The sequence below is a fragment of the Oryzias latipes genome, chromosome 12 (genome assembly GCF_053564925.1).
Source record: "Oryzias latipes strain Hd-rR chromosome 12, Olatipes_Hd-rR_3.1".
NCBI classification, from domain to species: Eukaryota; Metazoa; Chordata; class Actinopteri; order Beloniformes; family Adrianichthyidae; genus Oryzias; species Oryzias latipes.
The window spans coordinates 16,686,621-16,819,311 of NC_136248.1; the positions used below are offsets into that span (position 1 = coordinate 16,686,621).

General features: G+C 39.1%; 4 protein-coding genes across 11 annotated transcripts; 2 read left to right on the forward strand and 2 right to left on the reverse strand.

Annotated features, from left to right (window-relative positions):
- Positions 1-1,266: 1,266 nt before the first annotated feature.
- snrpd3l (small nuclear ribonucleoprotein D3 polypeptide, like) lies at positions 1,267-4,356 on the forward strand. Its single transcript, XM_023960650.2, has 4 exons — positions 1,267-1,429; positions 2,217-2,363; positions 3,816-4,008; positions 4,142-4,356. Exons 2-4 carry the CDS (start codon positions 2,238-2,240, stop codon positions 4,204-4,206), a joined length of 384 nt encoding a protein of 127 aa, XP_023816418.1. The 5' UTR covers positions 1,267-1,429; positions 2,217-2,237; the 3' UTR covers positions 4,207-4,356.
- A 594-nt stretch (positions 4,357-4,950) lies between these two features.
- camkk2 (calcium/calmodulin-dependent protein kinase kinase 2) lies at positions 4,951-27,673 on the forward strand. The gene is made up of 17 exons (XM_004074971.5): positions 4,951-5,271; positions 10,610-10,892; positions 13,092-13,430; positions 14,331-14,378; positions 15,145-15,198; positions 16,762-16,813; positions 16,916-17,049; positions 17,255-17,291; positions 17,407-17,428; positions 17,518-17,606; positions 19,944-20,143; positions 20,322-20,375; positions 20,467-20,540; positions 20,671-20,758; positions 21,967-22,098; positions 23,099-23,202; positions 25,477-27,673. The coding sequence occupies exons 2-17, from the start codon at positions 10,668-10,670 to the stop codon at positions 25,547-25,549; spliced, it is 1,725 nt and encodes a 574-aa protein (XP_004075019.1). The 5' UTR covers positions 4,951-5,271; positions 10,610-10,667; the 3' UTR covers positions 25,550-27,673.
- A 3,139-nt stretch (positions 27,674-30,812) lies between these two features.
- nsmfa (NMDA receptor synaptonuclear signaling and neuronal migration factor a) lies at positions 30,813-73,365 on the reverse strand. Of its 8 annotated transcripts, none has more exons than XM_023960732.2 (14): positions 72,933-73,365; positions 61,505-61,566; positions 60,372-61,208; positions 58,689-58,755; positions 48,460-48,512; positions 47,016-47,105; positions 43,058-43,188; positions 42,087-42,170; positions 41,894-41,927; positions 41,424-41,494; positions 41,211-41,290; positions 39,338-39,440; positions 35,682-35,757; positions 30,813-33,393 (listed from the first exon to the last, which is right to left on the reverse strand). In XM_023960732.2, the coding sequence occupies exons 1-14, from the start codon at positions 73,001-73,003 to the stop codon at positions 33,296-33,298; spliced, it is 1,857 nt and encodes a 618-aa protein (XP_023816500.1). In that variant the 5' UTR covers positions 73,004-73,365; the 3' UTR covers positions 30,813-33,295. The 8 variants fall into 8 exon arrangements, with proteins under 8 accessions (XP_023816500.1, XP_023816498.1, XP_078811913.1 ...); XM_023960730.2 differs by having other exon boundaries at positions 60,309-61,208; XM_078955787.1 differs by lacking the exon at positions 47,016-47,105.
- Positions 73,366-104,075: 30,710 nt separating this feature from the next.
- Positions 104,076-109,524, reverse strand: LOC111948391 (uncharacterized). Its single transcript, XM_023961195.2, has one exon. It carries the CDS (start codon positions 106,992-106,994, stop codon positions 105,138-105,140), a length of 1,857 nt encoding a protein of 618 aa, XP_023816963.1. The 5' UTR covers positions 106,995-109,524; the 3' UTR covers positions 104,076-105,137.
- Positions 109,525-132,691: the final 23,167 nt, after the last annotated feature.

Below are 132,691 nucleotides of genomic sequence, written 5' to 3' on the forward strand. Positions count from 1 at the left end.
AACAGCTGAGGAAACGAATGTAGTCTGAGTACAATCTATAGGTGTGCACTTTCCCCTACAAAGTGTTTACCTCTAAGTAAATCCTTTTGCTTGCTTGATCAGCAATTGGATAATTGCCTGGCAACAAAAGCTGACAACCCAGATCAACATCTAAGTGACATGATTCAAAGGCATCAGTGTAAACAGGCCTGTTAGCATCCACCCAAAACAAGTGCTTGTTTGATCTCTGCAAATGTCACTGCTCATGGCTGGACTGGAACTACGTTCAGAGTCAGGTTAGCATGCATTAAACGCCTGAAACCCTCATGGACACGTAAAGTAGATACACATGACCACACGCTGCACAGGTACAGGTGTTTACAGAGTAGCCTGTCTGCTGACGCCAGTCAATGACCCTGTTGCAATGGAAATCAAATGATGGTTCATTTGGTGATGTCTTTTATTATCCCATTATGCTTTGTCTTTCCTCATTAGAAACCTCTTCCAGCGTGAGAAAGCCCCGCATTAAGCAATGTTTATGCGTCTCACTGAAGTGGTAAAAAAGACTAGTCCACATAAATAAACACGCAAGGGTATGTATATGATACGTAAAGTCTGTTCATTCAAAAACTATGTAGAGTAAATGTTTATAGCTCTCTGTGGTCGATGAAAAAAATCCATTTGAATTGATTGAGTCGTTTCATTTTCATAATCTCTTCTTGCTGGGATGTTTTGACAAGCATATGTGCCAGCTATACACGTGTTCGGGATTCAAATCTTTCACATAAAACAAATAAGGAAAAGAGAAAAAACATAGTGAGGAGGATTATGGAAAAAAAACATGCACCACTGCAAGGAATCAATAAAATATTTTTACAAATATCTATCCAGTGTTCCATTATAGTTGATTTTTTCCAATGAGTAATCATCAAATTAAATTCATGTTAATCTAATTCAGGACAAATAAACAAGTCATTTTTTATTGTGTACATTTTTAATCTGTTAACGTTTCATGATTTCTATTTTTGTTTGAAAGTCCAATGTCCTATAATGATTGGTATTCCTGGACCTCTCTGAGGCCTTTTGATGAAAATTAGTTTTTATTTACTATTACTACTACTTCCAATACTACTAAAAAAGAATAATAATAGTACAAAAAATAATAACACTTATTATTATTATTGTTGTTGTTGTTTCTCCTTAACCATCTTTCTGGTAACTGGCTGACTCAAGTGAGTCTACATTCTGTTTGACCTAACACACCTGGTTTAGGTAATCAGAATCAACTACATGTCCCATAATGCACGGCGAAAAGCGCCACAGGAAACAAACGCTTTGTTGGTGCATTGTGGGTAAGCGGAAAAAAGGCTCAAACGCCAAGCTCAACGACTAGCCCACGTTGCTGAGCCGCTAAAAAGAACAACAATTCAAGAATTCAAAGGGAGTTGAAGTAAGACTTTAAACCCTAGCTACTAAAGCTAGCAAGTATTATATTGTGGTTGGTATTTAGCTGTGAATGTGATTCAGAATTATCGCTTTTTGTCTACATTGCCTCCCATTTGCTAAGTTTCGAATATGTCCATCGCTCCATCCATGCCTGATATTTAGCTTGTGTCTAAAATAATTTGCACGTTTGAGTCCCAACAATGTTGGGTGTGAAGCATTAACGTTAAATATATTGTGGTGGTTTACTTCCCACAGTTTTTAATTAATGTTTTGTTTCGCTTGAGGCCAGTAGTTGGTGGCTAGTTAGCTAACGTGGCTAGCTAAGCTAGCCATTAGCGTTACTACGTTTTAAAAGTAATCCCGAACATTTACCTGATTAAACTGTGTAATCCAAAACTGAAGAGTTTTCTGCAGCACTTGATTTCTCTACGTAGAAATAATACCGTCTTGATAAACAGTACAAGAAATAAATCACTAACGAGGTAGCTTAGCTAATGATAATGGAAACATTGTTATACTTAAGTGCCTTTTTTGTACGTTTTTTTTTGTGGGTGTAAATTACCTTATTTACAGCACAAAACAAGTCTTAAGTATGTTCTAACAGTAAATATTACTTCCAAGCCAGACACATGCAAACATAATAATCATAAAATTGGATGAATGAATTGCATGTTGTAGACTTTCAGTAGCCTTCTGTAAACAAAGACAATACCGTACGTCAGGTTTTGTGATAATACTGTATGTTTCAGTGCCCTTTACCGTATGTTTTGTCTTTTTTTTTAATTTAATAGCCTAGAAAGACCGTTTCCAAAATGTCCATTGGCGTACCAATCAAGGTCCTGCATGAAGCAGAGGGACACATTGTGACCTGTGAAACCAACACTGGAGAGGTTTACAGGGGCAAACTGATCGAGGCTGAAGACAACATGAACTGCCAGGTTTGTATGGAGTAACGTCCCCCCCCCAAAAAAAAAAAGCATGCCGTAAATTTCTATTTAGAGTTCAACTCACTGTACCACACTTGAGAAGAACATTTTAAATGTGTAAAGAACACAAGAATGTTTTTTTAATGGACATTTTATTGTTGGCTGCCCCCCCCCCCTTTTATTTCACATACTTTTTGGAAACAAAAATGCCAAAGGTATTTTAATGCAGTTTATTGCACCAACTCTTATTTAGACTTGCACATTTGTTTTTTTTGCTTTCACAGGAATAAGTCTAGAATCTACCAATTATAACAAGCAGGTGATGTAGAACTATTTGAGTAGGTTTGTTGAGAATGTAGTATTTTAGTAAAACAATTGCGGTGAGACAAACTCATGTTATACTTTCTTTCTTTCTTTTTTTTTTTTAAAAAACAGTTGTTCAACATGTTTGTAGCGAAAGACAAATCGGTTACTCCTCTTCGAAGAAAAATCTCTCCCGGTTTCTTTGTCCCTCAAAATCTCAGCCAACCACACGTGTGTAACGTATGATTGATTGATGTAGTGACTTAATTACTCAATGAGATCAATGGTGCTTTTACAGTCAACAAAACATACTCCCTTTTACTAATATGCATCAGGTCAGTGACCTGTAGGGAAAAACAAAAACCATAAATGATTTATCATTACCGTTGGAAGTAAATAGAAACACAGCACTAAGAAACCAAACGGCCCTGTGTGGAAAAAGGAAATTATGTTGGATTATTTTAAAGTTTTGGGACAGGTTGCCTTTATGACCTTTGTTTTTTTGTTGTTTTTTTTGGGTCTCTAGTTTTGGTTGCACATCTGTAACAAACAAATCTGGAATAACAATTTTATTTTATTTTGTAAATTTAAGTTGTGTTCTTTCTATTAACTGACCCAATTCACCCCCCCCCCCTAAAAAAATCTGTATAGTTATCTGGTCATATATGCACATTTGTCCTTGAAATATTTAAAGCCATTTTTCTTAAAGTATTGAGTACTGTAACTAAATATATTTCCCAAACATCCTGTCAATGCTGATAGTCTTTTCAAGCTTCATTAGTGCAGTAAAAGTTTAATAGACTCCAAATCTGTTTATTTCATTTAAAAGCAGAAATTTTGGTGGATAAAGCTCAGTGTGTCTTAAAAGTACTCTAAAGATAAGTGTGAAGGCTTTAACAAAACGCTAAATATTCTAAAACGTATATTCTGTTAATAATTGTAGATTTCTTATTAATCAAATGACAAATCAAAAAGGTTGTTAGAAATTATTTTAAGGGATTAAATGAAGTATCTACAAATGTGTTTTCAAATAGAGAACTGCATTGCCAAGTTTAACAGATAACTTAAAATGTTAACCTGCATTCCATTGAACACTGTAAACGTGTATCAAGCCATTTTACGAATCTAAGACCGGAACCATTTATTTCTATGTCCCAACAGATGTCCAACATCACAGTAACCTATCGTGACGGGCGGGTTGCCCAGCTGGAACAAGTGTACATTCGTGGCAGCAAGATCCGCTTTCTGATCTTACCAGACATGTTAAAGAACGCTCCAATGTTAAAGAGTATGAAGAACAAGAACCAGGGTTCTGGAGCAGGAAGAGGCAAAGCGGCCATTCTGAAAGCACAAGGTGAGTGGTTCCTAACCAATGCTGATAAATGGTGTGTCCACTTTTCCTTATTCTTGGTACACCCTGCTTCCTGAATGCTGTTTTTTTTTTTTTTTTACTGAATTATTTCTGAATTTGTTGTCTCCCTTTGCAGTGGCTGCAAGAGGCAGAGGTCGTGGTGGAATGGGAAGAGGCAACATTTTCCAGAAGAGACGATAGCTTTTCCTTTTCAATGTTTTTATTTTTTCTCATGTCGTTTACTTGAATGACTTGTCTGTTATTTGCAATCTTGTCTTTGCAAGTTAGTTCTTGAATTTTTCTTTTTTTTTTAAACAAAAATAAAAGATGTTTCAAAATGTCTTAAATTAATATCCCTTTTGTCTTGTTTTTATTATTCCTGTACTTGTTTGACATGCTGACTATCTAATTTCTTTTTTATTTAAAAGCAGTACATTTTTCCGTTCAAGGTGCAAGTTAGATTTCTTGAGCAGAATTAGTTTTTAAACTTTTAAAAGTAAAGTAAATTTGGTAGTTTGAAAAAAAAAAACTAGCTTGCTGTTTGCATTTTAGAAATAACTGCAAAAGCTCAAATATATGAATAACGGAGGTAAAAATATTTGGCTTTGCAAATGTCAAATAACTTTTTTTAACTTTTGCATTAAAACGATTTTAAAAAGATTAGAAAGATGCTCTTTATAGCAGTTTTTTCCCTGTGTAAGGTTCAGAACCCTAAAAAAATCTTTGCCTTTAAAAATGTATCCCTAAACAATAACTAAAATAAAAAGCTTCATAAACTTGACCCCCAACCCCCCTTCATAATATCACAAATATAGCCCCAAAATATTTTTAATTCAATCAGTATCCATACGTTTTTTTTAATTCTCCATTTCCTGGAATTCTATTAACGCCAGCAAAAATTTTTTAGATAAAATGCAGATAAAATAGGAAATGTCTGTTTTACTTGACAACACAAGGGGGAGTGTTCCGGCTACCAAAGTATTAGTAGAAAAACCATGAAGTGAATTTTATGGAAGTGGCGAGATAAACGAAAGGGTGAAAAGGCGATTTCGAAAGCCTTAGTGGATTTTCAGTGGATATTCGGCTAAATCTGAAAACACTGTCGCCTTCCCTGGAGCTCAGGACCTGAGCGCTTCAGCTCGCTTCATCCATCATAACATCTGCTACGCCTCCTCAACAGCTAGCTAGCTCGCAGAAGCTAAACCTTAGCTGAGGAAAAAAGGCGTTTCAATATTCCGGCTTACGGGACAGAAATTCCACTTCAAGGTAAGATTTAAAACAAACCTTTTATTTTGTTGCTATGTTTTTTTTAAGTGTCAATGTTTTGTGGTAAACGTCAGAGTCGCGCCGTCTCCCTTGACGTGTCCAACATCTGTATTTTGACAGATCATGAAGCAGGTGCTAATGCTAGCGCAGCTGCTCCACTTAAAGTCTGCGACAGTTAGCTTACTAGTTCCCCAAAACAACAACACTCTGTTTACTTTCTGACAGAGAAAATACATATATAAATAATAAAATATGATTTTTAACAGGTAACCTAAATATAAATTTCCTGTTTGAGGTGTCATTAAGTAAAGATGTAAACATTGCTACTATTATAGCTAAGTAAAACTCGTTAAAGTCAACAGTTATTTATTAGGACTTTTTAGTACAAAACAATATTTTGGTGGATTTAAAGTTTAATATTTATCCACAATTACACAATTCTGTAGTGAAAAAAAAAACCAAACTGTAAGCTAAAATAGAATAATCTTTCCTGTTTCTATTATTTTTTATTTAATTAATGTGAAAATCCAATACATTGAATCTCAAAACATGTTTGTGGAGAAAAACCTGTTTAGGTAAACATGTCTTGAAACTTACACTGAAGAGATTTAAAAAAGTTATAGTTTCCTCAAATATATTTTTGAAAAGGTCTAAAGCTTTTTAATTAGGGTTAAACAAAACCTTATACGAGTATCACTTATATATATAATATATATATATATATAACTTCTCTTTGCTCTACACTTTTCCAAGTTTTTCTCAAAATTAGCACACGAGCAGAAAAAATAAAAATATTATTGAAATGACTCCCAACCGTTTGCTCCAACTCCATTTGCTGAGGTGAAAGGCAGCACTGTAATCGATGTTATTTTAAAGCTCAATAAATGTTGAAAAGTGAGACTGGCAATTACTGCCATTATTTTGGAAACCAAAATGTTGATTTCTAAATATAAGTGCTACTTAAACATTTTATGAGGATTTATTAAGATTGGCCAACTTGTTGTTCCAAGATGGTATTCGCACTTTGTTCATATTTTGTTTTAAAATGAGCCATTTCCACTTTTACTCTAGTTTTTTTTAACTACAATTAGGTTAATAAAAACCTTTAAAAAAAAACCTAAACCATGTGCTTATCTAGCAATAAAAAACATTATCGGGTTGTTTACGATTCAAGTTGAAGTAATTCCATCAAACAGCCTTTTTCAATGCTTGTGGGGAATTCATTGTTTCTAAATTCTGTTGTATATTTGATATATTGTTAAGTAAAACTTCCTTGGTGCATGGATAGATAATTTTACTACTTTCTGGGGATTTTCTTCTTAAGATTAGTGTTCTTCTCCTCCTTTTGCAGTGTGAGAGCTTTGCTTCCTAAACCCACATGTGCTCTCAGAATTACAGCCTTATTACTGCAGTGTTCTTTTAGTCTTCTTTTGGAAAAAACTGTGTAAAGGTTTAAAGGGAGCTGTGGGAAAATAAGTGTGAATTTTTTACAGACCTTTCTCATCTTTTTAAGTGGGAGTTTTTTGTAGGGTAAAGATTTGTTTGTATTTGCGTTACATCAATCGTTTATTTTAGATTTTACAGTAAGCCGGTTAGGCTAAATTTGGACAAACATGATTTTGTCAGACTAAATCTCACTGTAGATCAGTCATGGATATTCATAATATGGGCAATACAGAGTTCTTTTTTTTTCATCTTACTTATAACCAAATCAGAAAATGCAATTTCTGATGTAAATGAAAGTGTGTATTGCTGCATGACACAATCCTGAAGCGGATTCTACATGAAGAAATAATGGTGGTGCTTCAAAACAACCGATACGTGTTCAATAAACTGCTTTTTTAAAAGGGGTTCCTCACCCGCGTGGACAGTTCTTAAACATCCTCAATGTGCAGCACTGCACATGCATGTTTGAAAGTTCTGCAGTAATGAAATCAGCATGATTCTGTGTAACAGGATGTAGCACTCCTATATTAGGATGACACTGCTTTCCAGTTGTTGTTTTTTTGGAGGGAGTTATAAAGTGCTGGAAGCTCCAGGATGTCTAGGGAGCTGACCACAATCATCTGTGTCCATCTCAGTTGTAATGCATGAGGATTGGACGAGCAGAAGTGGATAAACTGCAAGCAGCAATGTGCTCAACATGAACATAAAATACATCGTTTTTTATTTTATTTTAAGTTATTCGATTCTAGTAATCACTCTGCATTATATATATATTGATTCAAAAACAGATCCTGTACTTATATATATATAAACAAGTTAAGTTCTGAAAAAAAAAAACATGTTCTTGTTTGAAAGCAAACAATTCATTAGTGACATAAATGTATGTATCTTTATTGTTCTGGCTGATCTGGAGGTGAAAGAATGGATGTTTTTCTATCCGCCTTGTGTGTGTGTGTTAATGCCTCAATTAAGTCAGGAGATGAAGGATGACAGTGACATCCATCCCTGCACTACCAGGAGCTTATCGCTCACTCAGCTCTGCAGACGCATTTGCCCCGTTGATCTTTGAATGAAACCAGGGATCCTCCTCTGTTCCAGATGGCATTGTATTGGTATGTCTGTAGGACTGAGTCATTGTTGCTATTATTTCCGTGTATTGGCCCCCACAGGCTCTAATATATCCTTCCTGTCAGTCCAGACTTAACAAAGGTTGGATCATGTGATTTTTGTTATATCAGAAGCATAACGGGACTTTGCAGTAACAGACTTGGCCGTCTTTCTTCATGATGCTACATCAAAACTGGTACACTTGTGTTTATTTAGGAAGTTTAGATAAGAGGTAAGGTAGAGGTAAGCAATTCTGTGCCTTTGAATCTGCTATATGTAACAAGCAAACAGTATGTAGATGACTTACTTTCATTGTTTTTATTTATTTATATTTATTTTAAAAAAAATTAATAAATTAACAACAAATCTTTGACTTACTGGCACCCTTTGGCCCTACATTTTACCCCTTCTTTTCATGCAATGAGAGATAGTGGGAGAATTGGGGCATTTGTGGCTTTGGGAAATGTTCCTCATTTTCACAGCAAATCCATCTGCTAATTATTTCTGGCATCGCCGGGGTAACTCATAAGGTGTAAAATGAAAGAAATATGATTTAAAAAGGAAGAAAAAGCTGGAAGTAAATTCCTTTTAAAATTCTTATAGTTTATAGAATTATTCTTTTAAAGAGGGAAACCCTTTTTTTTCAGGATAATATTATGTAATTAGGTCAACTCAGATTTAAAAAAGGTGCAGCTAAAATAGCAATAAAGCTAAAAAAGCTCTTTTAAGATAAGAAATTTTAGTGCAAAACTAGATTTAAAATAACCCAACAACAAACAAACAAACAAAATTGCTGCTGATGACAAAAAATGAACATTTTTCTCACCTGCTGGTTGGTAGTATTTAACTTTAATAAAACTTCTTTTTAAGGAGCAATGCAAACGTTCCCCTAACAACCAATGCTTTATCAAAATAAGATTTTTTAAAAGCATTTAAAACCATAAAAGTTTAGACAAGGAGTAAAGCTGGAATTTACCATAAAGGTATTTACAATTATACAAACATCTTCACTAATTGGCTTAAATTACATTTTTTAAATATATAATTTTTTTCTTGTACAAATGTTTTAGTTGTATCTGTAAACACCTAAACTAAATACAGTTTTATTTTATTTTTAAATGTCATTGAAATTCCTATTGGACTCTCTGTTATGAAGAACCAGGATTTTACATTTTAATAACACGTTGGCAAAACAGATAGAGGTTTGTAATGTTTATCATTGATACAGTTAAACTGTTATTTGGTCAAAACCAAAAGTTTACCTGGTTAACAATGACAGAGGTTAAATGTTTCCTATAGGTCTTTACCAGGCTGGCACAAACTCCAGCTGCTATTTTGGTCCATTTCTCCAAAATATCTTTCAAGATCTTCTGATGTTGCTGGGCAACACCGATTTTCTGCTCCCTCCCTCCACAGATTCTCTTGGACTCATGTCCAGAAAATGATTAGACCGCTCCAGAACCTTGAAATATTTTTGACCTAAGCAATTTGTTGGCCGTGTGATGTTTTTGGTATAGTGATGATGAAAGATCCAGTCATGTTTATCTTCAATGTTCTCACTGACGGTAGGCGTGAAGAAGTCTTATTTGTGTTAACTTTTGTAATCTTCACAGTGGCTCCATTCATCCTTTCCCTAATACAAACCAGTCATCCGATTCTTCTCCTTCCCGTTGCATGATGTTTCCACCCCCATGCTTCGCAGTGTGTGTGGTGTTCTGGGAGACATTTTTCTCCCTGAAAGAATGGTGGGTAGCAGAGAGTTCTATTTTGGTTTCATCTGATCACCTTCTCCCAGTCCTCCTCTGGATCATTCAGATGGTCTCTGACAGACTGTAGACGAGTCTGGACGTGTACTGGCTTAAGAAGCGGGAGCTTTGAAGCACTGTAGGGTTTGAAACCATGATAATGTAGTGTGTTACTATAGTAACCTTTGTTGCGGTGGTCCCAGCTGTCCTCAGGTCATTGTCCAGTTTGCCCATGGAAATTTGGGCTGTTTCTTAGGATCCTTTGTACTCTACCAGGTGAGATCTTTCATGGAACCTGAGGTGGTGGGAGATTGTCAGTAATCTTGTGTTTCCTCCGTTTTTAATAATTGTTTCAACAGTTGGTCTCTTCTCACCAAGCTGCTTGTTTTTTGTAGATGGGCTCATCCCTGTCTTGTCCAGGTAAACAATCTTGTCCCCGGTGTCCTTAGAGAGCTTTTTGGTGCTGGTCATGGTGAAGAGGTTATAGTCTGACAGTTTAAGGGTTAATTTAGGTAACAAGTGGAGACCTTCTGATAGAAAAAAACAGGTATGTGAGAGACAGAATTCTTGCTTTTTTTGGTGCTAAATAGTTATTTTCTGCTCGATTATTCAAATATATTCTTTAAAAATCCTACTATATGAATTTCTGGACAGTTTTTGGACTTTCTGACTCGCTCAGTTGAAGTGTACCTATGATGAACAATACAGACTTTTCTCTTCTTTTTAAGTGGGACTATTTGCAGTATATCTGGCTGACAAATACGGTGGAGGAATACAATAGAAGGGATGCATGTTTTGTGGTTTGTACATAGCAGCTTTGAAAATCACCTAATTTTTTTCTCTCTTAAGTGACCATTGTCTACCTCTCACTTTTCTTCAGTTTGGTATCTCAGTGTGGAGGAAGTGCTAAATTCTTTGCAAAAAAGAGCCACCACATAGTTTTTAGGTTTGAAACAATGGCAGATGTGTTAGATTTCATAAGAACGCTGGGTTTTTCTTGCATGTAAAGTTTGATTCTGAAATTCTCTGTGTTCTCTTAGGAACCCTTCTGTCCAGGTTTCCATCTGATGGAGGAGTGGTTCTGTGGGAAGAGCCACCATGTTTCCTTGCCATGTGACCCCGTGGCCCTCTGCTGAGGCCCCAGCACCGTGTGGAAATCATGCACCCTCAGTGCAGCCGTCTCAAGCTCTGCCCGATCTGCTGTGCAGCTGTCCTGCTCCAAACATCCACTCTGAGACGCCATCCCCAGACCCCATGGAGTCTCTCATCGTGGTCACGGAGTATGAACCTACTGAGCCACTGGGGGAGCCTGAAGAAGAGGAGGTAGCATGAAAACGATTAAAAAAAACTAAGATAAATAAATCAAATGTTTTCTTGATCCTGAATAAGACAAGGTTCTTGCTTTACCTTAAAATAATGGATAATATTTACAATAATACACATTCTCTGAACTTTTTTTCAATATATAATTATAAAAAATATATTTATGCAAGACTGCATAACACATCATGTCAGACACACAAGTTTTTTTTATTCAAAGTCTTTATATTTCTTATTTTTAAAGATTTAACTCAAAGTAAAATACAGAGAAACAAGTTTAAAAAACAGCACATCAGTGGATACAGCTTTTATCAAGTATAAGCAGGATTACATCATAGGGTTTATGTTTATGTCTCCCTTTACAGGCCATAAATTGATTACAATACAGATAGAAATTTCGTATTGATTGAAATTGAATTATTCATTACTATTTAGTAATGTGGTTTGTGCTTAAAAATATCTAATTTGATACTCAGTCCAACATGAGACCAGTTTTTATACATCTCTAAATGCAAAAATATAATTAGAAATAAATGAATCAGTAAAATATTGCACCCTCTCTGAATTTTCTGTTATTTAGACTACGACATGTTAAAAATCATCTGACTATTATAACCTTAAATAACTTTTAGGTATTTCTTCCTCCATGTTCATACACATTAATGTGAGGGAAAGACATCAGTGGGGGTCTTAGATTAGATTAAAAAATCTAAATAATTTAGGATCCTATTTAATACAATTGCAGTGTTTCCACCCCTTGCAAATTTCCCCCCTAAAATGAAAATGTCAAAGGCTCAGAGAACGGCAAACAGCATGATAGCTCCTTTCAAGTACAATAAGGGTTCATATAGCATCTAGACTATTAAAGTCAATGACAGTAAAGGAAAAAGCAATGGTCTGGTTTATTTGGGAAAATATTCCCGGTGTCTTTAAAAAAAGTAAAGTAATTTAAACATAAAAACCCCCCAAACTGCATCTGAACCAAAAAATATAGTTTTTAAAATGACTGCAGAAAAGAGCCTTAGAGGTCATTTACCATGGCAGCATCCCACCCATAGAAAGGTCAAGCTAGCCTGTCTCACGATGGCTTTAACCCGGCACATGTTCCCCACTAGAGGGTGAACAATCCAATATTTGGTGACTTCTGCACCAACTGCGTCAATTGCTTCTCTGTCGACAAGAATGTTGCAGAGACATATTTGTGGCCATCTGTGCTGCACCCAGATCTCGGTTGAAATGGGTCACAGAACAATGATCGGGATCAAAGCAGCAAATCTGTCACAAAATCACAGAAAAAACACCAAAAATTGAGGTTTAGATTAAATTTGAAATCCAACCCAACTGGTGTCCTGTAAAACTTTAAGAAAAAGACATTTTTAGAAAATGTCAGCACAGCAACATTAGTGTTTGATAAATCAACAAGGGAAACCCCTTATTTATTACAAAATAAAGAAATCTGTTCATCGTTAGTAGTATCTTTTTTTTTCTAGCCTGTGGTTTAAGCTTAAGCTACAATTGCAAATGAAATATGGCATCATAAAAATAAATTAAAATTTTCATAATAAGAAGGAAACTTTTATTTTGTAGATTTTTTTTTTTTGGTAGCAATGCTTCTTGATTATATTTCCTCTCGTTTTGGAAAACCTGTTTTTCTTTTCCCGCTTTGACCTCGCTGTGACCTTTTCACAGACTTAACAGGTTATCATTTTTAGGTAGAGGTAGTATTATGGTATGGTGCTGCATGTTCTTCATAGTTATAGGGTTTTGTTGAATAAATAAGTCACTAAATTGCCAATTGCATGTTCCTTACAAATGTGACACAATTAGACAAGTTATAATGCTGTAAGATCTATTGCCAAGAATAATCCAAAACAAATTCTTTCATTTTTATTGGGGGGGGGGGGGGCAGTTATTTTTCTATTAAAATATGTCTTTATATCTGCTACGAATAGGAAAAACGTGTCAATCAGCTGATGCTACTTAATAATAACATTGTCTTTGATTTAGGACAAAAAGCTGGATTTTTTTCTATTTGATCCAATTTCTCTGATACCAAAATTCATACATCAGCCTAAAATTACACAGGAAGTTCAATATTTCACACCCAGCTGATTGAAATGTCTAAATGTTTGGTTGAGGACTGATAAAGAATAAATTTTCCTACAGTTGAGGAGTGAAAATCCTTCCAATGTGTTTTCTCAGATGGAACAAATGGACAGCTCGGCTCCTCCTGAGCCAACTTCGTCCTCCGCAGCTGTCCAGGCTCCATCCTGCGACCTGCTGTCCCACACAGTGGGTCGGCCCAAGGCCCTACTGCCCCAGAGCCAAGAACAAAGGGGCCGATTAAGCCTTTCTGACCGGAAGCTTTCGCTGCAGGAGCGCTCACAAACTGCAACGTCCCCTTGCAGCTCCCCCGGACTCAACGGGCGTTACATCTACCCATCGTTACCTTACTCCCCCATCACATCACCGCATTCGTCTCCCCGGTTGCCCCGACGGCCCACTGTAGAGTCCCACAGCGTCTCTATCACAGATCTTCAAGTATGAGCAACATGAAAATGTTTCATTCCTTACTTTACGTCCTTTACAATGAAATTGAAGATTATTTCGCTGTTGAATCCTTTCATGTTTTTCCTGCATTCACCAAATGAAGATTGATTTTTATTGTCTACGATTTGTAGAGATAGAGATGTAGTTACTTAAAAATGTGTCATATGCTACAGAAAATCCCAATTAAGTAATGCATTTCCAAACTAAAAGCATTTTGATGAATATTTGTAAGTTTATACTGCATTTCTATAAACCTTAGCGGTTGTGTGCATCTGCAAATAGATGAAGAAAAAATGACAGAGGCTGTGAGATGCTATTTATTACCATTTGTTAGTGGATTTTAGGGCCAAACATAACCTGAAGTAGGAAAAGATGCTTATGTCTTCAAACAACAGCAGCCCACTGCCACAGACCACACTTAGTGGATTTTAAGTTAAGGTTTCTTAGTCAGAATGGTTTCAGAGTGTAGCTCTGAGCCCAGGTATTCACTGAAGTAGACAGTTTCTCTCTGTAGGCAAAAGATTTTTTTGATTTTGGAATATATATTTGAACACCTTGTAATCATTAACTGTGAATTCTGCATTCTGTTGTGATGGATGATCTAAAATAATTGACACGTACTCCCTGAATAGAAAGCCACAAACTCCTTTAAATGGTAAATGGTGTATACTTATATAGCGCTTTTCTACCTTCTTCAAAGGCCCAAAGCGCTTTACAGTCACACACAGATTCACACACTGATGGTGGCTTCCAAAAGGAAATTATAAGTAGTGCAAACGTAGAAGGTCTCTTTAAAGTAGATAAAAATGGCTGTTCGCAACTGTTGATGCAGTTCAGTCTCTGAAAATCAACTGCTACTTTTTATTTTTTTCTCTCCACTTTTTCTCCTAGGATTGCGTTCAACTCAACCAGTACAAGCTGAAAGATGAGATTGGAAAGGTAATGTTCCCTTTCATCGCATTGCCTTCACCTCTCCGCCTACTTTCGTGTCTGTCAACTGACGCACGCCATCAAGGACGAGCAGTAGCAGCCTCTCATATCCTCTCTCCCGGCCGTCCTCGTTTCCAAAACTCTAGCCCACCAGGCCATGGGAGAGTTGGAAGATGGATGAGAGGCTGGTATAAATAGCGCTCTCTAAGGATCGTGTTCGGGCATGGTTGATACACGTGTGTGTGTGTGTGAGGGGGGGGGGGTGTTTTGTACCTTTCTGTATATTGATGGTTCACTAAGGCAGGATGGGAGGGTTAGTGACAGTAACGTGTGCACTTCTGAGCCCCTTCTGAGCCCCGTCCGGACAGTTCAAGGCTTTTAGGAACGTGGGAGAGCTTCCTGTAGTGAGATCATCTCTCAAACTGCAGGATGAGCTCTCTGCTGCAGTCTGCTCCCCCAGCAGGGACTAATCCTGCCCTCTATCCTTCTGTTTGGTTTTTTTTAGATGACTTTGTCTGCGCACAATGATTGGGCCCTACTTTTTCGCTCAAATGTCCTGCATATGGGCAAAAAAAGCACAAACTGAATAGTTGAAACAGAACAAATTCAAATTTCTCATTTCTTGCTTTAGTAATTGTTCTCTTTTCATTGTGAACCTTCATCCCACTCACATTGCTCATCATTCCGGATTTTGATTTGTCTAAAGTGGGTTTGCTGCTTTTTTATCCTCGTCAGTCTCAGTTGCCGGTCTTTGTTGTTTCCTTTCTCTTCTCAGGGCTCCTATGGTGTTGTGAAGCTGGCTTACAATGAGGATGACAACACATATTATGTGAGTTTCTTTCCCCACACGCACCAGATTAAACGCATCTGTAAAGGTTTGTTCTGTCTCAGGTTTACTTCAGCTATTACACTCCAACATCGCTAACTAATGCTTTAAAGACCCACTCCGACTTTCTTCAGATCAGAGGTCCTAATAAACTGCAGTAGTTTACTAGAAATTTGCCTTACAGTTGTGGGTGGGACCGTTAGTGTGGTGTAACCCCGCCCCTTTTGCTTTTCCCATTGCTGAGAACTCTGTTTACATGTTCTCCTGCTAGCTTACAGCCCCTCACACTCCCAGCCTAATATTACAGGTGCAACAAAAGTAGTGAGCAATATTGGAGCCATCCAGCCGTACAGTTCTGAGCCAGATTCAAGCCCAGAAAAGGAAAACCAAGACGTTCATGGATCTATTTGTCTACAAGAGAGAATGGAGTGGAGTTGGGAGACTTTGGTCCGCCCATCGCAGCTTCTGCTCCTGATTCACAACAACTTAAAGAAAGAAATGCTTAGAAATGAAAGTTTATTTGTTCCTTTCATGAAAATTGATGTCCAAATGTTTACATGTTTGTCTCACATGTTGAACATTTTCATGATTAGAAGGGAGCAGAATTGAAAAATACAATTCTTATAATTATCTGCTCCCTTTTAAACATTGCATCCATCACCTGTGCTCGGATTTCACAATATACAGTTCAAATACACAGTAAACACATTCCATTCATTTAATACATGCATTCCAAACATTCCATTCAACAGTCAAGTTTGTAAAAACTAATTTGTTTGGCTTTATACATCCGTTTAAATTAAATAATATTTTGACAACTTTTTAACTGATTCTCCTGGGAAATAAGAAAAACACCAAAAACATAGTTTTTTATCAGAGTAGGTCTATGTTTTGTGGATTTTTTTTTTCGACTATTCAAATAAATCAACTTCTTAAAATGAAAAATCTCGATAAAGCATACAAAGTGTCTTTTTGCTAGCAATTATAAAACTCCTCACTTAACGCGACACGCAGCCCTATTAAAATCTATCATGCGGCTTTCGTGATTGTTGAGGGAGATGAAGAAGAAGAACTTTGACTAATTGAGTGGATTTCCATGCGGGTTTGATTATTTACCAACTGATGTTAGCTACCGGTATTGTTTCTGCTGAGAGTGCAGACTTAATAACCGTTCAGCTTTTTAATCAGAGCTTTAAATCCCAAAAGCTGGAGACCCACTTTTACAGCCTTTAGGTATTTTTGAAAGACTAAAGATTTGCCTGTTTGCCTTTCTGTTCACCAATGATTGTTTTAAGATTTCCTCTGTTATTTAACCTAAATTCTGGTCACATATTTCCAGGTGTGTTGATTATACTTTTGGGTCAAATCTTCCAAACTAGAGCTGATGGGTGCAACTTTGTCCAACAGGGAATGATGGGAAAAATTGGTGGAAACATTTTGCAGTTTGTCCACAGCCTGAGGCTCATGAAACCAACATTTTAATGGAAACTGAACTGTGACGTTTTGAAAGTCAGTTTTGTTAATTTTCTTTTTCCTGGCTCACTCATTTTCCCCTTTTCTTTGCAGGCGATGAAAGTGTTGTCGAAGAAGAAGCTGATGAGGCAGGCAGGGTTCCCACGTAAGTAAAGGGGCAGATGCATTAAACGCTCCTGAGACACTATGCACACATGCTGAAGGTCACGCTCCTCCCCACCTGTCATCTTGTTGTGACGTTTTTCAGGAAGACCAGCTCCTCGCGGCGCCCGAGCCCTCCCTGAGGGTCCGACTCAGCCCAAAGGCCCGCTCGAGCGGGTTTATCAGGAGATAGCCATTCTCAAAAAACTGGACCATCCTAATGTTGTTAAACTCGTTGAGGTGAGTCATTTAACCATGTTAAAAGCTACCATTTTTGTCCTGTATGTTAAAAAGCTAAAGTGAAAACTTACATTTAATCAATGCAGCCATGCTCTATTTATATATCATCAGAATAACATATTCCTCTGGAGGAATGAACAGGATTGAACAGGATTCTGGGTAGATGTTATTGAGTATTCTCTCTCCCTCTGTGACTCTGTGCCAGGTTTTGGATGACCCCAGTGAAGACCATCTGTACATGGGTATGCTTTGGCTGGACTCTCTGTACTTCAAACTAGACAAATCTTTTTCAAAGACTGCTTTTGAGAAACCAGTGCAACCTCTAACTAACATTCATTTCTTCTGTGTTTTTGTCAGTGTTTGAGTTGGTGAAAAAAGGGTGAGCACAGCCTATCCTGTTGAAGAAATGGTAAAACTGCAATAATACTCCCTCTTGGTAGTTATGATTGCTAACTGATGTTTCTCCAGGGCTGTAATGGAGGTGCCCACCGATAAACCGTTCGGTGAAGACCAGGCCCGTTTTTACTTCCAGGATTTGCTGAGAGGAATCGAGTATTGTGAGTCCATTATGACCCTTTTTGCGCCCAGTCTGTTGATTAAAAGTGGTTTAAATGTGTGATTCATCCTTTTGATGAATCCCTAACAGATCTATACTGGTGGATTTTTAAATCATCTGAGTCACATTTCCGCTGTTTGTGAAAAGAGCTGTGAAAAAACAGTTCCCAGTATTTTTTACATTTATAAACGGGTGTGGTGTGGTAGTTACACACATACAATGAGCCCGCAAAATAATAAACCTGTAGCAGCAAACAGAAGTCATGATGCAGAAGTGGATGTGATTTTAAGAAAATGGTAACTATCTTTTTAACAAGACCGTTAAGTTTTGGCCTGTACATAGAAACACTTCAACTGTATTTTTTTGTATGGAAAGTAAGATTATGATCTTTAACAAAGGTTCACCTCAATATATTGTAATGTAACTGTTTGGTAAGGACAAAGGTAAAAAGTTTCCTGTTGTTCTGAACTGTAGCTTCTATTTAGGCCCATTCTTCCGTGCAGATCTTCTCAAGAGCAGCAATGTTGCTGGGCAACACCGACTTTCCACTCCCTCCACAGATTCTCTATTAGAATGAAGTCCAGGGACTGACTAGACCTCTCCAGAAGCGTGAAATACTTTTTATGTAGCCACTCCATCATTGTCCGGCAACCCGTTTGGCGCTCATTGTCCTGCTGGAATATCCATTGACATTTCAAACTCTATGCTTTCACTGATGGAAGGAGGTTTTTGCTCCAATTTTCTCCATTCATTCTTTTATTAATATGGAACAGTCGATCTTTCTCCTTCGCAGAAAAGCAACACCAAAGCATGATGCTTCCTCTCCCATGTTTTACAGTGGGTATCTCCAAACCTGTAATCCTATGATTATCACGTCAGACCTCTCTTATCATTTAAATGGAACAAAGCTGCAGAATTGGTGAATGCCAGATGCTTTTTCCCACCGTAGTAACCTAATCAAGGGCCACTTATAAGGCCATACCAGCAAGTGAATGTGACTATAAAGATCCTAGATTATATAATTGAATCGACCAATCATAATAACATTTTATATAAAAAGATAATAAACAATGTGATCAAAACTGTAAACTGTAATACAGCCATGACTGTATTTACAGCCACATGGCAAAAACAACAACTATAGGTTTCTACTTTTGACTGTCCATATTGTTATAAAACAGCTGTTTTTTACAGTTAAAATGATCCACAGAGCTTCCAGAATGACTTTTTTTTTAGTTAGAGAATCGCATGTGGTTGCTAGGGGTAAATAGAAGCTACATATCCTGGGATGTGAGGCCCAAGTTACCATTATTGTCACTTTGTTCAGTTTTCCTCCAATAATAACCAATTGGCTTTTTGTACTGGGAGCTCAAAGTTCATTTGTAATCATTATCACATTGTGACTGTTAACTTTCTTGGTTTTTTTTAACAAACTTTTGATCAATTTTAAACCTTTTTTTAAAAAAAATATAGGGTATTTTAGTCTATTTAATGACAAAACTGAAGCAAAGAGCAAAAGAATAGGATTATGGCACATCTATCAGATATCTGCATTTAAAAAATATATCAAATAAAATCTAACAAACAAGATAAACGTAATACAAATTCATGTAAAAATAAAGGAAGCCAGAAAATGAGAACAAGTTTTGTTACTGTTATAATATAAAAACAGTTTTCTCCCAGTGAGAATTTGATTACAGAGCAAACAATGAGCTGTAAGTGTATTATCGAGATCTCTTCTGTCATGTAATTTCTGTTTGCCTTTATGCCAGTGCTCCATCTGAGCCACTTGACTCTCCCACCAGGCTCATTTCCCATCCTCCCTGTGGCTCCCAATGTGCTTCAGCTCAGAAGCAGAGCTTGCACTCAAGTGTTGTTTCGGAGAGCGGTTATGAGGCTCAGCAACGAGGACACATAAATAGTCTGGACTCATTAGAATGGTTGTGCTCCAAAAAAGAAATATGCTCGTTCTAAGTCAAAACTAACTGTAAATGTTGGTGAAGAGGAGATAAAACACAGCTTTTACTGCCAAGCACATTGCACTTTATTTTTACTTAACGTCACCATTTGCGTGGACTGAAGGTGTAATCTTTCTGATGATCGGAAATATTGTTGTTTATTCATCTCCTTTCGATCCAAACATCCTTCTTCATGACTGCAACAAAGGATTTATTCACAAATAGAAATTCAAAAACTCGTGAGTGTGAAAATGCTATTTTGAGAGCTGTTTTCACAGCTTTCATCTGGTGTGTGTGTGCAAAACATGAATAATTACCCCAATGCTTTTCTGAGCAGAGTTCCTCAAACGGGATCTTAGTGTAATTCTGTTTTTCAACAGTACATTATCAGAAGATCATCCACCGAGACGTGAAACCTTCTAACTTACTGGTGGGGGAAGACGGTCACATCAAGATTGCAGATTTTGGAGTCAGTAACCAGTTTGAGGGATCGGACGCTCTGTTGACCAGCACGGTGGGAACGCCCGCATTCCTCGCCCCTGAAGCACTTTCTGAAACCAGAAAGAATTTCTCTGGGAAGGTGAAGAAGCTCTTTGGCGCCATCTGCTGTTAAGTGTCAGGATGAAGCAATGTTTGTTTTTTAGTATCTTCACTTTTTAACATTTTAGAAGTCCATAATATCTACACACTTTATTGTTTTTGCATCAAATTAAATGTTAGATCAAGTTAGTTAAACCATTTTTAACTCTGTTTTTAAGGCTTTGGATGTGTGGGCCATGGGAGTAACTCTCTATTGCTTTGTCTTTGGAGTGGTAAGTGTGTAAGATCAGCTGCGTAAGTACAGTTGATTAAGTGGGATCACACTGTTGTTTATCACAGTCCATGCGTCATTTTTATTCACAGTGTCCATTTATGGATGAGCGTATTCTCAGTCTTCATCAGAAAATCAAGACGCAGCCTGTAGGGATTCCTGAACGGTGAGCTCTCTTTGTCGGGTAGTTTTGGCCTCGTTTGGCCATAATTTGAGGAAATGTGTATAATTGCAATGACTAATGTTGAAATGCGGTTTAATATGTTGCTGGGTTGTGTTTCTTTGTGTGTCAACAGTGCAGACATATCAGATGATCTCAAAGATTTATTGTTCAAAATGCTGGAAAAGAATCCAGAGACCAGAATAACGGTGCCACAGATAAAGGTGAGCAAGACCTGTAGAAGTGTTGAGAACATTGGCTGCATGTGAATGCCAATGTTCTGACACTAAGCCAAAAATAAACATGGTAAAAGAATAACTGGGCTACTGCCCTATATATGTGCCTATTTTAGCTGGATTAAGTTCATATTTAGGAGTTGAAGTATCTCATTTGCAGGAACAACAAGCAACTTCCTTTCTTGCAGTTTGATGACTCTCCATCAACTGAATTTGTCTGCTGTAAAAAACAAAGAAAAATCTATTCATCTGTCTTTCTTTAAAGTAATTTTTTCTATTTTATAGATTTTGTTAGATTTTAAGAAGTTCCCAGTGGGATTGATGAAAGCTCAACTTTGTTGAATTCATAGAACTAAAAATGTTTTTCAATACCCAATGCAATTGGTTTTGAATAGAAGTAAGATCAAATGGAATAAAACCCTACCTGTTCCACTTGAAACTGGATATTTTTAAGGTTAATTAAAAAAATAAAAGTTTTTGAGTAAAATCCAATCCTTTGTCAAATTGAAATTGAGTTCCACTATTTTGGAAGTCATACTCAGCTTTAAACTGTATTTTTAAATTTTATTAAAACTGGACATTAATAGCAAACTAACAAGCTAACAGATCCACTTGAAAACTCACAGTTTTTCTTGATTAAGAATATTTAAGTAAAAGTATGTTGTAACATTATGGTCCAACAAAAGAGTTGTCTATCTGGTCAAGAGTTTCTTTTGTAAAATTGTAAAATTGTGCATCTTTTTGTCATCCGCCAGTGATTGTTATTTTAAATAAAACTCTTATAAAAAAATAAAAAGATAAAGGTTTATGAAAATATTTCTGCTGCCTAAAAATATTAAATGTCAGATAATCCCATCCAGAATATGCTCGATATTCACAAAATAAATCAGAAGACATTTGGTTTAGTTTTCTAGTGTTGTAATGTTTGACCTATTTATTTTTCTCTTTTCAACTTTTCCTTGCTTCTGCCTGTGTTTATTGGAATTCTTAATGGTTGAAGTGTTATATAGTAAGCTGCATCATGTGATCCTGTGAGCCTCTTCTTCATCGGGTTCAGTGCTGAAGATGGGACTCCATAGGTTAATACTGAGCTCTAGGTTTATGAGGAAGTGCGCCACGATGCCATGCATAAAACAATCCCCCTACAGATCTGCTGTAAGGAAACGGCCCCAGCATCATCTGTCTGTTGTGTGTAGGTGCACTCATGGGTGACGAGGCACGGTGCCGAGCCTCTCCCTCCTGAGGACGACAACTGCTGTACGCTTATTGAAGTCACTGAAGAGGAGGTGGAGAATTCTGTTAAACACATTCCAAGCCTGGCAACAGTGGTAGGTTCTTCACTCTCCTCCTGTCTTAAAGACTTTTACAAGCAACGTATGGATTATGGGGTCCATTAGAACAATCTTCCAGGGTCTGTATTTTGATTTGGGAACCGTTGACCTTTTCAGTACAGGAAACAGTTTTTTCAGAGAGAAAGGCGGGGCTTCAGTCTATCACAGCACACTTTGAATCACTTTTTATTTTAGTTATTTTCTTTCCCTCCTCCTGGTTCAGAGAATGCATTTTCTCCGCCTAAGAAGCCTGAATGGGCATCAGTGTCATTGCATGCTGGACAATAAAGTTCTGTAACACAGCTATAAATAGATGATGGGCTGTCGTCACCATGCAGCTGCATAGTTAACGTAACGTGATAACCAAACCCTCACCTTCTGTTCCAGAATTGGACGCAAACTAGGGATGTTGCAGTTCCAGCAAAAAATGCAGAAGGGAGTGATTCCCAAGTCAATAAGTCCCCATGACGAGCACATTTACAGTCTAAACTGTTGTTTTGATTTCATTAGAGCTGATTGGCAGGTGAGTGAACCTGATAAAGATTCAAACTTGACTTTGCCCCGCCCAATTGTTATTTTTAGAACAGTACCGGATTGGACGACGTAAACTCTGGTCAGCGTTTGTTCCGTGTTCAGGGTCCAAAGGGCGACATCAGAGCGTATCCGCCCAGTGTTTACATATGTGTGGTGAGAACACGAGGTACTACTTAAAATAAAGTCCTAAAAAATGGAAAATACCGAGTAAGCGAAACATTGAAGATAGAGATATATTTAATCTACACATGACTTTTAAATTATAAAATAGAAACAATATTTTTAATAAACAGTACAGGTATACAGAAAGATTCAGGTAGACTCCACCCACTTCGCTCCGCTTTTTTATTACATGAAGTTAATATTGATATCAACATATATACCAAACGTTCCTAATTCAGTATATTTGTAAAATCTTTTTCTTAAATACTTGTGCTGTTTTGTTTTTGGCATCTCCTTGCAGATCCTGGTCAGAACCATGCTTAGGAAGCGCTCCTTTGGGAACCCCTTCGACTGGGGCCGGAAGGAGGAGCGCAGCAGTTTGTGTGCTCCAGCACAAACTCCCACGTAAGGATTGTTTACAGACACTGAGACCTCTGCATCGATATCCGGAGGCTGTGAACATAACAGTCGTTTATTTCCTGGGAGCTGTTTGGAGGTTTTTTCTTCCCCATAAACATTCGGTTTCCCACTCTAAGTCTAATGAAGGATCAATGAAGGCTGTTAGCAGATTATTTTGTTCCCCCCTTCCTTCCTATCCTGCTGCATTCAACATACCCAAATAAGGTGAACCACAGTTTTAGCCTGTTTAAAGTTTTGGACGGCTGGCCTGACATGAGCAGCAGCCAGTTACAACCACAAGGATTGTGTTTGTAGACTCATGGAGGTTTACTTTAGTTTGTACGGGTTCATTTAAACTGTCAACGCGAGTGTTTAGAGCCGTACAAACTCATCCAGATAATGCTGCATGTTCATTTTTGCTGATGCATAAATGCTGGCCACAAACTGCACAAATGTAGTTTAAGTTAAACCATGAATCATAATTTTCCTTCTCCTGGAGTTCATTAATCTAACTGTTCTTCTTTATTTTCAACAGTCTGTCCTCTGGATCTACTGCTTCCAGCTTAAAAATCGTTTCCCTTTAACACATTTACCAAATCTTCCAGTGACATTTTTGAAGAAAAGGAAACTATTGATGCATCATTTAACTGTTTATGCTGATCTTGGAGACTTGAGGGGAACACTTTGTGAAGTGCATATTGGTATCAGTCTTTCAATCTAACAATGGGTAACTCCATCCCTCCCACATCTCAAATGTGATACAGGCAGTTGCATTCACAAATACAAAAGATGTAGGAGACAGAAATACTTCTTGAACGAGTCATTTTTTTAGCCAAAAAACTGGGGTTTAATGCTCCCTGAAGCTACAGTCACTCTGGGAATGTGAGACACATTCAAGAACATGGGTTTTTGTACGCGCTGTTCACACCGGACCGTCGCTACTCGGTACTATCGCATGAACTCACAGTTGGACGAGGTTCAGTGGGAAATGTCGGAGCGGTGCAGATCTCGTAAATTTCTCGATCTTGCTACAGGCCTTTTTTTATTTTATTTTGAAATACGAAAGACTTGGTGTTGTATAATTCCATCCGGGCACAAACTGCAATTGTTCATTTCTCCTTTATGATCAATATTCAAACAGTTGGCACTTTTATGCTTTGAACAGGACGCTACCCATACGTTTTGTCCGCAGTGACACGTGTACGCGAGAGTTTTGAACACAGACTTTTCGTTAAAAGCAGTCTCTCAAACACGCATAGTTTAAATACTCCAGCTTCATTCTCTGAGGCGTGTAATGACAAAACACGGACGCCACAGCAGTGCAGCGTGTCTTGTGAGTTCAGGCCTGTAAGCTGCCTGTTTTCTTGAACTGCTCAAACTTTATTTTAATGGGGGGAAAGAATCAGTATCAATTTTACTTTTATTTTTTTCCTCCTAATTTTTCTTCTCTCTTCATCATCCATCACCTCTGCACCTGCTACCCAAATTCTTTCTATTTTGGTTCTGTTCAGTTCTCTCACCACATACATTGCTCTTGTGTTAAAACAGAAACGTAAAAACGGTTCCTCAGAGTTCAGGGGCCTCATTTATAAAACTTTGCGTAGGATTTGCGTCAGAAGTGGCGTACGGATGAAACATAGGACGTGCGTACGCACAGAAATATTCGCATTTATAAAACCGTGTGCACGCACATCCTACGCATCTTTCCCTTAATAAATCACAACCAATTCTAAATGCAGTGCAGCTTTTGCGGCTTCATGAAACGCCCATAGTTGCCCATAAATAGTCTGTGAAACGCCCACAAATGAATATTCATTGATTGCGAGATCATGGCAAACACAGAGAGGAAATGAAAAAAACGTAACTTCACTCAATGTGAAGTAGAAGTTATCGTTGGCGAGGTGGAAAAGAGGAGAAAAGTGTTGTTTGGAGGGCACAGTGTGGGCATTACTAATGCCAAAAAGGCACGTGAGGAAGTCGGAACCGGCTCATAAGCCACTCGTCCTCGTTTTCCAGCAAGTCTTCTTGCTGTCTAAAGATGCGTTCACTCCGAATTCTTCCATTTGCCACATCTTCTAAGTGCGCAAGATCAGCCGTTGTGCGTCATTATTGTGATGGGGCATTTTATTTTCCATCCATTTATTGCATCTGACAAGCTACAGATGTCGGTAATAATCGACGTGGAAATGGGAAATTGTTCAGCGCAAATGTAATTTCTTGTCCATCTTGTGCCTGTATAGATGAACTTCTGAGTGCAGCCTCATGTGTGTGTCTTCTCAGGAACCCAGTGAGTGGTGAGGGTGTGAGGAGCGTGAGCCTGCCCTACGTGGGAGAGGATGAGGCTCTCTCCTGATAATATGCACAGTGGCATCGTCTTGCCTGCGACAACACAACTCCCCTTTACACTCTTGTGAACTGGCAATCTACAGACTTTTTGTTTTGTGGAAGGTGGGAACATAAATTGAATTCCTCATCTAAGGCACTTTGTCATCCACTTGTGAAAGAGCTGTGCATCAGCGGTGAAACGTGGGACTATCCCACAGGGACCTTCAAGGGGTTTGATCCCCATACCTTTTGGTTTTTGACTCACTTCAAACTTGTTATCCTGCATGCAGCTGTGGTCCCAGCATGCTTCGTCTCAGGCTCTAACTGTACAGTTTCAGGTGGAAGTGTAGTTCATCTTCTCGTGTTTCTTTGTCTCTACTTGACAGTACCTTCAGGTACACAGGGCTTGGGAACAGGGAGGCGTTGATGGCTTAAGTGTAGGGATCTTTGCCATCACCGTAGCAACACTCTTTAGAAGAGAAGATTTCCTAAAGATCCACAGGCTGAACATCCTTCAGAGTCCATGTTTTGTAAAATATATCTATTCGGACTGTTTAAGTCAAAATGAAGGAAAAAAGGGAAGAGAAAAACTGTTTACTCCATATTGAATGCATGCATTTATTTTCTCGATGCAAATACTACATAAGCTATTTATAAAGATCCACAATTTGACCTTTTTCTTTAGGGTCCCACAATCCATAGAAAGCTTTAAAATATTTGATGTAGTGTTTTGTGAACAATCACATTTACAATTATTTCATCAAGATGGTAGAGAAAAACAGCTTTTAATATTTTTTAATAGATTTATGATGACTTTTTAGGTGTTTGATATCACTTGAAACCGTCGGGCTGCAGCTAACTGAGTATTAAATGTACTGATTAACTATTGCACATAACGAGAAAAAGTATTAGTGTAAAAACAAAAACTGTAAATTATTTCTTAAAAGTTTTTATTTCACAATTTATTTCTTTTTAGACACATGCATTATTGTCATTCTACTGAGAACCAGTTCAGCTGCATCTCATATTTGGTTGAACTTTTCAAAGTAGAATACTTTTACTTTTTTTTACCTAATAATTTGTCATGTCAGGTTTATATCAATTCTCAAAAAATTAATATTTTAGAACACAAAGAGTTTTAATTGTAAACCTTGGGGGAGAAAAGATGTGCACTGACTCAAAACAGAGAAAGGGAAAACAGTGCACATTCCCTTATTTATTATGCTAATCTATGCATGACAGATCCACAAAAAATAGTCATGTTGTTAAAGATTTAAGCTAGGCGACAAAAAAAAAGATCCTTTAGGAGGACCTTTTAATTTTTTTTTATTTACATTGCAAATAGTCACCTTCTTTTATTTCTCTATGCTCCCCCTTTTGTTGTATTTTATTTTGAAAGCTGTTGGTGTAAATAAAGTTACGGGCCGTGTCTGTAGTTCACACTGTTTTGAACATTTTTCTTTTGAAAACTATTTGTCCACTTCTGTGCTGACTGTATCTTAAAGGGACTCTGTGTTTTTGTACTTCTTTCTGTGTTTGCATGTTACACCTGCTGTATGTCTGTTTCTACGACTCATACTATGCACATGATGCGTCTTTGAGGTGCCATGGTACTTCCTGTCTGATTGTACAGTGAGAACACTCAGAGGCTGTGTTCACCTAATGCTTTTTTTAATGGAAAAAGAGACATGAAAAATGTAGAATGATAATGTTTAATAGTTAAATTATTCAGAGTGCTAAGTGACACTGCCTCACCTCTTTTTTCATGTACAATAAAACTTTACAGACTTTGAAGGACACATTGACTCTCTGGCCTGTTGAGAGCTGCTTTTTAGATAAGAGGCAGAGAAATAAATTATAGATGAAAAATCTACTGAAGCATCATCTGGTTTTATTAAAAGATTATAGTTGAAGCAAAAAAAAAATTGTAAAAATTTGTACTGTAACAGTTTTTATTAGTATTCCTGCCTTCATTTCATTGATTTTTGCATCTAAAAAAATGTGCAGGATCTGTCACAATGCATGCCAAAACACTGTATCGTCAATGCATGAGAGGTTCTTCACGACAAAATGAGATGTAGACATTGATCATTCTTCTCATTCTGTACCTTGGTCTTCAGATGAATAAAAAACATGACTGCCTTTTCTATAATGTGTGTGTTTTTATTTGATCCTTGATCGAGTGTTTGCAGTTGCAGAGGATGTCCACTAGTGTGCGTTGTTTACCACAACATTTTCTTGACGCTGACAAGAGGACTGATGAACATTTTTTCTAGCTGAAAGAAACAGAATTCGAGTTGATGCCTGAAAAAAATCAAAGCACTTGAACATCATCTATGTCCAGCCCTGACATTTGCTGATTTATTTACTAATTCTGCTGTATCTGTTTTATTTTAAGAGCTTTTTTTTATAACCAAGGTGACCAGCATACATTAGAGTCAACCATAGATAACAAAACAGATACCAAGTATCGAATGAATCATTAAAAACCTAAAAGAGTTAAAGAAGGAATTAAATTGTTAATGTTTGTCAGTAAAATGTTAATTAAACACAATGCTTCTGTATTAAGACATTGAATAAAATATTGTAAAAATGTACCAAAAAAGATACAATAATCTAAGATTAAAGCCAAGATATTCAACAGATGACATAATGTTTTATTATTAAAAGCAAAGAGACATTTGTATCTCGTTGTAATTTATTCCAGTTTCCAGCATACTTTTAAAAATGGCTGACAGTTTGCAAAAAGCTGTTTTTTTGGTTTCAATCATATACCATAAAATGCATCTTTAGATATTTCATTACATTGCTTTTGCGTTGATGTATTGTAATGATTAAATATTGTCCCTTTAATGTTTTCTAATAAGAAAGAGGAATAGCTTAAAGTCAAATAATTTTGTTTTGGTTATTTAATTTTGTACTTGAGAATGGCACACATAACTTCACTCATGTCCTTTGTTTCTTTACGGATGCCTGTCCAGCATTTACTGTTTCCTGGGGGCGACAGTGTCACACTGACCTCGTGCAAATTTATTTGCACTGCAGAGAAATCCCTGTAGTTCTTTGCAGTTTGGAGGATTTGTATCCAATGAGTTATAAATAAAATAAGATCATAATAAATGATTTGGAATCCTTGAGTCAGGTGTAGGTGGATTAAAATCAGGGAACACATTTAATTTCATTATATTTATGAGACCAATATCTACGCTTTTTAATTGTATTTTCCTTGTTGAAAAATGAAACTCAAAACCATGCAGCTGTATTGACGTTAGCCTTTCCCTACAAACTGCAGCAAAAATAACCAGCAGGCAGGTGTAATACATTTGAGCTCTAGGTGGTTGTAACCACACATTTTTGCTTACTACAGCACAATGTGATGAACAATATCTTGTTCATTACAGAGCCCTGAGGCAGCGTGCAGAAGCTGTTTCAGATCTTGAACTGCTTGGTCCCTTTTGCTCCCCGTTAGGGCAGAAAGGAAAAGCTGAAACACAACATCAGCTAAGCAGGAATGCTGACTTGGACAGAACCTTCCCTTGTTTTTTTGTGGTTAATTGTTTATTAGCTAGAGGAGATATATATAAAAGAACAATGTTGTCAAAAAAGGCAAACATAACCTTTGATTAGGATTCTGGAGAGATGTGAGCCTAAATGTTTCCATGTTTTCTTCATCTTTCCTTGCTTCATAAATGTTGTTTTCTTAACCCTTGTGCTATCTTGGGCATTTTAACATTGGGAGTTGGGTCATCTAGACCCACTAGACAGTGCTCTGAACCTTTTTTCTTCAAAGATTTGTGATCTTCACTGGTGTCCATGGATTACATGAAATCGTTCCACCTTTATCCACCTTTGTCATGGTAGGAAGAACACATCAATGCAAGGGTGGGGTCATCTAAGATAGCACAAGGGTTAAATCAATAAGTGAACTTACTGATCATGGTGCACAAAAGTAAAATAAAGAATATTACTAATACTACAGTGTATATAATCTATGTTATCTATAGTGCTGACACTGGGATTTCATTCAGGCTCTGGAAAATAAGTCAGATGGTGACAAAGAGAGGCAAGGTTGTCCACATATAGGGGGACGCCTCACTCCAAGAAGGACAATACCAAGTGATGGCAATATCAAGAAGAAGGAATATGAGGAACTAATTAAAAGCAAAAAAGACGGACTCAGAGAAGAACTGGATAAAACATGGAAAGTGAAGGTGACAGTGGTGCCCGTGGTAATTGGAGCACTCGGGGCAGTAACCCCCAAGCTGGAGGAGTGGCTACAACAGATCCCTGGAAAGACTTCAGACCTCTCAGTCCAGAAAAGCGCAGTGCTAGGAACAGCTAAGATACTGCAGGACCCTCAAGCTCCCAGGCCTCTGGTAGCTTGGGTGAGAACCCCTCATGCTATTTTTGTGTGACAACAAGATATGTATACAAGACAGGCATTTTTTTAATTGTTACTTTTGGGAACTTTCATTAATTAAAGAGTTGAGAAGTAACTTTTCTTCTTTTTCGTAAAGTTCCTACAATTTGCTTCTTAAGGAAGGTCACGATTGGTCTATTTTTTTCCTTTCTTTAGCTAAAAATACAGATCTTTTTCAGCCTAACCACTGCTATGGATTGCTTTTAGAGAGTGTTTTGGACTATTGTGGTTTATTTTATGAAAAAGATCAGCTGTAAATCAGGTGTATGGACATAAATAGTTTGGTATTTCTTATCACTTTGGAGTGAGTCGGATGACCTTAAGAAGTTGACCTGAATCCTGAAAAGATATATATATACACATAAGATTTTATTTAAGAAACATGTAAAAGACATCCAAACTGCCACCAGCAGTTTTCGGAGCTGAAGCTTTCTGCAGCCGATTTTCCTGTCACGCTTTGCGCGTGTTTGTTAAACAGGTGAAGGTCAGATGCAAATTTGACCAGTGGCGTTCACAGTGGAGCGTCCAGAGCTGCTGCAAGCTCTGGTGATGTAAGACAGCACTTGCTTATTTCACTGCCTTTGATGATTGTAAATTCCATTTTACACATCAAACCCAATGCTAATCCACCATTCTAGTTCAAGTAGAGGAAAATGAAGAGAGATGAAGATGGAGAAAGCAATCATATGGAAATTTGTTCTGTGATTTTCAACATTCTTCTATTTAATTTACATTTTGGTGAATATTATTCTTCAGAAAATCTGGCAGAGGCGGCTACTCTTATCTTTATTTCAGATGAACAGTTTAAATCTCTCATTCCTTGGTCCTACTTTTGAGCCAAAAATGCGTCAAAAAAGAACAGAAAAATGGACAAATTTAATTATTTTATTAGATTTTTCAACGAATTGTAACTTTTCCCTTTGCTGAAGATTACAGGGAGCTCTCTTAAACTCTTATGATCTGCCAAATGAGTTCTAACAGTCTGATTTAGGCATAAGCGAGCCATTTGTAGCTGGGTAAATATCCAGTGGTGGCACTTTAGTGAAAAGGAAAATAAAAATCCACCCATAGTTGCTGTTTTTGCTGTGAAAACTAAGTAAGGGGAAACAAATCCCATAATTCCCTTTAACCCAGCAGGTTTTTGGGATGAATTCTTGGAAAATGTAGCTGCGTAACCATTTGGCTTCAACTGAAGTGGCCCAATGAAACGACAGGCTGTGTAACTGCTGGAGTTTTGAATTGGTGGTGAAAACGAGTTGTGTGACTCAGGCTGTGTCATGTGCCAGGCAAACTGTAGGCCTAGCCTGCAGTTTCAGAGCACAAATAACACATAAACACTGCTGGACAGGGTGACACTGCCAGACTTCACCGACAAAGGTAAAGCGGAAAATGCACAGCTATCAACACATTCACACATAAAGGGAGGAATGTGAAAAATCTTCATCATAAATAACTTTAGTCCTGGTGTGTGTTGGATGCACAGAGAGAAATGCTCATTTGTGAAAAAGCTTTTTCCAAACAAAGTTATTGCCTTTTTGCACACGTTTCCTTGCAAACAATTAACTTTGACATCACACATTGCAGCCAGGCGTTTTAAAAGGGTTGCACCACTTCTCAGAAACCTCCTTCAGGACTTTGGCTCACTCTGACACGGCACTCAAGAGGCAACCTGTTCCATCAGCTGGCACACGGATTCAGTCAGATTTAGCAGAAGTCAATACAAATAACAGCAACAAAAGATGAGCCCAAAGGATTGAGATTGTTTATGCTTTAAAGTATATTTGTTACTTTTTTAAACAGGATGTTAAAAAAAATCCCCCACTGCTGTGCTGAGTTTTACAATTTGATGGCATCATTCCTCACATTTAAAAATAACTGTGACATTAGTTCCATTTCAAGGTGAAAGCAGGTCATTTCCTCTAAAAATCGTTCCCAGAGTCAAACCGAGCAGCTGACAAATTTTGCTAAATGAACCAAACAAAGTGAGTTGTACTCGTGGAGCATCTCTGGATCTCTTTGCCCTGATTTACATATTGAGATTTATATTTTTGTCCCTGCCAGAGCAGGTACATCACCTGTTTCTAAGTGCTCTGGTGGCTTGGGTTGTGTCTTCGTCTAAGACACACACACCGTCTGCATATATGTGGCCTTTTTAACAAGCTGACACCTGCCACAGGAGACAGGTAGCTGCTCTCAGCTGCCACCTTGACGGATCTTCTCAGTTCACAAAAGCTCTGGTCCTCACGCTGGTTTTGTGAGAGGTGGCAGAAACTCTCCTGGCTGCCATTAAGAGAAGCCACCAGTGTTTGGCAGATAGCAGAAGCAGCCAGCACTTTTGACAGGCACCAGCAAGGTGGCCTGAAGCACCTCCTAAGGAGTAGGAGGGATCATTAGGGCAGCTACACCAGGAGCACTTGGATGGCTGTTACATCCCTTGACATCATAAATCATATTACACTGTCAGGCTGTATGGATGGATGTGACAGAGGGATACAGGGAATGCTGGCGGTAGTTCTTTTTGCTTAGAGAAAAAAAAAAAAAACAGGTTTCTATTTTATATGAAAAACACACTCACAATATTATACCTCCCTTCCAAAATAAAAGCACAACTCTTGAAACACAATCTCTACAGAGAGAATACATTCAAATCGATGGCACTAAGTTCTTTTAAAACGTCATGACAGAACAGACGTGATGTTTACTTCATGGCTAAAACCTGAGTTATTCCAGAGTATTTCATTATGAAACCGCACAACAATGCACATCAAAAATAAAAGACAACCAATTACTCTGATAGAGCGTTACTTTGCATGACTAAAGCTATGCTAATATATCCATGTGAAATATACACACTTTAACAAATGAGTTATTTATGTCTCTGCTGTCTGAGACACAAAAACCACATTAAGACAATGACGATTACAGCTATTTTTCTGAAGTACATCCACTTTGGAAAGTACATATTAACAGAGGCATGACTAAAATGGTATATCTATAGAGAATGTTTTTATTTTTTATCCTGCCTTTTTGTTAAACTCAAATGTTTGCATTCTGATGTGGATTGTTATTCCCAAACATTCTGACCACATTTTTTCCTCTATGTTTATGTATTTATTAGTTTTTTCTCCTAGTCTAGTTTTAGACTCCTGCTGTATGACAGCTGAATCACAGCTCTCCATCTTCAGCTTCTTTGTTCTGTTTTCCTCCTCTTCCAGCCCCGTCCAGGATGAAAGCAGGTGAGACCGTTTGTGTCGAGCTGGCAGCTCCGGAACGACGTTCAGTCACTGGATCAGGCGTAACAGGGTCCTCGTGGCACTGGATGGTTCTGCTGAATTCACTGCTGAGGTTCCTTTGTCACAAAAAATCCTCATAGTCCAAGAGCTTGGAGTGTTGGCGTGTTTTCCAAAGACGGTACAGGCGGAAGTCGAAGTACATCTCAATCATCTCTTTGCCTACAGAAGAAAAGGTGATCAGGTCTGAGGTAATGTTTTTCTCAAAGACCCACGCTTGTGAAAATTGGGTTTTTGGTGTTTTTAACCTGTTCTTGTGTCATCTCTCTGATGATGGAGGAATTATTTAAAAAAAAATAAGCTCAAGTTTCCTTTCTGAGCATTACTTTATTTTAATTGCTGTGAAACAGAATACGATGAAAATATGTTTTTGTGACTGGTTGGATCACACGCTTTCTGCTTTGAGCTCTCAGCAGTCCCACCTACAACGCAGAGGTAAGTTTCTACTGAACTCCTGCTGCTCTGCAGAAACTATGTCCTAGAAAACGACTTTTTTGTCAAATGTTGCCTAAAAATGTCAGAATCATAATTAAAAGACCACTGAGAATGCTTTTACAAAAGATCAAAAGATGATCAGAGTGGGACACTAAGAAAAAGCACCACAAGACAGAGGAGGCAGCATGTAACCCAATAAATTGAGGTTTTTACACAGATTTAAGAACTCATTTTTTCTACTTATTGTTTATCAATCTTTGTTGCTCTTTACAGGACACCAATGAAACAGCTTTCTGCAAATAACATTTCTTACAAAAGCTTCAAGAAAGCAACAATAATGTCGTGTGAAATGAATAAGGCTTTAGCTTTTGTAAATAATTTTGCAAATCAAGGTGCAGAGGGAAGTTAGACCTTTAATACTGACATTTTAGATTCCTACAATGATTAATATTCATTAAACAAAACTAATGTGAAAGCCATGATAATAACCTTTAACCCTTGTGCTATCCTAGGCACTTTAACGTTGGGAGTTGGGTCATCTAGACCCACTAGACAGTGCGCTGAACCTTCTTTCTTCAATGATTTGTGATCTTCACTGGTGTCCATGGATTACATGAAATCTTTCCACCTTTATCCACCTTTGTCATGGTAGGGAGAACACTTCAATGTAAGGGTGGGGTCAGCTAAAATAGCACAAGGGTTAAGATGGAACCCTACAGTTAAATTTAAAGACCCACTCTGATGAAAAATGTGTCTTTCCTGTTTTTAACATGGTTTTCTGGCTTTTTTTCTGATGATTGAGGTAATTAATAAAGAAAATTAAGATAAAAATCTCAACTCTGAGTATTTCTTAACCCTTGTGCTATCCTAGGCACTTTAACATTGGGAGGTGGGTCATCTAGACCCACTAGACAGTGCTCTGAACCTTTTTTCTTCAATGATTTGTGATCTTCACTGGTGTCCATGGATTACATGAAATCTTTCCACCTTTATCCACCTTTGTCATGGTAGGGAGAACACGTCAATGTAAGGGTGGGGTCATCTAAGATAACACAAGGGTCAACTGAAATCATTGTGACTCAAGAGCAGATGGAGAAATGCTATTGGAAAAAGAGCATATTTGTGATGTTGAAAATATGCTAAGTGGGCCACAAGCTCCCTGCTCCCCGATCTAAGCAACGGGGAGGAAAAGGGGGGCAGGGTTGCTCCGCACAAACAGTCCCGCCCACAACTTAGAGGTGAATTTCTAATGAACTACTGCCGCTCTGAATAAACTATGTCATACAGGAAACAACACGTTTTTTTAAATTTTGGTTAAAAACGGCTTCATGAAAATAAAAGACCACTGGGAACGCTTTTACAAAAGATCAAAAAATGATTTGGATGGAACTTTAAATGTAACACGGTGGCACCTTTCTTTTATTTGATTTTAAATGACCCAGCAACACATTTCTCTAAAGTTAATTTACTTATTTTTTAGGTCGTACAAATCAACATTATTAAAAGAAAATGCAAAGAAAAAACCATGAAACTTACAAATCTCTCTCTCTGTCTGTCTATCTATCTATCTATCTATCTATCTATCTATCTATCTATCTATCTATCTATCTATCTATCTATCTATCTATCTATCTGTCTGTCTGTCTGTCTGTCTGTCTGTCTGTCTGTCTGTCTGTCTGTCTGTCTGTCTGTCTGTCTGTCTGTCTGTCTGTCTGTCTGTCTGTCTGTCTGTCTGTCTGTCTGTCTGTCTGTCTGTCTGTCTGTCTGTAGTAGCAAATGTGGAAATTATTGAAAGCCTGAGAAAGCTTAAGTATAAAAATAGATTTCTGAATCGAAGGCGACTCAACAAATAAATGTGAATTTGAAATCAGCCAACAGATGTTTGAGTGAATCCCTCCTGCGGTCTTGTCAGCGCTGGACAGATGATATGTGGGCCCATCATTTCATGCAGTATGCATCATGTGTGTCTGCCAGCAACTGCGAGTCTGAGTGTTTGGCTGTCTGTTTGGACCCACCCTGCGCAGACAGTTCCAGCGGTGACTCAAACTCCACAGAATAAGGCCTCATCAGATTCTTCAGTTTCTGGAACAGCTGTCGGATACAGATAAGAGAAGAAAGCAAAGACCAATTAATCCGTCTTCACTTGCACATGCTTGTAGCAGGGGAGCCCGTGCAAAAAAAGACTGGCAGCGTTTAATACAAGCTTCCGACCGAGGGACGACTGCACATTGTTCCTGCACGTGACACAGAAATGGCAGCAAATGCAAATGTGTTGAGTTGCTCTGACCTCCTCTGCTGTAGTGTTCCATCATATTATTTACCTCCGTGTCTCCTGCAGAATGACTCCCAGGTAACATCAGCCTGGATCGTGTTTGTTTCTGCTGCCCCTTCAGGGTATTTGTTTCAGGTGAGCCCTGCAGCAGGCCGAGCTCCACTGATGATTACGACCTACCTTATCTCATGGTTTATCATGCATTCATGCTATAGAATGCTGCAATGCGAGCTGGTGTTTTGTATGCAGATTTAAGTGGCTATTTTTCAAAACACTGCTGGAAAACAGGCCTGCAGAACTCCATGAATGTTAAGTGTCCTCAGCTTCCCAGATAAAAAGGATTACTGACAAAACATGTACTACCCATTGCATCCCCAAATGCATCAGCAAACAGGAATCTTTCAGATTTTTCTTATCTTTATTTCTTCTTTACATGTGCTGCTGTGTTTTTTCTTCTATTTTTGCATTAATGAGTACAACGTGAACATTCTGCTGCCCTCATTACCAACAAATGACAACTCTTTAGACTTCATTTTTATGGTTGATAATCTCTGCGGTAAGAAAAATCAAAGAGCAAACACGTGTTAGCCTTAGTTTTTCCTCTTCCTGGAGGAGCTGAGGTGTGTTTGTTGTGTTTGCAGTCATTTGAAGAAGATTAAAGAAGGTGGCGGGGTGTTAGAAGCTGAGTTGAGGCGGTTTAGGGATATGTGGGAAATGTCTGTAGTGCAGATTGAGCTGGAGGCGACAGAAATCCAGGAGGTGTGTTGTGTTTTGTGTACTGTCTATCCTTGGGGGCTCCTTTAAAGCTGTTGGTAGATTTTTGTGCCAAGTTTTATTCAAGTAACTCAAAAAGGCAAATAATGGTGTCAATATTGAGTAAAATTGAAATTGTGCAGCTCTGAGAACAACTTTTGTATTTCTTTTTTTTTATTTCTTTAAATGTTTAAGGCATTAAATATTTTTTGGAAAGGATATTTGCATTTTAAATAATTACAACATAATTGATAATTTTCCAGTTTATATATATATATATATATATATATATATATATATATATATATATATATATATATATATATATATATATATATATATATATATTATTTAAATTATATATATATATATATATATAATTTAAATAATTTTATATTATTTGCTTGTTGCAGCCCGAGTATAGTGAAAGCTATTAATGGCAGCTTTGGTTGATGAGCTGGGCCCATTAAGTGTATAGATATGCACTTTTTTCACCTTTTAAAGGAATAAACTACCAATAAAATAGGTGAAAATTTGACTTTTGTTGTTCTTTTTCATAAATAACATTATCGTTTCAGAGAACTTTTGAAACATCTGACAAAGAACATGTGCCAAGTGATGCTTTTTTCAGTCCTCCTGAGTCCAACAGATTTTTTTTATGCCCGCTTTAGAAGGCTGCTGAAGCACATCACATCACTGTGGGGTCATAAGTGTGTTAGAGGTGAACTCAGGGCTGCAGGCCAAGTTTTGGCACCAGGTAACTGGAGAAAAATGATCTGTATGTTAAAGTAGTGCATAAGATGAATTCAGATCCATTTTCCCCAAATATGCAAGGAAACTAGAGAAAGTAAACTCCTCTTTCCCACAGTAACATGTCTGTTTTGTTTCGGAATCACATCCTCTTGGGACAAACGCTGTTTTTGTGGTTTTCTGTCAAGCTGAAGATACCAGTGATCTGCAGTCTGTTCAGCAGACTGTCCATCAACCCTGGAGAAAAGCACTTTATGTAGCAAAGGACTGTTTGGCAGACATGACTGTCTGGAGCAGACTTTTGGGTCAGACAACACCGCTGGCAGCAGTCTGTCTCTCTGAGCGCCAGCATGCAGTGTGCATGGCCTGTCTTTTCTGTGGTTGTTGTTGTGTGTACCTGTTTATCTGACTGTTTGCTCATGACAAAAATGCACAACAAATCTTCACTCAGTAATAAAACCCAAAGAAACAACAATCATGCAGGTGCACGAGGGGCAAAGTGTGTCAGGAGAACGGGTGAGAATAAACAGGACAAGCGTCTAGAAACAGCAGAAATGACAACTGAGGGAGATCCAGCCGTAAAATATTTTGTAGTTTAGATTTGACCCCTGTGTTTCACGTAGTTATAAAAGCAAGTAGTTGGTCTTTACCAACTACATGAAAATCATGTTTTTGGGGCTTTTGACATTTTTTCTCATGATGGAGGACATTTATAAAGAAAATTAATCTTAAAATTGGATTTCAAAGTATTTCTTTATTCAAATCGTGAATTTGGAGTAGACCAAAAACATTGAAAAAAGCTTGAAGGTGTAACGGCAAGCCACAAACTCCCTGCTCGGCAACATTCTGTTGCATCCACTTGTAGACAACTAGATCCATCAGCATCATTATCCTTATCTATCGTTATCCTCATATGGTAAATGTCTGCGCTGGAATCTGACTCAAAACTGTATGTCTGAATAGCTCCACTATTGCTAGCCATTTTTGTTGATATGGTAATGTTAAGTTGGGGGCGTGAGGGGCTGTAAGCTAGCAGAGGAGCGTGTAAACAGATGGATGATGAGAAATGGGGGCAGGCTTACTCGCCCCAATGGTCCCACCCACAACTCAGAGGTGAATTTCTGACTAACTCCTGACACTCTGCAGAAACTATGTCCTAGAAAACATTATTTTTTTGTTTTTCTTTTTAATTTGTGGCTAAAAACGGCATAATAATGATTAGAAAGACCACCGGGAACACTTTAACAATAGATCAGAAGATTATCGGAGTGGGATTTAGCTGTTTGTTTCACTTATGCTTTTATAGGAAATTAATATGTGGGACTAACTTCACATCACATTATCAATACTGTGCAGAAAACTGTCCAACTGGTCATCATCCTAATGTTTTCCAACAAGATGAGAAGGATCTGACTGAGAACCTGAGGGCGCAGCACACTCCCCAGCAGGGCCCTGTCAATCACAGGCTGGCACCACTCGGCCACAGCTTCGGTTTGACTTTTAGGTCAAATGGGGCTATAATTAACAAAATGGACACAATCAGTGAAAAACGAGGACCCTGTGTTGACCCTGGTCATGCATTAATGCTATTTTTCTTTATGTACAGAAGGTGTGCTGTTTGTCCTTCTTGAGTTACATCAACCGCAATGATTCTTTAGAAAGATGAGCAAAGTGGGGTGACAGTGAGCAGAGATGCCAAGTTTCTCTCTGCAACAATTACATTTACAGAGAAAAATCCTGGTAATTTCAAGCTCATAAAGTTGTATCCAAAAATATGAAGATTTAAACATTTTCAGAAATATGTGGTATTCCTTGTTCTTTCAACAACTATTCTGTTAACATGCTTTGAGAAGGAGTAGGCATTTTATATTTTTGTGAGTATTTGGGTCTGCATACCTTTTCTCCATTGGGGTTTCCCAAGACGTAGCATCCCATTATATGGATTTTGTTTGGCTCTGGATTCAATTTACTCATAAAACGACTGAGTCTCCTCCAGAATCTAAACAAAGACACATCAGGTAAGAGTTAACAGAGGCTTGTCTCTTTAGGCTGCAACTGATTCAGAAAATTATTTTAAATTTCCTAATTTAATCAAACGTCTGTAGGGGATCTCATTTTCATCAGTAAGGTTTACAGTTGCTGTAATTTCTCTTCAAAATGAAAGCAACACTGTTGAAAAGGTTACAGGGTTGATGCAGCCTGTTTCAGATAGATTTTAGTAAAGTTTCAACAGGATTTGAATGAACAAACGTCCAAACAAAAACTGGTGACATGCACCCATACAGGGGGGTTGATCTGTCTGGGTGCTGCAAGTTTTGGGTTCTGACTGTATAAAAGAACCGGACTGAGTGAGTGTGACGTCCCCCAATAAAAAACGACTGGTTCAAACAAAATGAAGTAAATTCAGTCGCCATTTTTCCGTGACAAGGCCGTCACCATTTTGGAACTAGTCGTCCTTTAAAAGTGGTGATGGTCTGTCCAAAACAACCACTCTGTTTAATCAAGAGTAAACATGTCAGAAGACCACACCCCTTCAACCGAAAGCCGACTTAGGAGAATCTGTCAATCAAACGCCTGGAACGTTCGACATGACACCACCTACTTTTATTAAGGCATCTGATTAGTCCGTTTAAAATTTGATTAACTTGCACTACAGCAAAACGGTTTATTAAAAAAATAGTATTAGCAGGAACATGTTAAAAAACAAAGTAGCAGAGCAAGAATAGTTATTCTGACTAATAGAATGATTGAGTAAAATCTGTTTATTTCTCTATAGAGGTCTATAGGATTTTTGCTTTTTGGGAGCAGCAGGAACTTCTCATTTGGAACATCAGGGGGAAGGGGGGAAGGGGTCACTCAGTCCAGTTCTCTTATGCAGTCAATGGTCAGGGCCCGTAGAGGGTTGTGGAGAGGAGCGACCACATGCTAAAGGAAGTGCAGGTGTGTCCTGCAGTGGTTCATTCAGCCATCTTAAGGGACGTCATAAAAATGGAAAAAACAATTGTTGTGCGTGTGGTAGGTTCGGTGTATAAAGAGCTTTTTGTAAGGCGAATGGAATTTGCATGCACCTATTATGTACGGGTGATGCAGTCGTACCATGTCCTTACGCCACACTTCGTCGTTAGTAAGGTGTGCTGGCCCTTTACTGACCGCACGCACAGGCACCTAAGTGCCTGTAGGATGCTTGGTGGATGCCCACACAAACTACACTCTGATTGTCTAATTTTCTGGTTCTAAAAATCTGGCTGCAAGCACTGAGGGCACAAGAAAGAGACAATTATCACCTGAACTGCACTAATGGGCTTCTTGTGAAGTTTGCAGGATTTGGGGGGAGTTTGAAAAAATGACAAATCTGTACAACGTGTCTGCATCTCACCTACTTTACCCTTTACCCTCAAGTGATACATTACAACCAGTTGCCTGCAGCATGCCTGTAGGAAAATGTGCATGAACATTTTCACTCATCCAACCGTCTATGTCCTTGATATTTCCTGCAGGCCACCTGTACTGGTTTGCCCATTTTTCACCCACAGACAGCCGTATCCACCCATTAGGGCAGTTGTGAATAAGTCATTAGCTATGATAACCACGAAAAGCCTAAAAGGTTTTCAAAAATGTAAAAATCATTACTATTCTGTTACATAATTTCTGAGCACATTTCTGAACTGCTCATTTTTATGTTTTGTAATCAACTGTAATGTTTTGATCCAATCTATGAGAGCTGAAAGCATCACAGATAAATGGGGGGGGGGGGGGGGGGGTTGCTTACTGGCTCATATCCTCCTCTTTTTCCACTTTAGCAAAGGTTGCTACTTTATTCTTCAACAAATACAGGTGACCAGGACCTCCCTGTCAAAAAGACAGAGTAGCACAACTTAAATTCCATGAACAGAAAAACACTTCAGCAAAGAGTGAGAGACAAATGATGCTTTCTATAAGGAAAAAAGAATTTTTTTTTATCATTTCAAATACATATTCATACCTGGCAAAAAATAAGCATTCTCCAGAATTTGCTTCCTTTTCTGTAAGCTGTGAGCTTCTTGTCAATTTCCTCTGAAACAGAAAAAGAAACGGCTTAGATGGAAATGAATTGGTCAGCTAAGGTCAAAAGTTTAACTGAGACTAGAAGAAGGGAACCATGAAATAAAAAAAGATCTCCACAATGACGGACACAATACCAGCCACAATAAGCACAATAAAACTGATCAATAAAGATGTCAGATTGGAAGGTTGTGTGTGCTACAAGCGTCTGAGATTGCTTTTTAAGTCCCACTGAAGTAACATTAAAATTAAAGTTTGTTTTTGAAAAATAGAGAATAAATATTTTTGTCTAAACACAGACATCAATCAGATGAAATGAAATATCATTTTCTTCTGTTTCAATTCATACTCTTGTGATTGAATTTCAATTGGTATTAAATGTAAACAAAGATAGCTTTCAGAAACACTCACCTAAAATGTCATCAAAAGTGGCATGTTCGTGATCCTAGGAAACAAAGAAAAATCATGCGTGTCTTTAAAACAAAGAGCCAACAACATTAACAATACAAACAAGTATGACTGCTTTGGTTCATTACGTGGATTTTTGACTGCTATTTTGTCTGTAGAGGTGATTTTTTTCTTTTTGCTTTGAAGGAATACTTACATAGAGGATGGGGATGATGGATGGATCATCCCTGCGGATTATGGTGGGAATGTACTCGGCTTTGGGAACTTTGGAGGAAATCAGCTGATGGTAAAAAGAGAGAATTGGAAGAAGAAAAAAAAGTTAAATTAAACAAAATTTGGAAAATAGAAGACTTAAAAATATTCAATATCAGTTATAGAAGGAGGTGCTGGTTCCATATTGACAATGAAACACTGGAGAAGTTTTTTTAGTCTTGGTAAGATCCTCAAATGGGTCTTCAAAGTTTGCTTATTCAGTCGGCATGTTTGGTGGGAACCACGTCCCTTTGTTTATCTCATGAGGTATCTGTGCTGGATGATGATGCAAATCAGCATCTCGAGTCCTTTAAGGTGGTAGTTGTGATCGAGGTGGTAAGATTAGGAAGACAGGAGGCAGAAATTAGCTTTATTTGTATAATGACTGTGGTCCTCCTTAAATTTTGGGTGCACAGCTCAGCCATCCCAGAGGAACTCTAAGTAGAGCCACTATTACACCTCAAGGAGAGCCAGCGGAGGTGGTTTGGACACCTCCCTAAGTACCAACTACAATTTATGTTTCGGTGTTACGTCCAGCAAAAACGGAGGTTTATGACGCATCTCTGTATCCTTCCAGAGGAGCAGGAGGAGGTGGCAGGAGAAAGGCCTGAGTATCCTCAGCTGAGCATCTGATGCTCCAGCGACACAAACCCTAGATAAGTTGACAATAATGGATAAAAGCAAGACTCAAAATATTTATAGATTTTTAGTTTTAAATGCCAGTCTGAAGTGAAAGTGAAAAAGTTAAAGCGTTGGCTGGACCTAATTGAAATTATCTCACAAATGTCATTTTCTCAATGAATGTAGTCTAAAAAGCCTGGTAACCATGGAGATACAACATTTTTGTCGTGCACATCCACACAAAAATACTTGTTTGTTAGCACCTGAGAAGCAAAGAAATGTCTTATCTCTTACCATAATTTTGGGGGGTACAAAGTCATCTCCTTCACAGGCCAGTCTTTCCAGCTCTTGCTCCTCCTCCCAACCCCTGTTGTCAGTAAGGCCTCCTTCCTCTGCAGTGCCCGAGGTCGTCTGTAGATCTCCACCTAAACAAGAAGAAAGTATGCTGTGAGGAAGAAAGATGTCTGCTGTGTGCGTGCACTTAAAAGATGCAGTGTTGGAGAATGGAAAACAGTGATAAAACATGGAAGTGAGGGGAAAAATCGTGAAGGGAAAGAAATCATTTCTTAAGATAAAAAAATAAAATAGGATGATCCATGAGAAAGCAGACAGGAGCTTTAGCCCAACAACCTAACAAAGGATTAAACCATAAGGAGTGACTAAAACGTACTGTATGTTGTATCAGAACTCTTGAAGTGGTCAAAGGACCAACAGTAATTGGATATTTACCTCTCATCTGCATACAGTTCATGTCAAAAGCCTCACTTTAGGCCAGTAAATAACTTATTAACTTATCAAAATCTAAATATTAGTATAACAAATCCACAAAAAGAAAATTTAGTAACAGAAAAGACCTAATAGACAACAACAACTTTAAAATTGTCATCCATTATAAACTATAAAAAATAATCCAGGTATTGTGTGAGCTTCATTTAAGATTTTTGATTTCTGAAACTCATCATATACTGAGGAGTAGATCTTAACATCATCTTTATAACCCTTATGTTATCCTAGGCACTTTAACACTGTTGGGTCATCTAGACCCACTAGACAGTGCGCTGAACCTTTTTCTATAATGATTTGTGATCTTCACTGGTGTCCATGATTACATGAAATCCTCTCCAGCTTTATCCACCTTTGTCATGGTAGGGAGAACATGTCAATGGTCATCTTGACCCCACAGGATAGCAAAAGGGTGAATCAAAGTTTTTTGCAGCATTTTTCCTTTTTTTAATATTCTGACACATTAAATTAAAATAAAGCAGGTTTTTTTCAGATCCAGTCCTGCACTTTCAATAATTTGTAATTAATAGCTTTTTTTTTCTTTTCAACCTTTTTCATCTTTTTAGCTGCTTTCATAGAAAATTGTCATAATAACTACCCCACTACCGCTGATGTGAGCTCTAACAAACCTGCATGTGTGCAAAGACACACTAATTCATAACTCTTTATTCATGCATGTATCACTGAGTCCTGTGTGAAAAGAGACGTTTATAATAGACTGCAGAGAATTATTATACCCGTCTAATCTCTAGGTCTGCTGGGGTTTCAGGTTATAAAGTTAATCTTTCATGCAAAGGACATTCTTTTCAATAGAAACTTAAATGGCACAGTCATCAGCAGAGTGACGTACGTTGTGAAACTATACCTAATTACAGATCACACTCAAAGGGCTGCTTAAGTTTCCCTTGACAACAGTCATGTGTGTCTGTGTAGAGCATTAGTCTTTTTAGGTTTCATTCAGGCCATATGCACCCCTTTATGGCTAAATATATTTTCTGATTATTGCAGAAATACATAATGCAGAAACTCATGGTTAAATAGAAGTAATGTTTTTTTTTTAGCATTAAAGTTGTCAAATTTTGCAAAGGAAATGGATTATTTTAAAGAAATCCACCAAGATTACCAGATGACAGTTAGGTGACAAAAAAGGAAAATATGAGAGGAAAAAAAGAGTCCATAAAATCAACATTTAATGCCCCCCCCCCCCCCCCCCCCCCCCCCCCAAAAAAAAAAATTAACACAGGAAAACAATAGCCTTCCCTGAGGGAAGGACAGGAACAAGGCATCAAACACACAATCCGGCTGTCATCAACACTTCATTTATTTTTCATCACACATAAACACTGAGACGCTGATGGAAGTGGGAGACAAAAAAAACCCGTAAAACCACAAGCTCAAATGCTTATGCAAACAAACAGCATGCAAACAGTGAGTCGATTCACACACCGAAGCCCCACAGCACACAGATTGAAACATTAACATTCATCCACGCTTTTGGACTCAGACTGGACGCACGCTCCATTTGGGGGAGACATACTCACAGCACGAGAGAGCATCACAAAGTTGAAGAAAGACCCACGGTCAAAGGAGACAGATGGACAGAGTCAATCTCAGAGACAGTCAGTTTGGACTTGTGAGTGTGTTGTTTGTGTGTCCTCAAAGCCCGTTTTTATGTTGGCTCTAATCTGGAAGGGAGCTGTGATACTGTGACGCCCAAACGTTGATGCATTTGGATCTCGTCGTTTCTAAAAATCACAAGCTTTTTATCCGCTTTTCCTAAAAAAATGATGTTGCTATGGAAAAAAAATGTCACAAGGTGGTCAGTGTTTACATCAAACAGCTTTGCCTTTTTTATTCTTAAAACAAAAATCTTTGTTTTTAACTTTGTCTTTGACATCAAACTATTTTGTTCTTTTCTTTCTTTCTTGCTATTTATTTCTTTCAAAATTATTAAATAAGAAAAATTAATATCATAAACAGAAGTATAATAATGAATGACAATAAGCAAAGTTTGAAAAGGGCTTCGGATAAAGACTAAAAATGTATCAAGTCCAAATCCAGCTTTTAATTCAGTCCCAAACCTAAGTTTATACAAACTGTACCTTTTGAGAATTACAAGAAATTAACACATACACTGAAAACAATCAATAATAAAAACAAACTAATGAATCTGGTTGAGTCCCTAATATCTATTTATTGAATCACCCTTTATAATAGCTTTAAATCTTTTATGATTTGGCTATTTTGAATGTCTTCTCTGCAGCTCTCCCACATCTGAATCCCTCTTGTGGAGGCACAGAAGTATTATGTTTGTTCTCACAGCTGGCCTCATAAATCCTCTCAGGCTTTATTTATTATCTCTGAAGTGGAAAGCTCTTTGGATGCTCTTTGGTAATTGTTTTTTTTATTTGGAACATGATTTGAATTATTTTGAGATCTCAGGACTCCAACTTTTAATAATTTTGAAATTTTGTTTCATATCCCACCTATCTGTGTTGAAATAAACAGCTCAAAAAGCAATAAACAATTTTAATTTCCCACAAATCTTTTGGGAACAATTTGTGCACAAACAAGTTTAAAGACATAGCAAATGTTACGTTTTTAAAACTTTCTTTCTTAAGGTGTCATTTTGGATCAACCAAAATGACACCTTTTGCAAATGTTAAAATTGAAAATTATAAAACTGAAATTTTGAGGCTTTACAGTCACCATATTTAAAGTTAAAGTTCTGAAAATAGTTTTGGGTTCTGTGGTTCTGTTCCACTGTTAACATAAGGCTCCTGCGACTTTGTGTTGCGTTCCATAATCTCAATTCTACAGTGGCCCTGAATGGCAAATCACACCCAAAAAAATAATTTAACCCAAAAACATATTAAAGATCACAGCAATAATTAATAAACAAAATTACATTTCAGAAATCAAAAGAACATTTTTCAAACAAAAACACAATTCCTCAAAAAATAAACATAATAAAAATGAAAAAGGAAACACAAGACACTGGAGAAGGTAGGGACTATGGGGCTTTGCTGATTGGATGATGACATTTGATTTTGAACATTTAAAAAATTCAAATGAGTCTTCGATATCTTCAATAAGGAGTACAGTACATTCAACATCGCTTTATGCGAAACAACTTTTGGTTGAAATAATGGACAAACGTCTATTGTTTTATTTTTACCATTTTATTTTGAGTTCTTGAAATGACTTTCGTTTTCCAAAAGGTTTCATTTTCATTTTGTTTCAATTATTTGTTCTGCTTTTTCACTTGTTGTGGTCTTTAAAATGCTTTTGGAACAATTGATTTGTTGGTGGGATTTGCCCTGCAGCTTGGCCTCCAGCTTTTAGAAATTCAGGGGGTGCAAAAACATTTTAGTCAATGATCGTCTGCCCACTTTTAAGTATTTAGTGCGGCCCTCTGTGGCTGTGTCCCTGCGTGTGCATGCCGGTGTGTGAGTCCGTGTTAACTCACTGTCTCTGGGTTCATGAGGAGACTCGGTCTTGATAGGGGTGGGATCACTCCAGGACCGGTTGAAACTCTTCGATCTACGCTCAGCGAATGCTAGTGCAGGCGGGGAGAAATAGTCACACACACACACACACACCCACCCACTCGCTACCACGCCTTCAAGCTGTGCTTGATCCACTCATTTTCGGTGACACACACCAGCGCAAAGGCTGACACAGCAACTAGACCACACATGTATATAAATAAATATACACAAGAGAGAAGATCCAGCGTAAACCCAGCTCTTTACAAACACACCACCTTCCTACACGCACAAGCTGCTGAACAAATGAGCACAAAGACAAGACACATAAGGTCACAGTGTTGTGCATTGATGCTTACATTTTCATAGATTTAAAGCTATGCTTTGCACTGAGTTGTACTCAACAGAGTTTCTAAGCTTTGCCTAACTTTTGGAGCTTCATTAGATGATTTCAAAGCTCTTCACACAGTCATTAAACAGAACATAACAGATCATAACTGTGTTCAAACCATTTCTCACTTCTGTAAATTTCCACTCATTTGTGTTTATTCCTTATTCATTAGTCGTTTAAGTGACATGTTAGGTGTTTTTTATTAAAAAATTTCCACAATTTTCAGATGTTGTGTCCATCCAGAACCCTATTTCACAGAAGCCTTGTACTGATAAACTTAAAGTCCCACTCTGATCATCTTTTGGTCTGTTGTAAAGTGTTCCCAACGGTCTTTTAATTGTTATTATGCAGTTTTTAACCAAAATCAAAAAACTTGTGCTATTTTCTAAGACTTAGTTTCTGCAAAGCGACATTAATTCTAAAGAAATTCACCTCAAAGTTATGGACAGCACTGTTGGAGCAGAGTAAGCCTGCACCCTTTCCATCGTCTATTTGTATACACGCTCTCTGGGAGTTTACAACCCCTCACACCTCCAATCTCCATTTTTTCACCTGCTCCAACATTTATAACGATTTGAATAATGAAAAACCCAGAAATGCTATTTTAGGCTAAATTTTCTTTACATATGTCCGTTACCAAAAGAAAAAATGCTACAAAAACTTGTTAAAAACATCACATTTTAATCAGAGTGGATCTTTAAAGGAAAACCCTCAACCAAGTTCTGAATTTATTTTGTCTTAGCAAATGACCAAAAATTGAACAAAATACGAATAAAATATGTATTTATTATAACACTCTATCATCTAAATTTCAGGCCTCATCATCTTGACGATGGCACATTTGTTAAAATTGTATTTTCAAAGACAGGGAGTTGGGCGTCTCAGAAGTGCTTAGCATGACACACATGCAAAATTAAACAAGCACACATAAAACAGCGGGGGAAAAAACACAACTGATGACGGTGGGATGAGAAACATCATGCTCAGTTTGAGCAAACACATCAACCACACACACAGAAACACATCTGACTCACTCTGAGCTTTAATCCTCCTGCTGCCCACCATCCGAAGATGTTTCCGGAAGTTCCTGTGGGAAGAGGAATCAAGGAGGAGGAGGGATAAATGAAGGGAAGGCCGGAATGTGAAGAGGAGAAATAGGAGGAGATGGGTGGGTGGGACGGCGAGGCAAAACACAAAGAGCTGACTTCAGCTAATTGTCTCTTTTCAACAAAAAGTTGAAAAGAGACAATTAGGTATACATAGCCTACACATTTTCATGTCAGTATGTGCAGAAAATAGTGTGGGTGTAATGCATCACATCTATTTTCTTTTCACCCTTTTTGAAACAGGAAGTTCTTAGACGCAACAGAAATTAGAAACCCGGTTTAGAAGTAGTCTCTGATGGAACTGCTGTGTATTTATGGAGTCTCCTTCCCTCATCCCATGGAGGCTGCAGAGCTTCATCAAACTGCTTAGTTTAAAAAGCACAAACCAAGAAACAAAGAAACTACATTCTCCATGAAGTTATTTCTTTACTATCCACTTGACTACCAGAAAAAAATAACATCTGTACAGTCAAAATATGTTTAAATCCACCAAAATCTACAATTCCCAGAGCCCCACCCCTTCACATTTGGTATCATTGAAAGCCCCAAATGTCCTCTGTAGACACCAAAAAGAGTTATTTTAGCAGTATGCAGGGGTTTGTAGGTATTTAGGTTAAGAAACGTCATCTACCTAAGACAAATTTGCAATTCTAGTAGTCATGAGGATATCAAAGTATAAATATTGTTAGCTATCGAACGTTTTTGCACAAACATGCAAAAAAATAAATAAAGTTTGGAGTTTTTGGAGCTTCTGCTCTACTGTGATGGTAAAAAATGTTGGTCATATCATAACAAACGTCAACATTTTGTGAGTGACTTTATGTTGTCTTTTTTGTGATGCAACATGTGAACTTCCCCAGTTCTTTGTGTGTCCATTTTCTTTCAGCACTCCCCCTTTCTTTGTGCTCGGCTCGTCTGCTCACACGGGAGTTCCCTTTACGAGTGCAAAACTCACTGAACACTCACTTCAAGCTCTGGATGCCAAATACACTGGTGAAAGCTACATGAAATGAGTTCTGTGCTAAGATTGGCTTTGAACTGTGCAGCACGTTGTAAAGGACTTGAAAAACACTGGTGGGCGTGGAGAGACGCTGCAGTCAGATATATTTGGATTGCCAGAAAAAGACGTTATCAGAGCATTTTTATTACTAAGCTACACTATCAGAAAACATGACGTGATGAATCAAGTTGCAGATCCCACAGAAATCCTTCAGAGGGCACCTGAGGTTAATGAGGAAAAAGACTCATCATTAACCCTACTGGGGGGTTGGGATGTGATGCTTTAGGCTTTAGCATTTGTGCTCCATTTGTGTTAAGGGGAAGTTGATGGACATTTTTCAGATATTGCTTACACCCCGTTTTCCTTCTACTGACTGGAATCCTGATGACCTTTGATTCTGCTCACACACACAAACACTTTCCAAAAAATTGAATATCATGGAAAAGTGTATTAATTTCCATAATTCCATTAAAAAAATTAAACTTTCATAAAACAAAGATTCAGGGCCCACTGTTTAATTTATGTATTTTTTTTTAACCTAAATTGGAGTTCCAGCTCATATAACCTACAAAATTAATGCGGTGGAGAAATCTCCAAAATGTTTGCAGGGCATAAGTGTTAAACTGAATTTCATCAACTAATAATGTAGAACTAGAATTTGTTCACTTGTTGAGTTTAAATATGGATAGCATTGCTTTTTGTTACATAAATTGATATATACTGTAAATATTGTGCATTTTATAACATGTTTTAATCCATTTGTTACACTTACTAGAGATGTTTTTCCGTAAATCCCAATGCACTAAAACTTTTGCAGTGTTTTTAAGTCACATTTATAGATGTGTGTTACATTCCAGCATATAGGAAGACATTATAGCTTTCCCTCCACTGAGTGGTGCAGTCAAGTCCGGTTTAAAATGGTCGTTACCGCGCATGTGACCTGGCCAAACTTAAAAGAGATTTTACATATAATCAAGTAAGAAAAATATGCTTTTTCGAGCTCAAACACTTATCATTTTGTTTCCTGCACTTTGGTTGGAGGTGAAGTAGTTGGATGAATGCAGCTATTTGTAACCGGCAGGTCTACCTGTGGCAGGTGCATGTGCTGTTAGATTAGGGATTTGGTTCAGCTGTGTCTGTCCCTATAAAAGGAACAGGAAGTGCATGGATACACAGCGCCCGCCCGCCCGCCCGATGTGCCTCTTGTTGGAAGAATGTAGGTCACCTTTTGCTCATTTATATTCTTTTCTAACTACATGCTGTAAGCGGCTGGAGGTGTTGTTCTTTACCCACCCTTTTTGTACATTTTTAATGTTTTTAGAGCGTAGTTGCATTGCTGTGTGGTTAACTCTGATTTGTCTTGTTGTATAGGTCCGGGTCGGGCACCGGTTCGTGCAGTGTCGGTGAGGGGGGCCCCTGCTGGCAGTGTTTTCCTCACTCCAGTTCCCTCACTGTTTTTGTTTGTTTTCCTTTTCAGTAGTGGAAGATTCGTTGGCACGTTTTCTCACTCTGTGGGTTTGTTTTATTTGTTTTCAGCACGGAGTGGAGTGAGGTTCGCTGTCTTGTACTGGCTTAGTCCACGGCCCCTCTCTTCCCCTCTCATCTTGCACAGGCAATTGACTCGGCCTTCTTTTCTTCTGCTTTTCCTTTTATTGTCTTTATTTGCATATAGATAGTCAGAGTATAATTGCAACTATGGAAATATGAAATTGTTAAATTAAAATTTTTATAAGCTTTTATTGTCTCAGCCATTGTTTTGCTGGCTCCACTCTGCACCACTGGCTCCTTGGTCACATATAAGCAAAGAGTCAGATATCATATGACAGCACGAGGGGCTGGAGCTCAGCGGCTCATTTTACCCCGCAGTGTCCCACAGCGTCTGGAGAAGGCTTTCTGTCTCACTACTTGGCAATATTAAAATTTAATTGCTCGTGTCTATCAACCTTGGGTTCATCATCACGATCCTCTATATAATATTAACTGTAGCATTTTAAGCTAAAGCTTTGAGTTGATCTGTTTTCCCCGTCTAAGATAACCCTGATCCTGACATGTTCTATGCAAGAGCTCCAGAGAAAAACCCTTTCATCTTCATGAGCCCCGCCCCTCCCATGTCCCCTGCTACACACTGTATCACTACACCATCAAGCAACACTCATAATTGATGATCTCGGCATGTGGTTGTGTGTAAGTGGGAAGTATGTTTATCCGGCAGTAAGAAAACTCATAAATATAGAGGCAGCATTAAAGATAACAAGAAAAATCTTTGCTGTCTCTTCATTTTTGCGTCACTCCTGGGAGGTCAGGAGGGCGTTTAACTTAAACTACTGACTATGACCCTCAACTAAAACTTATCACAGCACTTTCTCTGAACGTGGACAAATATTTAGCTACACTTAAATATGGCAAACTCATGCCTTCTGCATGTAAACAGTCTGAAAATGTTAATGACTGAACAGATGATATAAATAAAGATTAATAAGGGTTAGATTAAAAAAAAAGGATTGAGATCTTTTCATGACAATCTGACAATACTGTGTAGTTCCTTCTTCTGCTGTTCTTTTTAACCTATTTTCTAGAAAAATAATATTTAGTTTTAGGGACTCTCTGTTGCCTTTTCTCTGCTGATCTAAACATTTCTGCACTGGATTTAACAAAAATGAAATTATTTTTCAGTGAGTTTATTAAGACCTGTCAAAGAATGAGATGAAGTATTGCAGTATTTGAGAATAGCATCATTAATTAAATAGGTAGAGACATGGATTATTATGCACCTCCAGCAGAAAGACTATTTAGTCACAGATTTATGCTGTTTGATTTTATTTTAAGAGTTTAACATCAAACACCTCACAAAGACACATTTTCTAAATGAAACTTATGTCAGAGGTTTTTTTTTAACACATTTACAACAGTACCAGTAAAGTGTTTACTTATGTAAGTGAAGTGGCAGGAATTATGAAACTCCATCGATAAAAATAACATTATTCTATGGATCATTTTTTGTATCTTTAATGAGAAAAAATGCAACATAAAAAGTGAAAGCTCTCTTACTGAACCTTAGTCCAAACTGTCCTTATGGATAGATATAGGATGTCTTCAGGTGAAAAAAATGGTCAAACCTCTATGAGGCATGCGGGTGGTCTACACAAGGACGGTCATGGAACGCTTGGTGAGCCCATAGAGCCAAAATGTTCATGTACATTATTTTCTACAATGCTGCAAGGGACAAGTTGTAGCGAACACTTTTACAACACGTGAGGGTTAGTAATGCCCAGTTTGTACTTCATAGCACTTCATAGTACTTTATACTTCATCGCATCAGTTGTATTGCATTTCTTACCGCAATACGCAGTGTGGTCTAGCTCATACCAAGGTTGGCCAGTTTCACTTGTGATCCTCTGCAATAACTGGGACGGACTTCTGAGTGGCGTTTATACATTTGATGATTTGCCACCTGCTCCATATGTTACTGGAATATAACTGAAATTACAGTTGCATTAGACAGAGAATATGCAGTGATAATGTAGTAGGTTTTTAAACATGTTTTTGAAATGGAGATAGAATGATGATCTTAAAATTTCCTTAAGGATCAGAAAAATTACTATCTATCTATCTATCTATCTATCTATCTATCTATCTATCTATCTATCTATCTATCTATCTATCTATCTATCTATCTATCTATCTATCTATCTATCTATCTATCTATCTATCTATCTATCTATCTATCTATCTATCTATCTATCTATCTATCTATCTATCTATCTATCTATCTATCTATCTATCTATCTATCTATCTATCTATCTATCTAGAACGAAACATTGTCTATCCCCTCTTGTATTTGCTGTAATAGCTGCCTTGTTTTCAAAATTCCTGGGAAATGGAAATACAATTTCCTGGATCAAGTTTGCGTCGGCATCCCATACTGTAATAACTGCTCAAAATAAGTATGGGTTAAATGGCGCAATATTCTAAGATTTTAATCGCAGATAATGTCATGTGGTAGTGTCACATTTCGCAGAATTGAGGCGATTCCTGTCCGATGACCTTGGGACAAATATGACCTGACATGAAGTATGAAGTATAAACTGAACCTCAGGGTGAAGGTGAGATGCAGACGCACTTTAACATGGAGTAAATGGCTGCCTTTAAAGGTCCTGCTAAAAACACAGAACTACTTGGTATCTTGTAGTTTTTGTCTAGTTCAGTTTTTGTTTTTTTGTTTTTTTTTTTACTTCAACCTCATCTTATTTATTTATTTATTTATTTGATCTGTTTTTGGTACTCTAATTCTCACCTCTGGGTGTAAAAAGAGGCTCAGCACATGCAAACATGTCTGCCTGAAGGTCTAGTCGCTAGAATTTGCCTAATTTGGGGGATGTTCACTTATGAATAATCCAGTTCTGTCAATAGATTAGCCGAAATACTGTACTCAATACTTTGTTCCAGTTTTTCTCATGCTCAGATAAATCACTCAGGCGAAGTGACATGCAGTGTTAATGGCGCTGACACTGCAGATGGATAACACTGAGATGTCAAAGGAACTGAGATGTACTGCCTGGTGTCACATTTACCATCTGCCTCTTTGTGGAGGAGCATCTGGGTCTGAGAGGGGCTGTTTCTGAACTTGTTAGGGAAGCAATTACTCTTCAAAGTTCAGCATAGTCTCATTCTGTCTCTCTTGAGCCTTTCAATTTAGTGTTTTTGTCTTTAAAACTGGTCTTATTTAAAAAATGGATGTTTGAAATTTTTCTAAAACAAGTGGTCTAAGCTTTTTACATAAACAACAAAAAAATTTATTCAATCTGATGTGATTTATAAATGATGACCATTTGCATTTAGAATTTGTCATTTTATCACAATAAAAGTAATAGCTAATAAAATAATGTAAAAATGGCATTTTAGAAAATCAACTCTATCCAAGAGCTTGACACGTTGAGCAGATCTCTGATTGGTTCACTTAAAATCTGTCAATACCTTTCCACTTTACAGCACTGGGCTCTGACTCCCTAACGTTTTTAGACGGTTGAAAATAGGAAACTTCAAAGCATCCTCTAAAATATAAGAGCAAAATGACAGCCAAGCAGGGGGATTCTTCCTATCTCAAAAATACTTCTCATAAATCCTATCCTTTATTCTTTTTTATTCCACAGCAAAAACCTTGGAAAGCCCTGGCAGTACGTGACCCGGCATTAAAGGGAGATGGAGATCACTGGCTTGACTGTGCCGTGCTCTTCAGCTGCAGGGTTTATTGGGCTCTTAGGTTAAGTAGGTAGTAGATTTTCACCAGGCAGTCAAGTCGAATTGTCACAATAAAAGTCTATCTATGCGTGCACGTGTGAAGCAACAAACCAGAAAAAACAATTTCATGATTTTACACAATATTTACCACAGTCAGCTTTTATTTCTTAAAGAAATGTGTTTTAAGAAGCTTTTGCAGTTTTATACTTAATGTGGTTTGTTCCCATTTTTTCCTCTGAAGACACCTTGTATATTTAAGGAAGAGGTCAAAGTAAGAGGTATAAATTTACGTCAGATGATGAGATGATTGAACCTAATTTATAAAAATCACAGAGAACTGCAGCTCTCTACACATTCATGGTGGACTTTGTGTCAAAGTACAAATGTGGTGTGAGATGCATCACTTTTAGCGTGTTTCCTCAACACATTTAACTGTTTATAACAGTTCCGCAAATAACACTTTGGGGTTGAAAACTTCCAGTCTTGAAAAACATTATTTGCAATTAGGTAAACCTGACCACCCAGTTCATTCAGCCAAGAGAAATTGCTTTTTTCTTATCACTGAATTACTTGTGAAATAATTTTTGTCAATTTCTTTTCTCTGGAATTTTTGCTAACTGTGTCTGAGGCAATAAAATGTTGCTCAGCACTTTCTTATATATATATTTACTTGACAAATATATTTTTCTTTGAATACTGCAGGTTTTTTCAACTCCTATTTCAACTGGACATATTTTTTAGGTTAAGGAACCAGAATTGTTTTAATACAGCAATTACAACAATTGAATGAGCGCTAAGAAAATATTCAATTGTAGCTACAGTCAAATGTACTGTCTGAAGTAAGACTTTTTTTAAGGATACAAAGAGGTTAAGGTCCAACAACATGGAAAAGACTAAGAGCATACACAAGCTTGTCCACCTTTGGTAAGTAAAGTGGTGCCCACCTGTCCATCCATCTTTTCTGCAACCATAAAGTTAAAGTCCCATTAACTGTCACACACTTAGTGTGTGAAATTTGTTCTCCACATTTGAGCCATCCCCTGGGGGAGAGGTGTGCTGCAGACATAGCTGTGCTTGGGGAACCATTAGGTAATTTAACTACCCAATCCTGAGTGTCAAGCAGGTGTCAATTTTTAGAGTCTCAGCCTGGATTTGAACTCATGACCTTCAAGTCACAGGGTGGACACTCTCCCGCCAGGCCACTGAGCTGGTTAAAGTCACCCAATTTTCAGAAATACACACAGTTGTCATGAAAAAGAGATTTCTGTTGCCTCTGGTGTTTTATGCTCCACATAGAACAATAAGAAAATTATCTGCAGTTGTCCCAATAGTTTAACTCCTTTGTTTTAGGATGATTGTTAGAGATATTGACTGACCTACATGACCCGCTTGATCCGTAGTCAGTTAGAATTTGTAATGTAAGCATTGCAAAATGGAGCTTTTAAGCTCATAGGACGCACTAAGCTCTTTGTTTTCGTATTGTGAATCCCAAAAGCTCAAACTAGTGGGGAAACGAAAATAAAAACGAAGTCCTGAAGGGATTGTCTTTTAAAATGGTCACACTTGACCAGAACTGCAGGTTCCCTGATCGTTTAAGATTCCGGGTCTCTGCTTGCTTTTAAACAGAGAGGAATCAATCTGGGGGTGGGCAATAAGAGCCCTCTGCAACCATAACTTCTGACTGGCCAGGTAATCACAGGTATAGCAAGGATATTAGCAAAATAGTTTCCCACTGATGTATTATTGCAATGACATAAAAATGTCCATTTTAGTTTTGGGGCTTTCATGGAACTTTTTTTTTTAACCATTTCCAATATTTTGTTGTTGTTTTTAAGTACTCAAATGTATATTTAGAACATCATAAGGCTCTTTTCTATTTAATAAGAACCATTTCCCTTATTCACCTCTAAATTCAGCTAAAGTCAGGAGTGTGATGATAATTAGGACTGCTGTGGAGCAGAGTTACAGTACTTGACACAAATAGCCAAAATTGCTTATGTCAAACCATTTATTTCTCTGTCCTAGATAAAGGCGTGTGTGTGTGTGTTTGTGTGATTGTGTGTCACAGCTGCTACACTATCTGGCAGAGTTTATATTGGCCAACATGCAAATAACCTTCTCTGCACTTCAGCTTGGCTGCTATTCAACTGCAGTGGTTTACAAGAGATTTAGCCATTTTGTTTTAAGGTAAATCCAGTAAAACATTTTATTACCCTCCTCTTTTGTAAAAAATAAAGGGGTCAGTTGTGTGGAGTGCATTTATATGGTCATATTCTTTGTAAGATCCGGTTTTTATCTTTTATTGTTTTTACTTTAGCTTGTGCATATTTGATAAATTGTCACAAGAGTAAAAAGGGTTTTGGAAATAAAGGAAAAGAAGGCAGAGATGAATACTTACGATATTCTGTTTGAGGCCCCCCGAGTTTAGTCAGAAGGCAACAAAAGGAGAAGAAAAGAAAGAGAATAGGTTAATATTTGATTTTATAAAAAATAGTCATCTACTGATACCATGCTGCTGCTTTTCTGCACAACGCCCAGCTGATGGAGCAGGAGGTTATAAAGGATGCTAGCCGAGGACACATTTTGTGACCTAAACGAGTATCTAACGCAAGGCTAAAGGCTAAGCTCACAAAACAGGCAATTCAGGAAGGGATAAAATGAAAGTGATGACAGAAACAGAACTCAGGAAGCTGCTGGAGACTCTGCATATTGATGTGAATTGGTTCTGTCAGTTGAGAAATCTTTTACAGCTGCAGGCGATCTTGACACAAAATCTCATTTCACCCTCACAGCAAGACACTGAAGGAACTTCAACGCAGAGGCACAGTCTTATTTACCCTCACAGGCATGTGACATTTGTTTAATATTTGGTTTAACACCTTTGTTTGTGTTCCAGTAGGTTAACTACAAGTTGAACACATTTATAATCCACAGCTTTTATTGCATATATTATGTAGACACCTAATTATTCAATAATACACTTATTACTCATCAGCATCTTGTTACATGTATTAAACACAAAATCTATAAGTAAGTTTAAGTGAAACAAAAGCTTCACATAATTAGTTTTTTTTCTTGGTTGTTAGATCTTTTCATGAAGCCAAAATTGTGCTTTCAAATTAAGAAAAATAGTAAATAAAGCACCCCAAAGATTGATTTCTATGTCTTGAATTTGATACAGGCCTAAGCTAAATACTATTAGCCTGCTGAAAATAAATAAATAAATATATATATATATATATATATATATATATATATATATATATATATATATATATATATATATATATATATATATATATATATATATATTGCTTATAAAGGTGATTCACTTTTAAATTTCGAAATATAAAAAAAAAAACATTCCAGTTTTTTACCTCAAGGCAGCTGCATATATTATAGAGCAATTTCAGCTTTGTTAACAGCTGCTTCATTGAATGGTGTCTAGACAAATGACTACAGTGTTTTATTCCGTAATACTCTTTAATGCAGGAATCCCAAACCATCACTCTTCCACCACTGTACCTGGTTATCCTGAAAATGTACATCGGCTGAAAGGATCTAGGGGACCCATGTGTTCCCTTTTTTTTATTTAGCTGTTTTTGCTCAATATATAATGACTTGCTAAAAAAAAAATATCATCTGAAGTTCTGCACTCAGACAAGCTGTGATTAATACAGTATTTTCAGCTTTATTTAAATGCAAATGATGGGAGCCTGCAAGGTTGGAAGTCAATTTAAAAACCAAAGCACAACATTAATGGCTGGCAAAACAGCTAGCATGTCTGGAGTATTTTCTAACCAAAGGTATAAAACAGAATTATGGTTCATTTACCGCCATCTTTTTGACACTAAATACATCCCAAACATAAGTGTGCACGTGCAGGGTTTGTGTTGAAGTGTCCGCATGGAAACTTACGCCTGCATGGTTGTTGTGGCTGTCTGAAAGGTGAACATGTTTTCCTTTGGGAACCAGTTACTGTCTTCTGCAATTAGAAAGAAAAAATGAGTTCAGGAGAAAGCTAAAGAAAAAAAAAATCCATGGGCCTTATTGGCAAATGTGGCAACAAAGGGAAAAAGGTACAAAGCCACCAACAGCACTAGCACCGCACATTCCACCACTCCACATATGGAGAGAGGGAGACACAAAGGATGTGACAGCAGAGGACAGACAGGGAGAAAAAGAGTCAGAAGTACACCACGCCACATCCAACATCAATCCCTTAGGCCCCACCAGACCTGAGAAGAAATAGATTTAAAGACTCCTTTCCCTGAACCAAACCCATTTTTTCTTTGACAAATTAATTGCAAATGCAAGGTTTAGTTGTTAGATAAAGAAAATACTAGTAATTTATTGACATTTTAAGAGTACAAGGTGGAAATATCTGACTATGTTTACATGGTAAAAACAGCAGTCAATCAATCACAAGGTAAAAAGACAAAGTGAAAAACTTTGAAGTAGAAAAACATACTTAGGTTTTCTCAACAATATTGCAAATTTTCTGAAAAAGTAAGTTTTTGTAGTTTCATCTGTTTAAGTTCTCCCCCAAAAATCCTGCCCTCTCGAAAACCGTGTTGCCAACCCAATTGGGTGGTTTTGATTCTGACTTTTTGGGCAAAAGTTACTCTGGGCATAATTTGGGCAGTCAGTTTAGCGGTTTATATTTCCTTATTAAAACATGTTTCAACCAGGGGAGGCACATCACCCTTGCAATCATGAGCAACAATTTATAAATTATATATGTGTTCACCAATTTGTAAAGTCAATAAGCCAATTTATTAAGTCACTTTTAATGAATTATTTTAATTGTGTTAATCATTTATCTAAATTATCTAAATATCTGTACTTTGCGTATTTCTTGTTCAATTGCCGTGAGGTAAAAAAGCATCAAGCACACCTTAAGGCAGCTTGTGTGATCCTTTGTAAAGTGGATTGGTTGCATGCCTTTAGTTTACTTAACTTATGTTAATATTGTAATATTTTTTAAAAACATTCTCGCAATTTTAATTACATTTTTATTACTAAAGGGAGGGGTGTATGTGAGCTTACGTTTGAGCTCCTATGGGTGATAAAGTTTTAAAGGAGTCAGTCTTTGTTTTGCTCTGATTTGTTGTAAAAATGGCAGATATAATATTATTTTAAAAAGTCTTAACGTTGGACTTTTAATCAAAATGGGAAGTGATAAATATTGGGTGATTAGTTACTGCTAAATACAGCTAATTAATAAGGGATTAAGCTTTTTTTTGTGGGATATGGAGGATTTTAGATGACTTTTTGGTTGAAAACCCGTGACTAGATCTGGCAGCACTGCTAGCAAACCTCTAGGCCTCAAAAATTATGTTTAATTTACAAACTTAAAAAACGGGAATTTACCTGATTTTAAATAAAAGTAATTAGTGACCACAATAACAATAAACTAAAGATTTTCTATTTTAATTGATCTGAGAACTATTTCTTCTCTGGTCCGGTCAGACCCCACTTGCAGCTCTTAAGGGATTGGAGTGCCTCTGTCTTCCTCTGTGTCCTCCACCTTCTCACCTCTCTCCAGCCCAGTCACCCGGTCCACACTCCACATCCGCTCTAGGCGCCGGTGCTGCTTGCCTGCCTCTCTGGACGTGTTTTCCAGATCCAGGGAGCCTTGGCTGCGTGAGGGAGCACTGCTGCATGCCTCACAAGCCAGCCCGCTGCACTCCGCCTCCCCTTTCCCGCTCTCGCCCCAGCCGCGGATGTTGTGGGCACTGATAGAAGTCTGCAGAGGCGGATGGGACAAGTGATGGTGGTGATGGGTGTGGTGATGCGATGCATGATGGGAGTGGGGCCCCGCAGCACTCATCTGCTGTTGCTGGTTGCTGCCTCCGGTTGCAATGCTGCTCCCTCCGCTGTTTGATGGTGGAGCCGTGCCGTGCAGGGTTTGATGGTGGTGATTTCCATGGTGATGTTGGTGATGGTGGCTGCTGGCACCACGCCCACTGCCTGTACAGTGGTACTGGATCGGCGATGAAGAGGCCGAGGAAGAGGAGGTGGTGGCTTGGACTGAACCACCTTTGGACCCTACCCCACCGCTCGCCGACTTGTCCTTCAGGACGTCCAGTTCCAGGCTCTCCTTGCTTCCCCTGCCGCTGCTCATCAACATACCGTGTTGGGTGGTGATGGTGTAGACGCGGGCGGGCTGCAGAGTGCACTCCACGGACTTCTGCTGATCTTCCTCTGTTGAAAAGCTCCGTTCGAGGGAGAGGCGCTCAGGCTTGGTAGAAAGGGTGACAGATGGGGGAGGAGGCTGGAGCAAGGCCAGCTTCTCTTTTACTATTCTGGGTTCCTGTTTGTCCTCACAGCCCTTGATGGTGGCGCAAGGAGGGAGGTGCTCGCTATCCTTGGGGCCAATTGTGTCACTTGGTGCCTCTGGATCAGAACCAACCAATGTATCACACAGAAGATGAGCTAGATGTAAAAAAAAAAGAGATGGGGAAAAGAAAAGGTAAATGAAAGGAAGAACGGTAAAAAAATTACCCTATGAGAGAAAAACAGAGAAAGAGGAAAAGTGGAGAACAAGCTCAGGATGCCACAGGATAATGTCATCATCTTTCAACAGTTATCATGGTGACACACCAGTGAGCACAGCCTGGCATTTCCAAAGGGAGTGAGGTGAAGCAGGTGGAGGAAGGATTAAAACCTCAAAGGAGTACACAGAACAGCAGAGAGGGATGGACAAATGGCAGGTTGACAGAGACGCTGACCTGATCCGTTTCGGTTTTCAGGGTGCGTGTGGGACAGGTACTCTCCAAACGCTCGCGCTGCTCTGTGGGGGCAAACACACACCATACACATAAAGACATTAATTCATGGGTAGAGAGGAGGGATGAGTGAGAGACGACAGACAAGGGAAGAGGAGAAAGAAGGAAAGGGCACGGGAACTATAAATCATAATCCTAATTGGCTTCTTTGTAGACTTGTGCCACCCACAGATTAAGATGCAGCTGTTTTATCTCCTATGTTCAGCCAGTCTTAGCCAAGAGTGAGAAAGTGAGACAGCATAAGGAAACAGAGGGAAAGCTTATTTTAGGTAAACTCCTGTGTGTGACTTCAGTTTGAGTTGGTGGATGAAAAAGTACCCATGTGCCCTCTGATTTCCCCCCCCCCCCCCCCAATTTTTTATCAACATTAATACGTTTCTGTTAGAGATACATGAAAAAAAATTGTCTACAAAATCCCCTCTGGTATTCTATCAAACCCATTTTCTTGTAATGGGGTTCTGAGCTGCTACTACTGTCTTGTGGCTCCGCTCGGACTCAGAACCATCAGAGAGAGTTAGGGACAGCCGGGGACAGCGAGAGAAGTTGCTGCCCCACAGAGAACTGAAGAGACGACGTGACAGTGAATCAAGTTGAATTAAAAAAAAAAACGCTCAATATTAGTCCAGGAGTCATTTTTTACCTTAGCTATAGACTCTGAACACGGCACATTAATTCAACACAGAGGGCAGCTGTGGGTACATTGGTAGCTTACCATCACCAAGTATGAATGAGGAGTGAATGAATAATGGATACACTTTGTAAGCACTTTAAGCTTCTGGAAAAGCATAGAAAAACCTAGTCCATCGTTATTATTATAATATGTTTTGTGTAATCAAGGAACACTTGTTAAAGTTGCACATAAGTGGGAAAAGACAAGGATCTCTTGGAGAACATTGTATTTTAATGAGTTTATTACACAGGCACATATGAATGTCAAAATATAAAGTATTTCTTGCACCTCATTTGAAATATTTTGGTGCATTAATTTCCCATACATACAAAATTTGCTTTGATAAAAGTTCAAAAAAAGCTAGTCTTGTTTCCATTGACTTTGCAGAAGTTGTGTCTTAAGCTGTTTGGATCAGCTGTGAACTTCACACATGAATGAACGTGTCACGTTTTGCTGAACCTGCAGTTCTTGTTGCTGCGTGGAGTGGAAATTTGCTATACTTTGATTAGTGTAGAATGACCTTAGCGTTTTCAAATTAATGTTCTAAAACTATCGATTTCTCTGCATTATGGCTACACTGAAAGGCTCACTCTGACCTCCTTACGTAAGGCTGACTCCTACTGTTACTTTTGTCAAAAATATAGTTCATCCTTTCTTATTAAAAAAGTTGCTAAAGAAAGTTTTAGTCTTATTTTCTGTTAAAAGTACATTTCCAAGACAAAATTGGATGTTTTAAAGTGTATTTTTAGTGATAATTTATTATCTCTCTGCTGTTTTTACAGAGCTATGGTAACAGGGTAATTCTATTTTATTCTATTCTATTCTATAGTTAGGAACAATAATAGAAAACCATTGGCAGAAGGAAAAGTAAATATTATAATGTGTTAAATTGCCCACCACTGTCAAATTGTTTGCAGTGATTATTGTGATTCATCAATAATGCATCCATTTCAGGCCTGAGCAACTTTTAATCAGCTCATATGATTAGCTGTTGATGTTACAGTTACAGTCTTATCTAATTGTTCAGCTTTACAAGAATAAAATATTTACTGTAACCTAAACAAACACACTTTTTTTGTTACCATTAACCTGAAAAAAACCCTGAGTTAATTGTTGTGACCTACATTTTTGTTCCTATTTGTAGCAGACATCCCTTTGGTTTGTGGTCTAGTCAGGCTAAAGACCCCACCAGGACTAATGAACAGAAAAGAAGACAGATACAAAGCAGTCATATTTGTGCTGCGGAGTCCCCTGACCACGGCATAATCTATGGGCGTGTGCCTCCTCCCAGGCAGCATCTTCTATTATTAAAGCCTGTCTAACCAAGCAAGCAAACAGCTCACCCTCAGTCACACACAGAGCAGATCTGCAGTGAAAATAATAAAACTTTCTGGATTCTCCATCATTCCTATATCTGGGGTTCTTATGTAAACTCTTGTGCACATACTTCCTAAGGTCACATTTGATCCTAAAAGAGACAATCAGATAATCGTAGTCAGTCGGCTGTGAGCTCTAAGTTTACATCAAACACCGCAGCAAATCGGCTCAAAGTTTCATTTTGTTACACTATTGCAAACTCGTTAAATAAAGCTTTTAATTACGGGAGTGAAAGAGAAAACTTGCAGGTTTACAATGCAGCTCCCCAGAACTTTTACATTCATCCAATTTTTTAATGGCAACAATAAAAGGACGTGTTCTTCCTTGTTTCCTTGAGTCCCTTTGACTCTTCCATTGCTTACTGTTTGTGGCAAAGACAGCAAAAGTCAATCCGTCTCTTCAGAGTTTTGTTAAGGAACCAAGAGGCTCTGCAGGAGCTGCAACACCATGCAACCCCCTTCTCTATATTTCTAAAAATAGGTTGTCATGCAGCTGCAGTTCTGGTGCATCTTCCTCTCAGGAATCCACTACGTCTGGTTTTTGATAGTCCTTTGGGTCTGTCGGGTGCTTACGTGCACGAGCAAGTTCGGACGAGAGAGATCCTCCGAACAAATGAACACAGTTACATAACAGTTGCAAAAAACTACTCTTTAATCAGCAGGTGTTGTTAAGATCTGAAGTGTTTTCATTTTGCCCTCCCAGGTCATTATTCACCTGACAGGACCCTGATTATAATCAGCAAACAATGGTGGAGGAGACCCACGTCATCCACTATACTTGAGAGGAAAAAAAGAGTTGGAAAACCGTTTCTCATGCAGGAGGCCTGTCTCCGTAGTGCGCCGTCTCATGTTAATGCATTTGCTTGGTATATATGGTGTGTGAGCACGGCAAATGGGGGTACAGGTGCTGAGGAGCAAGCTGAGAGATTTACCCCGGGGAAAAATGAAGAAGCAGAAGCCCCTATCATGTGTGATGGACACAGAGTTGGGGAGCTAGGGCAGTTTTTGAGAAACTATTACAGCACAAAAGAAAAGGGGAGTCAGGAGACAAATTGGGGGCATATTAACAAAGAAGTCTGGAATAATATAGGGGGAAAGTGAGGTGGACAGAGAGCACAGTCAGCACAATGGAGAGGTAAATGATTAAAACAGCAGGGGAAGGTGATTCTCTCTGAAGGGAAACTGGATCTTTTAAAGTCAGCTGAGAATTTTTTTTTTTTTTTTCCATTAGTCGCCTTGGATGGATTGAATGTGGGAGGTACTGGTAACGGAAAAAAGTATAACAAATTCTAAGACGCAAAAGCCTCCAGTAAACCCACGAGGAGAAGGATGCAAAATTATCCTAGACATACTTGAAAACAACAACAAAAAATATCTAAAAATATTTCAGTTTTTAAGCCAACAAACTGCCCTTTGAGTGAAAAGGGATTGTGTTTTTGTGTTTGAGGATGAAGGCATCATCTCATCTTATTTTCTGTTAATCCCTGCTTCCATTGCTTTACTGTAGACCTCGGTTAACTCTTGTGCTATCTTAGATGACCCCACCCTTACATTGACGTGTCCTCCCTACCATGACAAAGGTGGATAAAGGTGGAAAGATTTCATGTAATCCATGGAAACCAGTGAAGATCACAAATCATTGAAGAAAAAAGGTTCAGCACACTGTCTAGTGGGTCTAGATGACCCACCTCCCAATGTTAAAGTGCCTAGGATAGCACAAGGGTTACAGAGTTGATTGCACATTGGAGGAGATGTGAAGAACTTGTCCCACCAAGAAAAGTTAAATCATGCCAACAAAGAACAAAACAGACGTACCAGATGATTTTAATCCATCGGCAAAACCAACTGCTGCTCTTTTGAGATGCTTTTGGTTGTAGTGGATCCAATTTTAAAGTTTTTTCTTTCTTTTTGCAGTGCTTAAATTTGTTATTTTTTTAAAACAGTTTTCAAGTGTGTCATGCTAAGATAAGAGATATGAAAAATCTTTTTTTTTTATTCAAAGTCTATATGATTGGTAAGCTTTGGAAGGTAGACACAGTTAAATACTTTAAAATAAATTTTCAAATTAGTAATTTTCTAAAAAAATTTACAATGCAGTATCTCTTTTTTGTTGGCTATAAGACCATGTCTTAACAAGAACTTGAACGAATCTGCAGTTTTTCCACAATCAAACAAAAACAAGAAGCACATATTTGAACAACAGATTAATTTATTACTGATCCAAAAATAGCTTAAATGAAGACCTCTTTTTCTGTTTTTCTGTTAAAACATTAGCAAAAATAAATCACAGTAGACCTAAAGATGGTTTGTTATTCTCTGTTCATCTCAGACGTTATGTAAGCAGAGAGCTTTGGGATGTTCAGAGGATTACTCCCCGTCTCTCTTCTCAAACATTTATCCGAGCTTCAGTTGGAAACGTAACACTCCCCAGACAGGAATCTTTGCTTTGCAGTTCAGCAAAACCATGCTCTGTTCACAACTTTCAGTCAACATAACATTGTATTGTTTGAAGTGACATCTTCAAAAATCACCTCTTTACAGCTGATCTGCATCTGCTTCAGGGTTCTGAGGGAGGAGGAATTTACCATTTTTACTCCCGAGGTCAACTTTACCAATTTCAGTGCAACTTCAGGTTCAGGAAAAATAACAGCAGAAATGACAACAAATTTTCGCGTACAATAAACTTTGTTTACAACTGTAATTTTTAGTCAAACTTAAAGAGTTTGCAGGGAAAAATGGGGACGGAAAACGGTTCTGCACAAGAACATTCACAGTTTGTTCTCCATCATGAGAAAACTGCCACAAGAACATGTTAGAAACTACAAAAACACGATTTTGAACACAACCTCTCATTCGGCACGAAACAAAATCCTATCCAGAACTTTCTTGGTATGATGGCGTACCGCTTCTTTGTCAAAACAATTTTTTTAGGTTATTCGGTTTAAAAAATCCAGTAAAGACTATTTTTTTCCTCCTGTCAAATGGTTGATAAAGACAAATCAAAATTCTCCCACAGTCTCAACAGTAATGGACCCTTTTTATTCACAGCTCCAAACCAACCATTAAAATATTGAGAAGTAAAAGGTTTTGTTTGATCCTTTTATCTCTTTTGCTCTTAATCACCAGCAAACTAAACACTTTCGACCCAGAAGACGTTCCCCGCAGGTAGAATGATCTAAACACCTGACAAGTATTAAGATAGATACTATTTAGTAATTCTATAGCATCAATATTAAGATTTTTTTATTTAAGTAATTATAGTTCTGCAACATTCATATTTAGTGTTCAGAATAAAATAATCGTATTATCTGTCATCCTAAGACCAAGAAAAGAGTTTTAGCACATACAGGCAGCGGTCTGTGGGCGGATGTCCAGCATACTGTACTCAGCATTTCCACTGCTGAATGAGTCAGACATAACTACACACACACAGCAGCTAATGAAAATATTTAGCCACAAACATTATCACTTACAAAAATCAGAGTAGGCCCAACACTCACATGAAAAATGTAAAAAATATGTTTGAGTGCTGATTTGACAAATGGCAGTTTAGTTTAGACAGGTTCTATGAAGAGCTCTATCTAACCTGGTTCATGCAAAATCCTCATGCAGGACAAGCGTGCCTCAGAATACTGTGACAGTATTTTACCCTTGTGCTATCCTAGGCACTTTAATATTGGGGGTTGGGTCATCTAGACCCACTAGACAGTGCGCTGAACCTTTTTTCTTCAATGATTTGTGATCTTCACTGGTGTCCATGGATTACATGAAATCTTTCCACCTTTATCCACCTTTGTCATGGTAGGGAGAACCCGTCAATGTAAGGGTGGGGTCATCTAAGATAACACAAGGGTTAATGCAGACATTGGTCAGGTTCACTAGAAAAATTTTACTAAAGAAGAGGAAGATCATAATTCACAGCTCAATGGATGATGAAGTGCCCTTAGGCCAGATGCTGAGCACTCAAGCCCTGTCCAGTCTTAGGGGTTTATAGTTGTAGTTTAGCATCATTACTGTTGTTGACGTTTTACTAATAAAAAATTTGTTTTTTGGAACATTGTAGAGGATTTCTACCCATTTACTCATGAGAATGAATTGTAGATCTGAGGCAAAATGCGTAAAAACTAACAAACAAAGAAAATCTATGTTGTGTGACATTTAGCTTTAATGGTTTCCTTCTTCCCTCTCATGTGCAAGCTGTAAATTTGGTCTCCAAGTCTGCAAGTGGACCCAGAAGACTGAAACAATCAAAGAAAAGCTCCTAGAACTTCTGACCTCATCACTGCACGTACTTTCCTCGTGGACCAAGAAGCATTTAACTGTGTGATCACACTGTTCTCTGGCAGGTGAAGTGAAGCACCTCACGTCTGAAGAGGGTCATCACTGCCACGGAGACATTCCCACTCCTCAGAACATCATTAGAACAAATGTGTCCTCTGGGTGTCTCTCTCCCATAAACAACCGGCTGGCATGAACGCAGACACCCCACCTTCTCCACCCGCCACTCCTACTGCCCCTTAATTGAATCATCCCCTCAAATGCACTAATCGAATTGGATTTGCCATAAATGCATAGACACATACGTGCAGAACAACACATACACACTAAACTGGGGTGATGAGAACCTGTTGACAGACTTGTTGCATGACTAATGGCAGAGGGATGCTGCAGTGCATCATGGGACATGTGAGGATCGCATATCTGATTGGGGAGCTGCTCGCATGTCAGCACACTTGTGTTTGAACTCAGTCACCTCATCATTTATAAAGCTGCACAATTCAACCAGTCAAGAAATTATTTATGTAACCGGAGTAAGTAAATCGGATTAATAATTCTTATCTTCCTCTTGGCCATGATGAAGTAACTATGTAATTTTAATATATTGTAAATTATATTTAAACACCATATGAATTATTTTTCCTGTTCAGATATGATTTCTTTATCTTAAAAAAATCAAACATGTCAGTCATTATTTATGTCAGTATTTACAGTGTTTAACATATTTTTTCATAAGGGCTTTGATGCTACATCATTCAGTCAGTTCATAGGAAGGTACAGCAAGTTCTAACAATTGCAAGTGCTAAAATTAAAGTAAATCTGACAATCTAAATGTCTGCACCCATTAAGATGACAAAGATGTATTTTTCAAATAAAATTAGTTTTCAAAAATGCCTAATTTAGTCGATTTAAAGTGAATAATTTGGTAAATGTATTACACCTTGAGCTAGAAAAAAGATGCAGTCAGTGGACCAAAAATAGGATTTCTTTGTTCCAGTAATGCTGTAAACGTAATGATGTTCAAAGTAAGCCCGCACCCCCAAATGTTTTTAATCAATAATTTTGGTGGAAATCAGAGTTACATCACACCAACACTCACTACAGTCCAAATGCAATCACACCTGCCCTCAATCAACGAAAGGACAGAATTTGATCTGAATCCCTCCGTTGAAGCAAAGCCTTTCATCTCATAACGTTTTCACCCCTGACAGCTTTGAGAACCCCGCTTTCCACTAGTCTTCAGATGAACTACAGCTCCCTTCTGAGGTAGATGGAATGATCAAAGTACCTTCTTTCTTACTCTCTGTTGCAAAATTTTGATGTGTAAATGCAATCCCCTGCACTTTCACCACTTTCTTCCTTCCAGTCACCAGCCTCTTGTTGACAGTCCACACCAAGTCTGAACCAGCAGTTCAGAACTTAAAAATAAATCAAATCAAACAGTGCTAAGTTAATGTTCTATGTTGGTATGAATTTTACAGTTTACTCTGGTAGGTTGTCCACTAGAATGAGTTTAGTCATCTGAGATCATCTCTTTCTAAATGTGTCAAAGCCATGCTGGTTTGGAAATGGCACCACGAGGCAAGTATTCCCCTGGATGGGTCTGAAAACATGTGCACACCAAAAACTCATCTCCAGAGTGGAACGATGAAGCCATCATCCAATTTAACACCTCTAGTTCTAAGCTGCACTAAATCTTTATACACCCTTTGTTTTCAAACATCACATTTTAAAGGATGGAAGACAATCAAATGCTCAAAGTATTACTAAAGAAGTTTCTTTTGCCTTCTTTCGTTTAGCTAGTTTCTTAGCACTGTCAAACATGTCAGTTTACTGTATAAGTGTTTAAAAATCCTCTCTGTGAAGAGTAAACATTGGCCTTTTTCCTGCACATTGACAAATTCTATTATTCTTTTGTTAAAAGTAGCTAGAACATCTTCAAAACCCCTTTGAGTCACACAAGAGCACATCCAAGCACATCTAAGCCAAAAAACAACAACAAATCACAGTACAAAGCAAAAAAGTTCAGATATTGTTTTTTTTTTTCTAAATGGAACTAAATATCAGATTGTGTTAAAATAAAATTACCGTAATTAAATGGTGTACTTTTAAACCTATACACTAAATCCCTTTTAGACTTAATGACCCACTCTGATAAAATTGTGTTTTTGGTGTTTTTAACATGTTCTTTTGGCATTTTTCTAATGTTGGAGGATATATATCAAGTTTATATATTTATATATTATATATATTATATATATATATATATATATATATATATATATATATATATATATATATATATATATATATATATATATATATATATATATATATATATATATATATATGTGGGGGTGCTATGTGGGGGTGCTATGTAAATGTGTTGTATATCAAGTTTAAAATTGCATTTCTGAGTATTTCTTCATTTTAAGTTTTTGTGAACCAGGAGCAGATCAAAAAATGGCATTTGAAAATTTTTGTTTTCAAATTTTTTTTTACGTAGAAAATACGCTGGACGGGGAACAGGCTCCCTGCTCTGCTCCATTCTGATGCATCCACTAGCAGATAAATAGATCCACGTACGTTTCTTTTTTTCCTCGTCTGAGCTGGAATCTGGATCAAAACTGTACAGCTGGATAGCTCCAATATTTTTTGCCATTTTTGTTGCACCAGTAATGTTAGTTTGGGGTTGTGAGAGGCTGTAAGCCAGCGGGAGAGCGGGTAATCAAAGAGCTCTCAACAACAGGGAGGGGAAGGAGGGCAGGGTTTGCTCTGCACCAGCAGTCGCGACCAAAACTTGGAGACAAATTTCTGAAATTCATTTGCCCCAGAAATTATGTCCTAGAATACAACACAGGTTTTCTTTTTTTATTCTAAAAACAACATAATCAAAATTAAAAGTCCACAAGGAATGCTTTAAAAATAGATCAAAAGATCATCAAAGTTTTAAAATCCAATGAGTGAAGAGTAAATAGACAACAAATTGTCTATTTTATCTTTTGGTTAAAGATGCAAATAAAATCCTAAAAACCAATTTATTGCCACAGGAGCTCATCTAGGCACATTTAAACCAAAAAAATAACAAAATAAAAATCACGACAAAAACACAAAATCAAATGAAGGACAATAAAAAAACAGTAAATGTAAATAAAAAGTAGGTTTTGTTGTGATTAAATTTATTTTACTATATATTATATATCCCTTCTAGACTTAAATATTAAGGCAATAAATGTGATTTACACTTAATCAATCTAAAATTATTTCCATTTGTGAAAGGACAGTTAATCTGAGTAACAAAAAGTCAATTTAAGTAATGATGGCCTTTTTTTTAAATTTAAGATTAGAGTTAATGCTGAGTTGATGAAAAACAAAGTAATTTATGTAATTTCTCTGACACAATGAACCTGTCTTAAAATGAATTTTGCACAGTATTTACTGATTAGAAAACCACACTTAAATTGTTGATTTTAATCAATAATTCATGCACAGAAACAAACAGCTTCCATTCTTTATCCACACAGTCTATATCCACACAGTGAGTGATGTCAAACCAGCAAAAGAAGACGTGATTCGTTCCGATTTTTCTGCTTGTCTGCCATTAAGGAGGGTGTTTTTAAGCAGGAAGCAGAATTCGTTAAGGGTGTGCAGATCTAAAGGTTTCCTCAAGCACATCATTCAGATCAAACAAAGGGAGAGAGGAAGCATAGAGAGTGTAAATGTGTGTATGTGTGATAGGAAGGCTGCTTTGGGTTCATTAAGGTTGTGCACAGGAGAAAAGCATTAAAACACTGGGTTAATGAGCTGCATCTACTAAGCATGCTCTTGTTTTTTTATATCCCTAAAATGAATTAAAATAATATTAAAACGGTATAAATTCTGCAGGTTTATCTTATTTTATGTATGTATTTATTTTTGCAGCTCCATTCCCATACGAGTTAAAACCAAAGCAGATTAAAGGCACTTCACATCTCCACAAACAGAACTGAGGAATTCTGCAACCACTTGCGTAACGCGTGAGAACCACGTTCTGCTGCGCAGTCACAACACACACACCGCACTCCACCACCACGGGGGCTGCGTGCACACGGGTGACGTCATAGCACATCAGCCCACATCTGTGGATGCTGCTGCTGCTGCTCAAGTGAAGGTCATCCACTCACTGAATTCCAATCACCCGCTCATCGATCGCAGCGCGAGACACCCCTTGCGCCACGTTTGAAGCGGATTCCGCGTGTGACTGAGTCTGTGCCTGTGTCTGAGCCCCGTGCGTGCGCGCACCGCTTCCTGAGCCACACAGCCGTGACACAGCGCGGGATGGATTTAAACAAGACTTTTGTCTGCATGCAGCTCATGCCAGCCCTGCTCCATTTATAGCTCTCAGCTCAGGCGTTTGCGGTTCTGCAGGTTGCAAGAGAACAGTCCCATTCATTTTCATCGATTTGAGACTGACCCAGATAGCTTTACTTGTGCAAGACAGCACTGACTGCAGTAATTGATTAATTGGCATATGCTTCATTTTTTTCCCACCAGGATATGAAGGCAGCCTCCTCTTCATCGCTGCGAGAGAGCATTAATAATTTTTGAGTTGGGAAGAAAAAGAGCAAACGTGATCTTCAAGCTGCTGGGATGTTTAAATATTTGGATGATGATGTAAAATGGGTCGGGGGGGGGGGGGGGGGCTGAATACTTCTTTTATTGATCTGCGTTATATTGGTGGCTGTGGATCATGATGCTCCATTCAAAATGAATGTGACCCGAAGGAGCCTGAGAAAACAAAACAAAAACAAACACACAAACAATACAAACAAAAACACCCGCAGCCTCGGGCTATAGACGGGACAGTCGCAGAGAGCGCAAGGAGGCTCGCTGCGCATTGGAGGACGTGCTGTTTCCGGGATAGCGCAGTGGCAATTCATCAAAACAGCCTTGACACCTGCACACTTGGCCTGGTCCGTCCCCAAAGACTGAAAAATCTCCCAATAAACCCCCCGCAGGTGCGTCTTCGTGCGTACAGGCGCAAAGAGACCCCAGTACCACCACTCACCTAACTTTTGCTGCCACCGAAGATATCGCATCGTTCCTTAAATTCCTCCTTCTGGACGCGGCAGTTCCCATGCTGACATGGAAACGACGCAGGCAGGAAAGCTGGTCATTCCAAACACTCGGAGCACGAAAAAGGAAAAGAGAATAGTCTGTAGAAAAGTTAAAGGGAATCCGGGAACAGACAGATTACGCACGAGTCTGCAGAGCCTGGGACGGACGTCTGCCTCCCCGCCTCCTTCTTCTCGTCTCTCCGGATGTGAGCACGTACGAGGGGAGCTCAACAGCTGTGGCAGGAGATGCACACACCTCCCTCTCTCTTTCATTGATCTGAAAATGGAAAGGGAGCACCGTGAGCTGGCGAAAGCACGTTAAGATACGGAGCAAACGCATGGAGGACGTGGTCTAATCTAAACGTGCCATGTTTTGGTTCAATCCATGCTAGGGGTACCACGGGGATTTGATTTATTATTCATGTGGGGGTGTTATGTAATTGTTCATTTTGCTCATTGTGCGCTTGTGCACGCTGACACAGACTCTTGTAAACATAGCCAAGGATAGGTGATTGCAACGAGGAGCTGCTGTGTCTTCCAAGCATCCCTAAGAAGATGATTTCAGAAGGCTGTGCTGCAAGATTTTCATTTGCATTCAAGCTTCTGAAGCAATAATTCAGGTCTATCTTTATGCGAATATAAATTTCTAACTCCTAAAATATGACATTTTCTATACATACATATATATATATATATATATATATATATATATAATCTCCTCAGGTTAAAAAAGGCTGCTTCCTCTATTCTTGCGTCCACTCAACATCTTCTTTCACCTGTGCCTGGATCTTTATTAATTGACTCAGCCCAGCTGCTATTTGACACAATGTCATAGTTCACCATTGCTTTCTGGTACTCAAAACCCGACTATCTGCTTCAGTCAAAGTCCTGTTTAGCCGTTTTGCTCTAGACCTGCTCTTTGTGGTTTCACTGTGCTCTGAGATCTGTTAGCAAACGTGATTTTTTTGGTTGTGGTTGTTTTGGATATGGGGTTGATTTGATATTGCACAAGAGATCTAATTTAAGGTGCTTTTCTCCAGTTTCCCTCTTGGAGAAACTCTGCCAAGATTCTACAATTCCTTGTTCTGTGGTTTGGAGGCCGAGTCTGTTTAATTATTCTACTTGAATCTCACCATCATTGTGCTCTTTCATGACATTTGGCTGCTTTAGGCTTCTCTCAATCATCTGGTATTCTAATGACATTTTCTGTCCTTCCCAGTGTTCCCACTATCCAAAACTTCACTGCTATAGCAAAGATCAAATCCTTGTTGTTGTTCAAGTAAAACAAGTGCTACTAATTATGAGTATCAAGAGTTGGGGGTCTGATATTTACTTTCTGACAAGTGCATCATGTTCTTCCAAAAGCCACAAAGCTTGATTGCAGTGGTAACCTGGGGGATATTCCTGAAAGCAGGTTATGCTAGTTACCACGGTAAGTTTGAGGATAAGGAAACGGATAACCTCAGCTTTCGGTTCCAAAAACTGAGGTATGTTTCAGAGTATATGTCAAGTTGTCATAGCAACCCATGCTCTGAACATAACCTGGTCCGGAGCAGGTTTAGTTGAAGCTTAGTTTGTTTACAGAGAGGTGAAGCAGCATGGCGTGTCCATTTGAAGATGATTTAGTGGATGAAGAAGCTCAGATAATACTTTTTCCACCATGAAGGGGTGAAAAGACCACGTATCCATGTTGTAAAGATAAACTTTTTTACATTAATCTAACTTAATTATGTGTTCAGTTAAGATAAACAATTTTTTTGAGTTCAGTCAACTTAAAAATAACACATATACAGACAGTTATTTTACTTTCATTCAAATAAATTCAATTAAGTAGGTGTAACTGTGATGCTGCTGTTAGATCGGCAGCGCAAGGAATTGTGGGATACCATTCCCTTAGCTTGTCTGGACGGATTTGGGTTTAAGTGTGAGTTTTTGTTTAAATACGTTTAGTTGTAGCTGTTTTACTGTGTTTTACTGAGTTATTCTGTCCTACTATGCTTAATTCTTTCTGCACCATGAGTGAGAGGGAGGGAGAGGATGATGAGTTTATTCTGCACCCGTAGTGTTTAGTTATGTATCCAGCACTGATGTTAAAGTCAGGGTCTCGTTTATAAATGAGTATTTCATGTTGTTAATCCTTTTTCAATCATTCGTTTTAATGTTACAAAAAAGAGAATATCTGCAGCCTCAAACTTAAACATATGAGAGTTCAAGAAAAATACTATAAATTAAGATGGAAAAACAGTTAATTGAATTGGAGTAATATGACATTTAAATAAATAAATATGTAAATTTGAGTTGTGTAAACAATTATTGAGTTGGATAGACATAAGAAATTAGGTTGAATAAATTTAACTCAATTACTTGTTACCAATTGAAGTAATTCATTTAAATTGGATAAGTTGGATAAGTTAAGTAAATATGCGTCACAATGAAAATAGAAATTAGATAGAAACTCGTGCGTTGACTTTGTCCTTTTTTTTTCTCCAAGCAGAATCTCTTTCTTTTGCTGATGAGCCGTATTACTTTTTTGATGGACGCATAATCTTCATACGCTGTCATTAAAATCTCAGACTCCGTCTTACTGAAGTATAGCGCTCTTTTTTTTACCACACGTTTCCAGGGTGACTTCGGAAATCGGCGATCCATTGAGAATGTCTTTATGTACTTGCATGCACGCGCGTTAACCCAGGGTTACCAAGTCCGGTGTAATTACACAAACTTATAACCTGTGTTTTGGAACAGACATACCCCGAGTAAGCAAGTTCAGGCGGATTTCAGCCAGAGTTCAGGGTAAAAGTCAGGGTAGTTTAAACATGCTTTCTGGAATACCCCCTTGATGACCAGATAAACCAAGGCAACAACACTGAACAACACAATCAGTTTACAGTTGTGTTTGATTCTTACTAGACTAGTGGCAGTTTCTCATCCCTCCAACAAAATATGAATGCATAAAAAACTGGCAAAAACGTTTTTAACCAGGTCTTTGTTGCATCTGCAACACTACTGTGAAGTTTGGGTTTAGATCCCCATAAAAGTGGGCTGCACAACTTTACAAGTCAATTTTGAACGTCACTTGTAATTGATAAAAATTTAAATGGTGTGCACAGGCAGGTAAGAAAAAAGGTTGCAACAAGTGATGCTAAATTTTAGTACCCATAACTGCTCACTACAGAAGAGACTACAAACTTTTCTTAAGTTAATCATCTAACAATCCCCAAAAAAGTATTCTTTTTTAGGTATACTTCAAGTATACCTACTTTATACTAAAAGTGAGGCAGTATACTTGAAATTTACTTTTTATATAATATCTATATATTGTAAACTCCAAACGTTCCAATCTAGTCTGAAGAAGTATTTAGTTATACTTCCTACACTACATGTACATATTCTAAAGCAGTGATCTCCAACACCCGGGTGACTGGTACCGGTTGGTTGGCCACTTGGTACCGGCTGCAGACAGAAAAAAAATGCACATGCATCGCTAACTATGATTAATTTCCCACTGATGTTTCTATTGTTGTTTTGTTGTTGTTTTCGTTTTCCCTTCTATCTCTTTTTTTCTTTCCTCCCCCCCCCCCCCCTCTCCCCCCTCATTATATGTAAATCACCTGGAAGCAACTCATCCTCGGTAAGTATTTATTTATGCACGGAACGGGCGCGCGCACACACAAGCGCACACAGGGGCGTGCACATGCGATCCCGCACACACACGCCGACATACTGCAATCACCTCACACAGGCTCTCATAGGACGCACGCGACACGCAGCTCACATAGCCAGAAAACGTTCACGCGCACAGCGCTTCTCAATGCGGGCACGCGCACACGGACTGGTACACAAGCACTACTTAGCTTTACACCTTTTCAGTTAGAGCAGTTATGAACAGTCTTAACATCGTTAGCTGGAATGTGCGTGGACTTGGCTCTGAGCCAAAGAGACTGAAAGTGTTAAATCACCTGGATGGTCTAAAAGCAGATATAGCTCTACTGCAGGAGACCCATTTATCGAATTCTTTGAATCACCTTATGTGCTGCTTACAATTTCCAGTTATATACTCTGCCAGTTACAACTCCAAACAACGAGGAGTTGCTGTTTTAATTAATAAAAATCTTAATTTTACTCATAAGGATACAGTTACTGACCCAGAAGGCAGATTTGTAATCATTAATATATCCATTCAGAATAAGGACTTTTGTATAGTGAGTATTTATGGTCCTAATGTTGACGACTCTTCCTTCTTTCACAGATTCTTCACCTCACTCTCAGCTCACTCTGACTCCACAATCATTATAGGAGGAGACTTCAACCTTGTTTTGGACCCTGAACTTGACAGACTCAGCACAGCAGCAAACCAGCGTACATGGCAGTCTGCAAGTATTCTAAAGCAGTACATGAATGATTTGGGTCTCTGCGACGCGTGGCGCTCATGTCATCCAAGCACTAAGGGGTTCACCTTTTTTTCTCCAGTTCACTATTCACACTCCCGTTTAGACTATTTATTAATCAGTAACTCTCTTTTAAAAAATATTCAAAGCTCCAATATCCATCCAATTATTATCAGTGATCATGCACCAGTCTCTGTAAACATTTCTAGGGAAAAATCCACACCCTCTGGTACAACCTGGAGGTTTAATACGTCTCTGTTAAAGGACCAGGAATTTCTTGAATTCTTTAAAAAAGAGTGGGCAACCTTCTTAGACTTCAACAATACTCCAGACATCCCACCGTGCGTTCTTTGGGAAACAGCAAAGGCAGTCATGAGAGGGAAAATCATTTCTTATTCAACGCACAAAAAACGCAAAGAGAAAGCAGATTTATTAGAATTAGAAAATAAAATCAAAACCCTGGAGACTGCTTATGCTGCTTCTGCACAGGAACACATTCTGGGAGATCTGAAAAATTTAAAGCTGCAGTTAAATGACATCATTAATAAACAAACACAATTTCAAATACAAAGGCTACGACTTGAAAGATTTGAAAACTCTAATAAATCTGGCAAATTTCTGGCTAATCAGCTTAAAATTAACAGAGAAAAATCATCAATCACCTCTATTATGGACCAAACAGGAAATGTCACCCATGACCCGGTCAAAATTAATAACGCATTTGAAAACTTTTATAAAAACCTGTACACACCGCAGATCAATCCGTCAGAGCAAAGTATTGACTCATTTCTTAATAATGTAAACCTACCCAGGCTAAATGAGGATCAAATCACAAACTTAGATTCTCCGCTCTCGCCGTCTGAACTTCATGAAGCTCTGTTACTTATGCCCAATGGTAAAGCACCAGGGCCTGACGGCTTTCCTGCTGAGTTTTATAAAGAATTCTGGGAACAACTGGCACCAACATTTTATAAAACTGTCACATCTATTAATGAGAGCCAATCAATGCCACCTAACATGAACTCAGCCAACATAATTCTTCTTCTAAAACCAGACAAAGATCCCACTAGTCCTTCAAGCTATCGCCCTATTTCTTTAATCAATGCAGATGTAAAAATTATCTGCAAAGCACTAGCACAGAGAATAGAAAAAATCACTCCTCACATAATTCACTTCGACCAGACTGGATTCATCAAAGGCAGACACTCGGATGATAATGTCCGTAGACTAGTTAATATAATAGACTTTGCCACCATTAAAAACCAGGAAATGACGGTACTATCGCTGGATGCTGAAAAAGCCTTTGACAGAGTTAATTGGAAGTTCCTTATTGCTGCCCTCCATAAGTTTGGTTTTGGAGAAGCATTCATCAATTGGATCAAAATATTATATCACAACCCCAATGCATCAGTTAGAACTAATAAACAGACTTCAAACAGGTTTTTTCTTGGAAGAGGAACCAGACAGGGCTGCCCACTCTCTCCTTCTCTTTTTGCTATATTCATTGAGCCTTTAGCTGCAGCAATAAGACAGAATGAGAGCATTATAGGAATAAAAACCAAACACAGCCATCATAAAATTAGTCTTTATGCGGATGACATATTACTGTTTTTAAGGAATTTACATTCTGTAAATGAAACAGCAATGATCATAAATGAATTCTCCTCCATATCAGACTATTCCATTAACTGGAATAAGTCTGTTTTATTACCACTCAACAGGAATATGGAACAAAGACTCACAATTCCAGTTAAAACAGGAAATATCAAATATCTGGGTATCTACTTTTCCCCCAAACTATCAGAACTGGTGCAGCTAAACCACACCCCATTACTGAAAAGCATACAGGACGATCTAACACGCTGGACCAACCTGCCTCTGTCCCTTATGGGCAAGGTAGCCACGGTTAAAATGAAAATCTTACCCAAAGTTAATTATCTCTTCTCAATGATTCCCACACAACCGCCATTAAAATGGTTCAAAACATTAGACTCATCCATATCAAGCTTTCTATGGAACAACAAACCTGCAAGAATTAGTCTAAAAACTTTAAAATCTGCAAAAAGCTGTGGAGGATTAGAACTACCTAATTTCCACAAATACTTTCTTGCAAATAGATTACAATACATCTTAAAATGGTTAAAAAATAATCCAGAAACCAACTCATGGTTAGACTTGGAACAGGTGTTATGTGGAAAGATCAACCTGTCACAGCTACCATTTATTAGCCAAACAGTTAAAAAACAGGATTGTTTCAAAAGCATTAATATAAATGCCACCTTAACAGCCTGGTGGGAATTTCTCAAAATATCAAAATCATCAATTCAACCGTGCAAAATGACACCCATCTGGAACAACCCGGACATCCTTATTAACAAAAAAATGATTCACTTCCCAGCTTGGCAAGCAGGGGGCATAAAACAACTAGAGCATGTAATTATTGATAGAAGATTCATAACCCCCCAGGAACTTCAAGACAAACATGGAATAAATAACTTCTTGGAATATCAGCAACTTAAATCAAGTATTACTAAAAAGTATAAAATTAAAGACGACGATTTAAAGCTACCAGATGTAGTTACCACTCTGATTAATTTTTCAATGAATAGAACTCTCTCCAAAATATACAAACTTTTATGTAATTTAGATAACAATATTGCCCTTCCAACAAAAAAATGGGATGCAGATTTGAGCATCAGCACAGATGAAAGCTTCTGGTCAGAACTTTGTCTAAACACCTTTAAACTGACAAAAAGTCTAAATCTGCAGCTAATCCATCTCAAAACTCTTCACAGAATTTACTACACTGGACAGAGGATGTTCAAGATGGGTCTCAGTAACTCAGACATTTGCGAGCACTGTGATAATAATCTACCCGACAGCTACATGCACGCACTGTGGTTCTGCACTCCTGTCCAGGCTCTCTGGCAGCAGGTATGTGCCGATTTATCAGTCTGGCTTAAGGTTTCAATCACTGCCTCACCGTCACTTTGTGTGCTTGGTGACATGAGTGCCATCGATATAGAAGAAGGATTAGCATCTATCATTTTCATAACTCTTTGTATTGCCAAAAAAACTATTTTAATAAATTGGAAAAACAAGAAAAATATAAACATAAGTCAACACAGAAATCTGCTGTTTGATCATATCAGCTTGGAAAAAATGTCAGCCCAAAGCTCAAGTAACTTTGAAAGAATTCAGTCTCTCTGGTCTCCTGTGGTTGACTCCATGACTTAGGGGGTGGAGGGCTTGGTCGTCGCTGCTCCTTGCCCTTCTGCCGTGGTTTGGGGTGGGGGTCGGGGCTTCCGGTGCCTGGCGGGGGCGGTGGGGGGCTCCGTTGGTCGGGGGGTCGGGTCCGGTGCCTGGGTGGGGCGGGCTGGGGCGCTGCGTGGTCCTCTGGGCTTGGGTGTGGGGGTGCGTGGTGGGGGGGTGGGGTGGTGGTCTGGCTTGGATTGGGGGGTTGGTCCCTTTGCCTGTGCTGGGGGGGGTTGGCGGGATGGCCCTGCTCGGGTGGGGGGGGCCCAGCGGCGCCGGATGGGCTGCCCATCTGCACCTGGGGCTGGGATCGGCCCTTCCCTGGCTCTGGGACGGGACGGGACAACCCTCTCGGGGCCCCCGGTCGCTCTGGGTGTCACCCGCTTCGGCTGCGGGGTCTGGGGTGGGGTGGGGTGGGGGGCTTGTCGGCCCTGTCCTGTGGGGGGGGCGTTCTGGGGGGGAGGGGGGGCCCATTATTAGTACGGGTCGGGGGGGCTAGCGGGTCGGGGTCTCCGCTGAGGCAATCAGTGGTTGCCTCGGCCGGTTGGCCTCCTCGGTCCCGTCGAGGCCTGACCAGAGCTCTTCTAGGGCCGGCGTCTGGGGGTGGGGGCCTGGGCTTGCTCCGGGGGGGGGGGGCGACGCTTTCTGGCTCCTCTCTCTCTGTGTGGGGTGGGTGGTGCCGGGCCTGGGGTGTCGGCGCCTCCGGGGGTGGGCCCCTGGGCTGGGTGGCCCTGGCCCCTTTGCTGGGGGTGGGCTGGGGGACGGCTGTTTGACCACCGGGGGACAGTCTACCAGCTGTCCCCAACTTACCCCCTTCCTTATATAACCTCATATTAGGGTGAGGGGGTGGCGATGCGCCTTGGGGGGGGGGGCTACTTGGGAGTGGCCCCCCTCCTATGGTTGCCGTATGGAGTGGGCCCCCCCTCTTTCGGTTTTATTTGCACCTTAGACATGTAGGGTCCTTGGTAGGGGGGGTGCTTGGACATCACTGCAAGCAAGCAGCAGATGTCCTCCTGGCACCCTACCCGCCAATTTTAACCGCACCTTAGACATTTAGGGCCCCTTGGTGTGGAGGGTGAGGGGACATCACTGTGAGTAATCAGGAGATGTCCCCTTAGTGCCCTACTCGCCAATTTTAACTGCACCCCCCTTAGTACACACACCCCTCCCCCTTCAATATATACATTCAAACATAAACACACACACATGCACACAAACACCCTCTCAAACACCCATACACGCACACACATTTTACAAGGAAGGTGGGACCTGGGTCCATCTGTCCCCTACCCCTTCCCTGGTGGGGGGTGCGGGCCTCTTGGCGATGGCGGCCGTGTCCCTTGGGTGCCGGCTCCCTGGGCCCGGCGGTGCTCTCTCCGCACGGTGGGGGGGTTCATATTACACCTGAGCCGGGGGTGTTCGTGTCCCTGGGGGGTGGGTCCTGGTCCTTGCCCCTGGGCGCTGGGCCCCGCCAAACTTCCAACATGGCCGAGCCTGGTCGGGCCATATTTATAACATCCCTTGTGGGCCGCCCTTTTTTCCCCGGGGTTCCCCCCTCCTGGGCGGGGGCGGCGGGCCCCTGCCTTGCTCCTACCTGGACCAACCGTGGGCCGGGTGGGTGGCTGCCTGGAGTGCGGAGCGGGTCTCCCTTGGGGGGTCCTGGCTCGTACCTGGGGTCGGGGCGGGGGGATGCCCGGAACTCCTGGGTGGTGGTGGGGTGCTCGTCTGGGGCTGTGGGCGTCCCTCTCCGGTGGGGCCCTGCGTTGGGCTCTTCCGGCGCGGCGGGGGGCTGCTTTCCTGGCTGGGCTGGGGCGGCGCTCTCTTTCCCTCTGCGCCTCCCCGCTCTCTGGCTCTGGGGGCCTCGCTGCGGTCCTGCTGGCCCTGGCCTGGGTGGCGGTCTTGGTCGCCCGGGGGACGGTTGTTCCCTGCCTGTTCCCGTGTGGCGTTGGGGGAATTCCGGCTGCCGCTGCTGCTGCGGCGGGGGTATGGGTGTGGGGGTGGCTGGGCGCTCCTCGTCCTTCTTTTCACATTCCACCATCCATTTTAGAAGAACATAAACACTCACCTGAGCACAGGTGTTAGCTCACCTTTGCACTAATAGTTTGCATGATTGAATGAATGAAAGATTTCACACTAGTTGGTTTAAAGGCATAGGTATGCGTTCGTGAACACTATCTGTTTTGTGTGCATGTTGACATGTGGAAATTTTTGCGGCTAGCAGGTGTGTTGATAATATTTGAGTGTGTGTGAACAGGCCCCGCCCTTTTTGTACTACATTTGAACCGTACCGTAACGATAAACAACCAGTAAACCTGTCTGCTCTATGCTGCTTCATGGTCTTACCCCCCTTCCCCTCCTATTATCACCCTCCTACCCCCCCCTCTCTCTAACGTCCCTCTCTCTTCTTCCCCTCTTTCCTTTTCCGTCCGGTCCAACACCAAAGATTTTCAAACATGATTGAAATTAATAAAGTTTGGCCTCAATTACAAAAGGGGTTTATTCAGACATACCTTTGGTTTGTCTGAAGATGAATAACCCCTCTTGTTAAAATAAAATATGTCCAACACAAGAGGCCCTCAGCTCTCATCTGTTTGCCTAGCTGTTGGACAGGACAAGTTAAAAAAAAAAAAAAAAAAACTATGATTAATTTCGTTTTGTTTATTTCCTGATACTAAAGGAAATTTTATCCTGGAAAACTACTGGATTCTGTTCACCACATGCGTCTGTCTTGATGCGCCACGTGACTTCAAGCCGCATGCTTGGACTGCAAAGTTAGTAGTTTAAACTAATAAAAACCAAACAGTAAAACGTATTTTGAAAGTTTGTTCAGGGAGAAAAGAGGAATGTTCCTCTAAATGTGGATTTATTGAGACAGTTCCCATTTACCAGAGGCTTCCCCCTCTGCCTGACCTTCGTATATTTTACATACGCAGATAAGAAAGTTGCTGACACATTTTACTTTCTTTATCATCACACCTTAAATTCAGACACGGCTGACGTTAGTGTCCTGTTGTTAGCATCTACTTTGACAATTTATTTATTTAGTTAGTTTTATTATATATTTATTTAGTTATTCACTCATCCAATGGTAGTCTATGCTGCAAGTTGTGTAAAATTAAAATTGAAAGGTTTTTTTACTTCACACTAAAAAGCAAAATAACGCAATTTTGGTCTTTAAATGTAATGCATAAAAAACATCTTATTTCTGACAAAACAAGAATGACAGAGTGATACAAACTGACAGTGAAGGGCTAACTTTAGACTCATTCACATAGAAAAACCTTGCGGATTACAAAAAAAAACAAAACAACAACAATCCTCTCTTATGTGTATAAATCCTTAAGATTGTGCTGCTAACGCCTACATTTTTAATCATAGTCACATACTGTTGGAAAAGCACAGACACCGGCAGCAGCACCTTCTAGCCTTCAAATCTCTTATCAATCATTAGTTCTGACCACGGGTCATTTCATCAGCACCTCAAATCTGCAGAACAGCCTTGATATTTTTTATTTTGTTTTGTGTCTCCGTCCTGCACGCTCTGAGTCACTGTCATGCACAAACACACTAAGACAAAAGGGATGGAAATCAATAAATAAAGCGAAGCACCCCTGGGCTGGTGTGAGCTTCTGTAGGCCATTAAGCAGTAAATAATTCTAGGCAGCTCTGATGAGACTGAGGAAGGGTGCACGAGTGGACTGCAGATGAGAGAAAGAGAAAGAGGCTTGAATGAACTAGGAGAACGGACTGAGGAGTTTGTCATACAAGCCTGAAAGGAGAAGAGGACAAAGAGGGAGTCTGAAGCACAAATGGACAACAGGGGACCGAAGCACTTAAGTACAGCAAACACAAAGGCAAGGAGCAGGCTGAAAACAATGAGAGAAAAAACGTAACCCATGGATAAAAGCAGAGAAAATCAAAGACAGAGAAAGAACAATGCAGCCAAAATCCCAGTTTCCCCAACACATTGGTGTTTACACCGATTCTGACAAGCACCCACCTATGTATTGATCCCAAAGCAGATCAATAGTTGAGTCTGCAGCAGCTCATCAAATGCTCCAACAGTTTAAGGCAAGGCACCTCCTTCTTTTTCAACCTTGTGGCCTCAAAGTGTACAGAGAGCTACCACTGTCTTTGATGAGAAGGTTCTAACCTGTGTTTTTATAAAAAAAATAATTTAAGGAATCTCAATCAGAGACAGAGGTGATCCAGATAAAGAAAACCATGTAGTTGAAGTGCCTTCCGTAGTGTTCCCTGTGAGATGCCGCTCCACCAGAGCCAGAGGGCCCAGCCATGGGGTCGTCCTCTCACAGATATTTCACCCTTTTACTCCCAGAACATCTTTGAGTGCAGAAGCAGCGGGCAGCTTGCTGGCCCAGGGATCATTACAGACTCCCCTCCTCCTCTTCTCAGCAGCTGTGTCTTCTCAGCCATAGCTGGAAGCCTTTCTTATCTGCCTGCTTGGCCAATTTTCTTAGTTTCTTTAGTTGGATCCTATCATTCCAACAACCTACAGTAGCCTCTAGGGGAAGTTTTTTCTCTTTTTTCTTTTTGTAACCAAAGTCTCAGCTTCTTCCGGAACAGAAATGCGAACTGCTGCTTTCAAGCTTCAGGCTGTTTCATGGAGTACTGTTTGGTTTTGCATGCTTAACAGTGTGATCTGACCTAAATATCTGCTCTCTTCTTGTGGAGTAGGAAACGTTCTGGCCAGAACAGACTCTGTTCTTGTCACCTTGAGAACAAAAAGAATTGTGTGTGTTCCTTTTGAGTGCAGAGTTTTATTTAAGTTTTTCTTTTCCAATGTAAACTCATTCCCTGGTTTAAGATAGTGGTTCCTAACCAGTTTAGTGTCAGACAATATTTTCAGTTGGCAAAGTTGGCATCTGACTTTTTTTTAGCTTCCAGTATTCCTTAACTTCTAAGGGTAAAGTTTATCTTCATCCTTTGTAGAAAGTTTAAACTTTAATTGTACACTAGATTTTGTGCAGGAACCATCAAATTGTGATATAGATTTTCCCCTAAACCATGACTGTCAAAGTGGAAGCTAGACGCCAACTTCAGCCTCGTCCAACTTATCAGGTGTGATGGATGAAAAAAGGTTTTATAGCTCAAGTCCCTGGTTTGGCTCCAATCCCACCTGTCACTCATTTCAGGCTTAGTTGAAAACCCCTTCCTTTGACATTTTTCTCATCCTTCAGACTACAATGTGAAGGAATGCTGTGTTTTTGGAGACATCAAGAATATTTTCAGTTTACAGTTGAGGGAGGGAGAGAAGTTAATGTGCTGTGTGGGTTGAAGGGCAAAAGAGAGAGTGAGTAAAGAGTAATTGTAGATTGCGACTGAAAGCCAGCAAAGCTTCAAGTGAGGTAATTATGAACTTTGAAATCTACCCCAGGGGATTATTAATTAAACTAAACTATTCCAAACCTTCTTTCTTTTAAGATGGGCTACTCTTTGCTTTGTGAAAAGTGATGAGGGGGATCTAATCCAAAGTAATGAATAATTCTTCCCGATAGTAATTAACTCTGAAAGTGTATCATAAACCTATATTTAACCAGTTAATTGAGTCATACACAGTTAAAAAAAAAGTATTGCAGCAATGTGGGCTGATACTAACCAGGTAACAGATGTTATGAGAAAGACTTGTTATTTTACTTGTTATTCTCACTGATGCCAACATTTTTAATGACTGTAGGAGGACAGTGGTAGTGTAGCATGTGCAGTTTTTTGTAAACACTTCTTTCTTATTCTGAAACATTTTCCACTCATCAACATTTTGATATTTTGAAATATATTTAGACCAGATGATCACGTTCAACTACTTAATTAGTTCACAAATTCACCATTCAGCTAGATTTCTGATTTCACATATTTTTATTAAACTAAATATGTTGGTAAAATTCCCATTTTCAAACAAATTTTGGTTGTTAAGAAAAATGATGTTTCAAATAGATTTAACCTAAACAAAAGGTAGAACTTTAATACATAAATGATGACTTCTTACATAAAAAATGAACAGAGAAACATTTTTCAGCCCGAAACAGAAGGTCCAAAGTGCTTTACAGTCCGAATCCCATTCACCCACGCACACACACGCATTCACACACTGATGGCCGGCAAACACTGGCGCCAACCCACAACCACCGGGAGCAATGTGGGCGTCAGTGTCTTGCTAAAGACACTTCGACATACAGTTGGGGAGGGTGGGAACAAAACCTACAATCTTCCAATCAGATGTAGACCGCTTTGCCTATCCACCATATCCACCATCCCTGTAAAAATTCATTTAGTCCAGGTAGAATATAGGATAGAATAGAGAAAAAGTGATTTCATTCATCACATTTTTTGTCTCAAACTAATTCCAATGTAATTACCACTAAATGAGGTCTAGTCACAAACAAATACTGTGTCATCAGAAGGACATAGCGGGGTTTTTAACCTGTGTGCCGTGGGAAATTATTCAGTTTCACCAAGTTGATCTAAAAAAATCATTTCTCATTGCCAGGATATCAGCTTTGTATTTGTCCAAACAGGCCCAGGTTCTACACATAGTAGGTAAATATATAAAAGACCATAAAATACATTTGTGTATGTTTATTTGATTCTTAAACAAGTCAACTTAATAAAAATATACTTAATAAAACTTAAACTTAAAAAAAAAATTGAATGGATTTTAACATTTCATTTAGAACCACATAAAATTCAGAGGATTAAGTTTTACCTATAGTAAGTATTTCACCGGACAAAGCGAGTGTGATGTCACCCGTAGAAAATGCCTTACCTAAAGTGAAATGAAGCTATTTTTTCCAGAGAAACAAGCACCACCGTTTGGAGCCAGTCTACACAGTTCCAAGTGTTTGATTGGTATGGAAGTTTTTCTGTAGGATAATTAAAAATAAAAGTGCTATTTACTTTTAAAATAAAGCTGCATTTTTTGACTCAAAATTTAAAAGAGAAAGCAATCCGCCAAACCGCTTTTTCACTTTCTTCTTCAACACCGCTTATTCTGTCACTTAATTAAAATGATAAAGAAAATAGTATTTGACATATCATTTTTAAAAAGTTCTCTTGTAAATGTGTAGCAAAATTCAAATATAAACATCTGATTTGATCATTAAAATGGATAACAGAAATGCTTTTTTCTTTTTCCCAATGTAACTGCATCAATTGACTCAATCAATCCTTCAAAATGCTTTTTCATTTTCTCCGATTACATCGCACCTTCTGTGATGTAATTAAAGCGAAAATGCAAAGAGGGGATTGCATTTTCATTTTCACACCCATCCCGCAAAAAGTGTAGCATAATTCAGTACCAGTCAGCTTTTCCAGGAGGGAGGCTGGACGTCTTTTGCACTGTTGGCCAGATTTACAGCTGTAACAGTGCACACAGTGGTATTTTCACACACTTGTAAAGTAACTGGTACTTTTTAACAGAGAAAAAAAATTAAAAATACACTATTGTGTGTACAAAGAGAAATAACCAGTGCACAAAATGATGCCTAAATGTAACTTTAACTTTCATCACTTAAATGATGACAGATTGACACACTCGCTGTTTTCCCACTGCAGTTTTATCAGCTTTATTGCATTTAGAAATCAAGCTGGGTCAGCTGAGTGACAGCAGCTTTGTTACAAGAAGTTTGCCTCTTCAGTAACTTAATTGTTTTCATATTTTCCTTATCTCAAGATGGGTACCACAGCTATGAAAGCAGCTTGAAGACCTGTATTGATGTTTCATGATGGAGCAGTTTCCATCCACAGAGGACTAGAATGCTGGGTTGAAGGTGCAGCAAACATGCAGTGAGAAAGCAAATAGAGCAAATAGACAAGGCAGTGTTCAGGAACTACTTACTCATTGTTTTTTAGCAGTGAAATGGCAAACAGCAAAGCAGAGAGAGGGAATGGGTCACTGGAAGAGGAGAGATGTTCTCGGATATATGATGGATGGTTCAATCTGTGGGCAGAGAGAAAGATTATGATTTAACCCGGGGACAACCTGAGAAGTTCAGACCGTTTTTAGAGCAAGTACAGACTGAAAACTGGGTCTCGCCTGTGAAACGACCTGCCTGAGGATGTGAAGACTTCATCCACTGTGGAGGTTTTTAAGAAAAAGCTTAGCTTTTAAGTAGTTTTTGCATTTCCTCGTGTTTAAATTTGATTTTACTTTAATTTTAATTTGAGTTTTTTACAGACTTTTGGATTTGTAGTATGTGTTTTTGTTTTTTTATTATGATTATGATTTCTTACTTATATTTTTGTTATTTATTCATTTTATGTAAGGAACTTTGTTCCGTAGCAGGAAAATAGCTCTAAAAATAAAGTTGAATTTGAAAAATAGATTTAACAGTTTACAATATAGAACCTTTATGGAAGAAAAATAGTGAAAATTGAATATGTAGGACGTAAAGCAGTCATTATTATTGTAGTTTTTTAAAGTGACCTTAAGTAATCATTATTATTATTGTAACGTTAGAAAATTATTTGTTTTACCTTTTTTTTATTTCAACTAATCTATTAATTTCTTCCTCCTTTGCTTCCTATTTATTGTGTGATGAAGCAGTTGTTTTTAAATAAAGTTTCTTGCATTTAGCATTGCTGCTTTTTCACAATAAAGCTTGAAAACAGATCAACAAACCACATTGTAGATGCAATAGATGTCAAAATACAAAGAAAGATCAACCTGTTTTCCCTGCTTATCATCTGACAATCCAACATTTGCCTTAAACTTTTAAATAATTCACATTTTCACACAATAAATTTAAAGTGAGAACTTCCAGAAGCAGATTTGATTTTCAACCGGATTAAAAAACCCTCCTCATCTCAAAAAAAGCAGATCATTGGCTCACTACTCGCACACAGTTGATATCTACTTTAGATACTCGAGCACAGCTTCTTCTCTACAGCTGCTGCCAGAACAACAACCACCAGCCAAGCTGCACCTAGTGCAACATTAAAGCTTAAAATTGCACTTCTTTATTCAAATCATTGTGAATCAGGACCAGACAAAAATTATAGTTTGTAAAAAAAAAAAACATAAATAAAAAAGACCAATTTGTGATGTAGAAAACACACTGGGTGGGACCGACGCTCCCTGCTCTGCTTCACACCAGGAAGGGAAAGGGGATCGTGGATACTCAACACCAACGGTCAAGCCCCCAACTCAAAGGGCACATTTCTAATGAACTACTAACGCTCTGCAGAAACTATGTCACAAAAACAAACACAGGTTGTTAGATTTTAGCTACAGACAGCATAATCATATTAAAAGACCACTGGGAACGCTTTTAAAATAGACCAAAAAATGATTGGAGTGGGTCTTCATTAACTAACATCTGTATAACTTTTGCTCACTTTGATCCCCTCCTTTGCTAATTTCCATTTTTCCTCTAACAGAAAATGTCTTTGCTGCCAGACAGAAGTCAATTGCATCTTGTGTACAAGGGCAGTAAAGCTTCCTCCTCCTCAGAGCCAAACCTGTGCGGGTCCGTGTTTCCCTTTCATGTTAAAAATGGGAACTTGACAAGCTGTCAGTGGAAGGTGAAATGATGTGTTTGCTCTGTCTAAACTGGAAATTGAGAATTATGTAAATGTGCCCTTTTAAAAGTGGTTAAAAAAAACTTTTGTGATCTAGCTAGCATGTTCATTGTTCAGTAGCTGTTAAATTTTGAGCATTAATGGTATCTGCTTCTACAAGTGGAAACAATTATGTCAGCTAAAGGGGGCGATGATATGGCAGGGAGGTACACGCTGCCCTTGTTAAAAAACATACAGACGTTTAGCTCGCACATAGTGAAAGACCTAGAGGTGTTAGATAAGTAAATAAACAAACCAACTGAAATTGAATTTTTTTATTTTGTTAAAACAGAACCTTTTTAAGGTGAGTGCCTCCATAAGCACAGCTTCGTTGACATACAGCTAAAAGAATTGCATCATAAATACTTACTGGATCAAATTTCTCCCTCTGTGATCCTGAAAACGGACGTAAAATGTGAGAGATGCTCCAAGCATGCAGCCTCCACAGGTGGAAGGAAACTTTCTGCTGTGAATACTAATTTTAAGGAGGACCCAGACAGAACATTTGGCACAGTCTGGAGGAAAAAATAAATAAATAATTGCTGACCCTAAACGACTCCGAGCTGGCAGATCGGAGACACGTCCGGTACTTATTACACAGGACAGTGAAATGACGAAAGTAATGAAACGAGACGTGAAACAAACTAAAGAGAGGATTAAATATCCCCATTGAAGAAGATGTCAATGCTGACATGGGTTGCTGCGTCACACTTGGGGCCCTACCCACCCCCCCTCCATTTCCAGGGCAGCCCTTGCCATTCATCACCGGTGGACGTGAGCTTCATTAGAGAGCTAAAACGTTGTTTCTGTTGAGGTGACTCATCCGCTGCTGCTCCATTTCAGTTCCCCCTGTGCTCGGCAAAAGCAGCAGGGTAGTAATTGTCATTCTCCTTGGTTGACGGGAATCCCGTGGTCACGCCGTCCACCCACGCCCCTCTGACATTCAGGCAGCTGCGATAAATGAGCTGTGGAATCCTGCTGGTGATGTGGAGGATTGAAGGTCTTAATTGGCTTGACTTCTACAGAAGCACTGAGTGACAAAATGCTGCCATCGCTGAGCATTTAGTTAACCCACCTGATTTACTCTGACCTCCATTAAAACAGTTCAGTATCAAAGGAAATATGGAAGTATTTCTATTTCACAAACAAATAAACCCTGGGCATCTCTGCAGAAGGCCTTTTTTGACAGTAGCAAATCCTCTAGTACAATTCTGGCCTGATACTATGTGAGCAAAGGACATGACTCACAAGTGATCCAGAGCAATAAGGAAAGGAGGCCATGTGGTTTTAATTTAATGTGACTTTTGGTTAAAAATGAGATAATTTCTTTTCTTTTTCATTTGGAATTTGGTAAAATGACACCAGCAGAATTTCTTCATTAATCTGACTCTGATGCTGAAACATTTTCTACAATCTGACGGCCTGCAAAGAGGTTTTTAAGGCAGTCTGTAATGCAGTGATGACAACTCTGCCTTAAAAATTATGCGATGATGCTATTTTAATTTTATCCCATTGCCCCCCTACCATAAGTTTGTAGATTTTCTTATTAATGACTTCCGGAAAAGCTCAGTCTTTGTAAAAAAGCGGAATGTATTATTTAACAGATCAGCTTAAATACTTCAGCATCCATCAGGTTTCATTTTCCTCCAGGGTGTGTGCAGTGAATTGCTTCTGGAAGTACCTCATAGAAGAGCTCTGGATGGTGTTGACAGTGATGAGATGGCTTTTTGCTCTACAAAGGCAGCTATTAGTGTCAGTGCTGTCATTTGTGTGGACCTGAACAAAGGCAGGCTCTCTGTCTTGCGGCGGTGCAGGAAGGAGCCGGGCCACAGCATAAGGTCAAACAGCCACGTTCTCCTCATCTGTGTTCTCTGCCAGCAAAGTCACACACTTGACATCTGAGCTGCCAAATATTTCATGTGCTTCTGTATGTGGATCTCTATCAATCCAGCAATAAAAATCAATCAGATCAATAAAAAAGTTACAGAAAATAACAATTTTCACTTTGAAATAAAAAATATATGGTAATTTTTCCTTTATATAACCAAATTTGTAGAAACATCATTGGGATGTATCTTCTAGTCTTACACAGAATTAGCTCCAAAGTGGATGAGATTAGATTTATTACACAGTCTTAAGACATTTAATCTGACAGAGTAGCTTCTAATTGGTGCTCCCTCAATAACACTGCTAAAGACTGCTTATCACAGATCCAACAGAGACCTTCAGCACCACATGAAACATAACAGTCATCAGAGCTGCCTCTGTTTTTGTTTTTACTCATTTGTGCCACAATTTGGTCAAATTTGTTTCTTTTTGATCCATTCCTGCAAAAGATATATAATATATCATCAATTACTACAAAATGAAAGAGTAACTTAATAACTATAAAGGAATTGATCACTTAAACAACTAGATCTCCTAATTTCTTCTGATTAGATCACACTTAGCCTGAAAAACCACAACAACAGCCTTGGATGCGAGTGGATGCATCTCCATTTCCAAAACCTTCCAGCGGCTTTGATACTGTCTGCTTTGAGCGTAGACACTTATTCAGACAAGTGACACAATTGAGACTAATCAAACTTGTGCAAGGAGAGCAAAACGCGTTTGTGTCTTTCTGCCAGCATTTGTAAAGCTGTGAAAGGATGAAGCACGGCAGCCTGTTCGCACCATGGCGGAAAATCCTAAGCCATGGACGCCACACTGCAAGCTAACATTCTAGAGAAAGTGTTTCTGTCTCAATTTAAATTTACAAGATAGTTCATTGGAATTAATTTTTATAACTTGTTTTTTAAAAACAAATGTACAAAACAAAAATATTTAAAAAAAAATTTTTTTTACTTAAAGTCAAAATAATTTAGACGTCAGGTCATTTTTTACAATCCTTTGAATCACATTTTTACAGCTAGTAATTTGTCACCATTATTACAAAAAAACTAACAAATGTAGAAACTTTGAAAGAATTTAGAGAATATTGGGTCATTTGAGAATTCCAAAATAAGGTTTCATCTCCATCTTTCTTCATTGAGGGGATTAACTTTTTATTGTTTTGCCTTTGATGTGGTGCAAAACCCAGATGTGTCATAATGTATTAAGCATCTTCTAATTGAAAATGTTTTTAATTTTTAGATCATTTTACTCTGAGGACCATTCCACACAATCATAACACAAACAGCAGTAACTGATTGTTCATAAACGATTGATGTCAAATGTATTTTTTTTATTGCAGAACCATTTAAAAGGAAATAAGGGGCAAAGAATCTGGATTAAACTACTGTATACAAATAGTTTGTTCAACAACTTTTTAAAAAATAAAAAAATGGGGGGGAAAAATGGGAAAAAACAAATGCTGTATCAAGTTTCTTCTAATGACTGATTTACACCATCGTTTTATCTCTATGTGCAGACCAAGCTTTCCCTAACTGAGAAAAGTGAGTCACTCCTTTACACAGATTATTTCTACATTAGTTGCCATGTTACTCTTGCCACTGTGATGTAAGCAGGTCGATTTGCAGCATGGTAAAAGGTGATATAATCTTAACAGAGCAGTCCTGCAATCTCATTACTGCTCCAGAATCACCGTTGAGAGTGGTGCTTTGGTGGTGGCTCTTGCCTGTAACCACACTTTTCCTGTGTGGACATTTGTGAGTCACAAAGAAATGCTTTTTCTTCCTACGTGACACCCATACCTATCCCCACCTTGTTTCACCTTGGTATGGCAGGAGAACACTTCCACCTCTTCTCCAGCCTTCCTTCCCTTCTTAATGGCTCGTAACTTCCCCTCCCAGATGAAATATTTCCTCAACTGAGCTTAATGGATTCCTGAGCTCTGTGGTTGGCTGATGAACAGTGGGTTGACTCAGGAAGAGACAGAAAGGAGAGAGTGAGGGCTGCCAAAGGAGATGTGAAATGACAAGAGGCAGGATGAAAACAGGACACTAAAACATCAGATGACTCTACCATTTAAATGGAAATAGAATAAAATAGATTACTGGAATAGGTTGGGGTTGCATTTGAGGGAAGAGTAACGTGTAGTTAGAAGCACAGTGACATTTAAAATTGTGTTGTCTTGTGATGCATTTTTATAAGACAGTTCATTTGAAGTCATCTATAGAGTAAAAGGTCATGTACTTTTTAATGTGGGTCCATTTAGTGGGTGTTTTTCAAGACCCACTCTAATGAAAATCAAGTTTTGATTTTGAATACATTCTTTAGGCCTTTTTCTAAAAGTGGAAGACATTCAGTTTTAAAAAAATTTCATTTCTGAGTATTTCTTTTATCCCATTGTTGAGAATCAGCAGGAGATAGTGTAACCAGAAGGATGATGGGAAGTAGGGGCAGGCTTACTTTACGCCTACAGTTCCGCCCGCGACGCAAATTTCTAAAGAACTGTTCTGCAGCACACTGTGCTAAAAAAACAAACAAACTGTTTTTTAAATTTTGGCTACTAACGGCAAATTCATAATTAAATGACCAATTGAACGCTTTAAAATAGATCAAAAGATGATCGGATTTGATCTTAAATAGATTCCTTACAACTGTAATGGCACATTTTTCCAATTTCTCCCAATACTGAAAATCCCAAATCTCCCAGTTTCATTTTTAGAGCCAATCCAAAAATAGGTTGTTCTTATTTTGAGTTGGAGATCCAGCAGGGAGGCAGACCCCCTGCCACTTCCATCAATAATTTCAGAGAAAAGTCAAAGTTAAAAAAAAATGGAAAGGGAAATGAAGTCAGACTTGAATAAATGCAGACAGATTTATGAACTACAGCTGAAAATAGAAACAGAAATAGATACAATGTGAGTCACAAAGAACTATGTAAAATCTTTAGAAAGAGACAAAAGAAAACTAAAGAGTTTCACTAAGTTGGAAAAAAAGCATTCGTCCAATAATGCTTTTAGGAAATTTGCTTAAAAGAGATCACATCAACCTCATCTTTTGATTAATTATTTTAAGGAGAACATTCTAACTTAAGCTCTTAATCAAAAGATAACATCAACAAACATAAGATTGCATGTCTTTTTCATAAGATAACAGGCCAGATGTGTCTTACATAGAAAGAAAATAAGATTTTAAAAAAGAAAATCTTCAAAGACTCAAATTTTCTTGATTTGAATGTGGTTTCCTCACACTTTGTTACAAAACAGGCAAACGCCTGGTTTCAATTGCAGCTCGGCTAAAAGTCAACAAACCTAAATCAGGGTCAGGCTGGCAGGGATCAATAGCAGGCATAAGAGCATCAGAGAAGAGACAGGAATAGTCAGGATCCAGGCGAGATTCAGGGCAGGCGGCAGGAAAATGGAGTCAGAGACAAAACAGGGTGAGGAAATCAGAAATCATGTCTGGAGACAACACTCAGTAATGCAGGCAGAATGGCACAAACAAGACTTCACATTGAGTGAGGCTCAGTGCAGTGCTGAAATATGCTGTGAGTGATTGCAAATGAAAGTCAGGTGTGTGGCATCCAGAAGCCGTGTGCTGGGGTTTCTGGGAGTTGAAGTGTTTTCAGAACTTTGGGAATGGTCCCAATTGGTGACCAGAGTGGAAGACTAAGCTCTGACTTGTGACACTTTTTGTGGATTCCTTAAATGTTCATAATTAAATAAATAAATATGACCTTGCGCAAATACACAATCAACCAATATATCTCTCATTAATATTTAAAACGATCATGAAATTGTGGAAAACCTGCACACAGATTTTAAAGTAGTCATTATATTTTTCAATAAAGTTCATTTTGCTTTAAAAACCTGTTCATTATTCTAAACCAGCATTTTAAAATATTCATTTTTAATCATGTTGAATATTATTGTAATTCTATGTCTTTTTTCAGAAACTCGGATTTCAAAATCAATATTTTCCAAAGTAGCTTTGTTTTTATTTCATGTTGCTGTTTTTCAGAATGACTTATTTATTTCATGATGACCTTTTGTAGCAGGACTCTGTCTGTCAATCAAACTAGACAAGGCAGAGACACTTGTGATTGGCTACTCTTTTACTCAGACATAAGCAACATCACCCCAACTACATTGATCGAAGATGCTTCAGCGAAAGTGACGGCTTAATGCTCACCCCTCAACACTAAGGGAGTATGCACCTCAACACATCCACAGTGTTGCCAGAAATTGGGCAGTTTTGGTTCTAAATTTGCAGATAAAAATTGCTTTGGGCGAGTGTGCATAATTCGGGTGATTTTGTGGTCGATTCGACGGTTTTCATTTTCTCGTGAAAATATAGTAGTGGTCTAAGTTAGGCTGGGTGGCTGTTGGAGTTCTACTAAGCTTCTATGAACCGGAGTTCCATGAACGCACCATGCCACATGTGGGAGGAGCTACCAGCTAATGTTTTTAGCCTGAATGTTTAAGCCTTAGCCAGGCTTAGAGGGTCTGAACGGGGAAGTGAACCCCAAATCTAACCCCGGATCTGAGCACGGTCAGAAACGTCATCGCAGGAAAGGTTCAACATTTTCCCCAAGAGGGAAAAATAAAGTCAGAGGACCTGATTTATACTCATTGTCTCAATGAAAATAGAAAAATATAAGGTTCAGGAGGCCCGAGTAGGCTTGCTCCACTTTCCGCAGCCGGTCTCTGTCTGTCTGGGTGCCAGCTCGGTTCCCGCGAGCCACACAGTGTAAGGCACGATGTGACGTCAGGCTGGATCTGTGAACACAGACAGCAGAGCTGTGTTAGCTGCAAAGCAAAGAAGAGCTCTGAGCGAATGGCGTGATGAGTCAGGAGTGTTTCAACGGGGGACTTCAAGATGTGGACGACCGGAGCTCCTCTGTGGTTTGGTCCACAGAAACCCTCAAACTAGAAAAACGGAGTGGTCGATGTTTGCATCTTCTGCAGCAGACAGATTGTTTGTCTCTATTTGATCCTCTAATGTCAGCAAAGCCGTGCAGATATCGCTGAAATATGTCATCTCTCTGACTGGCACATCGCAGAGCGGGTCTCTAAGAATACTGGTCGATATCCAGGAATCAGCCAATGTCCGTTTAGATCCCACCCCCTTTCACTGATTGACAGACAGACTCATTCTGCTGCAAAAGGTCATCATGAAATAAATAAGTCATTCTGAAAATCAATAATTTGAAATAAAAACAAAGATAGTTTGGAAAATATTGATTTTGAAATCCGAGGTTCTGAAAAAGACATTATTATAATCATGTTCTTCCTCTTTCGGCTTCTCCCATCAGGGGTTGCCACAGCAAACAAGTCGCATGGTAAACTTGGCAATGTTTTACGCCAGATGCCCTTCCTGACGCAACCTTCTCAAACCGGGCTTGGAACTGGCACAGGGGTAGAGAAGGGAACAGGGAGCAGCCTGGAGTCGAATCCTGGTTTCACGGACGGAAGGCGCTGCAAACCAGCACGAGCTAAACCGGCTCCCACTATTATAATCATGTTCAACATGATTAAAATGAATATTTTAAAATGCTGTTTTGAAATAATGAAACATGTTTTTAAAGCAAAATTAAATAAATATATAAAGTATAAATATACATAATATACATACAATATAAATATATTGAATAATATAATGGCTAATTTAAAATCAGTGTGCAGCTTTTTCACAATTTCATGATCTTTTTATATATTTATGAGAGATTAATTGGTTGATTTTGTATTTGCATGAGGTCATATATACTACTATACACAGTATTGGAGTACATGTCTATTTATTTTTCAATCTATCTATCTATATTTTATTAATTAGAAATTTATTATTAATTAAATTTAATATTGTTTTTCATTCATTCATCTTCTACCGTTTATTCCCTTTCGGGGTCACGGGGCTGCCGGAGCCTATCCCGGCCACTTGTGGGCGAAGGCATGGGATGTCCTGGACAGGTCGCCAGTCTGTCACAGGGTAGAGTGTCTGCAATCACACACCCATGCACTCTCACATTCACACCTAGGGACAATTTAGATTGACCAATTAACCATGTTTTCGGACGGTGGGAGGAAGCCGGAGTCCCTGGAGAAAACCCACGTGTGCACAGGGAGAACATGCAAACTCCACACAGAAAGGTCCCCCATTGATGTTCTGGTTCAGGTCCCCCAGCCAGAACTTGAACTGGGGCCATCTTGTTATAAGGCAAGAGCGCTAACTACGGTGGCCCAGAAGGGTCACAACACAACACATTAACTTTACACACAACACATTAACTTTACACACAACACATTAACTTTACACACAACACATTAACTCACAACACAACACAATAACTCACAACACAACACATTAACTCACAACACAACACATTAACTCACAACACATTAACTCACAACACAACACATTAACTCACAACACAACACAATAACTCACAACATAACACATTAACTCACAGCACATTAACTCACAACACAACACATTAACTCACAACACAACACAATAACTCACAACACAACACATTAACTCACAGCACATTAACTCACAACACAACACATTAACTCACAACACAACACAATACCTTACAACACAACACATTAACTCACAACACAACACATTAACTCACAACACAACACATTAACTCATGGCCCAGAAGGGTCACAACACAACACATTAACTTACCTCACAACACTTTAACTCACAACGGAAGTAAAGCAGCAATTGAAGTGCTTTTATTCTGAAATGTCCACTGGGCTGAGCGGCTAACTACCTAACAGAAAGTAATGTCACAGTGAGCTGTGGAGGGAGCATGATTTTTCTACTGGAGTACCTAGCAGCAGTGTTGCCAGATTGGGCGGTTTTGGTTCTAAATTTGCAGGTAAAAATGGCTTTGGCCGGGTTTTCATAATTTGGGCGGTTTTAGGATTTAGGATCGGTTCGGCGTTTTTTCCCCCTTCATGAATATATAATAGCGGACTATGTTAGGCCTTGTGGCTGTGAACTTCTATGTACTGAAGCTCAGTAAATGCACCAAGCAGAGACGCTTAACGGGCTCTGTCATCTAACCTGTTGTTAGGGGGGTGCAACGCGTCGCCTCTTAGAAATTGTGTTTTTTAAAGCCTGACACTGCGGCTGTGTGTAGGAGGAGATACCAGCTAAAGTTATGGTCTGATCGCTACATGGATCGGTGTCTGTGTTTATCAATCCTTTTATTATTAGTCTGAACTATCTTTTATTTTGAAAAATCATCGGATCGGGTGCTAAATCAGTCCAGTAGGGGGAAAAACTCAACAAAAGCTGTGTATTCTTCTTTCTCCTGATCTAATAAAAGGAGGACAGTTTTGAATATTTCTTCAGGGGACCGGCCTTCTTTCATTCATTGTGTGTATGTGCGCGCGCGCGCGCGCGTGTTGGGGACCGCACGTGCATGTGTGATGGGAGGGAGCGGAAGAAAGGAGAGGAACGCGCGTGCAGCGACAGAGAGGGGTGGGAGGGAGGAGTGTGAGTTCATATTGTGTGTGTAAGGAGAATCCTAATAAAGAGAAAGTTTCTGGCAACACTGCTGCTAGCTTCTCTTGTAGCAATAACATGCTCCCTCCACAGCTTACTGTGACATTACCTTCTGTTGAGTAGTTAGCCGCTCAGCCCAGTGGACATTTCAGAATAAAAGCACTTCAATTGCTGCTTTACTTCTGTTGTGAGTTAAAGTGTTGTGAGGTAAGTTAATGTGTTGTGTTGTGTTGTGACCCTTCTGGGCCATGAGTTTAAGTGTTGTGTTGTGAGTTAATGTGTTGTGTTGTGAGTTAATGTGTTGTGAGTTTTCTTTTTTTTTTTTTTTTAACTTGTTCTGTCCAACAGCTGAGCAAACAGATTAGAGCTGAAGGCTTTTTGTGTTGGACAGGTTTTACTATCACAAAAAGAGGTTATATAGCTTCAAGAAACTAGAGTGTAGATTTGTATAAACCCCTTTTTGTCGTATTATTTTTTATTTATTTGTTACATTTAGTGTGTGTGGGGAGGGAGAGGGGAAGAATGTGAGGGGAGGGTGGAAAAGAGTAAAAGGAAGAAAGTTGAAAAGGTGGGGGATACAAGCACTGATTTGACTAAGTTATTAATTTAAGCTGTAACAATTATACCAGATCTGCTGGAAAGACGAATGTTACATCAAAGGTGAAAATCTGACACTAAGATGAGCGAAAAAAAAAAAAACCGTCCATCAATACACTGTAGGTAAGGAGGAGGGATGAAGCAGACAGGGAGCAGTGTGGCAGTGTGCACGTGCACGTGGGGGTGGAGATACATGCATGCTGCCGACGTGAACCGTGTGTTCATAAAGGGAGCCAGATCCTACCCAGCCAGACCAGCCAGACCAGGAGAGGGGAGGAGAGCCCCCCAGGCCAGAAGCCCCCCCAGCATCCGGACCCAGGCAGCCCGGGAGGGGAGGAGGAGGGGACCGCCCACCCCGCCAGCCAGGCACAGAGAGGGCCCCCCTACAGGGGCCCCCCCAATGCCCAGAGGCACAAGCGAACCCAGTGTCCGGCCCCCAGGCCACAAGACAGGAGCGCTTAGCCGTACCAGGCGGCAGCCATGGGGGCCACCGGGCGCCGGACACCGAGACAAAGGCCAGGGACGAAGCCAGGGCCCCCGTGGACGTGTTGTGAGTTAATGTGTTGTGTTGTGAGTTAATGTGTTGTGTTGTGAGTTATTGTGTTGTGTTGTGAGTTAATGTGTTGTGTTGTGACTTAATGTGTTGTGTTGTGAGTTAATGTGTTGTGTTGTGAGTTATTGCGCTGTGAGTTAATGTGTTGTGTTGTGAGTTAATGTGTTGTGAGTTATTGTGTTGTGTTGTGAGTTAATGTGTTGTGTTGTGAGTTAATGTGTTGTGTTGTGAGTAAATGTGTTGTGTTGTGAGTTAATGTGTTGTGTTGTGAGTTAATGTGTTGTGTTGTGAGTTATTGTGTTGTCTTGTGAGTTAATGTGTTGTGTTGTGAGTTAATGTGTTGTGTTGTGAGTTAATGTGTTGTGTGTTAAGGTAATGTTTTGTGTGTAAAGTTAATGTGTTGTGTTGTGACCCTTCTGGGCCACCGTAGCTAACCACTACGGCACCATGCAGCCCGTTTCATATTGTTTTTTTTTTTGTGTGTGTTTTTTTTATAAAAAAAAAATACTAAATACATAAAAATAATATTGTTTTTTTCTTATAATTATAGTTTTATTTTGTTAATATTATCATTAACGTTAATACATTATAATTCACATTCATATTACATAATAACTTTTTTATATTATTACCATTGGTATTACTATTCTTTCTTTGTACTTGTACCTTCTTCTTCTTTTTTAATATTTTGTAACCCTTGTACTATCCTAGGCACTTTAACATTGGGAGTTGGGTCATCTAGACCCACTAGACAGCAGTGCTCTTAACCGGTTTTCTTCAATGATTTGTGAACCTCACTGGTGTCCATGGATTACATGAAATTTTTCCACCTTTATCCACGTCAAAGTAAGTGTGGGGTCATCTAAGATAGCACAAGGGTTAATCAGGGTTGCCTAAATGTAGCTTCTTAAGGTCCTAGACCCGCCAGGAACCAGGAACCCTTTTTGGTAAGGCACCCTGATGCTGTGCAAGTGCAGCTCTGTATTGTTGGAACCTGCTAGTTCTTTCTGTGATTTCAGAGGTTTCCTCCAACACAGGCTGACTTGGTTGGTTTGGAACAGGAAGCTCTCCTTGTGCAGCCACTGGCTTGTGGCAGCCAAGCATTCATAGTGACATCGCTTTTCGATCCTTCAATGTCTGCTCTTCCTATCATTGTGAAACAGAATTCACCAAGCATTGGATTTTTCACCCACTAATAGGGAACGTGAGCTAGGTTTAGACTGTCGTGCGACAGGTTAGTTTTTGAATTAATTAGTAGGTTATTATTCATTATAATTAATATTGTTTTTTTCTTATAGTTATAGTTTCATTTTGATAATATTATTAAAGTCATTTTGTCAAATCTGCGAGGAAATTTCACAATTGACTTTGTTGTACAGGTCCTAAGACAGTAAATGCATTTATTTATCTTATCATAAACAAAATAAATATTAGTAAGTATTGCACTCTTTAATCGTCATCAAACAAACAAAAAAACAAATTGCTATTAACTAGTCCACTAATAGCTGTTTTTAAGTTTTAGAAAGGTACGTAAATTACGAGCAAACGGGTATATAGTAGGTATAACTTAGGTATCAGCCCACACCACAATTTATCCTCCACCAAATTTCAACAAAACATTAAACATTAATCAAAATATACATGACCCAAACTAGAATGCTGGCAGTCACTTTAGCACCCACCTCATGCTTCCCAGCCTGATTTCTCCTTATTAAAATAAGATTACTAACCTGTGAAAGGTGATTTGTCTTGATCATATAATTTTGTCACAATTTTTGTAGTTGATTGCAAAACTTTGTGTCCCCTTTTGTGAATATTTATCTTGTGAGTCGTGTGTGCAGCACTCAGAAACTGCCTGCTGGGGTTGCTGGGAGATGGAGTGCATTCATTACTCTGGAGATGGTTCCCGCTGGTCACCAGAGGGGAAGACAGAGCTGTGACTTTTGAGAATATATCAATAGTGACATTCCTGTGTGAGCACCGTAAGCTAAAAGCACATTCAAAAACCTCTGTTCAATGCGGTCTTGAATCCACCACGCATGCTCTGTGTGTACGTAGCATCACAAATAGCATGCTGTGTGTTACCGCTCTGATAAGTCAGATTTTAAACAGTGGGTAACTTGTTTCACTGCTTTTATGCTACTGAGCAGCCTTCTGCCCCATAGTAGCTTGATTTACCGAGGAAGAGGGCAGTTCTGCTTCAGTACAAATGTACTATTAAGCATGTTTTAATCACTTAACTATTTAACTACTTTAGTCCTTCGAAAGTTATGACTAAAATCTGTGAAAAAGAGAGAAGCAAGCTCTTAAAGGTTTTGTGGGTGGCTCTTAAAAGAGCCGTTGTGGATTCTGGAGCGGCCATGGGTCTGCTCCCTCTCCAGGAATGTAGGTGATGGAGTCTCTCAGCCAGAGAGCCTCTCTGGAAAGGTTGTTGGCAGCAACGTATTTTTATCCCGTCTTCAGTAACCACAGCATCATCACTGCAGGTTCCTGTCATGCTGAGGACCTGATGAAGCTGTGCAGAACATGAGAACTTCAAACTCTGCTCTGGAACTTCAATCAGGGGCTCATACAGTGTGTAGAGAGCATCCAAAAGGCATTCTTCTCAGCCGGGCTGGGGATAGGTCGTCGTTAAAGATGCACCTCTATTGGGGTGGGAGGCGCTCAGGCAAGGACTACCCCATAGCAATTAAGGAAGAAACCACCAAACCAGCACTAACTAGTCGGGCTTCAGGGTGGGGCCCCGGTAACTCTTTATGGGGGTGGGGGTGGGGTAGTGGATCTAGGAATAAAAAGGTTTGTGTTTGAACCGCCCTTAGTCTGGCCCGTCTCCCAGGACCAGTTTGAGGTGGATCACCACCTGACTACTGGCTCCTGGGATCATTCGGGCACGCAAACCCCTCCACCACGATAAGGTGGCGATTCAGGGAGGGGATATTAATCAGTCACTAGCCAATCACTAAGAATTATTGTGGGGAAACCGAAGGGCTCGGAGAAAACCCACTGGACTTATTTGGGTTCATTATCTATAAATTTTTGCGACTGATATCTATCTATCTATCTATCTATCTATCTATCTATCTATCTATCTATCTATCTATCTATCTATCTATCTATCTATCTATCTATCTATCTATCTATCTATCTATCTATCTATCTATCTATCTATCTATCTATCTATCTATCTCTTTATTAATTTGTAATTTATTATTTATTATAGTTAGTATTTTCTTCTTATAATTATAGTTTTATTTTGTTAATATTAAAGTTAATCTATCTAATTATCTATACATTTTTATTCATTATTTTGTTGTTTATCATTTATTATCATTAATATTTCTCTCTTATAATTATTATAATTCTAGTTGCTGGGTTAAGACTATCGGGAGACAGCTTCGTTTTTTAATTTATTAGTACTTAATTATTTATAATAATTAATATTGTTTTTTCTTATAAATACAGTTTTATTTTGTTAATATTATTAAAGTTATTTATCTATCTATACATATTTTTTATTAATTAGTAGTTTATTATTTATTATATTAATATATTTTTTCTTATAATTATATTTTTATTTTGTTAATATTATTAACGTCAAAATATTTTTATTTACGTTCATATTACATAATCATTTTTTAATTATTACTATTAATATTAATATTCTTTCTTTGTACTTAAATCTTTTTTTTTTTTTTTTAATCAGGGTTGCTTAAATGTAGCTTCTTAAGGTCTTAGACCCGCTGGGAACCAGGAACCCTTTTTGGTAAGGCACCCTGATGCTGTGCAAGTGCAGCTCTGTATTGTTGGAACCTGCTAGTTCTTTCTGAGATTTCAGAGGTTTCCTCCAACACAGGCTGACTTGGTTGGTTTGGAACAGGAAGCTCTCCTTGTGCAGCCACTGGCTTGTGGCAGCCAAGCATTCATAGTGACATCGCTTTTCGATCCTTCAATGTCTGCTCTTCCTATCATTGTGAAACAGAATTCACCAAGCATTGGATTTTTCACCCACTAATAGGTAACGTAAGCTGGGTTTAGACTATCGGGAGACAGCTTCGTTTTTTAATTAATTAGTAGTTAATTATTTATTATAATTAATATTGTTTTTTCTTATAAATACATTTTTATTTTGTTAAAATTATTAAAATTATTTGTCTATCTATACATATTTTTTATTAATTAGTAGTTTATTATTTATTATATTAATATTTTTTTTCTTGTAATTCAATTTTTTTTTTAAATATTATTATTAACGTTAACGTGTTTTTATTTACATTCATATTATATAATCTGTTTTTTTTATTATTACTATTACTATTGTTTCTTTGTACTTTTATATCCTTTTTTTTTTAATCAGGGTTGCCTAAATGTAGCTTCTTAAGGTCCTAGACCCGCTGGGAACCAGGAACCCTTTTTGGTAAGGCACCCTGATGCTGTGCAAGTGCAGCTCTGTATTGTTGGAACCTGCTAGTTCTTTCTGAGATTTCAGAGGTTTCCTCCAACACAGGCTGACTTGGTTGGTTTGGAGCAGGAAGCTCTCCTTGTGCAGCTCTGGCTGGAGTCCGAAGAGGGCGCCTCAAAGGAGCGTTCTGTGGTTCTTGTGCAGACTTTGAGGCTTTGGCTTTTAGAACTGCATTTTCAGCCAGAAGTGCTTCGTGTTCGTTTTTTGCAGCTGCATATTTGACCTCCAGGTGTTTTTGGCCCAGAATTTCTGAATTGATCTTTTCTAAATCTTTGGTGAGGTGAAAATTTTGTTTCTTCAATTCTGCAATGCTTGTCTCCATTTGTGGATATTCTGTGGCCAATCTTTCTAATTGTTCTTTCATGATTTCCAGATTTGTGCGTTCCTCCAAAAGGGATTTATTGATTTCTTGGACTTTACTGATGCACTCTGTGGTTTCATTGAATTTTACAGTCATTGGCCTGAAATCCTCACATTGCTGAGAAAGAACTCTGATCTGCTGCTTTATTGTTTTGTATTCACTCTCCACAGCCTTTTTCTCAGCCTGCAGAGAGGAATACTGAAGCATCATCTCAGAGTCTTTCTCATTCTTTTTCTCCAGCTCTGTCAACTTTTCTTTCAGCATGACGTTTTCTTTCAGCAGAGACTGGAACAAATCCGATTCTTCTTTGTACTTCTGTTCCAACTCATCTGGAGACACACCAAGGTTTTTGCGGGTGTGTGCCCTTTCCTTGTGTAGCTTTACTTTTAGAGTTGAGAAATCCGAGGTGAGGACTCTGTTTTGGGTTGAGACCGTTTGTTGTTCAGCTTTCAATGCAGCAAATGATTCTTTCAAATCTTTGAGATTTTTGAGGTTCTCCTGAAGGTCTTTGACTTCTTTGGTGAAACGTTCATTTTCTTGTTTCAAAGTAAGAATGTGTGATTTGGCTTGAAGGTATTCTTGTTCTGATTGGATGAGTTGTTCCTGCTCTTTTTTCAGACTTTCCAGTGTTTTCAAGAGTTCAGCGTTGTTTTGTCTCAGTCCATTAAGGTTGATGGTAATGTCCTGGTGCTGCTGAACCCAAAGTTTTGCCTCCTCACACTGCACAGTGAGCTTTAGAATTTCAGTATCAAGGCTGGAGTTCTCCTCTTCCAGAGACTTGGTTTGGATGAGGATGGAGGCATAACGTTGTTTTGTTGCTGCCTCCTCCTCACGATGGCTTTGGAGGTCTTTGAGCTGGTTCTGGAGGGCAGTGTTTTTGTCCTGCAGTGTTTGGAGGCGATTCCTCTCGTCTTTGAGCTGAATTTTCAGAGGTTCAAGGGCCACAATGGTGGTTTGGACCCTGTGAACCTCTTTCAGTAGCTCACTGTTCTCCTGACTGAGAGCTTTGGCGGTGAGTTTGACTTGGATTAACTCTGTGGATAACTCTTTAGTGTCCCGAACTCTGGCCTGGAGTTCCTTTAGAGTTTCTTTGAGGGTGGTGTTGGTCTCTGTCAGGAGGTTGACTTTTTCCTGTTGGTTCTTGCAACGGTCCTCCAGGGGTTTTTGCTCCTGGATTTTCTTGTTTACACGTTGCAAGTCCTTTTCCAGCTTCTTTGTAAGTGTGGCGGCAGATTTCTTTGCCTGGCAGAGTCCAGAGAAGGTCTCTCTCAGATTTTTCTTGCCTTCCAGCTCAGCGGCGAGGGTTTGCAGCTGGTTGGTCAGCGAGATATTTTCCTGAACTCTTTTCTGAAGTTCGGAAAGATTCTGTGTGAGGTAGCTCTCCTCAACCCCAGAATTTCCAAAATGGCGAAGGAACATTTTAAAAATTGATTTTCAGGATAACTAAGAAAATCTTTAAAATGTTCTCGTGGATGGTAAAGAATTTAGATGCAGTTTTTGTAACGTAGAAAAAAACTGCGTGTTCCTCAGTAGGTCGAAGGTACCTGACGGGAATGCAAGGTTTTCGTAGCTGGGGAACAGAACGTATGCTCTCTGGTGGGAACCAAACGGGCAATGAAACAGAATCAGTTTGGGCTCCTATAAGGCAATTACATGTGTTACATCATACTCTAAGCCCCCTCCCCCTTTCCCCCATGAAGATCAAAGGCCTGGGCGGAGACATGCCCAGGCAAAGTCCTCTCGATGATGAGGTCACGCTTGGTAATGTCCCTTATCATGTGTGACATCACCAAGAGTGACATCACTAAGGGTGACATCATCATGTGTGGCATGGCCCCTCCCCCCACTGTCTTTTGGTGTGAATGTGTGAGTTGCAGTCTGTGCAGGTTTTATGGCCGTTACCGTGACAACACAGCATTCTAGAAAACAATTGAAACCAATGAAATAAAAGGCAAATGCTAATAATTGATTAAATAATCATTTCTGTTGTTAAGTGACCATGGTATAAGTGGGTTAATGCCCTTCAATGTGTCTATTTTCAGAATTGAATGGACTTTGCAGAAGCAACTGTCCTCTGCCTTCCGTCAGGCGGTTGGACATTTCACACCAAGCCTCTTTCAAGGACATGTGCCAGTATTGTGTAGCGACAGACCACCGATTTATGTTACTGGATTGGCCTTTGCCTATTTGCTGCTATACACAGATATGTGCGCGTGCAGGCGCCATTGCTGTGCATTGAGGCACGTCAACAGAACCCTTATGTTCCAGTTAAGGACAGTCAGGCATCAATCGCAACCAGAATATGTCCAACATGTCTCACAAGACACATTATATTACCGAAAATATTCACTCAACTGCCTTGAATGACATATGAACTAAAGTGCTATCCCATTCCTAACCCATAACTCTGTCATCCATGTCTCAATGGACCTTGCTTTGGTCACTGGTGCACAGTCCTGTTGAAAGAGGAGGGGGCCCACTCCCAACTGTTCCCACAAGGTTGGGAGCATTGAATTGTCCATAATGTTTTGGTATCCTGAAGCATTCAGAGTTCTTTTCACTGATACTAAGGGGCCCAGCCCAAGTTTTGAAAAACAAGCCCACACCATAATTCCTCCTCCACCAAATTTCAACAAAACATCAAACATTAATCAAAATATACATGACCCAAACTAGAATGCTGGCAGTCACTTTAGCACCCACCTCATGCTTCCCAGCCTGATTTCTCCTTATTAAAATAAGATTACTAACCTGTGAAAGGTGATTTGTCTTGATCATATAATTTTGTCACAATTTTTGTAGTTGATTGCAAAACTTTGTGTCCCCTTTTGTGAATATTTATCTTGTGAGTCGTGTGTGCAGCACTCAGAAACTGCCCGCTGGGGTTGCTGGGAGATGGAGTGCATTCATTACTCTGGAGATGGTTCCCGCTGGTCACCAGAGGGGAAGACAGAGCTGTGACTTTTGAGAATATATCAATAGTGACATTCCTGTGTGAGCACCGTAAGCTAAAAGCACATTCAAAAACCTCTGTTCAATGCGGTCTTGAATCCACCACGCATGCTCTGTGTGTACGTAGCATCACAAATAGCATGCTGTGTGTTACCGCTCTGATAAGTCAGATTTTAAACAGTGGGTAACTTGTTTCACTGCTTTTATGCTACTGAGCAGCCTTCTGCCCCATAGTAGCTTGATTTACCGAGGAAGAGGGCAGTTCTGCTTCAGTACAAATGTACTATTAAGCATGTTTTAATCACTTAACTATTTAACTACTTTAGTCCTTCGAAAGTTATGACTAAAATCTGTGAAAAAGAGAGAAGCAAGCTCTTAAAGGTTTTGTGGGTGGCTCTTAAAAGAGCCGTTGTGGATTCTGGAGCGGCCATGGGTCTGCTCCCTCTCCAGGAATGTAGGTGATGGAGTCTCTCAGCCAGAGAGCCTCTCTGGAAAGGTTGTTGGCAGCAACGTATTTTTATCCCGTCTTCAGTAACCACAGCATCATCACTGCAGGTTCCTGTCATGCTGAGGACCTGATGAAGCTGTGCAGAACATGAGAACTTCAAACTCTGCTCTGGAACTTCAATCAGGGGCTCATACAGTGTGTAGAGAGCATCCAAAAGGCATTCTTCTCAGCCGGGCTGGGGATAGGTCGTCGTTAAAGATGCACCTCTATTGGGGTGGGAGGCGCTCAGGCAAGGACTACCCCATAGCAATTAAGGAAGAAACCACCAAACCAGCACTAACTAGTCGGGCTTCAGGGTGGGGCCCCGGTAACTCTTTATGGGGGTGGGGGTGGGGTAGTGGATCTAGGAATAAAAAGGTTTGTGTTTGAACCGCCCTTAGTCTGGCCCGTCTCCCAGGACCAGTTTGAGGTGGATCACCACCTGACTACTGGCTCCTGGGATCATTCGGGCACGCAAACCCCTCCACCACGATAAGGTGGCGATTCAGGGAGGGGATATTAATCAGTCACTAGCCAATCACTAAGAATTATTGTGGGGAAACCGAAGGGCTCGGAGAAAACCCACTGGACTTATTTGGGTTCATTATCTATAAATTTTTGCGACTGATATCTATCTATCTATCTATCTATCTATCTATCTATCTATCTATCTATCTATCTATCTATCTATCTATCTATCTATCTATCTATCTATCTATCTATCTATCTATCTATCTATCTATCTATCTATCTATCTATCTATCTATCTATCTATCTATCTATCTCTTTATTAATTTGTAATTTATTATTTATTATAGTTAGTATTTTCTTCTTATAATTATAGTTTTATTTTGTTAATATTAAAGTTAATCTATCTAATTATCTATACATTTTTATTCATTATTTTGTTGTTTATCATTTATTATCATTAATATTTCTCTCTTATAATTATTATAATTCTAGTTGCTGGGTTTAGACTATCGGGAGACAGCTTCGTTTTTTAATTTATTAGTACTTAATTATTTATTATAATTAATATTGTTTTTTCTTATAAATACAGTTTTATTTTGTTAATATTATTAAAGTTATTTATCTATCTATACATATTTTTTATTAATTAGTAGTTTATTATTTATTATATTAATATATTTTTTCTTATAATTATATTTTTATTTTGTTAATATTATTAACGTCAAAATATTTTTATTTACGTTCATATTACATAATCATTTTTTAATTATTACTATTAATATTAATATTCTTTCTTTGTACTTAAATCTTTTTTTTTTTTTTTTTAATCAGGGTTGCTTAAATGTAGCTTCTTAAGGTCTTAGACCCGCTGGGAACCAGGAACCCTTTTTGGTAAGGCACCCTGATGCTGTGCAAGTGCAGCTCTGTATTGTTGGAACCTGCTAGTTCTTTCTGAGATTTCAGAGGTTTCCTCCAACACAGGCTGACTTGGTTGGTTTGGAACAGGAAGCTCTCCTTGTGCAGCCACTGGCTTGTGGCAGCCAAGCATTCATAGTGACATCGCTTTTCGATCCTTCAATGTCTGCTCTTCCTATCATTGTGAAACAGAATTCACCAAGCATTGGATTTTTCACCCACTAATAGGTAACGTAAGCTGGGTTTAGACTATCGGGAGACAGCTTCGTTTTTTAATTAATTAGTAGTTAATTATTTATTATAATTAATATTGTTTTTTCTTATAAATACATTTTTATTTTGTTAAAATTATTAAAATTATTTGTCTATCTATACATATTTTTTATTAATTAGTAGTTTATTATTTATTATATTAATATTTTTTTTCTTGTAATTCAATTTTTTTTTTAAATATTATTATTAACGTTAACGGGTTTTTATTTACATTCATATTATATAATCTGTTTTTTTATTATTACTATTACTATTGTTTCTTTGTACTTTTATATCCTTTTTTTTTAAATCAGGGTTGCCTAAATGTAGCTTCTTAAGGTCCTAGACCCGCTTTTAATATCACTTTGGCTGAACGACACAAATGATTTTAGTTGAACATTTGGAGATGTTTGACAACAATAAATAAATATATGCTATTCTGTTACACCACTAACTGATATGCAACACAAATATAATATAAAATGAAAAATGTTTCTATTTTTACATATAGTTTAGTCACTGTATTCTTTGAAAATCTTCCTATTACAAAGTTTATATCTTACAGCTGTGAGTTTGGAGAGAAAGCAGGAAGAGAGAAGAATAATCAGGACAGATGGAGGAAAGAAACATGTTGGTCTTATGGTGACGTTCAGGGCAAAGCCAGTTCATACCAAGTCAGTCATTTTTAAATAGTATTCTTAATTTAAAAAAAATGTGCATTAGCAAGATGTTTAATTTATTTAAATCATTATATAATTGTTGCCATAGGATTTTAGCCGTAGGATTTAGTGGAGAAGAACACAGGCAAGAGGTGAAGGAGACAGAAATGAGTTTGGTGATGCAACTGATATAAAAGAGAGCAGAGATGACTTCAGGTAGGAATAATTCAACTACTAAAGTCACGAAAACCTGGATGCTCATTCTGGTTTAAAACTTCTGCTGACCACCTGTTCTGTCAGAACCAGGACTTGAGGACCAACAAAAGATCCAAGGAGTACGAGATCTTCGGTTTATTTTAAAGGGGGCCAGAGCAGGCAGGATGTTATGCAGAATCTTGACACCAGGGGGCGTGGAGACAGACTTGTGGGAGGCCAGGAGTGAGAGGAGAGAAACAGACAGAGCAGAGTCCAGTGTTCATGGAAGGGGGCGGGACGCCAATTCCTGAATGAGGAAGTCCGTAACAGAGTGCAGCAGAGGAGATGTCTTACGGCTGAGTTTTGAGGCAGAGCTTGGCGATGAGGAACAGGTGGTCCCAGCAACAGGTGAGTCAGTAACAGCAACTCAGGAGAAAGCTTGGTTCATCATGAGCGGCAGGAATAACGATAGGCAGCCAGGGAACTCAGACTTGAAAGCGTGGAGCGGAGATCCGGATTTGCAGACGAGCGGCAGACTGGAATACATAGCGTAAGAGCAGGCTGGTGGTCTAGTAATAAACTTAGACGTTCCGGCAAGGAACGGAGCGGTGCGACCGCAATATATACTGACGTAAGCAGGTGAGGAGAGTTCACCCTGATGAGCAGCCGTGGCGGCGGTTGCCATGACAGTACCCCCTCTTTAACGACCAGCTCCCGACGGTCGTGCGGGCTGGTCCGGATGGTCCACATGAAACTGGGAAATCAAAGCAGGATCAAGAACAAAACGAGCAGGAACCCATGAACGTTCTCCAGGAACATAGCCTTCCCAATCCACCATGTACTGTAAACCTCGTCCACAGCAGCGCGAACGGAGCAGACGCCTGACCGTGTAGACGGGACCCCGGTCGATGAACCGGGCCGGAGGCGGGGCAGTGGCAGGAGGAACAAGAGGACTGGTCTTAACCGGCTTCACCTTGGAGACGTGGAAGGTAGGATGAATGCGGAGCGTTCTGGGCAGCCGCAGACGAACAGCCACCGGGTTGATAACCTTAGAGATGGGAAATGGTCCAACAAACCGTGGTGCCAACTTCTTGTTCTCCACACGGAGAGGTAGATTAGCTGTAGACAGCCAAACCCTTTGGCCCACCTGGTAGGAAGGAGCAGAAACCCTTCTTCTGTTAGCACTGGTGCAATAAGCCTCTACAGTCCGTAGGAGAGCCTGCCGGGCCCTGCGCCAGGCCTGCTGACATCTCCTGACAGAAGCGTGGGCAGAAGGGACAAAGACCTCCCCTTCCTGGGAGGCAAACAGGGGAGGCTGGAAACCATACACCACTTGGAAGGGGGATAAACCTGTGGCAGACGAAGGCAGCGTATTATGAGCGTATTCTGCCCAGACCAGGTTACGGGACCATGAAGCTGGCTCTCGAGCACAGAGGAGACGGAGGCTGGTCTCCAGCTGCTGGTTGAGCCGTTCTGATTGACCATTAGATTGCGGATGGAAACCGGAAGAAAGGCTCACAGAGACCCCAAGTAGGTGACAGAACTCCACCCAAAACTTAGCTGTAAATTGGGGACCCCGGTCAGAAACTATATCCCTGGGAAAACCGTGAATGTGAATCACATGATTGAGAAGGGTCTCTGCAGTCTCATTAGCAGTGGGGGGTTTGGGTAGGGCAATGAAATGAACCATCTTAGAGAATCGGTCGACGACCGTCAGAATTACCGTCATCCCATCAGATGGTGGAAGCCCCGTTACAAAATCCAGCGAGATGTGAGACCAGGGCCTTCTGGGAACTGGCAGTGGCTGTAGCAACCCAGCAGGAGGAGAAGATGCGGGTTTGACCTGAGCACATTCCGAGCAGGCAGAGACATATTCATTAATGTCCTCTCATGCTTGGCCACCAAAAGCGTTGTCTGATAACAGAATAGGTTCTTCTTTGACCGGGATGACAAAACATACGGGAGGAGTGGAACCATTGCATCACTCTAGCTCTGAGATTGTCAGGAACATATAAACATTCTGTGGGGCAGGCTGATGGGGATTGGGAGTCTAGAGTAGCAGACCGTACCTCCTCTTCTATGTCAGTATTTGTGACTGCTAATCGGGCTGAGGCAGGCAGGATGAATTCTGGAGGCGCCTCCTCAGAGGGACCATTCTCCTGTCGGCACAGCCCATCAGCCTTGGTGTTCAGTGACCCTGGTCTATAAGACAGAGAAAAGTTGAACCGGTTAAAGAACAAAGACCAACGGGCCTGGCGAGAATGAACCCTTTTGGCAGTTCTTAGGTACTCCAGGTTTTTGTGGTCAGCGAAGACTACAAAAGGTTTCTCTGACCCCTCTAACCAGTGACGCCACTCCTCCAGAGCGTCCTTGATTGCAAGCAGCTCTCTATCTCCGACGTCATAGTTCCTTTCAGAACTGGACAGGCGACGAGAAAAGAAAGCACATGGATGAACTCTGTTGTCCTGGCCCCGTTGAGAGAGCACAGCACCGATCCCTGAGTCTGAAGCATCCACTTCCATGATGAATTGTTTGCTGGGATCAAGGTGTACACAATACAGGGGCTGAGGTGAAGCGCTGCTTCAGATCCTGGAAGGCGGACTCTGCTTCTTGGTTCCAAGAGAAACTCCTTTTGGATGAGGTCAAGGCATGAAGAGGAGATGCTAATTTCCTTTAATTCTTTATGAACCGCCGATAGAAATTAGCAAACCCGAGGAACCGTTGTAGCTGTTTACGGCTCTCAGGTCTCGGCCACTCCAACACAGCCTTTACCTTCCTCGGGTCCATCTTGATAATTCCTTCAGAAATAACTAGGCCCAAAAATGAAGTAGTGGTGGTATGAAACTCACACTTTTCTGCTTTGACGTACAATTGGTTTTGGAGTAACCTCAGCAGAACCTTCCGCACATCTTGGACGTGTTTCTCCATAGAGCGTGAGAAAATAAGGATGTCGTCTAGATAAACGAAAACAAAGTGATTGATCATGTCACCCAAAACATCATTGACAAGATTCTGGAAAATGGCAGGGGCGTTAGTTAAGCCAAAAGGCATGACCTGATATTCGAAATGGCCCGAAGGTGTGTTGAATGCCGTCTTCCACTCATCACCCGCCCTGATCCTGACCAGATGGTAGGCATTGCGAAGATCCAATTTTGTCAAGATCCTGGCCCCCTGAAGGAGTTCATAAGCAGAGGACATGAGTGGCAGAGGATAGCGGTTACTTACAGTGATCTCATTGAGCCCTCGGTAATCAATACAAGGTCTCAAACCCCCATCTTTCTTCTTTACGAAGAAGAACCCGGCCCCAGCTGGAGAGGAAGAGGGTCTTATGAGTCCGGCAGCCAACGACTCCTTGATGTAGGTCTCCATAGCCTCTCTCTCAGGAGCCGAAAGGGAGTACAAGTGTCCTCGGGGTGGTGACGTACCTGGCAAGAGTTCAATAGAACAGTCATAGGGGCGGTGTGGAGGTAAGGCGGAAGCTTTTAATTTGTTGAACACCTCCTTTAAGTCATGGTAAACAGTAGGTACTTGTCTGTGTGTGGTCTGTGTGTTTGTGGGAGGGGGGGGGGGTTAATGTGGTTGCATAACCTTATGAAATTAAGTAGTTGCGCCCCTGTAGAGGATTAAATAGAGACAAACAATCTGTCTGCTGCAGAAGATGCAAACATCGACCACTCTGTTATTGTAGTTTGAGGGTTTGTGTGGACCAAACCACAGAGGAGCTCCGGTCGTCCACATCTTGAAGTCCCCCGTTGAAACACTCCTGACTCGTTCTCACGCCATTCGCTCAGAGCTCTTCTCTGCTCTGCAGCTAACACAGCTCTGCTGTCTTTGCTCACAGATCCAGTCTGACGTCACATTGTGCCTTACACTGTGCGGCTCGCGTGAGCCGAGCCGGAGGCCAGACAGATAAAGACCGGCTGTGGAAAGTGGAACAAGCCTGCTCGGGCCTCCTGAACCTTATATTTTTCTATTTTCATTGAGAAAATGATTATAAATCAGGTCCTCTGATTTTATTTTTCCCCCTCGGGGAAAATGTTGAACCTTTCCTGCAATGACGTTTTTGACCGTGGTCAGAAAACGCAGCGGAGATCCGGGGTTTGACTTGGGGTTCTCTTCCCCGTTCAGACCCTCTGAGCCTCCAGAGCGGGTTAATAAAAGAACCAGTCTCTGTTCTTTTGGAGGAAACCTTTGTTATTATTACTTTTCCCGTTAACTGAGCAACAGACCCTTAACTTGCGCTCACACACTCTTGCGCTGCGTGCTCTGATAGAGATGGAAAAAAACCGCTGAGGCGGTCAACATGAGACATAGTTTCACTGCAGGAGCTGAAGCAGAGACTCTCTCTGGGATGATCTCATGAACACAAACAGGGAAACATTGTTATCATGTAGAACTATTCAAAATAAATACACCTGATCTCTTCACATTCTCCGTGTGCATTGTGCATCCATGCATTGTAAGTGAGATAAACACAGACACCGCTCCATGTGGCTATCAGGCTAAAAACATTAGCATTAGCTCCTCCCACACGCGGCATGGTGCGTTCATGGAACTCCAGTTCATAGAAGCTTAGTGGAACTCCAACAACCACCCAGCCTAACTTAAACTACCACTATATTTTCATGAGAAAATGAAAACCGTCGAACCGACCACAAAATCACACAAATTATGCATACTCGCCCATACTGTCCGCAAATTTAGAACCAAAACTGCCCAATTTCTAGCAACACTGTGGATGTGTTGAGGTGCACACCCCCCTAGTGTTGAGGGGTGTGCATCTGTCACGTTCGCTGAAGCATCTTCAATCGATGTAGTTAGGGTGCTACTGCTTATGTCTGAGTAAAATAGTAGCCAATCACGAGTGTCTCCGCCTTGTCTGGTTTAATTGACAGACAGACTCATTCCGCTGAAAAAGCTCATCACGAAATAAATAAGTCATTCTGAAAAACAGCAATGGGAAATAAAAACAAAGCTACTTTGGAAAATATTGAATAATATAATGGCTAATTTAAAATCTTTGTGCAGGTTTTTCAAAATGTCATGATCTTTTTCTACATTCATGAGATATTTATTGGTTGATTGTGTATTTGCACGAGGTCATATTTATTTATTTAATTATGAACAGTTTAAGACTCCATAACTTTTGTGCATCAACGCTAAAAATTAGGGCATTTTTCTGATCATAATTAACATAAAAAATGAAATAAAAACTAAATTGTAAACGGCAAAAACAGCTCCCCTGAAAATAAGTCAACCATTTTTTTAAAACTGACACATTTCCCTTGAATAAGCAAAGAAATCAGAAATTCAGAAATCAAAATTGAAGTAAGAACATTAAAAAACATTTTAAGGGAAAAAATTCTAGTCACTAGGATATGTTTAAAAAACTATGATTATTGTGATACATTTTTTTGATTGGATTATTTTTCTTGCAAGACAGAAAATAAGACATTTTTTCTTGAAACAAGGGTCTTTTAACTTTTTTAATATTCTGTTTTTGCAGTGCAGAGAAAGATTTGAGCATGTGTGTGTTTAGTGAACTACTGTCTGCTGGCTGCAGGCCGTACTGGTATCTTTAACCATTTGTTCTTTGATCTTCATCAAACATATCCATTGGTATTTCTTCAGCCAGTTAGATCAAGGTTGCAGGAGTTGCAGATGTCCTTCCCAGCTTCCTCAGCTGGAGGCGCATTTCACCTCAGATAGGACGCCAGCCCTTCACAGGAGCACAAACAGAAAGACACAAAGATTTTAAAACTCAGATGATTCCATCAGACATGATTTTGGAGAAATCTGGAATAAACTCAGGTAGAAAATCCAAACAGGTTTTGGTGAAGATTATTTCCCCCCACCACTGTCAAGCAACCCCTTGAATTTTGTTTTGTTTTGCTCAGGCTGAACATATTTTCTGACTTCTTGTTAAAAGAAACATTTCTAAAAGGAAAAAGGGGAAATATTGATTATAATAACATGACCTCATTAACCCTAAATCCACTCAGATTTTAAATTGGACAGGATTTGTTTCTTTTCTTCTTTATTAGTGATGCCATTAGGCACAGTCAGTGACTTTTATGCAGTAATCTTAATGAAATGTGTGATATCTGCAATCAAATCCACAGGGTTTTCCTTGTGCAGTCTCGTGTTTTTTCAGCATCAACTTTTTTTCTCAGAAAAAGCTCTTTTATGTTTTTTAAAACCTTTTTCTTTTTTTTGTGCTTAGATGTAAAAAGTTTCCTCTGAAAGACATTTCGGCTTTTCCTGATGTGATGCACTGCAGCTGGGAGAGACAATACGCCGACATTGGCTGTCCTCCCAACGAAGAATAATGGAGTCTTGTTTGTCTCTGTGTACTCTGACTAATGTGCCCTTGCTTAATGTCTATTTTAAAGACAGACAGACAAAGTGATGCAGAATGTGAAATGAAAGTGTGGTGACAAGCTGCAACAACAGATAGAAAAGTGAACTCTGCCTGTACGCAGAGGAAGTCGGCAGCAGCATGGGAGGACTACTGTATTTCCATTTAACAGACAAGCAGACAAGACAGTTATTTATGAAATAATGTAGGAACATGGTCCATCAGTAAAAGGAAAGTGGACCTGTTTTGTAAAGGAGGCTGTGTTAATGCTCCAGAAAAACAGCTATCACGATGGAGACAAAAAAGACTCGTTTTTATTGGTTAAACCAACTGGTTTTATTAAATAATAGATGTTCAATCCTTTTCTATCACTGGAGCAGGCTGTGATTAGTGTTAGGAGTGTTTCTGGATTATTCTTAAAACCTGACCTCATGAAATGCAAGAAATGGTTTTAATGTCCCCACTGAGTAATGAATCACCCTCTTTAATGAATATTTAACCTTGATATCCCAAGCTGAGTTTGAAAAGTAATTTATTCTGACTGATTTCTAGTTGGTTCATTAACTGCAACTATCTTCTGTAAGGTTTTGTTTGGAATGACTAATCTACCAAATCCTTCTTGTACACTTTACACATAAGATAAATACACACATTTTTATTTTTAAAGCTATTACACCGATCAAAAGGAATGTTTATCACTGCTTCAGAAGATCCCCAAGAGTTCCTGAAAGCCACACAAAGTAAGATAAATCTGTTCGTTGCAGGTCGGAGCACTTGATCAGCCTCATCCAGTCATTTCCATGACAGCTGTTCAAGGTCGAGCAGGGCTGGAGCTTCTTTTTGCTTTATCTGATAACCAAGCAGCCAATCAGTTATGCTCCTACATCCTCAAACAGAGAGCATGTCTGCATTTTAGTACAACAGATGTGGACTCACTGCCCTGTGAGGTCCAACAAAGAGCACAAGAACTATAGATTTATTCTAACTTACAATACTAGAAAAAGCTCAGGGAAACCGCATCTAAGAATCACATTTCTCGTTCTCCTGTGTGGCTGTAATGTACAAAGAGTAGCAGAGATGAGTTAACGAAAAAAGAAACTCACAAGAAAGGAGTACAAGAGTATAAAGGGTAAGTTATATGAAAAACTAACGGCAAGAGCATGACTGGAAACTCTCTGGAGGAGAAAAAAAGAAGAACAGTGGAAACAAAAATGAAACTAAATCCATGTGGTGAGGCTGAAGAAAAATGTTTTATACAGGCTTAGAGACAAGAAGAAGAAAAATAACAAGAATATAGCTCTTTGAAACATTGATATGGAAATTTAGCAACGACAAACAACAGCAACATTTCAAAAATAAACTAAACTCTTCTTCTTTCTCTTTCGGCTTTTCCCATCAGGGGTCGCCACAGCGAATCATCGTTTTCCACTTCACTCTATCATGGACATCTTCTACCCTAACATTAGCCAACTTCATGTCCTCTGTTAAGACATCCATGTATCTCCTCTTTGGCCGTCCTCTTGCCCTCGGGCCAGGCAGTTCCATCTCCAACATCCTTCTACCAATACATCCACTGTCCCTCCTCTGAACATGTCCAAACCATCTCAGTCTGGCTTCTCTGACTTTGTCGCTAACACAGGCAACATGAGCCGTCCCTCTGATGTACTCGTTCTTTATCCTGTCTAACCTGGTCACTCCTAAGGAGAACCTCAACATCTTCATCTCCGCTACCTCCATCTCAGCCTCTTGTCTCTGTCTCACTGCTACCGTCTCTAACCCATAGAGCAGAGCTGGTCTCACCACTGTCTTGTACACCTTTCCTTTGAGTCTTGCTGACACTCTTCTGTCACACAACACTCCTGACACTTTCCTCCACCCGCTCCAACCTGCCTGCACTCGCCTCTTCACCTCTTTTCCACACCCCCCATCACACTGAACTGTTGACCCCAAGTACTTAAACTCCTGCACCTTCTCCACCTCAGCCCCCTGTAACCTAACGCTTCTACCTTGATCCCTCTCGTTCAGACACATGTATTCTGTCTTACTACGACTGACCTTCATGCCTCTTCTTTCCAGAGCAAACCTCCACCTCTCTAGCTGTTCCTCCACCTGCTCTCTACTCTCACTGCAAATTACGATGTCATCCGCAAACATCATTGTCCAGGGAGATTCCTGTCTTACCTCGTCTGTCAGCCTGTCCATCAGCATAGCAAACAAAAACCTTCCTCAGTCCTTTCTACATCCCACTTCCTTTTAGCCAACCTCTTCCTCTGGACGCATTCCTGTACTTCCTCATTCCACCACCAAGTGTCTTTACCGTCTTTCCTCTTTCCAGATGACACACCTAGCACCTTCCTACCTGTTTCCCTGATAATCTCTGCTGTAGTTTCCCAGTCATCTGGAAGCTCATCCTGACCACCCAGGACCTGTCTCAACTTCTGCCTAAATTCCTCACAAGTTTCTTAATTCTGTAGCTTCCACCACTTGGTCTTCTTTTCTGTTTTCCCTCTCTTTTTCTTCCTGACCTCCAGAGTCATCTTACACACCACCATGCGGTGCTGTCTGGCTACACTCTCTCCTACCACCACTTTGCAGTCATTAACCTCTCTCAAATGACCTCGTCTACATAGGATGTAGTCCACCTGAGTACTCCTACCTCCACTTCTGTATGTCCCTCTATGTTCCTCTCTCTTCTGGAAGTAAGTGTTGACTACAGCCATTTCCATCCTCTTCGCAAAGTCCACCACCATCTGTCCCTCCAGATTCCTTTCCTTCACACCAAACCTGCCCATCACCTCCTCATCACCTCTGTTGCCCTCACCAACATGCCCATTAAAGTCTGCTCCAATAACAACTCTCTCTCCTCTGGGAAAACTCTCTATGACCTCATCCAACTCACTCCAGAATCTCTCCTTCATTTCTAACTCACAGCCAACCTGTGGTGCATACCCACTGACTACATTCACCATCACCCCTTCAATTTCTAACTTCAGGCTCATCATCCTGTCTGAGACTCTTTTCACCTCTAGAACACTGTTTCCAAACTCCCCCTTCAGAATCACTCCTACCCCGTTTCTCTTCCTATCAACACCATGATAGAACAGTTTGTATCCTCCTCCAATACTACGTGCCTTGCTGCCCTTCCACCTTGTCTCCTGCACACACAGTACATCTACCTTCCTTCTCTCCATCATGTCTGCCAGCTCTCTGCCTTTCTCTGTCATTGAGCCAACGTTAAGAGTCCCTATTCTCAAACCTATGTTCCTGCCTTTTCCCTTCTCTCTCTGGCCACGGACCCTTCTGCCTCCCCTCTTTCTTCGACCAACAGTAGTCAAATTTCCTCCGACACCCTGTAGGTTAACAGCATCGGTGGCGGTCGTTGTTAACCCGGGCCTCGACCGATCCGGTATGTCTAAAGTGTTGTGGATGATTCGCATGGTTATTTTGGCAATTTTTACGCCGGATGCCCTTCCTGACGCAACCCTCTCTATTTATCCGGGCTTGGGACCGGCACAGAAGTAACTGGCTTACAACCCCTGTGGCTAGATTCAAAAATAAACTAAACTAACCTATAAAAATGACCAAAACGAATTGTTTGAATATGGAATCATTTTTTCCTCTATAAATAACATTATTGTTTCTCTTTCCTATAACAAAGTTATTTTCTTAACTGTCTATCATTTTTTGTGTAATTTAACAAAACAAGCTCATTGCATTTATGCCAAGCCCTGAAGCCTAAAATTCACTTTTCACATCTGTATCTTTTAAACCTGTTTTTAAAAATGTTTGTATTAATTTTAATAGTGCAAGCTGACATTTTATTTGACTACATCATAATTGCTTATTTAATAAATTATCTTTGATTGTGAGTATGTGTGTGTGTGTGTGTGTGTTTTATATACATATATATTTTTTTTATTTCACTGAAGGCCAGGATTTTTTTAAAAAGTTGCCGGATATTGATGTTGTAACAAATGGCACATTTATTCATCCTTCTGTGTTTCTCTTTTAATGCAAGAGGAAAAGTATCCTTTTTTTTAATGGGTTTCTAATTCAGTAATTCATCCCTATCTGTGGCAGAATCAAATTGGAAAGTGAGCCGCAAGAAACAGGGCAATGTAATTACGGTACTGCGCAGTCTTTGGACAGCTGGGCTGTGAGGCATGGGAGAGCACTGTGCTGACAGACAGCTGAAGACCTCGAGGTTCTGGACAGAAAATAATATTTACTGATGTTTGCTTCAGAATTAAGGAAAAATATAAACGCTCTATATTTTTTTCCAATTTTATTGTGTTTTATTTCTTAGAAATAGTGGTAGTTCTTCATGACACAGGAATCTAGAGTCATAAATCAATGTTGGTGACCACCCACCTTGTATTTTTTTCAGAAAAACAGCTCCAACCCTTTCAAGAACCAACAAATAAAATAAATAAATGGGAGGGTCTCCTGCAGTGTCTTTATAAATAGAATATTGGTTCTAAGAGCTGCAAGACTGGAAGCGTTAGGCATAAAACATACAGATTTGATTCGTTAAAATTACATCTTGTTTTTGTGTCAAAATGCACCAAACAGATTCTGGTATTCCTTATCCTACCTATACTAAATGTTGATGCATGCAGGAGAGAGGCTTTGGCGCAGATTCAAGAAAAAAGATTTACCTAACTTCACTTTACACCGATGGCTAAATGGCCCGCCTTCTTCTCAGCCAATCACAATCAATTTCACCTTTAAAATCATAAATAGTTGTTTCTCTCTGCAGATGGTTCACCTTTGAATGGTCTGGCCTCTAATCACCATCAGAGTTTAGGTTCTAGTATTTATACATCTATTGTCTAAATTCACACCAAGCATGCAAGACTTCATCTGCCTAGAAGCTAACCGCCAAAGTTCATGCACAATCGTCTTTAACACAAATAAATTTTTACTCGTGTAGGGACAGTGAAAATAAGCCACCCCCTTGTTAATTATTCTCATTTAAAGTGTGCAACACTCGTATTTCTTATATCTCTCCTGATTTGAATCTCAATGTATGATGTAAAACATATTGTTGTCTGCTGTCAGGAATGGGAATTTACTATTTTGTATTTGCAGATTCAAAAAAGGCAGAAAGGAACAAGGAGGATGTTAGAGGTGAGGTGCAAACAGTCTTTTATTGGATGAATCAAATTCCTATAGAGGTACAAAATGGACGCACAGGAAGCCGCCATGTGGGACCGGCTTCCTCTGCTGAAGAGGAAGATTCCAATCTGGGCTCAAAAGAAAAATACAATAGAGAGAACATGAGACACCGCTTGGGCTGCTGCATTGCACCTTTTGGAGACTCATATATAAAATCAAAGTAACAACAAAGAGAAAGAAATTTGCTGCTTTAATCTACGGCTTTGCTTGAATACAATGATTGATTTTTACTAAATGGACTTCTTCAATCCTTTGCATTTAGCAGTTTTTCTTTTTATGATATCAGAGTCAGAAAAAAGAAACAACTGAGAAAGAAACTGCACCTATTTCTTAGTTTATATTTAGTCAACACTGCAGAAAAATAGCTCTTCATCTATTTAATGATGAGAGAAAATTTTTAATGCTACAGTGATCACACTGGATTGTTTTAGAAGAATGATAAATACGACTGAGAGTGACAACATGAAATTGAGATCCTTTTTAATTCATAACTGAAGCTCTGAAACTCAAGACCTCATGTTTGTGTGCAGCACTGATTGATTGTTTGATGACTGATTAAGTGATTAAATGATTTGGTGTATTAAAGGCAATTATTCCAATAAAAACAAAGGAACAAAAAGAATCCCATTGAATCATTAATTCTATTTAAGACGATCATACATAAATCATAAATAAAATAAAATTACGTTATCCTCTTGACATTATAATTGCCCCTAATCATAAATAGACATTTTTGCACCTATGTACACAGTACTCACCGTTTTTTTAAATCCTATGGTGATCACAGGTTAAAAACAACAACTGCAGAAGAGCTTAATGCAATCAATATTGTGAACAGTAAACAAAGGAGCTGCAAGTCTATTTATGCGTCCACATGCATGCCTTTAGGATTAAACGCTTTGGAAAACACATCAGTTTTAGAAATAAAGCGGATCCCTTTGTATTATGAGTCCATATTTTAGTTGGAATAAACAGTAATAAATTCTGTAATGATTTCCACTTCACCAAAAAATGTTGCCACTCATTGTGTTGATATAAACCCAATGTGATTGTGGTTGGTTCACTGGACAGCACTGCACTTCCTGCCATCTATCTATCTAGTACTCCAGTGTGATTTACACAGAGGAGTGTAGCAAGCACAAAGCAAATTGATGACAGCATTATGAAGGAGGTCTGTAAATATGCAAATTTTCATTAAACAAAATCATTGTCCATGGCGCGGCAAACAAATGGAATTGCTGCTGCGAGCAGCAGTCTTTCACAAAGCAACCTTCTAAATAATATTAGGTGATGTGATTATAAATCAACGCAAACATATTTAAAATCAGCAGCAACAATGCTGACATCTCCTGTGAGAAAGGAGTTTGTCTTGCTGAGATGAAGAAGCATAAATCAAGCCTAAGAGGGCCTCCCTGGTCTGAGCATCTAACTAAATTATGCATTCAGAATTTGCTTTATGACTGCTTTATGTTAAAATAATTTTTATTTGGTAATCATGTCATAGGCCAAAGCGTTCTTTTTTTTGCAGAGGAAAAGGCCCCATTTTACGTGTTCCTCGTAAAACATGTGTAAACTGTCCTTTTAGTGGATATCAAGGGGTTTTCAATATGCACTGAACAAAAATAATGCAACACTTTTGTTTTTGCTTCCATTTGTCATGAGATGAACTCAAATATCTGAAACATTTTCTACAAACACAAAACACATCTTACCTCACGTGTGCCATGTCAAGGTGCTGATCAGACAGCATAATTATTGCACAGGTGTGCCTTCAATGGACCACAATAAAAGGGCACTCTGAAACGTGTCGGTTTGTTTTTTTGGGAGGTCTGGGAACTCAGAAAACCAATCAGGCCACAATTTGCCAGTTGGTCAGGTTTTCTATTGTGGCGTGTGGAATGTTGGTCCACTCTTCAGGTGATGTTCTTAGATGAATGGCACAACAGTGGGCCTCAGGATCTTGTCGCCTTATGTCTGTGCTTCAAAATGCCATCAATAAAATCCACCTGTGTTCCTAGTTCAAAATATACACCTGCCCATACCATAACCCCACCACCACCATGGGCCACTCTCCAACCTGATCAACTCTGGTGAAGGAGATATGTTGCACTTCATGAGGCAAATGGTGGTCACACCAGATACTGATTGGTCTTCTGAGTCCCCAGACCTGTCCATTAAAATAATTCATGTTTTAATTTAACGTTTTATTGTGGCCAGTCTGTACAATAATCATGCTGTCTAATTAGCACCATGATATGGCACACATGTGAGATGGGGTGGATTTGTGAACAACACTTGACAGAAATGGTTATTTTGTGTTTGAGGAAAATGTTTCAGATTTTTGAGTTCATCTCATGACAAATGGAAGCAAATAAAAAGTGTTGCATTCATATCTTTGTTTGGTTTATTTGAAGTCATAAAACTTTACATCAGTATAGATTTTTTTGGGATAATTCAGAACGCTAGCATGTAATGGAACCGATTTTTATTTTTGCATCTCTGAAACATGCAGGCTGGTATTCTGGGCAGACATGTTTTATTGGGTTTAAATTGTAAACATGCACAGAAAACTCAGAGTGCTGAGCAGAGATTTGTAGTCGGTCATCATAGAAGATTATATGTTTTGCATATACTTACACTTTTCTTTAATAAATTAGTAAATTTAATCATTTTTTGACCTTCTGCCCTCTGTGCTCTATTGTCCTAACCCTTACTGTCCTACTTCCTTTTATCTTGCCAAGTATCCTTTTAAAAGTAGTACTGATTTTGAAAACACTCAAAAAAGTTGATAAAATAAACAAGTTTTTATTTAGATACTAGGGATGCAAAGATTCCCTTTCCCCACAATTTGGTTCAAATCTGGATTTTTGGGTAACAGATTTGTTTTGTTTCGATATATGATTTGTGTATTTCAAAACGACAATAAAAGACAAAAATATCTGATTTTTTTTTGCTAACAAGCAAGTAACAATGACAATAAACTTTTCAGTTAGCTTATACTAAGCCTGGTGTAATGTAATAAAACAACATTAAAAATGTAAAATTTAGTGCAACACTCGTGTTTCACACTTTCAACATGCAACATATGCGAATGTATGCAGCGGGGGTGCAAAGATTTCCCACAATTCAGTTCAATGGTGTAACCTACAGTCGGTTTTCAACCAAGAATTGTGGCATCACTATTAGATAGCAATACCATCTGGTTTTTGGCTCAGTTGGTTGTAAATATCTTGTCACTAGTTAAATAATTTTCAAACGTTTTAAATCATTGGAACTACTTTCGTTCTTGGCTTCAACGAAAGAAGCATTGTATGATCATGACAACGTTTGTGAGAATTCAGAAAGCATTAGGGGGGTCTAAGGGCAGGGATGCCAGTTTAGCTTAGTCAGTTTGTTAGTTCAATTTAGTATTTTCCTATTGAATTCTACGTATTCATGATCCTTTTGATTTTATGTTTCACTTTTTCCATTACCGATACGAAGCCCATCGAGACGACTGTTGTTGTGAATTTGGGCTATACTAATAAAATTGAATTGAATTGAATAATTTCTACTTATTAAGATTTTCATTCTTGGCTTTTGAGGCACCGTTTCCATACATCAGGGGTGTCAGACTCCAGGTTCAGGGTTTGGCATCTGTGCCCTCCATGATGTTTTTGCTCTGCCAGCATAAAATAACCAGGAATCTGTGCTGTCATCATAAGATCATAGAGGTACCTGAAGAGAAAATTACAGGGTTTGCAAATTTAGTAGACTTTTACTGAATGAAGATCTGCTAGCTAAGGTCACACTTGTATAAATCAGAATCAGAATCAGAATCAGAGATACTTTATTGATCCCACACGTGGGAAATTTGTTTGTCACCATAGCAACTGACAGCAGAGGGGAAAAAAGACTTAGAATTAAGTAAAAAAAAAAAAACAAGAACAAGAAAATGTAGCATAAATACAGACATCAAGGTATAATAATTTAAAAAAGCTATTTACAGAACAGTGCAAGTAGAAAGATGTGCAAAAGAAATGTGCAAAATAGAAAACAACTAAATAAATAGGTAATAAAAGATGTGCAAAGGTTATCTTTTGCATTGTGTGTTGTTGTACAGGGTTATTGCATTGGGTATGAATGACTTTTGGTACCGGGCAGTTTTGGAGCGGAGCTGTCTGAGCCTACTGGAGAAGGAGCTCCGCTGTTTGTCTAGAACAGGGTGGAGAGGATGCTCTGGGTTGTCCATGATTGAAAGGAGTCTGTTCAGGGACCTCCTCTCCATCACTGCTTCAAAGGTGTCCTGTTTGCAGCCAATGACAGAACCCGCCTTCCTGATCAGCTTGTTCAGTCTGTTGGTGTCACTGACTGCAATGCTGCTTCCCCAGCAGACCACGGAGGAGAACAGGGTGCTGGCTACCACAGACTGGTAGAAAATCCCCAGCATCTTGCTGCACACATTAAAGGACCTCAGCTTCCTAAGGAAGTAGAGTCTGCTGCAGGCCCTCTTGTACACAGCGGTGCTGTGGCTCCTCCAGCTCAGTCTGCTGTCGATAGTCACACCCAAATATTTATACTCCTCGACCGCTTCTACATCCTTGCCCAGGATGCAGAGGGGTTGTAAGACAGTCCTTTTCCTGATGATACAGTTCCAAAACACAAATCAGTTATTGCTACAAATATTACTGTTGATTCTATATTTCTTCTGTAAAACAAATTATTGCAGTTTGAAAATTTGGCCCAACTGAATTGGTAATCATATGGTCCCGGTTACTACTTCCTCCTCATTTTTACAAAGAAAAACATTAGACATAAAGTCAAAACTAAGATATGATTTTATGCAGTCATACTGGACTGACGAGGCAGGAAACAAAATAACTTAAGCTTTCCGAAACATTTAAGGCTCCCGTCGGGCTCAGAATACAGACAGATAAGCGAGCAGAAGGCCACATTTCAGCAGTCGAGTAATACTTTAACAGACTTCCTGATTTGGCCGTGAGCATCTGAAAACAAAGACAGAGCCGCAGCTGCCAGCTAATCCACAGCAAAAAGGTCTGGGCAGAGGTGATGCTTCTCTCAGCTCTCTGCCAGGGCTAATAATATCCTGCTAAAGCTGCTGATTGGGAACATGAGGTGAGAGCACCTCACTGCCCAAGCACGTCACTGTGGTTCACAGCTTCTAAAAAGAGGAAACTGTTCCCCATGTGGATTGTGATGTTTGGCTATTCTGAGACGTGTTTGGAGGTTAAAAAATAATTCAACAGTTCACCATAAATACAGCTTTTAGATGGAAGTCTTTAATCAAAACTAGTGCTGCCGTGCGATACATTTTTCTGTGTTAATCAACAATGACCTGTGATTATTTAATCTAATTAATCTTTTTTTAATTTAACCTAATAATTGCTGTATAAAAGCCTCATCTTGGGATGTTTTCATTGAAATGAGTTACACAGTAAAAGATCAAAATACAACTAAAAAAATTGGCTTTATAAAATTTTTAACTAAAACAGAATTCTAACTTTTGCTTTTACTTTTAAACCACCTGGGTGGATTTTTTCCAAGTGAATAATTAAGAAAACAAAACTTCAGGTCCAAAGTTGCTCTAATTTAATGCATCAAAAAACAGCTGGAACACTTTCTGAGCAATCCCAAAAAAAATGACAACAAACTTCTTATTAATACCATAAAACATGCGTTGAAGTACGTATTTCCACAGTTGATCACAAGAGCAGGAACAGATATGAGCGATTCTCTTGTTTCCTTTACCCTGTTTGGTGAATTTGATCATTTTGAAGCAGAAGGAGAGAAAAATAGAGATTAAAAGAAGGAGGAGGTGCGACATGAGGAGGTGAAACAGGGAGAATCGTTATAGGAGGATATAGACTTTGTTTCTTTGAAACAAACTTTTGCTTCATCATCTGGACAAAAACAAATAATATTTGAAATTCTGTTTTGTTGAACTTATAACTATGTCTAGAGGAGCAGCAGAGGGAGGTCGGAGCAGGTGCTGCACCCGTTACCATGACAACACGTCACACCGCTTATCAAATAAATAGTTTGCTTATTGTAAAAATGATTTAAACCAAAAAATAACAGGATTAAAGTACAAATCAATGATTTAATATTATTTTCATTTGTAGGTGATTGTGGCATAGATGAAATAATGACATTTGAAGTATCCAAAATTAATGGAATTAGTGGAATTGAACGCGATCAAGCCCCTGCAGTGTCATCTATTTTTTGATAATACACAACTCGTTGGGCCTTATCTCCTAAATAATAGATGATAATTCAAATTAACATGATTAAAAAATAACGCACTAATTTGTCTGTAATTAATTAATCACAATTAGTGCGAAAATTTGACACCCGTACTTACCTACTGGCACGAATCAGAGCAGAACTGGGGTTCATTTCTGTAAAACAAAACAATGGAAGTTTATAAAAGCGAACTTTTATGAAATCAAATCAAACTTTCTCCAACTTTAAATGTTTTAACTCGCCTTGCAGAATAATCATTAGTGACTGTTTCAGTTTAACCAGCTTTCATGTGACAATAAAACACTAGACTTTAACAGCTTCTGGTATGTTGGGCGATGAGTCAATGTTTATGAAGTGTAACTCGTATGAATCAGAGGTGCTGAGCGGAGGGGGTGTAGAGCCATGAGGACATTACACAAAACCAAGAGGCGGGAGCCAAGTGGGAATTCACCTCGCTCCTGATCGTGGGTGCTTGTGTTTATATATGCGTGCAATCTTACGGGTTTTTCTGGTCGTTTTTCATCAGATTTACACAAAAAGAGATTATCAAGGATCCTCCAGCTGCCAGAGACTGCAGCAAAACAGATGACTTTAGATGACTTGGGTTTAAGATAAGAAAAATGCTGCCTTTAAGGAGCTTCTTGACTTTAAACAGATCTGGTGGTGCTTGACTGCTTAGTTGCTGTAGCGACACATAAAACAGCATGCAGGAACAGAATACCCAAGAACCCCATTTGAAACCATTCAGTACCAATTTGTGTTAACTTACAATGAGGATACAGCAACGCATATGCACACACACAAATCTCTTTGTATGCAATCGAACATCCACTGAGACAGCTCCAGATGTTTCTGCAGTCTGTGCTACAGTTGAGAGAATTACATCTCCCAAATTATCAAAAGAGACGGAGGGAAAAGGGACTATGGGACAGTCATGAGTGGCCTCTCTTGTGGAACAAAACACAGCCTTGGATGGCAGAGACATACTGAGAGGGAGTCGATTAACCACCTCCAGGTTCCGCTGCAGAGTCTCAGCGGCGGCAGGGTGGCTTCACCTGCAAGAGTCACATGATCAGATGACATGGACACGCACTGTAGGACACTGGCTGAATGTGTCAAAACTAAAAGTGGAATTCATTTAGTAATGCTAATGTACTTAACCTTCATAAAAGCCTATAACTTATCTTGAAAGTGTACAGATACAACCATACACAAGAAAGAATTTATTCATTCATCAGCCCCACTCAGAACCATACAAATGCCGTTATTTCACTTTAGTAGTCATCTTTTGTCCCCTAAACAGTAGCAACTATAAAACAAGTCTAGGAATTACAACACCTGCAACAACAAATGTAAACATGAAATCAAAAAATAAATAAATAAATAAAATAAAATAAAAATAGTGGTTAGCACTCATACACTTTCACGGTTATAGAATCCTGGTTCAAGTCCTTAGCCAAGCCTTAGTCCTTGGCTGTGACCTATGATTGCATGTTCTCTGCGTGTGTGGGGTTTTCTCCAGGCACTCTGACTTCCTCCGACAGTCCAAGAACAGGTTTTATAGGTTAACTGGTGATTCTAAATGATCCCTAGGTGTGAGTCTGCGTGTGTGTTCAACAAACTAGCTACCGTACCTGTCTTGGGAGTATCCTGCCTTTGGCCAGTAGTAGCGGGGATAGGCTCCAGCAGCCATGTGACCCTGAAAGGGATTTAGTGGGTTTGGAAAATGGATGAAGTTCAATAAGTGTATGACTGGAAAGAGTGACAAACTTATTTAATCTTTATCTTTTCTATTGAAAAAATAATCAAGCCCCAGTTATCAACTCCTTTTTACCATTTAAACACATTAGTTGTTGCCTTGTAAAAAAAACAAACTATCCATTTTTCACAATTATTAATGTAATAAAAACATATTCAGTAAATTGCTAGATAGTTATATGTGGTGATGAAAAGTTAACAACCTAAGAACACAAACATGCTGTTTTCCTTTTAGAATTTTAGGAGCTCCGTTTAAGGAAACACAAAGGAAGATGTCCGGGCCTTTTTAAGATTTCATATTTAAGTTATGTTTAACTAATTTTTTGTTTCGATTATTGGGGGTAAAAGGTATTTTTTGATATGAAATACAAACTTGAGGTGGCATTTATTCTATGATTCACCTTTGAAATTATACAATAAATGGCACTGGAGAATCAGCTCAGTGGTTGTTTTCCAGAGGACAAAAGTTCCCACTTAGTGTTCCATGTGAAGTGAAGAAGCACTTTAACGCTCAGACATTGTGCCGCTTGAGATAGTTGACATGCTAAAGTGAGCAAATTGAGATTAGATAACACAGCATTCCACCAGGAGAGAGAGGCTCTCCTCCTGTAGCATGGTCAATAACACAAGTCTTAAGGCAACAAACTGTAGGTGCTGTCAGACTATAACCTCACCTGAGCAGACAAGTGAAAGGAGAAACATTTGTTTAAAACAGCTAAATCCTCCTGATCACAGGCGACCTCAATCAGTTTATCCATTTAGGTTCTGAAGCTGGTCTATTGAAGTATTAAATCACCTTTGATATATTTTAGACATATGAAATAACTCAATTATTTAAAATAACTGAACATCTGATATAATCTTAAGGTTGACATGTTTCTGTTTTGACACAGTTTTACTCAGACACACTTTTCCACAAGCAACAAATTATTTGGCCCCACTTTCCTGTTTAAATCAATTTTGTCCCTGTTTTTTCAAAACTTTGCATGAAGGGAAAGAGAAATTGGTGAATAAAAAAATCAATAAAAGTTGCTTCCTGAACCAAGTGATTCACTGTGTGCACAACTTTTATCCTCAGTAAATCAAAATATTAACTTGTTGGCGGTCAGAAACTTCTTCTTCTGCCCTTCTTTTTTTATGTTTCATCTTGGTGGCTGTCACAGTAATTTAGTCCAGATGAGGTCAATGTCTGCCATAACATCAGCAGTGGAGCTCCTCCCGTTCACAGTCAACCTTGACTGTTAGGACTCTCATTTCTAAAAAGCCTGCAGTCATTCACCCCACTTTTCCACTCCTCCCCGTAATGCATCCGCTTCTTCCCCTTTTCGTTCTCTTTTTGCCCCTCCTATGACCTAAATTCCCCCCATGCGCTCATTAATTAGCCACAAGTCTTGCCTTCTCTGGAGGAAAGAGGGAGAAAAATCATTATGGAGAACCTCAATTAGGTGGAATTAGTCACGTTTTGTCATTTTTATATAAATGCTGGAAATGACCCAACAGCTCTTAACGGCTGTTTAAAGAAAAAAAATAGTAGCCGTCATGTACATGCTGCCTTCTTTATGAAGTGTAAAAATAAAACAATTTAAAATCAGCCATGCTGCTGGAGACTTGTCAATGTAGCGACCACATTTCAGATTTTTTTTTATTA

Bases quoted from the DNA above. Each gene is read 5' to 3' on its own strand.
- snrpd3l (XM_023960650.2), top strand. From the start codon at position 2,238: ATGTCCATTGGCGTACCAATCAAGGTCCTGCATGAAGCAGAGGGACAC. The intron at 2,364-3,815 runs GTTTGTATGGAG...ATGTCCCAACAG, and splicing joins AAGACAACATGAACTGCCAG to ATGTCCAACATCACAGTAAC. The intron at 4,009-4,141 runs GTGAGTGGTTCC...CTCCCTTTGCAG, and splicing joins GGCCATTCTGAAAGCACAAG to TGGCTGCAAGAGGCAGAGGT.
- camkk2 (XM_004074971.5), top strand. From the start codon at position 10,668: ATGTTTCCTTGCCATGTGACCCCGTGGCCCTCTGCTGAGGCCCCAGCA. The intron at 14,379-15,144 runs GTAATGTTCCCT...TTCTCTTCTCAG, and splicing joins TGAAAGATGAGATTGGAAAG to GGCTCCTATGGTGTTGTGAA. The intron at 17,607-19,943 runs GTGAGTCCATTA...GTTTTTCAACAG, and splicing joins GCTGAGAGGAATCGAGTATT to TACATTATCAGAAGATCATC.
- nsmfa (XM_023960730.2), bottom strand. From the start codon at position 73,003: ATGGGAACTGCCGCGTCCAGAAGGAGGAATTTAAGGAACGATGCGATA. The intron at 48,513-58,688 runs GTAAGTTTCCAT...CTCTTCCCACAG, and splicing joins GCCACAACAACCATGCAGGC to GAACTTCCGGAAACATCTTC. The intron at 41,928-42,086 runs GTAAGTATTCCT...TTTGTTTCCTAG, and splicing joins CCATCATCCCCATCCTCTAT to GATCACGAACATGCCACTTT.
- LOC111948391 (XM_023961195.2), bottom strand. From the start codon at position 106,994: ATGTTCCTTCGCCATTTTGGAAATTCTGGGGTTGAGGAGAGCTACCTC.